The sequence below is a fragment of the Neovison vison genome, chromosome 11 (assembly GCF_020171115.1).
Source record: "Neovison vison isolate M4711 chromosome 11, ASM_NN_V1, whole genome shotgun sequence".
NCBI lineage: Eukaryota > Metazoa > Chordata > Mammalia > Carnivora > Mustelidae > Neogale > Neogale vison.
Window position 1 is genome coordinate 135,571,433 of NC_058101.1, and position 138,431 is coordinate 135,709,863.

Here is a 138,431-nt window from a genome sequence, read left to right on the forward strand (position 1 = left end):
ACATGAAGACCTTTTGTACTTGTTTGTAGCTAGATGTTAGCATTTCACAAGTCAAAGAACAAATCAGTTAAGCCTGATATTACTGCTTAGAATAGAATTCTCTTTGGAAACAGTTTCTTTCTGGTTATGTTAGTATTTGGTATTACACACACACAGACAAACCTCTGTTGCTTTAACTTTTTACTGAATTAGACATATGACTTGGGCTTCCAGAGGTAGTTGGCATGCAGGTCAACTGGTGCCAAATGCTAATCTTTGAATAGCTGTACATTTTAAAGAGAGAAAGCTAAAGCCTTAGGGACAACTTAATAAATGACTACAATTTGTTTTCATATGTATCCTTGCTGTTCTAATCTTATTAAGAAATAAAACATTCTGTTTAAAACTGCTGTTGGAAAATTCACAAATAATCAACAGAAGAGATTAAGTGAGCACCTTTATTGAGTTTGGAAATTGTTAACAGATCTTTATCATCTTTATCATACCATCTGTTTCTAAATGTTTTAATTGCACAAACACTCTGTCCTAACTTGCCTAAAAAAATTACATGTTGGAAAAGGAATTAGGGCAACATAGCCCACATTTTCTTGGTGAAGAGTACTGCACAGATGTTCAGGTAAAGGAAATTTGGCATGGCTATCAAATGGCCACAGGTAAAACAAACCAGAATTTCCACTCTGGCCTGGTATTTGCAACTGACAGTGTTGCTTTTCCACATGTGGATTCACAACATGCTCCTCTGCTTCATGCTGGAATTAGTGGATAAACCCAGACTATGAGGTGAGAACATACTTGTATAGTTTAATATTTTGGTAAAATGAAACTAGTGATAAAAATGTTATATTAATGATATATAACTAAATTGTGTAATAATTAAGCAAACTAGTAACCAGTTTTCATACATGATGTACTGTGTGTTAACTTACTAAAGACAAACTCCCTTTCTACTTCTTCTTCTCACTTTAAAAAACTTACTATATTAATACTTATTCTCATATTTCCTATTTGATCTAATATATGTAGTATTTTAGCCTCATTATCTTAGTCATGATGTTCATCATCAGCAGAACACTTAACCGACACACATGAAAAGAGAGATAGTCTGGACTTTCTATCTGGGAAGGCAGGGGAAATTGGCTGGGGTTATACAGAGGGGACAGGGAGGACACTCTCTGAAGCTCACAGGACTCTCTGGGGTGTCTCGTAGCATTTCCACATTCATTTATAAAAGTTAATAGAAAACTACAAAAACTAAAGCAGGATACCGAAGATTCAGACCCTTTGCACATGGAGGTTTAGTCACCTGGTTGAGGGCAAAAAAGGAAATCATGTAATTAGAAATAAAAGAAGGAAGTTGTAAACATCAACCATAGGGTCCCTCCCCTAAGTCTAATAATTTAATAATTTCAACCTTTTCCCTTCAGTCTCACAGAAGGTAATTGCTTCCTGCAGTTATTACCTTTATGATGTCTCTTATTTAGCCTTTTAGTTACCTAGTTAATAGCTTTTCATCCTAGTAAACTATTTTGTATACTAATTATTTCCATTCAGACATCTGGTATAGTTTGCCTTCTGGCTGGATCTTCTGGCTGCCTTCTGGCTGGACCATAACTGATAGATTCTCTTATTCACTGCTTTCCAAGTGCAGCTCCATGGGCTTCAATCTTATAATTCTTTCCTTTCCTTGAAATTTGAGGGGGCCTTGGGTGGTGAATTCCCATCTTCCTAGTTATCTCACCAGGTCCCATGGCACTGTTCATAGATCAGGCTGTCTTCATTTGTGCTTTAAATATCACAACGTAGAGCTTTGGGGACCCTCATGGAGGGTCCTCACGGTCCCCTACTAAGGGGCCTCATGGAGTGCGGGGTGAGAAATGTTGAGAAAATGGGTATAGGAATGGGCAGGGATCACATCAGGCAGACTTGTTAGGATTTGGTTGCAAGTTATGTACAGTGTGGTCACCATCTATCCGGGGATGGCCACCATGGAAATCAAAATGAAGATACTGAAGAGGGAGGGAAGTGAAGGAAGTATCTTCATGACAGAGAACTTTGGTTGGTTCCTACCTGCCAAGCAGCTGGAGCAGGTTAAAGAGAGTCAGTGGCCCATCTAGGCCCAAACAGAAGTCGACCTCTGTGTTTGCACATAGGTGTTTTCTGAACAGCTTGCAAAACATCATCAGTAAAGTCAGAACTCAAGAGTCAAATTTCTAGCCTGGCATCAGAAATTAATTTATGATATTTCATTATGTAGGTTGTAGCAGAGGCAACACACTTGAAGCATGATTAGAAATTCGGCAGAGCTAAGCTCGTTTGTAAGGCTAATGATAAGATCTGAGGAGGCAAGTGTGAGAAAAGTGTCTGAGAACAGGCTCAGAGATCATAACAAACAGGCTTGTAAAGGCATTTCATTCATATAGTGTCAGGTGTTGGGGAGCATTCATGAATACTTGATAGTATTTCCTTCCCTTTTGTACCAAGAAAGTCATAGGTCAAGAGAAACCCTACAGTGTATGTTTTATATGACAGTTTGCATCTCTCCTTCTAGAGTATGAGCTTATGGTAATAAATCCTCTCCAAAGATGTGTGCCAACTCTCACCCATTAGCTGCCTGTATATCTGTGCTCTATAAACTTCTTTATTATCTTATTGATAAATAGAGGAAAAGGGGAGGTAAAACTGACCTTTAATTGTATCCTTTGTGATAAACATTTGATGTAGAATCTTTAGTTACATAAATTCTGGTCATGAGGTGTGTTGGGGGTTGGAAATAGGAACTATGCAAAAGTAGCCAATGGGTCTGTAAAGTCTCCATCATTCATGACCTTAATAAGTCAAGCATTTGACTCACTGAAAGTGAAAAGATTGCTTAGCGTATTCCTCTTGCCACTACTTATATTTCAGCAGCAAAGCAATGGTTTAACTTATTTATTTAAATTTGTTTTAAAGAGTATTTATTTATTTATTTGTCAGAGAGAGAGAGAGAGAGAGAGAGCGAGCACAAGCAGGGGGAGAGTCAGGCAGAGGGGGAAGCAGGCTCCTTGCTGAACAGGGAGTCCGACGTGGCACTCCATCCCAGGACCCTGGAATCATGACCTGAGCCAAAGGCAGCTGCTTAACTAACTGAGCCACCTAGATGTTCCAATTTATTTAATTAAAAAATTATTTATTTTACAGAGAGGGGGGAAGGGCAGAGAGAGAAGGAAAGAGAGAGCCTCAAGCAGACTCCCCGCTGACCACGAAGCCTGACTCAGGGCTTGATCCCAGGACCCTGAGATCATGACTTGGGCCAAAATCAAGAGTCAGCTGCTTAACTGACTGAGACACCCAGGTGCCCCAAAGCAATGGTTTTAGACAATGGAGCAAAGAAGCCTGAGCTCTACAAATCAGCCATCCAGTTTAGGAGATCTCGAACACATAAGGACTGTGGACGTGTTCTGGAAAATATAAAGATCAACCAAAGCTGGGAACTGTCCCAGGAAGTAGAAAGAGGCTAGGGAGTCAAGAAGCTCGAACTTAAGTTCCCCTTCTACTCAATGCCTGTTTCATTCCACAGGGCACTGGTGACCCTCTGCAATTTTAGGCTTCATCTTTAGTCGTTCTTGCTCTGGCTTGCTGCATTGCCGCCACTCCATCCTATCCACTCCTAGAATACACCAGGCTGCTTCCCACCTGGCGACAACTGGGATTGCTGATTCCTCTGGCTAGAAGCAGGCTCCCCCTGTCCTCACTAGTCACTTTTGTCTTTGCACAGGGCTTTTCCTCATACTTTAGATTTCAGTTTTATGTTACTTTCTCAGAAGTTCCTGGTCTGGAGCAAAATGTAAGCATTTGATAAATATTTAGAGAATGAATGAATGATTTGTGGAGGCTGAAAGAATATATATGAAGAACTTTCTGAGGAATATAATGGAATGTTTGACAAACAGTAGGGGCTCCTGAGTTATTAGTTTCTTTGCTGTTCAGTGATTCTGAAACAGTCTTTAACCACACATGAAGAGTTAGCTTTTGTTGAAATCCTAACAATACCCATTAACCATTGAAATTTTTTGAGAGAGATATATATATATCTCAAAAAATTTCAATGTGACTTCTAGGTCACTAAATGTTTTAAAACAAAACCCATAAAAGAGAGAAAGAGAGCAGTGTTTACTATCTCTTTTATCCAAGGTTTTCTTTGTATTATCTTGCTTGGATTCCTCAAAACTTCCTCTGTGGTGTGTTTGTCTTTTATTAATTTTGAAAACTTGCTGGCCATTATGTTTTCAAACAGTTCTGCTTTGATTTCCTCTCTTTCTTTTCTGAGACTCCAATTATCTGTTTCTTTTAGACCTTTTAATGTTGTTTTATGTGGTTTCACAAACCTTACAAGCTCTTTTGTTTAGTCTTTTTTCTTTAGTCTGTTTCAATTTGGATCATTTTTACTGACCTATCTTCAGGTGCATTTTCTTTTCTTATGTTATGTCCAGCCTACTGAAGGAATTCTTCATCTTTGGAATGACATTTTTCACCCATTATGTTTCCATTGGACATTTATTTATTTATTTGTTTTGAGTTGTCACCTCTCTGATGAAATTTCTCATCTGTTTACATAAATTGTCCACCTTTTCCACTAGATCATTTAAAATTTTAATAGTTAAAATCAATCTGATAATGCCAACAACCTAGGCTATTTTTGGTTGGGTCGGATTCTGTTGGCTCTTTTATCTTTTGACAATGTCACTATTTTATATTTTGACAATGGGTCATTTTTTTTTCTCTTTTGAATATTGTACAATTTTGTTATTGAATACTGGGAATTATGTGTAAAAGAGCAATAGAGATGGAGATAAATAATTTGTATGCCCTGTAATGGCATGCCTTTTCTTCTATAAAGCTATTAGTGCTTATGTATGGGGTAGAAAGCAAGTCAGTATAGACTATAGTTGAGCTGGGTTTTATTGGTGCTTTAGTGCATCAAAGTCCTTTAATTCATTTCGTGGGGTACTGCTGCTGCCTTGTGCTTAGGATGAGACCTGGAGCACCAGAGTTTCTCTCAGTATCTTTGTTTCACCCTCAGATTTCGGCCACTTTGACATGACTGTGCCATGGAGAGGATTTCTAATAGTAGGTGATTATTCTTTGGTACTTGGTGTGAGACTTATAGTCATGAGAGGAAGATTTCTTGGTTTTCTTGCTCTGGTCTCAGTCTTAAGGAGGCCCTATGTGGCTCATCTTAGGGATAGGACTTTTTCAGAATTCCTGATCCTCCCCAGTAGCAAACATCCCCTGACTCCCTACTTGGTACAGGGTCTGCAGTACACTTGTCTCTTCTCATGGTCCTGGTATCAGGCAGGTTTTGCATAAGTGCTTTTTTCCCCCTGTATCTTTCCCACAACAGCAGCAGATGGCTTCTGTCTGCTGTCATTGAAGGATCTGGAACAGGTGGATTTCCTGCTCTTCCTTTCTGCTAGTGATAATAATCGTATTTCATAGTTTCAAATTGTTGCTTTTCCCAGAGATATGTGTGTTCCACCCCAAGAGTCCCAAAAGAGAACACTAAAATTTGGGTGCTGATTTTAAACTTATGGAAAACAGTTCATCTACAGCTTCCCCACAGTCCTTAACACCAAGATTCTTCTTGCTGATTAATTATAGTTTACTTTATCTTTAGTTCTCACAGATCTGGTTTATCTTCTTGCCCCATACTGCATTGTAGATGAATAAAGGAACATTAATCCACTTTTAAATTGATTAGATATAATGGCTTAGTAATTCTGAGAAAGTCGGGTGCATGAGGATAAAAAATTTTTGTGTGTGTGTTTCTTAGAAGAGCAATGGCAGTCCTTTTAGTCACTAGGGATGACATATGGAAACTGCTTTACCACATGCTCAGTTGCATCTGATGCAGACAAATTCCCACCTGCAGATTTCTGGTGCTTCCAAGGTAAGATTTTGAGATCACTTAAGATTCTAACTGATTTCTTAGAATATTGACTTCTGGTCTGTGCTTTATCTCCTGTAGGATGGAGATATATCTCATATGTTGATGATCTTCAGGTGTGTTCTATGTTTTTCCTTTGAGATATTTTCTTCTATTGCATGGATCACATTACTTCTAGGTCACAGACTTATGAAAGGCTGATGCACAATCTCAGACTTAAATAATGAAAACATTTTATATATCTTTTCAATTACTTTAAAAAAAGGAAATCTCAGTTATCTTTTTTTATTTTTAAAAATTTTTATTTAAATTCAATTTAATTAACATGTAGTGTATTATTAGTTTCAGGGGTAGAATTTAGTGATTAATCAATTGCATTTACATCCCAGTATGTTAAAGTTTTGTAATAAACACCATGTGTGAGAAGTAATAATATATCATTCTGAAGAAATAATATATACTGAGTTCTTTGTGCCTATTTGTAAAATAGAGATATCTTCATAACTCAACATCCTGGTTTCTCTCTGTCCCAAGCTCACTGTTTTTCAGGGAAATCCATTATCTTATACATAGTGTAAATTTACAAGCAAAAATTTCAAAGTAATATTCTTTGTATTTTAAGTCATATTCATTTACTTTTTTCTTACTTCACATAATAAGATCATAAATGATACATGATAAAAAGAGAAATAGCATACTTTTAAAATAATAAAAATAAAAAGTGGAGAGAGGAGTCAAGATGGTGGAGAAGTAGCAGGCTGAGACTACTTCAGCTAGCAGGAGATCAGCTAGATAGCTTATCTAAGGATTGCAAAGACCCACAAATCCATCGGCAGAGTGAAGAGAAGAAGAACAGCAATTCTAGAAACAGAAAAACAACCACTTTCTGAAAGGTAAGACTGGCGGAGAAGTGGATCCAAAGCGACGGGAAGATAGGCCCTGGGGGGAGGGGCTGGCACCCAGCAAGCGGCGGAGCAATGGAGCACAAAATCAGGACTTTTAAAAATCTGTTCCGCTGAGGGACATCGCTCCAGAGGCTAAACCGGGGCGAAGCCCACGTGGGGTCAGTGTGGCCTCAGATCCCGCAGGGTCACAGAAGGATTGGGGGTGTCTGAGTGTTGCAGAGCTTGCGGGTATTAGAACAGGGAAGCCAGCTACAGAGACAGAGCCGACAGTGAGCTCACAGCTCCGGGTTACCTTGAACCGGTCGCAGGCTTGGTGAGCTCGGAGTGTGACTGGAGGTCAGGCAGACGGGAGTTACTGGGCACTGTTCTCTGAGGGTGCACTGAGGAGTGGGGTCCCGGGCTGGAGACCAGGAGGCTGCCATTTGTATTCTGGTCCTCCAGAACTCTACAGAAAGCGCTCAGGGAACAAAAGCTCCTGAAAGCAAACCAGAGGGGATTACTCAGCCCGGCCTCTGGTAAGGGCGGTGCAATTCCTCCTGGGGCAAAGACACTTGAGAATCACTACAACAGGCCCCTTCCCCAGAAGATCAACAAGAAATCCAGCCAAGACCAAGTTCACCTACCAAGGAGTGCAGTTTCAATACCAAGGAGAGCAGCAGAATTCCAGAGGAGGAGAAAGCAAAGCACGGAACTCATGGCTTTCTCTCTATGATTCTTTAGTCTTGCAGTTAATTTAATTTTTTTTTCTTTTTCTCTTCTTCTGCTAAATTTTTTTTTAACTTTTACCCTTTTCTTTTTTAACTAGTTTATCTAATATATATATATTTTTTTCTTTTTTATACTTTTCCTTATTCATTTTCTTTTTTTAATTCTTTTCTTTTCTTTTTTCTTTCTTTCTGAACCTCTTTTTATCCCCTTTCTCCCCCCTCACAAATTGGGATCTCTTCTGATTTGGTTAAAGCATATTTTCCTGGGGTTGTTGCCACCCTTTTAGTATTTTACTTGCTCCTTCATATACTCTTATCTGGACAAAATGACAAGGTGGAAAAATTCACCACAAAAAAAAGAACAAGAGACAGTACCGAAGGCTAGGGACCTAATCAATACAGACATTGGTAATATGTCAGATCTAGAGTTCAGAATGACAATTCTCAAGGTTCTAGCTTGGCTCGAAAAAGGCATGGAAGATATTAGAGAAACCCTCTCCAGAGATATAAAAGCCCTTTCTGGAGAAATAAAAGAACTAAAATCTAACCAAGTTGAAATAAAAAAAGCTATTAATGAGGTGCAACCAAAAATGGAGGCTCTCACTGCTAGGATAAATGAGGCAGAAGAAAGAATTAGCGATATAGAAGACCAAATGACAGAGAATAAAGAAGCTGAGCAAAAGAGGGAAAAACAGCTACTGGACCATGAGGGGAGAATTCGAGAGACAAGTGACACCATAAGTGAAACAACATTAGAATAATTGGGATTCCAGAAGAAGAAGAAAGAGAGAGGGGAGCAGAAGGTATACTGGAGAGAATTATTGGGGAGAATTTCCCCAATATGGCAAAGGGAACAAGCATCAAAATTCAGGAGGTTCAGAGAACGCCCCTCAAAATCAATAAGAATAGGCCCATACCCCGTCACCTAATAGTAAAATTTACAACTCTTAGTGACAAAGAGCAAATCCTGAAAGCAGCCCGGGAAAAGAAGTCTGTAACATACAATGGTAAAAATATTAGATTGGCAGCAGACTTATCCACAGAGACCTGGCAGGCCAGAAAGAGCTGGCATGATATATTCAGAGCACTAAACAAAACAAAACGAAACAAAAAAACATGTAGCCAAGAATACTATATCCAGCTAGGCTATCATTGAAAATAGAAGGAAAGATAAAAAGCTTCCAGGACAAACAAAAACTGAAAGAATTTGCAAACACTAAACCAGCTCTACAGGAAATATTGAAAGGGGTCCTCTAAGCAAAGAGAGAGCCTACAAGTGGTAGATCAGAAAGGAACAGAGACAAAATACAGTAAGAGTCACCTTACAGGCAATACAATGGCACTAAATTCATATCTCTCAATAGTCACCCTGAATGTTAATGGGCTAAATGCCCCAATCAAAAGACACAGGGTATCAGAATGGATAAAAAAACAAAACTCATCTATATATTGCCTATAAGAAAATCATTTTAAATCTGAAGACACCTCCAGATTTAAAGTGAGGGTGTGGAAAAGAACTTATCATGCTAATGGACATCAGAAGAAAGCCAGGGTAGCAATCCTTATATCAGATCAATTAGATTTTAAGCCAAAGACTATATATAATAAGAGATGAGGAAGGACATTATATCATACTCAAAGGGTCTGTCCAACAAGAAGATCTAACAATTTTAAATGTCTATGCCCCGAATGTGGGAGCAGCCAACTATATAAACCAATTAATAGCAAAACCAAAGAAACACATCAACAATAATACAATAATAGTAGGGGACTTTAACACTCCCCTCACTGAAATGGACAGATCATCCAAGCAAAAGATCAACAAGGAAATAAAGGCCTTAAATGACACACTGGACCAGATGGACAACACAAATATATTCAGAACATTTCATGCCAAAGCAACAGAATATACATTCTTCTCTAGTGCACATGGAACATTCTCCAGAATAGATCACATCCTCGGTCCTAAATCAGGACTCAACTGGTATCAAAAGATTGGGATCGTTCCCTGCATATTTTCAGACCACAATGCTCTGAAGCTAAAACTCAACCACAAGAGGAAGTTTGGAAAGAACCCAAATAAATGGAGACTAAAGAGCATCCTTCTAAAGAATGAATGGGTCAACCAGGAAATTAAAGAAGAATTGAAAAAAATCATGGAAACAAATGATAATGAAAACACAACGGTTCAAAATCTGTGGGACACAACAAAGGCAGTCCTGAGAGGAAAATATATAGTGGTACAGGCCTTTCTCAAGAAACAAGAAAGGTCTCAGGTACACAACCTAAACCTTCACCTAAAGCAGCTGGAGAAAGAACAAGAAAGAAACCCTAAACCCAGCAGGAAAAGAGAAATCATAAAGATCAGAGCAGAAGTCAATGAAATAGAAACCAAGAAAACAATAGAACAAATCAATAAAACTAGGAGCTGGTTCTTTGAAAGAACTTATAAGATTGATAAACCCCTGGCCAGACTTATCAAAAAGAAAAGAGAAAGGACCCAAATAAATAAAATCATGAATGAAAGAGGAGAGATCACAACTAACACCAAAGAAACACAAATTATTATAAGAACATAGTATAAGCAACTCTACGCCAACAAATTTGACAATCTGGAAGAAATGGATGCATTCCTAGAAACATATAAACTACCACAACTGAACCAGGAAGAAATAGAAAGCCTGAACAGACCCATAACCAGTAAGGAGATTGAAACAGTCATCAAAAATCTCCAAACAAACAAAAGCCCAGGGCCAGACGGCTTCCCGGGGGAATTCTACCAAACATTTAAAGAAGAACTAATTCCTATTCTCCTGAAACTGTTCCAAAAAATAGAAATGGAAGGAAAACTTCCAAACTCATTTTATGAGGCCAGCATCACCTTGATCCCAAAACCAGACAAGGATCCCATCAAAAAAGAGAGCTATAGACCAATATCCTTGAGGAACACAGATGCGAAAATTCTCACCAAAATACTAGCCAATAGGATTCAACAGTACATTAAAAGGATTATTCACCACGACCTAGTGGGTTTTAGTCCAGGGCTGCAAGGTTGGTTCAACATCCACAAATCAATCAATGTGATATAACACATCAATAAAAGAAAGAACAAGAACCATATAATACTCTCAACAGATGCTGAAAAAGCATTTGACAAAGTACAGCATCCCTTCCTGATCAAAACTCTTCAAAGTATAGGGATACAGAGCACATACCTCAATATTATCAAAGCCATTTATGAAAAACTCACCACAAATATCATTCTCAATGGAGAAAAACTGAAGGCTTTTCCGCTAAGGTCAGGAACTCGGCAGGGATGTCCATTATCACCACTGCTATTCCACATAGTACTAGAAGTCCTAGCCTCAGCAATCAGACAACAAAAGGAAATTAAAGGCATCCAAATCGGCAAAGAAGAAGTCAAACTATCACTCTTCGCAGATGATATAATACTATATGTGGAAAACCCAAAAGACTCCACTCCAAAACTGCTAGAACTTGAACTTATACAGGAATTCAGTAAAGTGTCAGGATATAAAACCAATGCACAGAAATCAGTTGCCTTTCTCTACACCAACAACAAGACAGAAGAAAGAGAAATTAAGCAGTCAATCCCATTTACAATCTCACCCAAAACCATAAGATACCTAGGAATAAACCTAACCAAAGAGGCTAAGAATCTATACTCAGAAAACTATAAAGTACTCATGAAAGAAATTGAGGAAGACACAAAGAAATGGAAAAATGTTCCATGCTCCTGGATTGGAAGAATAAATATTGTGAAAATGTCTATGCTACCTAAAGGATCTACACATTTAATGCAATTCCTATCAAAGTACCATCCATCTTTTTCAAAGAAATGGAACAAATAATTCTAAAATTTATATGGAACCAGAAAAGACCTCGAATAGCCAAAGGAATATTGAAAAAGAAAGCCAAAGTTGGTGGCATCACAATTCCGGACTTCAAGCTCTATTACAAAGCTGTCATCATCAAGACAGCATGATATTGGCATAAAAACAGACACATAGATCAGTGGAACAGAATAGAGAGCCCAGAAATAGACCCTCAACTCTATGGTCAACTAATCTTTGACAAAGCAGGAAAGAATGTCCAATGGAAAAAAGACAGCCTCTTCAATAAATGGTATTGGGAAAATTGGACAGCCACATGCAGAAAAATGAAATTGGACCATTTCCTTACACCACACACGAAAATAGACTCAAAATGGATGAAGGACCTCAATGTGAGAAAGGAATCCATCAAAATCCTTGAGGAGAACACAGGCAGCAACCTCTTTGACCTCAGCCATAGCAACATCTTCCTAGGAACATCGCCAAAGGCAAGGGAAGCAAGGGCAAAAATGAACTATTGGGATTTCATCAAGATCAAAAGCTTTTGCACAGCAAAGGAAACAGTTAACAAAACCAAAAGACAATTGACAGAATGGGAGAAGATATTTGCAAATGACATATCAGATAAAGGACTAGTGTCCAAAATCTATAAAGAACTTATCAAACTCAACACCCAAAGAACAAATAATCCAATCAAGAAATGGGCAGAGGACATGAACAGATATTTCTGCAAAGAAGACATCCAGATGGCCAACAGACACATGAAAAAGTGCTCCATATCACTTGGCATCAGGGAAATACAAATCAACCACAATGAGATACCACCTCACATCAGTCAGAATGGCTAAAATCAACAAGTCAGGAAATGACAGATGCTGGCGAGGATGCGGAGAAAGGGGAACCCTCCTACACTGTTGGTGGGAATGCGAGCTGGTGCAGCCACTCTGGAAAACTACATGGAGTTTCCTTAAAATGTTGAAAATAGAACTGCCCTATGACCCAGCAATTGCACTACTGGGTATTTACCCTAAAGATATAAACGTAGTGATCCGAAGGGGCACGTGCACCCGAATGTTTATAGCAGCAATGTCCACAATAGCCAAACTATGGAAAGAACCTAGATGTCCATCAACAGATGAATGGATAAAGAAGATGTGGTATATATACACAATGGAATACTATGCAGCCATCAAAAGAAATGAAACCTTGCCATTTGTGACGATGTGGATGGAACTAGAGCGTATCATGCTTAGTGAAATAAGTCAAGCGGAGAAAGACAACTATCATATGATCTCCCTGATATGAGGAAGTGGTGATGCAACATGGGGGCTTAAGGGGGTAGGAGAAGAATAAATGAAACAAGATGGGATTGGGTGGGAGACAAACCATAAGTGACTCTTTTTTTTTTTTTTCCCAATTTATTTATTTTCAGAAAAACAGTATTCATTATTTTTTCACCACACCCAGTGCTTCATGCAAGCTGTGCCCTCTATAATACCCACCACCTGGTACCCCAACATCCCACCCCCCCGCCACTTCAAACCCCTCAGACTGTTTTTCAGAGTCCATAGTCTCTCATGGTTCACCTCCCCTTCCAATTTACCCAAATTCCCTACTACTCTCTAACGCCCCTTGTCCTCCATGCTATTGGTTATGCTCCACAAATGAGTGAAACCATATGATAATTGACTCTCTCTGCTTGACTGATTTCACTCAGCATAATCTCTTCCAGTCCCGTCCATGTTGCTACAAAAGTTGGATATTCGACCTTTCTGATGGAGGCATAATACTCCATAGTGTATATGGACCACATCTTCCTTATCCATTCATCCGTTGAAGGGCATCTTGGTTCTTTCCATAGTTTGGCGACTGTGGCCATTGCTGCTATAAACATTGGGGTACAGATGGCCCTTCTTTTCACGACATCTGTATCTTTGGGGTAAATACCCAGGAGTGCAATTGCAGGGTCGTAGGGAAGCTCTATTTTTAATTTCTTGAGGAATCTCCACACTGTTCTCCAAAGAGGCTGCACCAACTTGCATTCCCACCAACAGTGTAAGAGGGTTCCCCTTTCTCCACATCCTCTCCAACACATGTTGTTTCCTGTTTTGTTAATTTTGGCCATTCTAACTGGTGTAAGGTGATATCTCAATGTGGTTTTAATTTGAATCTCCCTGAGGGCTAATGATGATGAGCATTTTTTCATGTGTCTGATAGCCATTTGTATTTCTTGATTGGAGAAGTGTCTGTTCATATCTTCTGCCCATTTTTTGATGTGTTTGTCTGTTTCGTGTGGGTTGAGTTTGAGGAGTTCATTATAGATCCTGGATATCAACCTTTTGTCTGTACTGTCATTTGCAAATATCTTCTCCCATTCCGTGGGTTGCCTCTTTGTTTTTTTGACTGTTTCCTTTGCTGTGCAGAAGCTTTTGATTTTGATGAAGTCCCAGAAGTCTATTTTCGCTTTTGTTTCCTTTGCCTTTGGAGACGTATCTTGAAAGAAGTTGCTGTGGCTGATATCGAAGAGATTACTGCCTATGTTCTCCTCTAAGATTCTGATAGATTCCTGTCTCACGTTGAGGTCTTTTATCCATTTTGAGTCGATCTTTGTGTACGGTGTAAGAGAATGGTCGAGTTTCATTCTTCTACATATAGCTGTCCAGTTTTCCCAGCACCATTTATTGAAGAGACTGTCTTTTTTCCACTGTATATTTTTTCCTGTTTTGTCGAAGATTAATTGACCATAGAGTTGAGGGTCCATATCAGGGCTCTCTACTCTGTTCCACTGGTCTATGTGTCTGTTTTTATGCCAGTACCATGCTGTCTTGGTGATCACAGCTTTGTAATAAAGCTTGAAATCAGGTAAGGTGATGCCGCCAGCTTTATTTTTGTTTTTCAACGTTTCCTTAGCGATTCGGGGTCTCTTCTGATTCCATACAAATTTTTGGATTATCTGCTCCAGCTCTTTGAAGAATGCCGGTGGAATTTTGATCGGAATGGCATTAAAAGTATAGATTGCTCTAGGCAGTATAGACATTTTAACGATGTTTATTCTTCCGATCCAAGAGCATGGAATGGTCTTCCATCTTTTTGTGTCTTCTTCAATTTCTTTCATGAGTGTTCTATAGTTCCTCAAGTATAGATCCTTTACCTCTTTAGTTAGGTTTATTCCCAGGTATCTTATGGTTCTTGGTGCTATAGTAAATGGAATCGATTCTCTAATTTCCCTTTCTGTATTTTCCTTGTTAGTGTATAAGAAAGCCACTGATTTCTGCACATTGACTTTGTATCCTGCCACGCTGCTGAATTGCTGTATGAGTTCTAGTAGTTTGGGGGTGGAGTCTTTTGGGTTTTCCATATAAAGAATCATGTCATCTGCGAAGAGAGAGAGTTTGACTTCTTCATTACCAATTTGGATACCTTTTATTTCTCTCTGTTGTCTGATTGCTGTTGCTAGGACTTCTAATACTATGTTGAACAAGAGTGGTGAAAGTGGGCATCCTTGTCTTGTTCCTGATCTCAACGGGAAGGCTGCAAGCTTTTTCCCATTGAGGATGATATTTGCTGTGGGTCTTTCATAGATAGATTTGATGAGGTTCAGGAATGTTCCCTCTATCCCTATACTTTGAAGCGTTTTAATCAGGAACGGATGTTGGATTTTGTCAAATGCTTTTTCTGCATCAATTGAGAGGACCATGTGGTTCTTCTCTCTTCTCCTATTAATTTGTTGTATCACATTGATTGATTTACGAATGTTGAACCATCCTTGTAGCCCAGGGATGAATCCCACCTGATCATGGTGGATAATCTTTTTAATGTGTTGTTGGATCCTGTTGGCTAGGATCTTGTTGAGAATCTTAGCATCCATATTCATCAGTGATATTGGTCTGAAATTCTCCTTTTTGGTATGGTCCTTGCCTGGTTTGGGGATCAGGGTAATGCTGGCTTCATAGAAAGAGTCTGGAAGTTTTCCTTCTGCTTCAATTTTTTGAAACAGCTTCAGGAGAATAGGTGTTATTTCTTCTTGGAAGGTTTGGTAGAATTCCCCAGGGAATCCGTCAGGTCCTGGGCTCTTGTTTTTTGGGAGATTTTTGATCACTGCTTCAATCTCGTTATTAGATATCGGTCTATTCAGGTTGTCGATTTCTTCCTGGTTCAATTTTGGTAGTTTATATTTTTCCAGGAATGCATCCATTTCATCAAGGTTGCTAAGCTTATTGGCATATAACTGTTCGTAGTAACTTCTGATGATTGTTTCTACTTCCTTGGTGTTAGTTGTGATCTCTCCCCTTTCATTCATAATTTTATGAATTTGGGATTTCTCTCTTTTCTTTTGGATTAGTGTAGCCAGTGGCTTATCGATCTTATTGATTCTTTCAAAAAACCAGCTTCTAGTTTCATTGATACGTTCTACTGTATCTCTGGTTTCTCCCTCATTGATCTCAGCTCTAATCTTGATGATTTCCCTTCTTATGTGTGGAGTTGGTTTGATTTTTTGTTGATCCTCCAGTTCTTTAAGGTGTAGAGACAGCTGGTGTGTTCTGGATTTTTCAATTTTTTTGAGCAAGGCTTGGATGGCTATATATTTTCCCCTTAGGACCGCCTTTGCTGTATCCCATAGGTTTTGGACCGAAGTGTCTTCATTCTCATTGGTTTCCATGAATTGTTTCAGTTCTTCTTTGATCTCCTGGTTGATCCAAGCATTCTTAAGCAAGGTGGTCTTTAGCTTCCAGGTGTTTGAGTTCCTTCGGAACTTTTCCTTGTGATTGAGCTCCAGTTTCAAAGCATTGTGATCTGAGAATATGCAGGGAATAATCTCAGTCTTTTGGTATCGGCTGAGTCCTGATTTGTGACCCAGTATGTGGTCTATTCTGGAGAAGGTTCCGTGTGCACTTGAGAAGAATGAGTATTCTGCTGTTTTAGGGTGGAATGTTCTGTATATATCTATGAGGTCCATCTGGTCCAATGTGTCATTCAATGCTCTTGTTTCTTTATTGATTTTCTGCTTCGATGATCTGTCTAATTCTGAAAGAGGCGTGTTAAGATCACCTACGATTAGTGTATTCATATCAATATGACTCTTTATCTTGATTAACAGTTTTCTTAAGTAATTGGCTGCTCCCATATTGGGAGCATAGATATTTACAATTGTTAGATCATCTTGGTGGATAGTCCCTTTAAGGATTATGTAGTGTCCTTCTGTATCTCTGACTACAGTCTTTAGTTTGAAGTCTAATTTATCTGATATGAGAATCGCTACCCCAGCCTTCTTTTGAGTCCCATTGGCATGAAAGATGCTTCTCCACCCCTTCACTTTCAGTCTGCGTGTATCTTTAGGTTCAAAATGGGTCTCTTGTAGACAGCATATGGATGGGTCCTGTCGTTTTATCCAATCTGCAACCCTGTGCCGTTTTATGGGTGCATTGAGGCCATTCACATTGAGAGTGATTATTGATAGATACGTCCCTATTGACATCGAGTTACCTTTGAAGTCTTTCTTTCTGTAGACTGTCTCTATATTTCTGTTCAATGCTATTCTTGGGATTTTTCCTCTTTTATAGAACCCCCCTTAATATTTCCTGCAGTATCGGCTTGGTGGTTGCATAGTCTTTTAAGTCTTGCCGGTCTTGGAAACTCTTTATCTCTCCATCCATTTTGAATGTCAGTCTTGCTGGATAAAGTATTCTTGGCTGCATGTTCTTCTCATTTAGTGCCCTGAATATATCTTGCCAGCCTCTTCTGGCTTGCCAGGTCTCTGTGGACAGGTCTGACGTTATTCTGATGGGCTTCCCTCTGTAAGTAAGGAGCCTCTTTGCCCTGGCAGCTTTCAAGAGATTATACCTACAATTATAATTTCTCAATTTGACTATCAGGTGTCGTGATGTTTTTTTGGAGTGTATAATCTTGGGTGGAGACCGTTCAGCCTCTAGTACATGAACGCTGGTTTCATTCGCGAGATTCGGAAAGTTTTCATGAAGGACTTGTTCCACGACATCTTCTAGACTTCTTTCTTTCTCCTCCCCTTCAGGAATTCCAATAATTCTGACGTTGGAACGCTTCATGGCATCACTTATTTCCCTAATTCTGCTTTCGTGGGATCTAAGCTGTTTGTTCCAGGCTTCCTCCTGATCCTTTCTCTCTATCTGTTTGTCTTCCAGATCACTAATTCTATCTTCTGTCTCAGTTACCCTAGCTTTGAGAGAGTTTAGATTGGATTGGAACTCATTGAGAGCATTGTGGACCTCCTCCCTGGTAGCTTTAAGCTCCGCCCTAACATTGTGAACATCCTGTCTGGTCGCTTTCAGTTCGGCTCTAATCAATTCTGTTTGGTCATCCATGGCTTTCTCCAACCTAGCTATTGCCTGGATAATTGTTAGCCTGAATTCTCTTTCCGACATATTGTCTATGTTGATAGCCGTTAGCTCTGTTGCGGAAGGTCCATCCTCTGTATTTTTCTTCTGTTGGGCATTCCTCCTCCTAGTCATTTTGGTGGGAGAAGACTGAACAGATGTAGCTGGATGTATCAACTCTGGTGCAGTCAAGGTGCACCCTGGAACACTTCCTGATCTCCGTCTCAGAAGCCTCAGTCTGGGTGCAGAAGCTGAATAAATTCCCCCTTGGATGCTGGCAGTGCAGGTTCCAAGTTAAAGACCCTGGGGGCGCAGGATCTTTTGCTCGTCCCCAAAGCCAAGGCAGTGGCGGCTGTCTGGGAGCTCCTGACCGCCAGAGAGGTTCCAAGCAGCGATCGCACACTGAGATTTTGCCGCTGGCCGGGGCTGGGAGTGCCCGGCTTGCGCGCACCTCTTTTCAGAGGCGGCTGTGGGTCGGGCGCGCGTCTGGGGCACTGAGAACGGGGCGCTGGTCCGTAAGCCGCAGGCTGGGCTTTTGCGCGCCTCTGTCCGGGGAAGAGTTTCGCGGGTGCGAGGCTTAGACTTTGAAACAATGGCCCGGGTCAAGAAGCGCCCCAGGGCCTTAGAAACCCAGGAGAGCTGGAGCAACGTGCACGCGCATCTCAAGCTTTGTGGTAGGGCTAGCGCGCGTTCTGCAGACCGGCTCCCATCCCCTCACAGGAGCCGGAACCCCGCGCTCTGGGGCATGCTGGCGGCTTAGGGACCAGGAGCCGGTTTCTCTGCTGCACTCTCTCTGCCTCCGCGCCGGGGAGGCCGTCTGGGACCGGGGACTCAAGCCCCTGTCCCTAGCCGCCCCGATTCCCACAGTTTGCCCCCGCGATCCTTTGCTCTTTTGGAGTGCTTTCAACCAGTCTCCGAGTTAATGCTGGTCCCCAGACGCAGGGCACTCTCGCTCGTATCGGGGTATTACTTTTGCACCGGTCGCCTCTGGTGGCTCCCTCCCCCTTTTGTTTATCTTCCGATATCAGTCCGCTGTTCCCATTCCGCTTTACCTGCTCACTGGCGTCTTCTGCCCCTGTAGAGATCCAGACGTGTATAATTCTGATCTCAGGCTGATTTCATGGGTGATCAGAGTTCTTTGGTAGGTAATCAGCTCACTTTGGGGTACCAGCTGAAAAGACGCCTCTTCCTAGTACCCCGCCATCTTGTCCCCCCCCCCCATAAGTGACTCTTAATCTCACAAACTGAGGGTTGCTGGGGGAAGGGGGGTTGGAGAAGAGGGGTGGGGTTATGGACCTTGGGGAGGGTATGTGCTTTGGTGAGTGCTGTGAAGTGTGTAAACCTGGCGATTCACAGACCTGTACCCCTGGGGATAAAAATATATGTTTATAAAAAATAAAAAAAAAGTGTGTCTGGAAACTTTCAAGATTCATATAAATGCAGTTATGGTTACTTTATTTGCTCTGCTTTGGGCTTCACTCTGGGACCCCCTGGACTTCCAAAAGAACTATTGTCCGACTGGGCCCTTGAGGGGGTCATTAAGAGATCATGAGAGTTCTCTCTGAAAGGCAGAGACTTGCATTTTGTGGTTGTTTCTCTCTCAAGCATGTGGGTCTGTGAGAGTGTATATTGCCCATGTATGTGCACACACAGGTGCACTCCACACTCCATACTCCATTCTTTCATGACATGCTATGAAACCATTCCTCCTCCCCTCCTTTTTCTGAGTTACTCAACATGTATTCTCCCAGCTCTGCAGCTCTCTCATTGAATGTAACACAGTTCATTATATTTTCATTTATATTCTTATTTGGGATGTCTCAGAACACCTCCTGCTTTGCTTGTGTCCTTTGATTGCTTGTATCCTTGAAGTTACTAGTAAAGTTCACATTGTGTGAGTTCTCTGAGTCATATGAATCTGATTCAATAATGTCATCTTTTATGTTCGCTTACTTTCTCATGGAATTCTTGTGAGGCCTAAATGATTTAACACATGTCAAGTACTTAGTGTAATACTTAGTATATATGAAGTGCCCAAGAAGTTCACTATTGAGAAAAAGAGGTTTACTATTGTTATTATCACTAATCAGTAGTAGTAGTAGCAAGAGAGAGGTAGTAGGAGTTGAAGTGGTAGTAGCAGTGATAACAGGTGTGGGCTGAAATGACCAATGGTTCTTTATACTGTATGTACATGTTAAGTCTGTTTTATTATCTACAAAAATAGTTTCTGGATGTAACTTTGTTTCTAACTGCTCAAATCTATAGTAAAACATCATTTTATGATTCAACTATTATTTATTAAATGCTTATGATACATCAGACACTCTTCTAAACTCCAGAGACCACATATTATAGAGGGAAGAATGAAAATTACAAATCATTTCACGCAGTGATAGGTGATAAGAAGAAAATAAGACAAAGTATAAACATAGAAGGTAGCAAGGGGAGTCTTTGGAATGAGAGCGTGTGTGAGCTGAGGGTTATTGAAAAGATTACTCTGATTGTAGTTAACATTTTATTCTCTGTGATATATTTCAAAGTGACCTTCTGACTTTTTTGAATCCTTTCCACATCTTACCATCTAGCAGTCAGTAAAGGATCCTAGTCACCTACTCTTTTTTATTTTCAGCTTTATTAAAATATAATTGACAAAATTATAAGAAATTTAATGTGTATAGCATGATGGTTTGATATACATACGCATTGCGAAAGCATCCCCCATCTAGTTAAATAACACAGCTATTGCCTCACTGATTTTCTTTCTTTCTTTTTCTTTTTTTTTGAGAAAATTTAAATTCTACTCTCTTAGCAAATTTTAGTTATACAATACAGTATTATCAATCCTCATCATGCTATACATACGATCCTCAGTTTCTATCAATTTAACTTTTTTTTGGATTCCACATAAAAATGATACTGTGCAGTATTTGTCTTTCTTTGTCTGGCTTATTTCAGTCAGCACAATGTCCTCAAGATCCATCTGTATTGTTGCAAATGGAAGCAATTCCTTCTTTCTCACAGCTGAGGTATGCTCCAGTGTGTGTGTATGTGTGTGTGTACCTATCTCAAATTTTTACCTCCAGATATAGATCCAGAAGTGGGATTGCTAAATCATATGATAGTTCTTACTTTAATTTTTTGAGAAACATCCATACTCTTTCCCATAGTGGCTGCATCTATTCACATTGTCATCAGCGGTGTACAAGGCTTGGCTCCATTTTCTTGATATCCTTTGCAACACTTGTTATACTTGTCTTTTGCTGAGCGCCATCCTAATAAGTGTGAAGTGATCTCTCATTGTAGTTTTCATTTGCATTTCCCCATGATTAGTAATGTTGACTACCTTTTCATGTGCCTATCGGCCATCTGCATGTTTTCTTTGAAAAAGTGTCCATTCAAATCCTCTGCCCATTTTTAAATCATATTGTTTTGTTTTGAGGTGCATGAGTTCTTTGTATATTTTTTATATTAACCCTTTATCACATATATGATTTGCAAATATTTTCCCTCTAATTTTGTTGTTGATTTCTTTAGCTGTGCAGAAGCTTTTTTAGTTTATATAGTCCCACTTGCTTATTTTTGATTTTGTTGCTTTGAGTTTGGTGTCAAATGCAAAAGATCATGGCCAAGACTGATGTCAAGGAGATTACCCCTTATGTTTTATTCCAGGAGTTTTATGATTTTAGGTTTTCCTGGACTTTTGCTTGTTGGAGGGTTTTTGGTTATTGCTTCAATCTCCTCACTAGTCATTGCTCTGTTCTTATTTTCCATTTGTTCATGATTCAATCTTGGTAGGTTGAATATTTTTGGGAATTGATCCATTTCTTCTAGGTTGTCCAGTTTGTTGATGATTTAGTGTGTAACTGTCCTTAGACATCTCTTACGATCCTTTCTGTTAGTGTGGTAGCAGTTGCGATGTCTCCTCTTTCATTTCTAATTTTATTTATTGGAATCCTCTCTCTTTTTTCTTGGCAAGTCTAGCTAAAGTTTTGTTTATTTTGTTTATCTTTTCAAAAAAGGCGCAGCTCTTAGTTTATCAATCTTTTCTATCATCTTTTCACTCTATTTTCATTTTGTTTCTACTCAGATTTTTGTTACTTTTTTCCCTTCTATTAACTTTGGACTTAGTTTGTTCTTTTTCTAGTTCCTTAGGTATAAAGTTGGGTTTCTAGCTACCTATTTTTCACCCGTAAGTTAAATAATACTTCTGTAGACCTTATTTTCAAAGTAGCGTGGTGACAGCCTTTCAGGACTTTGGTTGTTATTTATTTATTTATTTCTGATATGCTCAGGGGAGAAACTGCTGATAAAATTAAACATTACCTGCACATTTTCTGGTATATTCTGTTTTGGTGGAAAAGGCTCATTCTATCCAGGCTTTCATCAGTCTCTTTTCTTGGTTTAAGAGTCAGTCTTCCTATTTCATGATTTCGCCATTCTACTGGACAGCATCTATTTCTGTTTTAACAGCCTTCTTTCTGGAGAGATCCCCTTGATGTGAAAACTAAGTTATCCCAGTTAATTTTAATCTCTCCTTTTTTCATCCTGGGAACACTTATTAGGTATGTCCCTGTGTAGACACTGTTGGTGACTTTTAGGAGCTGGTGGGATATACAGGCCTCAAGCCAGGACTGACACAGGCTGGCATTTTCTGTAGTTGACATTTGTGCAATGTGCTGTGGGAACACACCGGAGTGGTCATTCACTGGGAGGACAGCGATGGCTCTATTGAGAGTGGAAATAGAGTTAATATTTTCTCCACTATCTGAGGCAAAGTTGGATATTCCGAAAGGTTGTTACATTTATATGGTGGGGGAAGCTGGCCACTGTATGCTTCTCTTCCTATTTTATTTAACTGTTTTTTTAAAAAAAATATTTAGTTAATTTATTTGATAGACAAAGATCACAAGTAGGCAGAGAGACAGGCAGAGAGAGAGGGGGAAACAGGATCCCCATGGAGCAGAGAGCCCAATATGGGGCTCTCTCCCAGGACCCTGGGATCACGACCTGAGCTGAAGGCAGAGGCTTTAACACACTGAGCCGCCCAGGTATTAACTTTTAATACCTGTAGAGATTTTAACATTATTGCAAAATGTGGTTAAAAAAGAGTCATATATCATATACTGACTACAATATGGGATTAATCCTTGCATGTATTTGGACCTGAAGAGTAAAAATTAAATGCCTAAACTTTGACCATATCTTTAATTTTTACAACCCTCTGTTGTTCCTGTAGACATAGTTCCAGAGCAGTGTTCTGAAGATGCCTATTATATATAGCTATTTAACATTTTAATACTGTAATTTCCAAACATTTGATCTTTTACCTATTGTTCACATAATACCTATTAATATCCATAAAAATATTTGGGAAATGCTAGTCTGGAATAAGGAATTTACTTTTTCTTTTGGGGATAGGTGCTCTTCCTTCTATGTGTATTTGTCTGTATGTACTGGAGTGTGTATGCTGAGCATAGAATTGAGAAAAAGGCCTCTTATAGTGAATGCCATTTGGTTAGGATGGCCCGTTAGAAGCAATCCATGGTTAGAGGGCACACCATGGATGTAGAGAAGACACTCTGAAGTGAGGATATAGATTGCAGGAATGTAAGAGAGATCTCCCTATTGTTTTTGTCATAACAGGGAATAAAACATGGAGGAAACAAATTTTTAAAAATAAATAAATAAATAAAACACGGAGGAAACAAATTTAAAAAATACCTATGTTCAAGGTGCCTGGGTGGCTCAGTGGGTTAAAGCCTCTGCCTTCAGCTCAGGTCATGATTTCAGGGTCCTGGGATGAAGCCCAGCATCAGGCTCTCTACTCAGCGGGGAGCATGTTTCCCTTCCTCTCTCTCTGCCTGCCTCTCTGCCTACTTGTGATCTCTGTCTGCCAAATAAATAAATAAATAAAATCTTTAAAAAACAAAACAAAACAAAATAAAAACCTATGTTCTCCTCACACACTATGAAAAAGGGTACGGTTGTTAATCATATTATGATGATACCCTTAGTAAACACTTAAGATCAATTTTATTTTTAAATTTTGCTATCAAGACAAGACAAAATAAAATCAATTAGTTATTTCTTTTTTAAAATGAATTATTTCTTTAAGTTCAAAAGGTTTAATCTCTGCTTTCAGAATTTCTTTTAATATCTTGCTCACTGTGTCTTCTAATGAAAATATCTTGTACACATGTGCCAGAGATTGGGTGTTTGTCCCCAACATTTACATGTAAAATCCTAATGCCCAGTGTGATGCTATTAAGAGGTGGGGTCTCTGGGAGATGATTGGGGTCATGAGGGTGGAGCCTTCATGAAAAGGATTAGTGCCCTTATGAGAGATGCCCCAGAGAAGTCCCTTGTCCCTTCTGTCATGTGAGGACACAGTGAGAAAATGACCATCTCTGAACCGTAAAGCAGGCTCCCACCAGACTCTCAGCCTCCTGGATTCTTGATCTTGGACTTCAAGCCTCCAGAACTGTGAGAAATAAATGTCTGTTTATAAGTTACTTCATGTATGGTATTTTGTTATAGCAGCCTGAGTGGATGGAGACTGTAAACCATATCTGTAATTCTAATGACCACTTTCAGGAGAAACATGCATTCCATCCCCTTGAATAAGCATGAAAGCCCTTGCTTCTTTGATGGCAACGGGTTGCTAGGCTTTAAGGCCTTCACCACCATTCTTGGTTCCATCTGTAAACGTGCTTCCATTTTTCTGGAGAGATTTCCCTTGGAGGTTCAAAATTGGAGGCCTCCTTATTTTCTAGATAAAGTCTTGCTGGATGTTAGCCAGACAAGATGTTCTTACCAATGCTCACCAATTCCTTTTCGTTTATATAAAAAATGGAAAATGTAAGCGTATTCCAACTTCTGTGTCACATGTTTTTTTTCTAAGTTATCTTTAGAAATGGAAACAGTTGAGAAAAAGATAAAGCCAACCAAATGACAAGTCACCTTTATTATACAAAGTGAGTGTGGGGAGGAATGAATGGCAAATAAACCAGCAGCTTGGGCTGATTTGGCAGCCAGAGAGTAGTTCTCTAAAGATTTCATGGTCTTGGGAGTGTGCTACAGTATATTGTAATCCTGAAGACTGTTTTTGTTTGTTTGTTTTGGTTTTGTGTGTTATTTTTTAATCCACAAAAGTCAAATAGTCATTTCCAGAGACCGTACGTGTCAGTTGAGTGCAATAATATACATTTTTTAGAAGATAAATAATTTAAAAAATTGTTTTTATTAACATATAATGTATTATTTGCCCCGGGGTACAGGTCTGTGAATCATCAGGCTTACACACTTCACAGCACTTACCACAGCACATTCCCTCCCCAATGTCCATAACCCAACCACCCTCTCCCTACCCCCCTTCCCCCAGTAACCCTCAGTTTGTTTTGTGAGATTAAGAGCCTCTTACGTTTTGCCTCCCTCCCGATCCCATCTTGTTTCATTTTTTCTTCCCTATAGAAGATAAATAATTTCACAGAGCTCAGACATTTTCTCATTATAATTGCTGCCAGAAATATATGCAGAAATACTTGTGTTCACATACATCTAGCCAGAAAGAGGCTGCCTTATGCATGTCTTTTACCACAGTGGTCTCACAGCTTCTCCATTTACTGACGTGGTTAGGAACGTGTCTGAGGCTCACCTGATCTGAAACATCCCCTGATTGCTATGAAGGAACATTAATGGATTATATCCCCCAACAGGACATTTTCTTCGTGAGTCCAACTAAAGTGATTTATAAAGTATATAAATGTTGCCTATTTGGTATACAGAAGATGATAAACATAAATTATTTTCATGCTGGGACATGTCAGGAGCAAGCATTAGTTTAGAGGGGCTCTCTGATACAATGGACTGTCTGGGAAGGGATGGATGCCTAATGGAAAGGTACCTTGACCTTCTGAATCAGCTGCTTGGTGATTTGCCTTGGGCAAGCTGATAGAGGTGTTCAGCTGTGCGGGTGAGTCATACATTTTTATGGTCACTAGATGGCAGTATAACACCAATTAAAAATAGTAAAATCATTTTTCTAACTACAAAGCAAGTGTAATATATTTTTACGCTCTGTTTAAAGAAAACTCTCAAGAGAGAGGTAATTGTGCACAAAAAGTGGGAAAAAAAGCATATGGATTCTTTTTTTAAAAATAAAAGTGCAAAACCAGGTTACTCTTAAGACTGAAAAATTGTTTTATTTCTTTTCTTTTAGCCCTCAGACAATTCAGTTTTATAACTCAGTTTTTTCTGTTTGAAATAACCTGACATGATCTTGTAACACTTTTCTTTCTTATTCCCAGAAGTTTTATACCTCCAAGATACAAGCGTTTTGAAGAAAGATGATACTGTTCTAGTCATCAAAAGAAACAGACCCCCCCCCCAGCAGACACATATCTGTGAGTTCTAGGAAATGTACACCCTAACCCAAACAACCCCCTACACATAAACAATGTTGCTTGATGTACTTGGGCGCAACCATCTGCATACTTACCTTATGTATCTTGTCACCTACTGGGTTCTCATCTAGGTGTTCAGTCTCTTCCTAACATACATAAAAAGTGGGGCGCCTGGGTGGCTCAATCAGTTGAGCATCTGCCTTTGGCTCTGGTCATGATCTCAGAGTCCTGGCATCCTTGCTCAGCGGAGAACCTGCTTCTCCCTCTCCCTCTGCCTGTCACTCTTGCTGCTTGTCCTTGTTCTGTCTTTGTCAAATGAATAAGTAAAATCTTGAAAAAAACCCCCATAAATAGAAACCTCTATTGTCTCATTAGGGCACTTCTCAGAGCCAGTGGTCTGTTTGTAATAATGTCAGGAACATGTAGCCCACACAGAACCTAATGCTAACTGCTGCCTTGTCCAGTTCATTAATTCAACAAATATTAGTCAGCATCTACTAAATAATGGGCTGTCTGTTAATTGCTGGGCATGAAGTCAGAGTCTTAGACCTCCCGTTACTTATAATCTAGCAGAGTAGAGAGACATTAATAAGCAAGTTCACAAGTAGCAAAAGCAATTATAACTATAAGAAAGGTTACAAAAAGACGCAATACTAAGTGATCGTATTATGGGTGGTCTGATTTGATTCACTCCACTGCTTACTCAGTGCCTGGCACTGTTCTTCATGCTCGGGATTCATTAGTGAACTAAACAGAAAAAGATTCCTGTCTATGTGGCAGAATTTTTTGTTGTTGTTGAGGGACACAGATAACAAACAAAATAAGGTAACTTTATAGTACACTGGAAGGTAAGCGCTATGGAGAAATATACAGCAGAGAGGAGAAAGAAGCAGCACTGAGGAGGAATCTACAAATTTGAATAGCACAGTCATAGCCTTACTAAGGGGCCTACACATGCTGAAAGCTTAAAAGAAATGGTGGGTATTATAGAGGGCACAGCTTGCATGGAGCACTGGGTGTGGTGAAAAAATAATGAATACTGTTTTTCTGAAAATAAATAAATTGGGAGGAAAAAAAAAAAGAAATGAGGGAGGGAAAGAACTGTAGGCAGAGGGTAGCAAGTGCAAAGGCCCTGGAGCAGACACATATCTGTGAGTTCTAGGAAATGTACAGAAGTTAACATAGCTGGAAGGGAATGTACATGGTTTAGAGGACTTGGTCAGAGGTAATGAACAGAAGATCACTTTGGGTCTTGGAGGCTATTGTAATGTTGACCTGGACCAAGCCAGGGAGCAATGGAGGGTTTTCAAGAGAGATACAACATCGTCTTATTTATGAGAAGCTCATTCTGGCTGTTGTGTTAAAGAAACCTTTTAGTGGGGCAAACAGGGAAGACAGGAGACTACCAGTCCAGGAGAAGATAATAGTAGGTTAGACCTGGTTGCTAGTAGCAGGGGTATTAAGAAGTGGTAGCAGTCAGTCTGGCTGGATTTTGAAGGTTGAGCCAACAGGATTTCCTGATAGATTGGATGTGATTTAAAGAGATAAAGATGGGACTTGTGGATGACTGCCAGGCATTTGGCCTGACCAACTGAAGGATAGAGGAGCCACTGACTGATCTGGGGAAGGTTGAGAGTAGAGCAGCTTTGGGGGCAAAGTCCAAGAGTTCAGCTTAGGATGCATCAAGCTTGGAGTGTTAGACATCTGAAGATGAATATTCTGTTTCCTTTGGTCGAAGTTGGACATGTACATTTGAGAACTGACCTTTAGCTGGTACTGAAACCTACGAGGCTTATTCAATGAATGAGTGACTTAGGGGTGTGTGAGGTCTTCTCTGAAGAAGTGCCATTGCAGCAGAGATCTGAAGGATGAGTGAATTAGCTGTGGGGACAGTGGGAAGAACTCTCTCACCTCGATGTACTACTGATCCACTAATTCACAGATGCAGTGAAAAATGGAGATACAGGGGCGCCTGGGTGGCTCAGTGGGTTGAAGCCTCTGCCTTCAGCTCAGGTCATGATCCCAGGGTCCTGGGATCGAGCCCCGCATCGGGCTCTCTGCTCAGCAGGGAACCTGCTTCCTCCTCTCTCTCTGCCTGCTTCTCTGCCTACTTGTGATCTCTGTCTGTCAAATAAATAAAAAAATCTTAAAAAAAAAGAAAAATGGAGACACAGTCTAATTATGGAGACTATTAAATGGCAGACAAGATCCTTGGGCTAAGAAGGTAGCTTTCTTTTAATAGTTCTGTGAACTTTCAAACACAATATTAGAGTAGGTAGAAGCCTAGAATATTTCCTGATAGCTTCTAAAAAATGCCACATGAAAGTGAGGTGTGATCTTTATCACTGAACATGACTCTGTGATGCCCATGTTGAAGCCGTAGCGTTCATAGGGCCCCTGTCACTAAGTGGTGACAGCTTACACTGTCTTCCTCTTTCAGAACAAAGGCATTCTGGGAACTTAGTGTGTGGTTGTCATAGCGTGTAGGCAGGGAGGCAGTAGTCACGAAGAGCACGGGCCCTTGTGCCAGATTGCCTGGGGTTGAGATCTGGTGCTGCCACATTATGAGCTGTGAAACTTCAAGCAGGTGGTCTGAACTTTTTGTGCTTTAGTTTAGTACAACAAACACAAAGCTCGTTTTGCTGTGAGGATCCAATGAGAATCTGTAAGTTATTCAAAGTGCTTGGAACATAGTCAGGCTTCAATACTAGTAGGTAATTACACTTTTTATGGCTATGAATCACCACGGAATCAGTTTTCAAGATGGGGAATACAGAAGCAATCAGTTATATTTCTGGTTGGGAAAAATAGACCATGTTGGATAATAAAATACCTATTTGGTATTTATCACTTATCATTTAACCTAGACCTTCAAAGAGAAAGACTGAAAAATAGTGGCAGGCATTTACTGCATTTACTTAACAGCACAGTGCAGTCTGTGTATCATCTTACTTTATCTTTACCATCCTGGGTGGTCGGCAGAATTATTTTACAGATCAGGAAACTGAGGCCTGGAGTCTTACACAAAGCTAGTGAGTAACAGATCCAGGATGTGGGAGAAGTTGTCATCACCTTCATCACACCTGAAGTCTATTAATCAGAATTCAAGGCTTTAACACAGCAGTTTACTTCGAGGAGAAGGAAGACAAGAACCACACAAAGAACATCCCTGTTCATCTGTTCTTTCAAATGTTGGTCCCTATGGATACACTATTTTGTTTGTTTGTTTGTTTTCTCCTCTTCTTCTTCCCTTTCCGCTCCTTCTCCTTCTCTTTCTCCTCCTCCTTCTTCTCCTTCTTCTGCTTTCTTCTTCTTCGTCCCCTCCTCCCCCTCTTCCTCTCCCTCCTCCTCCTCCTTTTCCTTCTCCTTCTCCTCCTTCTTCTCCATCTCCTTCTTCCTCCTCTTCTTCCTTTTCTCCTTTTTCTCTTTTCTTCTTCTTCTCCTCCTCCCCTTCCTCCCTCCTCCTCCCCTTCCTCCTCCTCCTCCTCCTCCTTCTTCTTCTTCTTCTTCTTCTTCTTCTTCTTCTTCTTCTTCTTCTACTTCTTCTGCCCCTTCCCCCTTTTCTCCTTCCTCTTCCCCTTCTTCTCATTCCCCTTCTTTTCCTTCCTCTTCCCCTTCTTCTCTTTCTTCTTCTCCTTCCCCTTCTTCTTCTCCTTTTCCTCCTTCTCCTTCTTATTCTTCTTGCAGAAAACAAGGTAATTATGTTTTCATATTTGTTTCCATAAAGATTTTGAAACCTAGGCACTTCTGTCATATTCACCTGGATTTCTAAACACAGACAAACCTTTAAGATCGCTAAGATAGGAGAACTTGGCTGACAGCACACTGGTTGGAGCCATTGAGATGATGAGCTCAGTGATGGCAGGAGAAACTGAACACGATCCTTCCTTCTCTGTTTCACTCATAGAGCCAGTCCGGTTATTTGCATACCAGGGTGGTACTGAATAAAGACAAGAGGACCTCTTTTAATATTATGCTTCAGAAAGGTTGGCTGGGGATGCAATCTGTATAGCTCCATTGGATTTCTATATTATTATTTTCTAGAAATGCTATTAACTCCATTCTGAAACTAGCCAAAAGTCTTATCTTTGAGCCCTTCCAGGCGTTGCTGGAAATGGTTTAAAGTAGGCTCTGCTGATGTTACTACCATGTCGGAGTGAAATGCCGGTATACTACTTAGCTGCTTCTCTTTGTTTCAGCTGCACTTCCACTGCCTAAAGCTTACAGAACTAACTGAGACACTTTGTATTTGGTGGAACACCTTGGTTCTAATATAAAGACAACATGTCAAAGTGTTTATTAGAAGATTAGAAGATTAGAGATTAGAAATTCTGGGTAGACACTTATTGGTTAACTCTGTGTGTTCTCCAGACAGGTTTCTAAGCAACAGTTTTAGGGCAAAGGGGAACATTGTTCACATTTTTATTCTAGAAATACATGTTTTGGGGTCCAAAAAGTCACATTTTGGAGTATATCCAAATCACCATGCACATGTTCCTTTCTCGACCACAATTCCTCCAACACAAATCAAATTTAGAAGCTTCCTATAGTTCCAGATGGTCAGAATCTGAACATATCTAATTACCATTTCCCACTGGAATTCAGGCCAACCAGGGGCTGAGCTTCTGCCTGGATGACATCGACTTTCTTCCTAGCAAGTTCTCCTTCCTGCATCTTGCCCCTTGTCACTTACTAAAATGAAATAACAACATTCAATTTATTTAACGAATTCTTGCCTTCATTTAGTTTGCAGTATTCAAAGGAAGAAGCAGAGAAGGTTCTCCCAATTTACATTGTTCGGAATGAAGGAATCTTCCGATAGAGAGAACACAGTTAAGTCTTTCATGCTTCTATTATTTCTGAAGTTACCTCATCCTTCTCTCTTTTTTCCCTTATTCCAAATTAAATCAAATCAAATTCTGAATTTGTGTTGTGAGACTGATTCTCACACCGGGAATAGCTCCCCACACATTTATTTAACATGTACTATGTTTATTGAACTTTGTTAGCTATTGTGAGAGAGCTATAAATGGACAAGAGGTAATTCTACTCTCTAGGAATTTATGATTTGTACAAAAGCAGATACATTCAGAACAGAATATAACACTACCGGTCTGTGTTGCAAAGAATGAAACAATGCTTTCAGGGAAACATCACTTCTATAATTCAAATGTGCTTTTTTTCTTATGTAATTACAAATAATCCAAATAAGTTGTTTCCAAAAACAGACACATATACTCAAGACATAAGGCAGAATATCATGTATTTTCATAGACTTTTAAACAAAATACTCAGAGAGAACAGGAATAGAAAAATGAAGTCTGCCTGGGAGAGTCTGGGTGGTCTTTACAGAGGAAGCACCATCTGAACTGTCTTGACGGTTGGGGGTGGGGTAGAAATCCCTGCAGGCAGAAAAGTGCATGTGGAGAAACTGAGTGTGCGTGGGGAGGCAGCAGGGATTTAAGTTGGGCCAGGAGCAGAATGGGTGAAAGCAGGAGAATGCGATGTTGGCTGGTAGGCAGACCTTTGTTCTGGAAGCCTTATACAAGCAGAAGAGCTGAGATTTTATTCTCTGGAGTAGCAGTTCCCCCAGTCAGATCTGCAAAGTACTGGTCCTATGAGGTGGGCTGAGTGGGAAGATCCTTGATGGACATTCGAATATTTAATAATCTAATGGGGATTCCTGCTTTACTTCACTTACCCTGGCATTTTTTTTCTAAAGGCTTTTGACCTAGGGAATCCTTTAAAATAATAACATGGGAAGAAGTACCCTGGGTTTATAAGAGTTAACAGTGATACAGCCTAACATCTGCTAGGCACAGCTTTATGTGTTACATGCACTGGCTCATTTAATCTATAACACTCTGTGGGGTAGGTACAGTTATTGTCCTCATTCTCATATACGTGGAAATTGAGGCACAAGGAGATTAAGAAATACGTCGCAAGCTAATAAGTAGTAACTCTGGGACTTGAACCCAAGTGCTCTGACTGCAGGTATGTTTTTAATTACTGTAAGCACAGAACTGGCAATGCCTTGAGGTCAGCGGGAGCCCTTGCAAGTTTTGAGCAGGAGATTGACATGCTCGCTGTTGGGTTTGAAGAAGACAAGGAAAGGATGTAGCTACTGGTATTGTAATAGGGTTGTATGGCGATGGACGGTGGCCGCACTTGTGGGGACACAGCATGGAAAGAAGTTGCATCACTCTGTAGTACACCTGAAACCAATATCATGTTGTGTATCAACTATGCTCAAATAAAACAAAAATAGAGAAAACAATGCTGATTGCCTTGCAAAGACTTAGAGAATGAGTAGGTTAAATCCATTAGGGAGTTATTTTTCTTTGTTTTACTGGGATAGTTTTCAAACAGAGAAATGGAGAGACCAGTACAGTGAAAACCTGTATACCTAGACCCTAGATTCAATTGTTAACATTTTGCTGTATTTGTATTATGTATTTCCCCCGAAACCATTTGAAGGAGAGTTTCAGGCATCATGACTCTTCCATTCCAGATATTTTAACACACGAATCCCCAAAGAAGAACATTCCAGGAGGTTATGTTAAAGTCCAAGTGAGAGGCAGTGAGCTCCTAAATTAGGGTAGTAGCAACACAAGTAAGAGTAAAGCGAGATGGGGCGCTTGGGTGGCTCAGTGGGTTAAGCATCTGCCTTCGGCTCAGGTCATGATCCCAGGGTCCTGGGATTGAGCCCCACATCGGGCTCCTTGCTCAGAGGGGAGCCTCCTTCTCCCTCTACTGTGTTCTCTCTCTGTCAAATAAAGAAATAAAAATCTTAAAAAAAAAAGAGGGAAGTGAGAGAGGTCTGCTTGTTGGAAAATTATACTCAGAAGATATTCAACTTGAGGTGGTTGTGCTTATCTCTTGGTAATGTTCTGATACATTTTGCCTCATATTGGTCAGCGTGAACTCCAAGAAGGCGAGTTAATTTTATAATGGACTTAAGCAAAATATAACTTAGATGATAAAGTCAGTGTCAAAATATAATCCATGTAATCTTTATCAGTATCTGATAGAACTTCATGGATTCATATTATCGATAGTTCTTTTTATTTACAAGAGTAATTTTCAGTTACTGGGCACACACAGTCCTAAACATTGTTTGGGCATTTTATGCATGTTAGGAGTGAAAATAAAGGGAGGACAAGGGGTGTTAGAGAGGAGTAGGGAATTTGGGTAAATTGGAAGGGGAGGTGAACCATGAGAGACTATGGACTCTGAAAAACAATCTGAGGGGTTTGAAGTGGCGGGGGGGGTGGGAGGTTGGGGTACCAGGTGGTGGGTATTATAGAGGGCACAGCTTGCATGGAGCACTGGGTGTGGTGAAAAAATAATGAATACTGTTTTTCTGAAAATAAATAAGTTGAAAAAAAAATTTAATGTAAAAAAAAAAAAAGGGAATTCACTGTTAATTTTACTTCCTCAGAAATTTGGGCCAGAGTCATTACATTCTTTTAAAAGTTAAAATTGCTTGACATCCTAGTGGAATTCTATCCTTTGTGTTTTCAGTTCAGACTGGATGCCTCCTCAGTGTGAGCACCTTTAGTGCCCATTATTCAGCGAAATGTACTAGGGTTCCTGGTGAAATGGCTGATTCCAGGTCTGGGGTAGGAAAAGTCTGGGCTTAACCTGGAATATCTTACACGCCAGAAAACACGAATACGCTCACAACAGGATGGAGACATGTCAACAAATCCATGAGCTGACCGGAAAGGAATCTACTAACGAAATTTGGATCAATATGAGCTTCATAAACAATAAAATGACAACGAAGCGTAACAAATATCAATGTTTTTTGACTCCATAATATTAGAAAGAGAGGAAGAAGGAGAAATTGAGAAAATAAAATCTCTTTTTTAAAGCAAAATACCAGATAATACATACAGAAAATGACAAAAATTTTGTTTTATAAACTTCCAGGGTCACAACTGGTTTTAGAGAGGAACATCTCTGAATAACAAAACCACTGGGTGCCCGGTTATTGAGGGACATTATATTCTTGTGGTTATAAAGCATCACACCACATGTTGCTTCCTGATTGGAAAGATATACATCTTTATAATTGGAGTATATCTGGCAGTGACCCCTGTATCACGTGGTTGAGCTAGGATTTACAACTATGGGCAGCCTGACATTATTTGCCTCCCTATACGGTACAGTGAGAGATATCCAGCATCACTTAAGTGGGGTTCTCGCCAGGCATGTTTTGTCTAAATCGAATCACGAGGAAATTGTCAAACACATTCAGAAAGTGGGATGTTCTATAGAACAACTGGCCTGGCCTGGACTCATGTGAACATCAGAGGGGGCTAATGGGACACTAGCGAGATTTGTCAGCCAAGTGTAACTGGTGTTTGATTAGATTCTGAATTTAAACAAAACCTATAAAAGATATTTTTAGGGACAATTTGAGTATGGCTTAGTTGTTGGATGATCTTATTAAATTCAGTATTTTGAAGGCCTGGTGAGGGTGTCAGGTTGTATGGGAGAATGCTCTTGATTGTGGGTGATACGCACTAGAGTTCTGAGGGGTGAGGCATCTTGTTGTTCATCACCTTTCAGATGGTTCGGCAGGAGGCAGTGTCGGTACGAATCTCACGGAAAGACGAAGCAGGTGAAGCAAGATGACTAATGGTTGGTCTATACAGGTAAGGGGTAGAGCAAGGCTCATTGTGCTGTTCTTTAATTTTTGTGTGGACTTGGATTTTTTCCACAGTAAAAACAACATTATATATGGGAGTCATCAGGAGGAAATATTTCTTCCATCCACTTTTCATGCCTCTTGCCCTCCTACACTTAGTTATCACTCCAGGAAGTAAAAATTTCTGCTTTGATTTGTTAGTTTTGTCCCTAGTGTGGAATTTAGCTCTAAGGACTTAGACTCACCCTACTTCCCAGCAGTGATGAGGATGTCGCAGAGACCGTGAGTTTAGATTTCTAGGATACACTTTCTTCAGGGACACCTCTTTGATTAATATACAAAATGACAGCAAAGGACCTTGAGAAGGCCTTGCTTCTTGCTATTCCCGACAGCTGCAAGAGTGGGTTCCAAAAGGCCAGTGAAGAAACGCGATAAAATACATGGCACATTCCTTATGGTTCAGAGGAAGTCTTGAAAGATCTCTGGAACGGGTAGGAGAGAAATACCTTGAGAATTTTTACATGCATGTCTGGTAAAGCCATCATGTTAGTGCCTTTTACTGCATTTTGTCTGCCTTCTTTCATTGATGGATTTTGGCAGCCTTACAAAGATAGTCATGCATTTTGAACTTGCTTGGGATACTTGCAAGGGGTATTGTTGGGTGCCTTTTGTATAAAAAATAGATGGTAGACAGAAAGAAAGGGGGGGTTATTTTCCCATGGATTTTATTTCTCTGAGGCTAGGATGGAACTCAGGCTTTACAGTTGTCATAGATCTTGTGAAAAACTGACAAACTGGTAAGTTACAGAATTTCATTATCAATTGGTGGATGAAGGAAGAGATGTGGTGTGATTGGATTCTTTGCTAAATGGAATTTTTATATTAACATTTATTATTGACATTAATTGAATACCTGCTATTGTGCTTCCTTTTAATGCTAGAATTTGGCATTACTTTACTGCTTTTTCTTCACCACGAGTGTTTTCATGACTCTATCTTGACCTTTTAAGTGTTTTTTTAAAAGGGAGAATGTCTGACTTTTATTTTATTATTGAGTTTAAGAAGTATTTGGGGGATTGCAATTCTGATAAGGTCTGTGGCTTTCAGATTTTTTTTCTCCCTAAGAGCAATGACACAGCAAATTAAAGATTAATGATGGTTCAGAGGATGCTGGGATATACAGATTGCGTTTCAAGTCATTGAGCAAATATATTCATTTAGGTATCCACCTAGGTATCTGCTACCTACAGTAGCAGATACTGTGCCAGTGCAGGTAAAAACACAAGAGATGGCATTATATCAAGTCTATATATAACTGTCAGTCATATGAGAACATGTGTTGGGAGGAGCTTAGCTGTTTCCTGCTCTGATGGTCTTCATGGACTGACATTACTACCCTCTTTTTATAATATATTCATGGACAAAAGAACTCTAACCAATCTCTTCCTAGGCTATTCCACTTTTGTTTCACACTATTTATTGGGGGGAAATGAGTTCCATATGTTTAGTAAATTGTTCCAGAACTACCTCCTTTCTGGCTTATTTTTAGTATTTTGGGATTTGGTGGCTTGTGTTTATGGTCAACAAATGCATGCTCTTCATGACTTTAATGTCTTTTTTTTAACACACAGCACCTCTTCAACCATAGTGTCTTTCAGATGTGAAAAACTTTGCCTTCTTAGTCCATGATAATTTTCTCTTTACACATGCATGAGAGGGGTTGACAATCCTGAATACCATTAGCTTTCCATCCCAACCCTGTTTTCTATGGAAAAGAATGTGCAAACTTCCATTAGGAAGCAAATGAGAGAAACTTTTTCTTTCCTTTGAATAAAATGCGTAAATATTTAGAATTACCCTATGCAAAGTGCTAGATCAATCACTCACGGCTAATGCATCACTTATGGAGATTGGCTAGTGGCAGTTTCATGAATGATCATCCGTGATTACAGAGCTGGGGCCACCTGAGAATTTTTGCTCACTCTATGGGATTCAGCATTATTGATCATTTTAGTCTTTTACATTGGCTATTCTCAGAAGGTCTGGATGGGATAGCATGCAAAGTACATTCTCATTGAATTTCTCCTTCTGTTTTCAATGACCCAAGGTTATTTGAATATTTTTAATCATTTATTACTTAATTGTATGCACTTTATGGGAACATAATTCATCTTTCATTAAGAAATTGCTTTGGAAAAAGAAGTCAGACTTTGTCTTGAGCCATTCAACTAAGACTGGACTTACGCAATTGGTGAGGCTTTCTATTTTCTTTGTCAACCATATTTCAAGTCTTATTTCCTTCTTGCTTCAAACCTTTATTTTAAGCCAACTATCTGACAATTTGTATGCATGGATTTAAAAAAATATTTATTTTTCTACTTAGTGCATTTTAATTTTTGATGTTACTTTCTATTCTTTATTATTGTTTAAAAGAGTATCATTCCACCAATAAGTGTGCCACCACTTAATCCCATGTAGTTGGACATTCCTTTCCATTTTTCAGTATTAAGATAGTGATAATATAATTGTTCAAAAAATTAACTAATATTCCTTCCTTGTTTTTCTTCTGCTTTTCTTCTATCCCCATTTATGGACAAAGTAATTGTGACTCACTTCAGTTGGGAAGGGATGTGGTAAGAAAGGAGTCTCCTCCTGGCTTTGAGTTTCAGACAGGTGTTAAGGAGAAATCTTGTTTAGATCTGAGATAAAAGTAGATGAGTAGCAGGAAAGTAAAATCAGTCATCACATAGAGTGTGCATGTGCCTGCACAAACCCCCACACACAAATGTAGGGATTATAAGTGTAGATTAAATATAGAGGTATAGATGAAAGAATTATAATAAAATGAACAACAACATAGTCATCACTCAGCTTAAGAAATGAAAGAATTCTAGTAATTTTGAAACTATCAAAATATCCCCCTTCTACTTCACATAGAGAAAAAGATTATGTGAATCGTTCCCATATATTTATATATTTTAAGATTTACTTATTTATTTGAGAGAGGGAGGCAGAGAGAGAGAGAGAGAGAGAGAGAGAAAGAATGAGTAGGGGAAGGGGCAGAGGTAGAGGGAGAGAGAATCTCAAGCAGATTCTCTGCTGAACATGGAGCCCTATGTGGGGCTCATTCTAACAAACCCGAGATTATGACCTGAGCCTAAACCAAGAGTTGGATACCTAACCAACTGAGCCACCCAGAAGCACCTCCCTGTATATTTCTTCATATAATAAACATGTATATGTGTATCTCCAAATACAGTGCTTAGTAATGCCAATTTTTGAACATACCTAACTATACTTGGTGGGTGGTATTCATATTTGTTAAGCTTGAAATCCTGCTTCACCTCCTCACCGAGTAGTTGGGTCAACTTGAGAGAATTATTTTGTCCTTCTGATTGAAATTTCATCATCTGTAAAACAAGAACAATAATTGTACATAGCTCACAGCATTCTTGTGGGGTTAAATTATACAGGCATACCTCATTTTATTGTGCTCCACAGAAACTGAATTTTCTTTTAAACAAATTGAGGGTTTGTGACAACCTTACATTGAACAAATTTTTGTCCCCATTTTCCCAATAGCATTTGTTCACCTCATGTCTCTTGTATCACATTTTGGTAATTCTGGTAACATTTGAAACTTTGTCATTATTATTATATTTGTTATGGTGATCTGTAATCAATGATCTTTCACGTTACTATTGTAGTAGTTTTGGAGTGCCAAGAACCATGCCCACAGAAGATGCAAACTTAATTGAGAAATATATGTTTTCTGACTGCTCTACTGATTGGCTGTTTCCCAGTCTCTGTACCTTTCCTCAGGCCTTCCTATTCCCTGAGACACAATCTTGAAATTAGGCTAATTAGGAATGCTATAATGTTATCTACACATTCAGGTGGAAGGAAGAGTCACAAATCTCTAACTTTAAATCAAGAGCCAGAAATGGTTAGAGTTGGTGAAGAAGGTGTGCTGAAATCAAGATGGGCTGAAAGTTAGGCCTCTTGCACCAAAGAGCCAAGTTATGAATGCAAAGGAAAAGTTCTTGAAGGAAGCTAAAACTGCTATTCCAGGGAATGCACAAACAATAGAAAAGCAAAACAATCTTTCTGCTGATGTGGAGAAAGTTTAAGTGGTCTGGATAGAAGATCAAACCGGCCACAACATTCCCTTAAGCTAAAGCCTGATCCAGAGCAAGACCCTAACTCTCTTCAATTCTCTGAAGGTTGGGAGAGGTGAGGAAGCTGAAGAAGAAAAGCTGGGAGCTAGCAGAGGTTGGGTTATGAGGTGTAAAGATGGGAAGAAGCTGGCTGCATTTACAGGAGGGTGGAAGGTGGAGCTTGAGTGCTGATGTAGAAGTTGCAGCAAATTACTCAGAAGATCCAGCTCAGAGAATTAATGAAGGTTGCTACACTAAGCAACAGATTTTCAGTGTAGATGAAAAAGTCTTCTGTTGGAAGACTTTCATAGCTAGAGAGAAAGTCAATTCCTGGTTTCAAAGCTTTAAAAGACGAGTTGACTTTCTTGTTAGGGGCTAATGCAGCTGTTGACTTTAAGATAAAGCTAACACTCCTTTACCATTCCCCCAATCCTAGGGTCCTTAACAAGTATGCTATGTCTTCTGCCTATGCTCTATCAGTAGAATAGCAAAGACTGGATGAGAGCATATCTGTTTATAACATGTTTACTGAACATTGTTGGTCCACTGTTGAGTTCTACTGCTCAGAAAAAAAGATTCCTTTCACAATGTTACTGGTTGTTGACAATGCACCTGGTCACCCAAGATCTCTGATTGAGATGGGCAATGAGATTAATGTTTTCATGCCTGCTAAGACAGTGTCCATTCTGCAGCCCATGGGTTAAGGATTTGCTTTTTTTCTTATTTTATTTTATTTTATTTTTTTTCCAATTTATTTATTTTCAGAAAAACAGTATTCATTATTTTTTCACCACACCCAGTGCTCCATGCAAGCTGTGCCCTCTATAATACCCACCACCTGGTACCCCAACCTCCCACCCCCCCCGCCACTTCAAACCCCTCAGATTGTTTTTCAGAGTCCATAGTCTCTCATGGTTCATCTCCCCTTCCAATTTACCCAAAAGCACATACCCTCCCCAATGTCCATAAGGATTTGCTTTTATTTTCAAATCTTATTTAAGACATATATTTCATAAGGCTGTAGCTGCCATAGATGGCTGAATCCTCTGATGGACCTGGGCAAAGTAAATCGAAAACCTTCTGGAAGGATCACAACATTCTGATGCCATTAAGAACATTCATGACTCATGAGAAAAGGTCAAAATATCAACATGAGTAGAAGTTTAGGGGAAGTTGATTCTAATCATCACAGATACTTTAGGGGGGGTTCAAAACTTCAGTGGTGGAAGCAGCTGCAGATGTGGTGGGAATAGCGAGAGAACTAGAATTAGAAGTGGAGCCTGAAGTAGCTGAATTGCTGCAATCTCATGATCAGACTTGAACTGAAGAGAAGTCATTCATTATGGCTGAGCAAAGAAAGTGATTTCTCGAGATGGAATCTACTCCTGGTGAAGATGCTGTGAAGATTATTGGAATGACAACAAAGGATTTAGAATATGACATAACCTTAGTTGTTGAAACACAGCAGGGATTGAGAGGATTAATTCCAATTTGGAGAGAAGTTCTACTGTGTGTGAAGTGCTATCTCACAGTATTGCAGGCTATAGAGAAATCATTTGGGAAAGGAAAAGTCAATTAATGTGGCAAACTTCATTGTTGTCTTATTTGAAGAAGCGCCCCAGCCTTCTTAATCTTCAGCACTACTACCCTGAGGAGTCAGAAGCCATCGATAGGGAAACAAGACCCTCCATCAGCATACAGACTGTGACCCACAAAAACTTCAGAGGATTGTTAGCCTTTCTTAGCAGTAAAGTATTTTTTAATGAAGGTACATACATTGTTTTTCAGACATAAGGCCGTTGCACATTTGATAGACTACAGTAGAGTGTAAACATAACTTTTACATGCACTGAAACTAAAAAATTCATTTGACTCACTTTATTGCAATATTTATTTTATTTCAGTGGTCTGTAACCAAACCCATAACGTCTTTGAGGTATGCCTAGATAAATGGCTTCTAGAGAAAAACTTGGTAATAATAAGAAACTTATATACCAGCCACTATTGTTATTATTTCTACCGTTTTTATATTCTCCAGTAACTCAATGCCCCATGTCATGGTGGTGCATGTAGCTATAGTTTATTTATCATCACGGACATATAGTACTTCATTATATATATATACCATAATTGATGTGTTCATTTTAATGCTGATGGACATTTGGGCTGTTTCCAGATTTTAGCTGTTATGAATATTACTGGTAAGCATATTTCTGTTCAGGGCTTATTGCACAAGAGCAAGAGTTGCTCTAGGATTTTAGGATGTATTCCTAAAAGAATTGGTAGGTCATAGGATATGTGCATATTCAGCTTTACTAGATGATGTGAAGTCATTTTCAGAAGCAATCATAGCAATTTACTCTCCCACTAGAGTGTATAAGAATTGCTTCATATCTCTACCAATACTTGGAATTTTTTTTTTTTTTTTTTTACCAATCCCTGGTGTGAAATGCTGTCTCTTTTTGGTTTCCATTTCATTCCTTTGATTATAAGTGAGATTGATTCATAGGAGTTGTTTACACATTCTGGATAGTAATCCTTGTGTGTCACTTATGTTGCAATTGTCCTTTCCTAATTTAGGGCTTTTTCCTCAAATTGTTTATGGTATCTTTTGATGAACAGAAGTTCTTAATTTTAATATGGTTAAAAGCTTTTGAGCTGTGGTTATGTGACATATGTTATAGGTCAACTTGACTGGACCGTGGGATGTCCTGAGTAATAGAGATGTTGGTACCAAGAGTAATTCTAGAGGAATGTAATTTTAAGGATGAGTTTCCTGAATTGGTTCTGGTAAAAATTCAAGTTTTCTTGAACTGGTTTCTGAATTGGCTCTCTAATTTGACTAGATTTAAAGATTCTAATGGCTCTATTTCCAGCAGTAAAGAGAGTGCAGATAGATAGACATAATCAGGTAATAGAGATACTCAAAATATCGCCATTGGATGCCCCTAATCAGACACTTATAAAAGGCAAGGAGCTGAGTGACTGTGTATATAAAACTTCCAAACATTTTTGTCAAACTAAGGAATATAACAAGATTGGCTCATTGTTTCTAATGTCACTGGATACAGTAGTGGAAAAAAAAAAAAGATGAGCTCAGAGATTTGAAGTCTCAGCTCTTAGAATCACATAAATGACTTGAAGGCTTCTATGTGTGCCTTGAAAGAGATCCTTATTTTCTGTAGCCACAGAGCTGGGACTGCTGAAAATCAAACCTACAATCTCATCTTGCAGCTGGTTGAATTATGACACAAGATGAAATCCCAGCTTTAAAGAGGGTTTACTGCTAAGGTGGGGGCAAGTTTTCCACAGAAGGCTGTATATGTTCTCAATCAGCAACCAATGCATGACATTTTTCTCTTATAGCCAGGATTCATAGGTCCAGAGATGGTGAAACTCACTTATTATTACCCCTAGTGACCTTATGCTCTGTTGGCCTATAGGGAGACTATGTCTGGAATACAGAGATTCCCTCAAATATCTGTTTGTATTATCTTGCCCTGTGATTAAGGTCAATGGAAAAGTACAACAACCCAGTCCGGGTAGGACTGCTTGTGGCTCAGACCCTCAGGAATGAAGGTTTGGGTAAAGAATCCTACCAGGTAAAGAACCATAAACAGCTGAGATGCTTGCTCTGAGGTCAAAGGGAAAATGAGATGAGTAGTGGAAGAAAGTTGCTATTAATACCAGCTACAATCATGTGTCCATTTACAGAAACAAAGACTAAGAATATTTCCTCCTTATTTTCTTATGAATATGTTTATGTGTGTGTACTACATATGATACATTAATATATATATAATATGCATGTAATACTTGTTTTGTTTCTTGTCTTATTCCCTCATCATGTAACATAAGATGTATTGACTCCATATCATAGTATTTAAGCACTGTTAATTTAATTAATTTTTAAATAAGATTTTATTTATTTATTTATTTGACAGGCAGAGACAGTGAGAGAGGGAACACAAGCAGAGGAAGTGGGAGAGGGAGAAGCAGTCTTCCTGCCGAGCAGGGAGCCTGATGTGGGGCTTGATTCCCAGGATCCTGGGATCATGACTCGAGCTGAAGGCAGACACTTAATAACTGAGCCTTCCAGGCATCCCAGCACTCTTAATTTTATATTGTAGTATCTACGTCCTAGAATATCAAAAAGAGTCAACGTCATTCAAGGACTTTACGTCCTCTTTTGGGGAAGAGGTTCATGTATTTTTGGTGGAAGCCAGGACAGTCGTATTATGTTAAGTTGAATTAGAACCTTGTTATTGTCGGGACGCCTGAGTGGCTCAGTTGGCTGGACGACTGCCTTCGGCTCAGGTCATGATCCTGGAGTCTCGGGATCGAGTCCCACATTGGGCTCCCAGCTCCATGGGGAGTCTGCTTCTCTTTCTGACCTTCTCCTCGCTCATGCTCTCTCTCACTGTCTCTCTCTCAAATAAATAAATAAAATATTAAAAGAAAAAAAAGAATCTTGTTATTGTCTGTATTTGAAGTATGATTTAAGGAGATGTATATAGGTGCCAGTGTGACAAGGGGTGGACTTGTAATAGTTAAGTTTATGTATCAGTTTGACAGGCAAACGTGTGACCAAGGATTTTTCTGGATATGTCTATGGGAAGTTTTTGGATGGCCTGAACATTTGACTAAGTAGACTGAGTAAAGTAGATTGCCCTCTCTAATGTTAATGGGCTTTATCTAATTAGTTGAAGGTTTGAATAGAACAAAAGGTTGCCGCTCCTATAAGTAAGACGGATGGAATCCTGCCTGATTGCCTCGAGATGGCACATTGCTTCTTTCCTGCCTATCAACTTGAACTGAAACATTAGCTCTTTCTGGGTCTCATGCCTACTGACATTCTGATTGGAACTTACGTGATGAGTTCTCCTGGGGATCCAGTTTGCTGATTATAGGTCTTGGAACTTGCTGGCCTCCTTAATTGGGTGAGTCAATTCCTTATAATAAATTCTTCTCTTTCTCTTTGTAGACATACATCCTATTGGTTCTGTTTCTCTGGAGAACACTGACTAATGCAATTAACCTTTGTTTTGTTTTAAGAAATTACTTGTTCTCTCAGGGTCTTGGAGATAGTTTTCTATATTGCCTTCTAAAAGTTTTATAGTTTTTCCTTTTAAACAAGATTTAATCTGGCTCAAATAAATTTTTGTGAATGTTGGGAAGTATAGATCAAATTTCGTTCTTTTCCATGTAATAACCAATTAATCTAGAATCCTTATTGAAAAGTCAATCCTTTCTGCACTAATCTGCAAAGTATGCTCTTTCGTAAGTTAAATTTACTTCTACTTGTGGGACTGTTTCTGTGGGGGTTCTAAAGGGTTATAACCCTTTAATGTGGCCAGTTTGCCTATCCCAATTGCTATAGTTTTACAATAGAACTTGATAACTGCTTTGTCTTTCTTCATTTTATTTATTCCATTGAGTACATTACGTATTTTTTAATTACGTTTTTAAATTGTTTATCTCTTCTCATTAGAATTTGAGCTCAATGAGGGCAAATACTTCCTATGCTTTATTAAGTTTTATATCCCCATAGTCTAGTAGAGTATCTGAAGCATACTAGGGACTCAGTAAATGTTTGTTGACTGATGTTGGAATTGTGCTAAAGGTCTGACATACATTTCATCATTTACTTGTCTGAATAGTATTTTGTTTATTCAATTAATATTGATTAAGTATTTTTATATCTACCTCTTAGATGGGAAAATTGAGGATTAAACATGTTAAATGATTTATCTATAATCATGAAGCTAGTAAGCAACAAAACTCTATTTGATTATAAGTATATCTTGCATCAGAGTGTTATTACTAAATATTACTAAATATTTGACTTTTATTATCATCTAATGGAAGTAATTCAGTATTATAGGATTAATTTCTAAGACTATCTCTACATCCAAATTTATCAGAATGATCTGATCTCTAAAAATTATGTATAATATTTAGAATTTAGAAACTTCCAGTTGTTTGAAGAAAGCAGCTTACCAGAGCACAGCTTGAAGTATGACCAGACAAACATAAAATGTAAGTGCTGGAGGAAGTCTAAGGGATCTTCTAGTCTAACAACCATTGGTCAGCTTCTCAATTTGTCCTGACATAAGAAGGGGTTACTTGTATAGGATAAATTCTGCCATATAGATTTATATCTATAGAAAGTGTAGGAAAGAGTGAGGAGTATGAAGAGTAAGCCATTGGTGAAGAATAATAGACTGTTATAATGACCAAAAGAGAAGGAAATGTTCCCATAAACAATCATGGGCTAGTAGTTGACTTTGGTAATTGGGAAATGCAAAGACAGTATTTTCGAGGCTGAAAGGAGCATAATATGAATTCTGATTGAAGGGGTTAGAAAAGGCACAATGACTGTCAAGTCCAAACGTGCATATGGAAAAATTTTGATTATTGATGATGAGTTAAAATGAGATGTCATGAGGCGCCTGGGTGGCTCAGTGGGTTGAAACTTCTGCCTTCGGCTCAGGTCATGATCCCAGGGTCCTGGGATCAAGCCCCGCATCGGGCTCTCTGCTCAACAGGGAGCCTGCTTCCTCCTCTCTCTCTCTGCCTGCTTCTCTGCCTACTTGTGATCTCAGTCTGTCAAATAAATAAATAAAATCTTTAAAAAAATGAGATGCCATTGTCCATCTACGAAATATGTCAAATATTTTAACCAGATGAAGAAAGTAATGGATTGGTAAGAGCACAGAGGGATGGACATTCTCATTCATGACTGAAAGAGTTTAAGTAATTATAACCTTTCTGAAGGAAAATTTGGTATCAAAAACTCTAAAAATGCTTTTACCACTTTGTCTCATAGTTTCACTTCTCAGAATTCATCCTAAGAAGCTGATATGTGGGCAAATATTTGCATTTTTGGGTGTTTATGATGGGTTATAGGTAATAGCAAAATGTTTGAAATAATCTAACTAAGATAGGGAACTGGATGAATAAATTATTGTATATACACAGAAGAAACTTAGTCATTAAAAATGTTTAAAAATTTAATTAAAAAATGTAAGTTTTAAAACTTATATGTCATTAAAAATTACAAAGAATTTTGCTATTATTCAGTAGATACATTTCTGAATAACATATTTTACAGTATCTCTTACAAAATAAGAGGGTTTAGAAGGAGTAGCCGCAGGGCAGACTATTCAAAGCCTGTTATGTCAGCTGGGGTCAAATCAGGAATACAGAAACCAAACCAGCTATTATACAGGAAAAATTTATTATGAACAATTGTTTAAACAAGTTTTGGACAACTGAAAATGTAAAAAAGGGAAATTGAGGTGATACAAAAAAGAACAGAAAGACGCTGCTCTGACCCGAGGTTGGGGGTAAAAGAAAGGAAAATGGGTTCTTCAGAAACAAGACAGAACAAAGTGAGGCTGGTACTAAAACTTTGTGGAGTTTGGTTCTTAGCTCACTTGTGATGGGAGCTCAGGTACTCAGAGGAAGTGTCCCATGGAACAGGGTTTCAGATCTCTGGGTGGATATGGTGAGGTTGTTTTTGCTGAAAAAGTGAAGACTGAACCCAACTGCTGCCTCAGAGAAGAAGGCTGTTGCTGAGGCAATGCTGACAGGAACATGGAGCAAACAAAGAAGACCTTTCTCTTCCTCAGTCTTTCTAGTCCCCCTTCATGCCCATCACTGGCAGAAACTAACAGAGCCAGATGGCAAGGCAGAAATGTAGTCTGTAGAGTTTCAGCTCCAGTATCACAAAGCAGAATACGGAAGAACAGTGTGATCAGCAGATTTCTAAGACTGGATCCAAGATTCCCACTTCCTGGTGTACACAACCCATATACAACAAAACCTTAGAGTGTGGACAAAACCTGGGAATATGGCAAGAAGTGGCACCTTGATTAGGTTATGTTATATGGCAAATAATAATGGGATAGTCACTCCTCTGAGTGCAGTACAACTATATAGGACTCTGTCAGAGCCTACTGGAGAGGGACCAGAAGTCAGAGAGGTGCTCTCCTGTGGGCCTGGAAGAAAGCAAGCATCCATGTTGTGAGCTGCCTGAAGGGGCCACATAGTAAAGAACCAGGAGCTTAGAGTGTTCCCCGGCCAACAGCTAGAAAAAAACAGGGGCTTCAGTCCCTTGAAGGCAACCTGCCAACATCCTGAATGAGATTGGGAGAAGGCTCTGAGTTTCCAATGAGAACCCTAGCAGGGCTGACACCTTGGTAACAACCTTGCAAAATCCTGAGCAGAGGGTCTAGTTCTGCACAGACACCTGGTATGTGGAAAATGTGAAATAATAAATGAAGGATGTTTTAAGGCACTGAGCTTGTGGTTATTTGTTACACTGTTCTAGGAAACAAATGCAGATGGGTCTGGAGCTGAAAGAAATGACCCACACACCTCTTCAGCTTGTAACCAACAAACTGAGAACCACAAAAAATTGGTATTTCAGACATTAACCTGAACAGAGATAGCTGATTCAGTGTGATTAGAGGATGCTTTATGGGTACTCAGAAGGTAAAAACTGGCAAAATGTAAACACTTGCTTGTGGTGCCGAGATACTAGAGATGGAAGTGGAGTTCCACAGAGCAGAGCTGCTGGGAAGGTGCACCCAGGAGGAAGGGTAAATCTGGCCCACCTGTGGGGTGCAGAGATGGGGTGAGGCTCCGTAGCAAGGTAACTCTGAAGATACGTACTCCTTTTAAAGTTCCTTACGGTAGAGCTGGAGAGGAATTCAGACAGTAACAGAGTGGATGGCTCTTTCTTTTCCAGTTGAAGGTTATCCAGTCTCTCAGGAAAAATTGCATATAAATCACGATGATGTCCAAGTTACACTAACATCATTGCCCAATTTACCAAATGTTTCTGAGCTCATTGATGTTATAGGATAAAGGTAAGAGGAAGCCAAAGGAATAAGAGAGGAAGTCTGTGGACCACAATGCTAATGTGACACCAGTAACAAGAGGACGAAAGGAAGAAAATTTGGGTAGGTGGGGTTTCAGACTACAGTGTAGCTGTCAGAGTGTTAGCTGGGTTGATGGGCACCTCCGGAGCCAAGACCGTCTGTCAGGAGAGTCCTGAGTTGAAGAGTAAGGATCCAACTTTACTGGGCCAGCTGTGCTCAATCATTGGCAGATAGCAGCCTAAGGAGAAGGTGGCTTCCGGTGACAATTCCAGCTGGTTGGAGGATGGGACAGCTGGAGGTTGTCTGCCCAATTACCTCCATCCCAGCAGGTTCTCTTGAAGGAACATCAGAGCAGAAGACTTCCATGGCTAACACAAATATCATTTGTATCCTTGTGAAAATAACTTAACACCCAGTTTCCCATGGGAGGACCAAGATAGCTGGTGACAGAGTTCCTAAAGGAATCAATGCTCATGATTTGGGACAAAAGATCATGTAGAAAGAAACACACCTGACTTTGACTAGTGGAATTTTCTGGAAAGAAGGGCATATTAGGTTATGTCTTGATGATTCAAACCACACAGTGGGGGGGTGTGTGACAGAGCAAGAGTCTTAATCCATCTGGCAAAAACTGAATTAAAAATTACAGCCAAGAGCAAATGCCTATTTTTAGTTCAGTCAAATAAATAGAATTGCTCCTGATATTGCTTGGGTTTCTAACAAGCTGAAGCAGAAAAGCCTGCTGATGCAATAAATTTTCATCACCAAGCTAAAATGCAGCTGCCCTCAGACCAGAGTGATCACAGTCCTTTCTGACCTTAAGAAAAGAAGTAAGACATGGTCCTGTTCTCAGACTGGTGAACTAATCTAGAGGAAAACTAAATTAATAGCTGTGGCTTTAAGTGAGACATTGTAAATTTCTGAAAATTAAAAAAAAATACCATTTCTCCAGTTTTACCTTAAACAAAAAAGCATTTCCTATGGATTCTCTAGTTAGGCAGAGTGCTTAAAAATAACCTTTTCTTTCTGATTCTTTCAAATAGGTGTTTTTCCTTAATTGTTGTACTTTGCATTGTTTACTCCATAAGGTACTTTAGTTTGTGTGTGTGTGCATGTGTGTGTGTGTGTGTGTGGTCTTGTGTACTGGTGCATGTGTAGGTACAACTGATCCAATTAAATACGATGGTACTGAAATTTTCTTTAATATTTTTACCTCACACAAGATAGAGGTATGCAAACTAAGATTTTAAAGCCTTGTTCTTACTCCCAACATCAAGTACTTTTCAAGATAGGTGGAATTTAAAACTTAAATACAAGCTAAACTCTTAACAACAAAAATCTATGTATATTTTTACATCTTTAAATCTAGTTCTATGTTTAGTTTGTGAAACAAAGGTGAACATTTAAAAAAGTAATCATTTATATAATTTTTTTAAAATTTGATTTTATTTTTTCAGTGTTCTAAGATTCATTGTTTATGCACCACACCCAGTGCTCATGCAATACATGTCCTCCTTAATACCGACCACCAGTCATTTATATAATTTAAAAATAAAGCATTCAATTTTCATAAAATAATGGTTGGGGTGCCTGGCTGGCTGAGCCAGTGGAGCATGCAACTCTTGATCTTGGGATTGCGAGTTAGAGGGCTGCATTGGGCATGGAGTTTACTTAAAAAAATCAGGTAATGGTTATCGGTATATATACTTTATCTCATGCATTAATGTTATTCCCACGTGATTGTACACCAATCTGGAAATCAACCACAAATTGGGGTGCCATAACTTATATGGTAAAAAGCTATAGAATGAGCTTATATATTTAAGAAACGGTGAAGAGGCCAGTGTGGTTGGATGGAATGAACAAGGAGGAGAGTGGTTGGAGACAACATGAGAGAGTGATAAAGGTTTAAACTCTACAGGAATTTGTAGGTCCTGGTAAGACTTTGGCTTTTACTCTGAGTGGAAGGTCATGAAGGGTTTTGAGTGGAATAGTGGTATGGTTGGGTTCATTTTTACCAGGATCTTTATTGGTTTACTCTTAAGAATATTCTTTAGGGGGTCAAGGGCAGAAGCAAGGAGATGAGTTAGATACTGCAATATTCTAGATGAAAGCGACAGGGGCTTGGGTCATCATAGTAGCCGCGAAATGGTGACAAGTGGTTGGATCCCAGCTTCATCAACTTCTTTTCCTTCAGCTCTTCAGAAGTCACTAATTTTGTTTTTAATATTAGTTTGCCACTGGGTTGGCTGTTGTAAGCCACAAAATTCCCTCTCCTGCTTTCATTGTTTTCTCTGAACTGACCTGCAGTCTGAGTGAATGATCAATGAAATATATGATTCTAGCCTGAATCTAACCTGACAGTAGCTTTGCCATCAATATTTGCAATTTTGACAGTTCTACTACATTAAGATTTTTCTCCTGTCTTATTTTTTTCTTTTCATCCAATGCTCTAGGAGCTCATAGAAAAGAATGATTATTGCTTTACTTTCCCAAGAACATGTTTTAGTTAGTTTCCAATATTAGGTGCTTAATTTCTCAATGCTTTAAACTCTTTTTAAAAAATTTGGTAAGATACATATAACAAAATTTTCCAACTTAACCATTTTTATGTATACAGTTCTGTAGGGTTAAGTATATTCACACTGTTGTGTAATCAGTTTCTGGAAGTTATTTTGTCTTGCGAAATTGAAACTGCATCCATTAAACAACACTGCTTTCCCCCTCCCCCGGCAACCATAATTTTACTTCCTGTTTCTATGAGTTTGACCACTCTAGATACATCATTTAAGTGGAATCATGCAGTATTTGTCTTTTTGTGACTGGCTTATTGCACCTAGCACAATATCCTCAAGTTTCATCCATGTTGTAGCATATGACAGGATTTTCTTCCTTTTTAAGGTTGAATGATACATCATCTTTTTAAAAAACTCTTTTTGTACTCAACTCCTAGCTGGAAAGGAGAAATGACTTAAATAATCTAGAAAGACACTCAGAATAGAGGCAACTATTTAATAAAGACTTAACCACTGACCTACATCTTGGGAATTTGTGAAAGAAGTTGATGAGTGCTGTTTGGAAAGATGGGCAGGACAGATGGGAGAAGAATGTTATACATAAAGGAAAGTGTATTCTAATGTATCTTTTGCCTTTGAATTTAGAAAAATGTTACACTTAACAGTTACATTCTTATTTTTACATGAGATACAAAATGAAGGTGTGAATTTTACATGGTTCTGTAAAATTGGCCCCCTGATACTCAAAGAACAAGTAGCAAAATCACATTCTAAATTAGCTTTGTAAGCGCAGATTTCCCTTTACCCCTGCTTTTAAGGGTTCCATCGATATTCAGATTTATGGAGGGTAATATTAAAAACACACTCTGGGAAGGCCTATCATTTTGAAGTATCAAGTATCCAAGTGAAAAGCACACATTTAAACTCAGACTTCAGTAGACGTTTGTTGCTTTTTTTGCTGTTCAGTATTCCTCTTCCTAATAGTATTTTGAATTTCTTTTGGAAGAACCACTTTCCCCATTCTCAGCTGTGTGGTTTATGTGACACTAACCCACCATTTCAGCTCAGGTGGGTTCCTACCAGCTCATTAATCAGCATTTCCCATAGTCCTTGAACCCAGGATTTGATTGGGTCAGGAATGAACCTGTAACTCAATCAAAGGTAAAGAGATGCAAAGAGATATTTCCTGACAAGACCAATATTCTCGTGGATTGTCTGATTTCAGAATGTGAGCTCTGGGATGGGAAATCACTGTGCATTAAAGACCTTGTCCAGGTGTGGATGTAGAGAGAAGCCTTGCATAAGACCTAGGAGACTGCTAATATGGTAGAAAATGAATAGAGAGATCAAGAAAATTGTGTCCTCCCCAACTTGATTTGAACCATGGATCAGGATTCTCCTAAAGGTAAAACTACCTCTGGGGATTTATTTGAACATTGTGTCTCCAAAACTAACAATTATTCCTTTGTTTCATAGAAAAGACAACTATGGAGCAAAAAAGAGACATAGAAGTGAAAGAAAGATTGGTTAATTATAAAAAATATATAAAACAGTTATTAAAACATTTGGAAGGAATATACAAAATGCTGTGGTGACATTTCACTCTAAATTAAAGAACTCAATGCAGCACAAACCCGAGGAAAGCAAACTGTTATGTATTTATTCATTTAAAAAACAACAACAAACTTTTCACTTTCATATTTTGGGACAGCAGCAATTAAAAGTGGCTACTGATAAATCTTTGTCATTCCTATGTTCTTTGAGTTGCCAAACCTAACCATCACTCCTAACTGGGTTTGTTAAAAAACATTGGTCTGAATAGCTCACATGATGACTCAACATCATAAATAATCTTTGTGTAAGAAAAAGAGGATAAATAAAAAGCTTTTTCTTTTCCCTTTAAATTATCTTCTCTCCTGAAATAAAGAATTAAGTCTCACATGTGAATATTCCATTTAAACAGGGTGGGCTGTACATAGTTATTTGATGCCTTCCCTTCTTAGGCAAAGAATTAGAGAAAGAGTACAGAGACACCCGCCTTAACCACCCCCTCCCCACCTCAGGCTAGAGATTAGATAATTTCCTGGGAGAATTCAATTGGCCTAAGGGAAAAGACTTGGTAGTGCTGATATTCAGGAACCCCCACTAAGAGAGGGATTTTAGCCTGAAAACCCTTCAGTGACTTCTACCTGTTGACAAACCGAAGAGCTTCTATTGAGTTTTAGCATCTCATGTCAAACAGAAATTCTCACTAGACTGTCAGTGGTACCAGGGATCTAAGTAAAGGTTCTTACAGAAAGATAGGAACCAAAACAACAGAAAAAAATACCAGGCCTTACAGAAAAGGGAGATAATGCAAATAATAGAATGGAACTAAAACTGAGAAAAACAACACAAAACAAAGAAGCTATTCTCAGAGAGATAGAAGAGTATAGCATTCATGAATGAGAGCAGAGCAATAATTTAGCAAATTTAGAAGCAGAACTTGAGGAAATCTTCCACAATACAGGCAAAGAATTGGAAATCGAGGGAAGGGATAAGAATGTTCAAGAATCAGTCCATGAGGCTGAACATTTAAAATGGAGCCACAGTGAAAAGTAGAAAATGGAAAGGAGAAACTCTTCAAAGAAATAATAAAAGAAAATTTCCTAGGACGTAATAACATGTATGTTTGTTTGTTTTCCCATTTGAAAGAGTGTGTGGAGTGCCATTTCAAAGAAAGCCCACCTAAAGTGACATTATTATAAAATTTTTGAACCTGAGGAAAAAGAGAGTATTCTAAAAGCTTTCAGAGGAAAAGAAAAAGAGAGATACTCAGAGAGAAAGGTTAAATATGAAGGACCAGGAGTCAAAATGACTTTGGTTTTCTCAACAGCAATACTGGGTGATCATTCCACCATGAAGACAATATTATACAGTAGAAAGTCAGTTGATACAGTCAAGAATATAAAATAATAATAATATAGCATTAGAAACACAGAAGTAAGCAATGCGAGAGTAGATTTGCCCATGGTTGCCTGAGACAGTGGACTCAGAGGTAGGAAAAGAGAAGGCAGCTCTGAGAACTGCCTTGTTACTGGTCAAGCTATAGATATGTGTTACTGTGGTAAAGATTAAACTATAAAAAAGAACAATATGAGAGATTTCTTCCTAAATTGATTCCTTTTTTAATAAACATTTTGTTTCATTAAATTTAAACTTTTAGACCCATTTAAAATGTTTTCTTCACTAAACCCCTTCTTTTATCAAGATCACATCATCCATCCGGTCATCTCTTTGAATGCTGTGAGATAACCACAAGATAATTTGGACAAAGAGGTTAGTTCCCTTTCTCAAAAATTGTGTCCTTCTTTTTTAGAATATTTTCGTGTAGTGGTTAAGTGAAAGGTGGAGACTGGCTAGGTTAGATTCTCACCAGGCCATGTATTTGCTGTGTGACTTGGGAAAGAGAACTGATTTCTCCTGTGCTTCTGTTTCTTCATCTGTAAAGTGAAGATTTGAATGGCAACTATCTTATGGGGTTGCTGTATGTATATCAAGTTTTGGAATAGTACCTGGCATGTAGTACACTCTCTATAAATGCTAATTTTGATTGTTATTACAGGCTACTTTTTTTAAATAAAAATTTTTAAAGATTTTATTTATTTACTTGACAGAGATCACAAGTAAGCAGAGAGGCAGGCAGAGAGAGAGGAGGAAGCAGGCTTCCTGCTGAGCAGAGAGCTACAGGCTACTTTTTAATTTAAGCTTAGTAGTGATTCCTGTGTCTTCATGAGCCATATGTATACATTAAAGTAGGGACGCCTGGGTGGCTCAGTTGGTTAAGCAGCTGCCTTCGGCTCAGGTCATGATCCCAGCGTCCTGGGATCGAGTCCCACATCGGGCTCCTTGCTCGGCAGGGAGCCTGCTTCTCCCTCTGCCTCTGCCTGCCGCTCTGTCTGCCTGTGCTCGCTCTCTCTCCCTCTCTCTCTGACAAATAAATAAATAAAATCTTAAAAAAAAAAAAAAAGAATACTAATTGCGCACACACACACACACACCTGGGATGTATCTAATAGGAGTACAATGTAGTTTTCTTGGCATAACCAAGTGTTTGCTTAGGTAATATGGATGTCCAAACTTTTCATTTTTACAATCTGACTTTAGTAGTGTTTTTAACACAGGCAAGATTCTTTATACTTCATTATAAATCCTTAGTTTTGCTTTGAGATCTAGTGTTGAAATATTTGAAATAGTTTTGGTTATCATTTTGGTTTAAAAACTATTTTATTTTTTTGCTGAGATACAAAATGAAGGTGTGAGGTCATCTATTATTCTCAAAGCTTTCCTATCCTTTCTGGTTGGAAAGCTGATTTTCCAGCTTTAGGCTCTGAATAAAACCCATTACAGTTATATCGTATGTCTTTTCAATCCACAACATTCATTTGTTACTTGTTGTTTTTAAGAAATTTTATTATGCCCATGAGAAAGACAAAGAAGTTTAAGAGAAGTGTTTAAGTCTTACTGAGTTCATGGTCAAAGAGAAGAAAAGCAAATGTATCAAATTAAAAGCAATTATAGAAATGCCACTAGAAAGAATACACTTAATTTCCAGTTTAGAAGGTGGCCAGTAATGAGATAGTCATTTCATTTTGTAAAGTGGATTTACAATTATGTCAGAGGAAAAGACACTCAGTGTAGAAGGTCATACCTTAAGATGGAGGATTAAAAAAAAGTTTGAGGGGCACCTGGATGGCTCAGTGGGTTAAAGCCTCTGTCTTCAGCTCGGGTCATGATTCCAGGGTCCTGGGATCCAGCCCCACATTGGGCTCTCTGCTCAGCAGGGAGCCTGCTTCCCCCCCCCTCTCTCTACGTGCCTCTCTTCCTACTTGTGATCTCTCTCTCTCTCTCTCTGTCAAATAAACAAAATCTTTAAAAAAAAAAGTTTGGTATTTTGCTTAATATGTAAAATGGCTGGATTTTCGTTTTTCTAAAAATCTGGTGATACTGACCCCTGCTTCTAAGGCATTGCTTTAGAGATTGGTTAATCAGTTTAATGAAGGTCTCCTGTGTAGTCCAATGACTTAAAAAGACACGTTTGTCCAACAGAGCCCCAATATATTTAGTCAGTATAGTTAACAGACTTTTTTGGGACCCTGTTTGAGAAACCTGGAGATCCCTAGGCTCAAAACACCATCTTTCTGGCTTCTAGGAATTGCACAGCCTGTCTCTTTTCCCTGAAATTTTCACCTTCACAATCCTCTTGACCTTCTGGTTTTGAGATAGACATTACTTCCTTTTTTATTTGTTTCTGTATTTGAGAGAGAGAGACTGAGAGCATGCATGAGCTGGGGGCAGGGTAAGAGAGAAGTAAGGAAAGGAAGAAGCAGGCCGGAGAGAGGGAGAAGAGACTTGGGGCTGATCCCAGGACTCTGGGATCATGACCTGAGCTGAAGGCAGATGCTTAACTGAGTGAGCCACACAGGGGCCCCAACACCACTTCTTTTATTTATTTATTTATTTATTTATTTATTTCAATTTATTTATTTTCAGAAAAACATTATTCATTATTTTTTCACCACACCCAGTGCTCCATGCAAGCTGTGCCCTCTATAATACCCACCACCTGGTACCCCAACCTCCCACCCCCCCGCCACTTCAAACCCCTCAGATTGTTTTTCAGAGTCCATAGTCTCTCTTCCAATTTACCCAAATTCCCTACTCCTCTCTAACGCCCCTTGTCCTCCATGCTATTTGTTATGCTCCACAAATAAGTGAAACCATATGATAATTGACTCTCTCTGCTTGAGTTATTTCACTCAGAACACCACTTCTTTTAAAGAAACATACTAACCTTTTCCATTCCCCAGACATAATCCTTATAGCAAATATTACTTGGCACTATTAAGACATTTAATTGCTCTTTTTAAATTGCCTCTTGACTTAGCCTGTATGTTTCCTCCGGACACACCTAGTCAGGTAGCATGTCTTGTTGAGACATTTTGATACATTTAGAAAACCTTATCTGAGTAACAAAGGACTGGTCTTTCACACAGTGGTTTCCCAAATAGTCCCTATAACAATTTTTAAGCTTTATTTATGCATTTCAAATTTGCAGAGTGTGTTAGTCTGATAAATATTCAGAATCTTCCCATTTTCTTCTTTCTTTGCTGTCTCCTTACACATAGCACAGCGAAGACCTTGAAATTGTGGCGAGTTAGTCATGTCTGCCTAGAAGATACATTATTACCTTGATTCAAAGTTCTGAGAGGATAGAAAATCAATTGGCAACCCTCACAAGTTGGAGACATGCTTCGTAAGAAAATATAGTCAGCAACCTTGAGATGTTGTTTACACTTCTATTCTCTTGTTATGTTTGGTACTTGCAAAACCTAAACAGTTATGTCGGATATGCTGAGTTAACTTAATGGGTTGATTGTGAGTCCAGGCACAAACCTCTAGGGACCGCATGTCTGGTTGATCATGGCCACGCTCCTCTTTCCTGGCTCACGGTCAGCACAGTGCAATCATGCTGTCATCAGGTACAACGGCCTTGCAACTGGTTTCCTACAATCCTTACAGCTTGTTTAGAGATATAGGTTAAGAAAAAGTGGGGAGGGGGGAGAAAAAGGAGTCTCAGTGTCTCAGTGGTCCTTGGTAAGTTGTCTATGAATGTGCCTGCAGGACATTTGCAGCCTCTGAGTCATGTCTGTGGACCCAGAAACGTCTGACTGTATCATCCATGCAGCAAGAAGTAAACTCAGCAATTTACCAGTTGAACTTTATTAGCTGGCTGACTAACCTACTGTTTTTCCTAGAGCAGTCTGGCATGCATGTCGTAGCAGGGCCCTGATTAAAATGTGATTAATTAAGTTTTGATGGAAAATGCTCACGATGTTCTGTTCAAAAAGAGAAATGACTCAAAGATGACTTTTTAGTGTGGATAAAATCAGTGACATTGCCCTAGTAATGTATTAAACCAGTAATATACGAAACTCTGTACTAAGCCAGAGCCATAGCTTTATCAAGCTGTTAAGAGTTGAAGCCTGGAATCAGTGACAGCAGCATGATCTATGATTAGCTTCAAAATGATGTGTTGTGGAGTCCATGTTCCAAGCAAGACAGGGCAACATTATTTATAGGTATTTGCAACAGTGCAATTTTAAGAGCATGGGGAAAAAGATCAACAGCTATTGTCCAAGTTAATGAAATGTAAGCCCATTGCACATAAAATTAGCTTTGGCAGACATGTACAGCTCACATAAAATAAAGACAATGGTAGCTATGGCTGCTGAAGGGAATGGTCAGTTTTTCCCAATTAGGAGTCAGTAGAGGCAATAAACAATTTTTGAAACAAATGGTCAAAAACTCAGTGATTAACTTTCCTTTGAATTCCCTGTTATGAATAGATGTAACTCTTCAGGTTTTTTGTTTTGTTTTGTTTTGGTGTTGTTGCATCCAAATGCATTGAAGAAGTATTACTGATATTTATTTTTTGAAGAATAAAGAAAAAACCATTGAAAGAACTGGTCTATAACACTTAATTTTGTTCTCCAAAGTATATTGTAAGCTTCTTAAAGTCAGTATAGTATCTTTTGCTTTGTTTTGTGTCCCTCTACCTCATTCTTCTATCTCCTATATTTACCACAGTGTGTGGGATAATGTAATTACTTTATTCATTAATTTTAAAAATAAGCTGTTACTGAACACCTACTACATACAAGTGTAATGATAAGTGCTGGTGACTCACTGGTCAATGGGATACTGACTTGAATGACTTTGGAAGGGGAAGACAAGCAAAATAAAGAAGGCATTTCAAGAGCATGAATTTAGAGGCCAAATAGAGTCTATAATGGGTGCTGTGAGGATTATGGTTGAGGGATGGTAGAGATTAGGAAAGACTCCTTGAAGGGACTGATTTCTATAACTTGAGGTCAGAATGTTAGGAGGACAACAAAAGTGAATAGGATATCAGAGAAAGGGGGAAACCATGGAATGCCTAGAAGCCTGGGAGATTAAGTTTCGAGCCTGGTGAGCTCCATATTGAGGACAGTGTGACATGGGACCTCATAGTAATTTGTTAGATTTTTTTTTCACTTACAAAAGAGACGTTAAAATTGATGTGACATAAGGGAAAGTGATTTGATAAGATACCATGATTTTAAAGCATATTTGAGGTACTCAAAGATTTTTATTCATAATAAGTAGAATTAAATTTTTTATAATAATAAAATTTTATCTTGATCACATATATTATTTTTTTACTTAAACCTCCAAATAAGGTATGTGAATAAATATCAGTATTCTTGAAAAGGTAAGGTATGGCCAAGACATAGGGTATAAGATATATATAGGGTATACTCCTAGAGGAGATTAGTCATGAGGAGTTGGGCCAGAGAGCGAGACAGTGTTCAAATAATGGAAGCTGTTACCACAAGGAGCTCAGATTTAACTTAGGAAAGATGTTACATTGGTGGTTTTTATTTGTGCTGTTGTTTGAGGAAGCTCATTTTCATAGGAGTTGATAAATGGAGAGGAAGGAGAGAGATTGGTGGTAGTGCCAAACAGACGGTTATCATGTATGTGAAATGAGGAGAGTCCACATTAAGGACATGGGAGAGTAAATGAAGAGGAGAGGAAGAATATGGGTTACATAATGGGGGTGTAATTGCACATGAGGTGAGCAAAAGAGAGTGAAAACACCAGGAATTTTGGCTTGAGAGACAAGGTGAATGCCAGAGACATTAAGGTTGGGAATAGGGGATCATAGCCAGGACAAAGATGTGAATTAGGTTCTGGACAATGTTTGAAGTGCTGGGAAGATCTGTCCCAGAAGTACCTGTGTAGTTGTGTCCTTAGAAGAGACATGGAATTTGATGTAGTGGATTGAGCATGCGGGAGAAAGGACAGAACTTGGGTCCATGCTAGTGCTGAAGCTATAGCTGATCAGGGTAGATCGTTGCAGAGTGATCTTCCCCTGCAGAGTCTGAAACTAACATGGAGCGGGACACAGGGGTCAGATGCTTAGAGATGGAAATATTACATTGACTGCTGATAAAGTTGATTAGAGAGCATGGCTCTACTTCCAAGGCCAAAAGCCTTTGTGGGAATTTCACCCAGTAGTTAGACATACTTACTTTCCTCTGGCTTTGGAAAGGAGAGCAAATCCGAACATAGGCTATCTGCATGCAGGTGGATTAGATTAAAGGAGGGTCCCTATCTCCAAAGCTCACTGTCAAATAAGCCTCTCTCTCTCTTTCGTTCTCTCTTTTTATGGGGAAGGGTGAAGAAGGGCTGGAAAGAACTGGAGGTGTTGCTGGGAAGAACTGGAAGTGTTGCTCTAGGTGATGTTCCTTCACATGAAAACTTGAGGTCAGGATAAATGCCTACTTTTGAAAGGAGAGCCTGGCATAATGATGATGATGATGATGATGATGGTGATGATGATGATGATTATGAAGATGATGACTATATGAAAACTGCTGATATACACTGAGTAGTTACCATGTGACAGGCATGGTTCCAAGTCTTTATAAGCTTTGACTTAAATCCTGACTACACGTGTGAGACATAGGTCAGGAAATGGAAACACAAGTAAGTGATCCAATATTTAAATCCAGGCAGCATGGTTCAGAAATTGGTCTCTTGATAAGTAATGTTCAGAGAAGGCGGCGGAGGAGAATAATGAATAGAAGAGTGGGGTGGCATCAGCCAAGACAGGAGGAGGTCATGAGGTCAGCATCAAGTGTCCTCGGGGGTATAACTGCAAAGCTTCAGCTCCATGTTGCGACTTACATACTGTTAACAGGATGAGCTTCAAAATGTAAGGAAACAAAGCAAAACAAAACAAAACAGTGGTTTATCCTGAGATGTCACCATGGAGAGCAAATTAATGGGAGCATTAAGGTAAACAGCTTAAGATATTGAATCAATCAATTTCTTATATTTTAGGTTATTACTATTATTATTATCATTTAAGTCTAAGTGCAGTGGTTTCTTCCGTGTAGACATAGCCTTTAACACTCAGTTTGACCTGGATGGTATTAAATGGACATTCAAGTAAAAAAGAAAAAAAAATCTAATTTGGTTGCATACAAAGATCAAATGAACTGTATAGCCCCGTTTTCCACTGTGCTTTGTGCAACCAGTGTGAGAACGTGAGTTGATACTTAGATATCAAGAGGTTGGGATTTGGCTCCTGCCTTTGCTATAAAGAATTAAATAGCATTTGTAACCCTAGTTCTTCTGTCATGGGGCGAATGATGTATACATCCCCCATGGTACCCTGCAGTGCTATTAGAAGAATGCAATAGATCATGAACCTTTGAACTAGGTTTGGAGGCTCCCTGAGTTTCATCTTTGCTGTCGTTGTCAGCTGGGGATGCCAGTAAAAACACCATCCCGTGAATGAGAATTCTTGGATCTTTCTGCTGTGAGAAATTGGGAAATCAGTCAGATGCCCCTATTACTTTTGTGAAATACGTGTTCTGAAGAACCCTGCTGCTTAAATTATAGGGCTTCAATGTGAGATCTAGACATCTTCACAGTGAACTATGGGCTAAGGCACACATGTTGAAATCTCTTGACTTATTGAAAACACAGTTCTAAATTATACTCAGTGAGGTAATAGTTTCCTTCATTGTGATGCAGCATGTGCTGCTCTTAGGATGCTGCACCTGGGCCATCTGTCTGCAGTTTCTTCTGCTAGTCTCATTTGGAGATTTCAAGATGGTGTATATCTCCTTAATTGTTTCTTGACAGACAAGTTAAGAATACCACACCAGGATCTGGTCTCCCAGAACAGGCAAAAATGGTCCTGTAGGCATTCGTAATTTATAGCATCCTGCACCTCTGAAGATCTTCAATACCAACTTCTGTAAATTTTGAAATTTCTGTCATTTCTCTTACCTGCCAGATTTTAATTCACAGGCAGGAGATGATTGTGACTATGAATATTAGCAACAGTGTGCCATCTAGGTTTTGAAGAATATGGCTGAAAAAGTGTCGATGGCTCTGGTAATGAAATAAGGGGAAAAACTGCTTACTTATCCATTTTATGAGCTCTCTACCACTCTGTGCTACCAGGTGAACACAACAGAGCACTTGGATTTTATTGGATGGCATTCTATTTGTCATTAAATACATAATACCATTAAGTGTTTGTTCACTAGTCAACACAATCTAAATGCAACAGGCCTCCTGCATAGCAGTAGTGCTCAACCACATGCATGTTTACAAAAAAAGGGGTTGTTTCTGAATACAAAAACCCCTTAAGAAAGAACACTATCCAGTTTTAAATGACTGAATGTCAGAAAAATGCTAACTGTCATCATGATCATGATCAGCCTACTTTTGGCTCCCAAGTTCTGGAGAATACTTATATGTACATATATCCCCCCCCCACTTCACATTCCCATGAAGTCCACCACCATGGTCATTGTGATCCAGAGGCAGACTTTCTGGCCAGAGGTCAGTGTGCCTGGGTGCCTCACTTGCTTAAGCGTCTACCTTCAGCTCAGGTCATGATCCCAGGGTCCTGGAATGGAGCCCTGCCTTGGGCTCCCTGCTCAGTGGGGAGTCTGCCTCTCCCTCTCGCCTTCCTGCCCACCCTCACCCCTGCCCCACTTGTCTTCTTATTTTCTCTCTCTCAAATAAATGAAATCTTAAAAAAAAATTCCAGAGTTCACAGAGCTTTGTCCCTCTCCCAAGCTCAGCAATAAAATAGTCCATGCTTCTCCTGGGGAATAGGGAGGAGGTAAGGAGAGACTGAAGAGAAACTGAGAGTGTGGCTCTAGGTGGAGTTCCTTCACTTAGAATCTTGAAGACAGGGAAAGTGGGCCCTCCAATGACCAATGTTTAAAAGGAAGGCAGAAAAAGAAAAAGAACATTAATATGATGATGACGTGCTTGGTAGGTAGCTTGTCCAAAGCAAGAATAATCAAGATTTTTCCCCAGTTCCTTTATCCTCTCCTTTCTGAGGTCTGCTTTGGTGCAGATGGAGGGAGAGCAGTCTCCTCTCATATTTTCTGGCATGAGAATCATAAACCTATCTTGGTGCTTCTAATATCTTCTGGAAACTTTGAACCCAATCTGGAGTAAGGGAACAGGCCCTGTACTAATGTCTCAATTCTCTTGAGCTCCTCTGTAGCATCTTTCCCTAATCCAAGAAGGGCGTTTTCCCCTCCCAGCGGTGTAGTAAAATGCTATTTTGTATTATCCAGCATTTTTCCGTGTGCTCTGGTTAACTTTTTTTTTTTTTTTAAGATTTTATTTATTTGACAGAGATCACAAGTAGGCAGAGAGGCAGGCAGAGAGAGAGGGGAAGCAGGCTCCCCGCTGAGCAGAGAGCCTGATGCAGGGCTCAATCCCAGAACCCTGGGGTCATGGCCTGAGCCAAAGGCAGAGGATTTAACCCCCTGAGCCACCCAGGTGCCCCTCTGATTAACTTTTTAAATCTCCATGTTCTAGTCTTTCATCTTGGTTCCTTGGGTTATACAAATTCTTTTTGGAGCAAAGCTTAGCTTTCCCAAGTGAAAGACTTGTTTCTAAATTAGGCTTTTTTTTTTTTTTTTTAAATTTATTTATTTGACAGATAGAGATCACAAGTAGGCAGAGAGGCAGGCAGAGAGAGAGAGAGAGAGGAGGAGGAAGCTGGGCAGAGAGCCCAATGTGGGGTTCGATCCCAGGACCCTGGGATCATGACCCGAGCCGAAGGCAGAGGCTTGAACCCACTGAGCCACCCAGGCGCCCCTAAACTGGGCTTTTAGAGCTTGCTTTGTGAATCCAAAAGAAGAACATTTCTATTTTAGGTTCTGGGTTCTGCCTTTTCCTATTGAGTGTAGAACTATAAGTAAGAGTAACCAGAGATGAAATCCTCAGAAGCTATTTCACAGTGTATGTCTGATAGGACAATGTAAACAACACCCCCACCTCCCAACTCCTTATACAGAAGGTTTTAACTCTATTACTTTCTATATCACATCACTGCATCATTACTTCCTTCCTGATCTAGCTCCCACTCTAGCCCCTATCAAGTAGCCTTGATGATGTGCTATATATTTGTCTCAGAACTAAGCAGCCCCAGGGAGAAAAGACTTCCTTGTCCTAGATATTAAACTAAAGGAAGTTCAGGACCTCCAAGCCTAGTGGCAATTTCTGTTCTGGTTCTTCTAGCTCAACCATATCATGTATCCAATACTTTTGACATACCTTCAGAAGAATAAAGGAACATACCTTCTCTTTTTAGGCCTATCTCCAGTGCCCACTGAGACTAAACAGAGTAGGCCCAAGACCAGGTCCCTTAGCAAGACCCAAAAGCTCAGTAATAAAATTACTGAAAATGAAGCTCTCTAATTCAAAGAGGGCTTTAGAGAATGTCTTTGATTTTCAGAAGCTTCTGAGATCACATCCTGCTGTGTGACCAGCACTTACCAGCATAATTAATTCTCCTGGCAAGGAGTTAGTGGAAGTGATGATTTTACATCTGAAATTTGCATTAAGGAAAAAGATTTAGGAGTGAAGCGTGTAAAATATCACACAAAACAGGCTTTCCTTTCGCCCTTCTGGACACACACCTGTCAGCTGTAAGCCTGGGCTCTGTTCCAGTTTTAAACACTGGATCACAAATCCACTGGGTCCAGACAGGGACATTCTAAACCCAAAGGCCATACCTTTTTCTTCTGTTCAACCTCTCTGAGGAGCTGAAGAGGAAAACACTATTTCTGTTTGGTTGTAGGCTAGGATTTAATCTTTATAGATGGCATTTCTATTCCTAACATATCTATTTGCTTTTGAGGCACTCGGTTCTTTATCATCACCCTATAGTACCCTTGGAATAGATGACCCAGCTGGGTGCTATTGTATCATCATGTATCTGTCTTCAGAGCTTGTGGTTATTTGTGCTTGTCTCATGCTTGTCTTCTCCTTTGGGTCATGAACTTCATGCGGAGTCACCTTAATGTCCCTAATCCTTAGCCCAGAGTCTGGCACCATGTGCAGATGGGACTGAGAAGATAGTGGGACTTTTTTTTTTTTTTTTTTCATTTACTCTCCATAACACTCTTGGAAATAGCCCCTACCACCACTCACAAAAATTGGGTATTAAAATTTCATTTGTCTACCTGACGAGGTATAACCTTAGGTTGGCATTTAGTCTTTGTTTCATAACCTATCAGATTCAAGATACTTGTTGGCTTTAAAAGGCTAATCATCTATATATCTAACATGTCCTTCCATATATTCCAATATTGGCCAACTGGGACTTGTTCTCCAGTGAGTTTAATAGGACAAAAACACATTTCTCTTCATATTCCTTGAGAAGGAAATAAATGAACATCCCCTATAGTACTTATGCCCTTAGGAAACAAAAGAAGCAATGATTTTACTCCATGGGCTCAGCAGTTTGTAATTATCAATAATGTTAATGACTAAAGGACACTCTCCAAAGTCTTTTGGTAAAGGATTTTCTTTTAGAAATCTTTTAAAAGGCATCTCTGAAAATTATCCTTTCAACCAGAGAGTGTGGATCTTATTTTGCTGAATTTCTCCCTTGATAGTTGTTATCTTTTCTTGCCTTCATCTCCTTCTTTCCCTTCCCCTTGTCTTGTCCCTTTTTCTTCTCTTCTCTTATTATTAAGTCTGAGGGCCCTTATTCCCTTTAGTCATTGCAAAGTCACACTGTAGTTACTTTTTGGCACACCTGTGCACCACACTCTTAGGCTGCTTGCAGTCTTGCTAATGTTTCCATTTTTTCCTTTGTAAGCATAAATATCCTTTGTCCTTTACAGAGGGCTTCACTGCCTGCAGAAACCTCATCTCCGTAATTCTAGGAGCCTTTTACTTCCCTGGGTATTTCTGACCTGAATTTTGGCCAACTGTGTCTTACAAAGTCAGCAGGTTTTCCCCAAATATTATCATTCATGTTTCCTATGTGAAATCCTGTCCTTTCCAATGTACTTGCAAGAAGGAAATAGAAAAAACAACGTGTGTATTTATATAGGATCTTTTCTCTTTACAGCCAACTGCTTGTGAATCCTTAGACAATTTCAGTGAGAGCAAAGTAAACTGCAGATAAGGGTTGGATGAATAGAGGTTAAGATGGTTGAAGTCTTTTCTAATGTTCCATAGGGAGGGATTGGGCTTGTGTAACCTCCAGACAGCTGCTTGAGGTAATTCCCTTGATGTCAGGGAATCTGAATAAATTTCTAGAATTCAAGGCATTGCTATGCCCTTTGCACATAGGAGAAGTACAAAGCATGCAGATTAACCCCCAGGTCTTTCTTTAGGCAAAGATCCAGAAAGTTCTGTGGAGTAGCTTAGTCCTGGTAAGGGTTTAGGTGGGAATGGAAACTGACAACTGACACCTTGAAATTGGGATATAAATGTAATTTTAAGTTTTGCTGAAACTTAACCCTTAGAAGACTCAAGAAAAACATCTTTGGGTTCATTGCATTTCCATGAAAATATTAGATAATTTTCTTATGTTTCTCAAAACTTTAACTTAGTCAACAGAATATATTTATTAAGGTGTATTTAATTAGGTAATATTTTTGCCTTCTCTGAAATTCTGTTTGCATTTGAAATAACTTTGAAAATCATTAACTTGATTGACTTTTTCTATTCTGAATATTGATTTTTGCCCTAATTGTCTTCAGTATCTATTCACCTAAGGGGATTTATGATGGGAAAAATGTAAATAGCATTGATGTGAAACCATTAAGATTTTGACCTGCAAAATAACATTATGTTGTGAGATAATATCCTTTCCAATCAGGTCATTTTCTTGAATTTTTTTTTAACTTCTTTATTTTTCCCTTTAGAATATCAACATCTAATCCTTAAAGAGTAATCTCATTGAGTTCTCCAACTATGTAGAGAAAACACTCCTATAGGTCAAGAGGTTGGATTCAGTAAGAGGAGAATATAATTCAGGGCAAGGTCTATCTCTCGTAGGCCTGGGCATGCTGAAAATGGGGGAGGAAAAGAGAGAGGAATGTATGGTTTTTAGATCTGTGTGTCCTGATTTTTCTCCCCATGTGTAGTGTGTTATGAGGTATTCCAAGGGGATGGGGCTGCTTTGGTCATCTTACCTAAGGACTCTGGCAAAGAGGCTGCCTTTTTTTTTTTTTTTTTTTTTTTTTAAGATTTTATTTATTTGTCAGAGAGAGAGAGGGAGCGAGAGCAAGCACAGGCAGACAGAATGGCAGGCAGAGACAGAGGGAGAAGCAGGCTCCCTGCCGAGCAAGGAGCCCGATGTGGGACTCGATCACAGGACGCTGGGATCATGACCTGAGCCGAAGGCAGCTGCTTAACCAACTGAGCCACACAGGCGTCCCAAAGAGGCTGCTTTTTGTGGGATAGCCAACTATGATTGGTTTTTGGGTGACATAGTGGATCTTAGAAATAGCTGAGGGTGTGGATGGGGATATTTCTGGGCCATTACTCTTTCTAGGAGAAGTAGCTGTTAAGTGAAGGCTGCAGAGCAGACTGTCTTGGCCTGGTCTGAATGCAAGGCTTAGCCTTTAGAGATGCCTAATGAATCAGTGGGAGCCAGGATGGGTCTTAATGCAGGAGCTCTTCAGAAGCATTTCATGGACAAAAAGTGGATCATGTGATCTCCATGACTGGAAGCCAGCATGGTATTTGAGAGCCTTGCTGTAGAGGACACAGAAGCAAGAGGATACTAATGCTCAGTCTTCTCCATGCCACCAGGAGGTTACATGAGCTACACCCTTCCTGTTGACACACTTAGATGCTAGCTACTTGGGAGCCTGTGTATGTGTGTGTGTATGTACATGTGTGCCCGTGTGTTTTCCTAAAAGATAATAAGCACTAGCGAGGAGTCTACTAAAACTAATAGGTTGGGTTAAGTTTAAATTGTATTGAATCTTTCTCTTCCTTCCTTCCTTCTTCTCCCTTCCTTCCCCTTCCTTCCTCCCTACTTTCCTTCCTTCCTATCTTCCTTCCTTCCTCCAATTAACAGTGGTAGAAGCTTTGAAGGAAGATTAAATTTATTTTTTGCCTTCCTGATTTCCCTTTTCTGGGTTAGCACTTCCACTCTTTTTTAGGTATAAACCTCTCTCTCTTAAGCTGTCCTCATGCCATCGTTATGCCTTCTGTCATATGAAAACATCTGATAAACTATTCAGTAGTGGATACTAACAGAATTGTATTTCTTTCAGAAATATTTACATTTAAAATAATCCTGGAAAATTTTAACACTAAAATTAAAGAAAGGGAGGCAATAGCAAACTTTCAGTCTTCTTGGGTCAATTGAACAAAGCTCAACATTTATATACATGCTGAGATGGGGAATGAAGTACCTACAAAATGACTGTTATCTATTCCAGACCACAGGAATCCCTACTATTGCAAAAGTTTTCTTTTTCCATGAAATGGAAGGTGTTTGTTTAGGCAGTTGTGCTCAGGAGCGGCTTGGTGTTAACCAGCTGTCCGGGAATAGGTGCCAAGTGCGAAGAAGGGAAGGAAAGGACCTGATCAGAAGAGACAGAACTGGCCCTGGCCTTCCCCATGGGGATTCGCAGCGCATCTCATATGAGGTGTCAGCAACATTGTGTATTGTTGCCTTCCTGCTGAGAAGCAAAACCCAATGTCATCAATCTGGGGGTGGGTGAAGGGAGGTGAGGGGGTTGGAATATTTTTGGGACACATCTTTAGATATCTTTAGCTATTTCTCAAATAAAGTCTGGAGAAATTTATGATGGTATGAATCACAGTTCCCTGTCACAAAGTGCAAGGCTGTGTCCGCTGTTCAACCTTGGCTGGTTGTGAAAGATGAACCTCAGCCTCAATTAATTATGAGTATCATCAGTACAGTAGAAAGCAGGTTGTTAAGGTAAATAAAAATTCGTTGTGTTGAAGGTGTAAACAACTGTTCTATCTAGAATGGTTGGAATTTTCAGATTATAATGACAAAGGATTGCATATTATGGGAAAAGGACAAAGAGGTTGCATGACAGACCGTGTATGAAAGCAGGTATAGGCAAAATAACTCTTAGTTATATTGCCTTTCCATGGATGTTATATGTTACATAATTAACACAGTTTTAGGACACTATGGTCTTAGAAAAGTGATTTTGTCTGTGAGCATTGGGGTCACAAAGTCCTGGGTTGAAATTGTGGCCCAGCCTTCTTTACTGTCCGAATGACCTTAGGCAAGTCACTTAAAGTTTCCGTGAGACAGTCTCATCTGCAAAAACAGTGGTAACAATTATTGTTACAGATTATATCTTAGACTTCTGGATTTTAATTTATGTCATTGATTAGGGAATCATGAGAGACCTAGAAGTAAATCTCTTACTCTATTCTGCTTGTGTTCAGATTAGAGAACTGTATCCAGTGTGGTCTATTCCCTTCTCACACACGTGCACGATCACATACATCCTTGCACTCACATACACATACATGACAGATATAAAGGAGTTGAATAAATTCCTGAGAAGTGAATTCAGAAATGATTGAAGTTTGTAAGTGCAATGGAGAAAAATAGTGCAGGAAAGAGTAGGGAGTAGTGTCAGGGAAAAGAGATTATAATTTTAAATAGCATTTGAAAAAAATCCTAAAGAAGATAATGGATTGAGCCATGTGCATATGTTGGAAAAGAGAGAAGTAGGAGAAGGAATTGCATGTACAAAGGTCCTTTGGTCCTTGGCTTGATTCAGAAACAACAAGGGACCCATACGTTGGAATGGAGTGAACAAGGCAAGACTTTGGACATAGAAGTTATGAGATCAGAGCACTAAAAGGGCCACAAAGCCTAAGACCTTGCAGGCCATTCTATGGATTTTGGTTTTCCCTATTATTATTATTATTATTATTTTAAGATTTTATTTGCTTATTTGACAGACAGAGATTATAAGTAGGCAGAGAAGCAGGCAGAGAGGAGGAAGCAGGCTCCCTGCAGAGCGGAGAGCCCAATGTGGGGCCGGATCCCAGGACCCCTGAGATCATGACCTGAGCCGAAGGCAGAGGCTTTAACTCACTGAGCCACCCAGGTGCCCCAGTTTTACCTAGTATTGAAATGGATGCTATTAGAGAGTTTAATGGGACCACTTAAGTTTTGTTTTAACAGGGTCATTTTGGCCACTACATTAAGAAAAAAACCATGAAGCTGTAGATAAGGACAAAAAGACCCAAAGAATGCTATTACAATAATCTGTACTGGGGATGATAGTAGGTTGTAAAGAGGAAGCCTAGAAGTTTATACTCAGTTGGTAGCAGCATGACATGCTAAGGCCAAATGTGTGGTATGAGAGAAAGAAAGATTTCAGCCTAGGCTCCTGAAAAGATGAAGTTGATATGTACTGAATTGTAGAAGTCTTTAGGAGGAGAAGGTTTGAGAGGGAAGATCAAGAGTGTGGGTTTGGACATGTTAAGTTTTAAATGCCTGTCAGATATCTAAGTGAAGCTATTGACTAGGTGTGTTTGAGTGTATGATACTGGAGATCAGAGATGTCCTGCCTAAGGTTATAAATCTGAGAATTACCAGTAGAAGATATGTAAAACCATGAAGCCAGATGAGATCATTGCAGAGAGGGTCAGAGAAGAGAAATGGTCTCAGGACTCAACCCTAGAGTATGTCAATATTAATAGATTGGAGAGAAGAGGAAGAACAGGTAAGGGAGACTGAGACTGAGGGCCAGAGAGGTAAGAAGAGAAGTCAGTGAGTCAGGTTTGCCAGATATTAAGTAAATCAAATGTTAATGTGGGGATGGAGTAAAAAACTGTCACAAATGCTGCTGAAGTCAGGTGAAAGACAGCTGAGAACTGAGCAGTTGGTTTTTACAACTTGGAGGTAACTTGTGAATGAGGTAAGAGTAGTTTTGTGGGGACTGTACTTGTGGAATAATTGAAAAAATATACATGGGTTCCTGGTGCAGAGCTCCTAAACACTTTGTAATTTCCTAAATTCTAAGAGCACGAGGATCATCCTTTGTTTTAATATTTGGTCTTCAACCTTGGTTCCTGACACAGAGCCCCTAAATACCATTGGATTTTTCTGGATGATAGGAGTGTCTCTTGTTCTAATGAGGTAATTCTGGGTGGCCCCTTGAATAGCTCCTAGATGGGGCCTCATCACTAGAAAGACTAGGTCATGATTAAAGCTTGGAACTTTCACCCATCCCTACCTCTGCCCCATTTCCTTCAAGAAGGAGAAAGGGGATAGAAGTAGAGTCAGTGATAAATGATGCCTTTGTGAGGAAGCCTCCGTTAAAATTCCCAAATCATGGGGTTCAGAGAGTTTCTGGGTTGGTGCAACATTTAAATGCTGAGCATATGGCACACCATATGTACTTGGGACAAAAGCTCATGTACTTGGGACCTTTCCAGACCGTGCCCTATGTATCTCTTCATTTAGCTTTTCATCTGCATTCTTTATCATACCCTTAATTAAGTGGTAAATGTAAGGAAGTGTTTTCTTGAGTTCTGTGAGCTGTTCTAGCAAGTAATGGAGCCCAAGGAGAGGGGTTATGGGAAAGCTGATTGTAATTGTCAGAAACACAGGTGAACATCTGGAGACTTGTGATTGGTATCTGAAGAAGGGGAAGGCACTCTTGTGGGACTGAGTCCTTAACCTGTGGCATTTAATGATATCTCTAGGTAGATAGTGTCAGAATTGATTTAGATTATAGGACACTCAGCCAGTGTTGAGGTATTGCTTGGGAATAAAACACCTCACATCTGGTGTTGTGTTGTATTGTGTTGTGAAGTGTTGTGAATGTGAGGGTCATGTGAGAGTGAGAGAAGCAGGAGTGTGTTTTCCTTACTCTGTAGTTACAAAGGCTTATCAGAGTGGGCTGAAAGCTTGGAAGAAGAATATTGAAGACTGAACTCTTTTATTTCGTTGTAAAAGGAAGAGAAGAAAAAGAGCAGTAACTAACTAGAGGAGCATGTGAGATGAAGCAAAATTTTTTGTTTAAGATGGGGGAAATAATTACATGTTTATGTGCTATTGGAAAAGATCCAGTACAGAAGGAAAATGTGATGGTACTGGAAAGAAGTGGGAAAGTCATGAAGCAATGTTTTCAAGTAGATCAGAGGAAATGGGATCTAATGCATAAATGGAGTTTGCTTTGCTGAAATCATGGACAGTTTATCCAAAGTTATTAGAAAAGGCAGAACATAAGGGCATAGATACAGGTCACTTGGTGGATATAATGATGGAAAGTTATGAAGATTTTCTGATTGCTTCTCTTTTCTCAGAGAAATAGGATGCCGGGGTCTTATTTGAAGACTGGAGGAGTGAGAATGGGAATGGGCCAAAGAAATACAGCAGGGTTGCCAGGCAGAGCTAACAGTCTTCTCGATGCTTGAGGAATCATCAGTTTGAGCATTGTACTTTTCTCTGGTCACATTTGTTTGTATAGATGCAGATATGGTATGAGAGTTGAGTCAGACTTAATCAAGAGTAGATGTTTGCCAAGTAAATATGAAGTAATAAGAGAAGAAAAAGGGATATGGAAGTAATCCCAAAAAGATTGATTGATCATAGGTTTCAAACTGGCCAAAGAAGTGGATGAGGAGATGATGAAGGGAAAGGTCAGCGAAAGATGCCAAGATCTTTGGGTTGTAGAACTTTAACAAAGAAATCAATTAGCAGAGCTGAGAACCAGAGGGACTTAGCTAGAAATAGTGGTAGTTGGTGGTGATTTAAATGTTTATGATGGGAGGAGAGATAAGATGGTGGAGAAGTAGGAGACCCTGTTTCAACTGGTCCCCTAAAGTGAGCTAATTATCTAGCAGGACATTCTGAACACCCATGAAATCAGCCTGAGATCTAGGATTATACACTTCTGGATCTCTATGGGGGCAGAAGACACCAGTGAAGAGTAAAATGGAGTGGGAACAATCGGACTGACATCAGAGGGTAAACGGAAGGGGGAGGGAGCCACCAGAAGTGACCCATTGGAAAGTAATACCCCAATACGAAAGTGCCCTGGGATTGGGGACCAGCATTAACTTGGAGTCTGGTTAAAAGCACTCAAAAAGAGCATGGGCCTAAACCCACGGCCCCAGGACAGTCATCTCCAGCAATCACCCATGCCAGACAGAGGGCACACCAGGGTTGTGTGACTTGCATCACCGCTGGACTGGGCACACTCCCTCCCCGACATAAGAGAGTCTGGTGAGGGCTCCAGCCTGCACTCCTTAGAACTTTTACGCACTGCATGACTGGGGTCTGACCCATTCCCTGCCGGAGCCTGAGAAAGCCCCATCGTAGAGCTAGCCGGAATCTAAGACTGGTGGAGGGCCTGGACTGTCCCAGTCAGGGCCTAAAGGAACTCAGTGTGATCTCCAGTCTCCTGTGTTGGTAACAACCAGAAGTCTGGAACCCAGTCAGCAGTCCCAGCACACGCAGCCACTAGAAGCAGGCTCCCTACACCAATATCACTTGCGGGTTTAGTAACACAAGGGGGCAGAGACAAGTGGGCACTTTGCGCAAACCCTGAGACAGGGGCTGGGGACTTGCTCTGCCTGCGGGAGGTTGCACAGCTCAGTGGAGTTTGCAGAGGGGGAGTCTGTGTGTTCTGGACCACCCAGAGGGGTGCAGACTGAGGCTTCTCTCTGAGACAGATGTCTGGGTGCAGTTTGCTTTCCACTAAACCTCCAAAAAGCCGCAAAAAGCCACCAAAGGAAAAAAACCTCCAGAGAACAAAAGCCTAAAAAACCGGTTTCCACAGAGCCCAACCTCTTGATAGGGGGCAGGAGGACTCAACCCAAGCAAGACTGCTTGAAAACAACACAGCAGGCCCCTCCCCCAGAAAGCCAGCCAAAAGAATGAGAGGGCAACCACCACAGGGTCCCCATAAAACTGTAAAACCCCAATATCAGGGATAAACAATATATTAAGCTCCTGGTATTGCCCTAAAACTTGTATATTTCATAGATACAACTTTTATTTTTAATTTGTTCTCACTATTCTTGTTCTGTTTAATTTTTTAACCTACCTACCATTACAATTAGAGGTTTAATACAACTTATTTCATAATAACTTTTTAACTTGAACTTCATACATTTACCTGTGTTTTCCTTTTTCTTTTCTATTTTATTAATATACATATAGATATAGGCTTCAAGGTAATCCTCTTTCCCTAATCAATACTATCCCTATGTATACCAGTTTTAATCTCCCTTTATCTCTGGAAAGTTGAATCCTTTAACAAAGAAATCAAGATACACCCAGGAAGAATCAAAATAAACTTCCTTGCCCACATTGAGGATTTATAACCACCCTCCCATCTTTTTCTTCTGTTAGTGTTTCTGTGTATTTGTTTGTGTTCCGGTATTATATAAATCTTATCCTTGGGATTCATTTTGGCTGGGTTCCTTTTTTTTTTCCTTGTCATTTACTTTTGTCTGTCTTTTTGTTTGCTGTTTTTGTTTGTATACCTTGTAATCTTACCTTTGGGGCTCATTCTGGCTGAGTCTTCTCTTTTTTTCCTGTCTCTTTCTCTCTCTCTCTTTTTTTCTTTTTTCTTTCCTTTTGGTGGTGACTTGCAATTGCTCATAAGCCATTCCATGGTGCACCTTGCCTGGATCATGGTTGATCTATTCAGCTACACATTCCCTCAACCACCTCTCGCCAAAATGACTAGGAGGAGGAACACCCAACTGAAGAAAAATTCAGAGACTGTGCTCTCTCCATCAGAACTATTGGATATGGACATAAAGGGTATGTTGGAAAGGGAATTCAGGGTAACAATTATCCAGGCAATGGCTAGGTTGGAGAAAACTTCTAGTGACAACATGGAATAGCTAAGGGCAGCAGTGAAAGCCACCCAGGAAGAAGTTAAAAATTCTATCAATGAGATCCATTCTAATCTAAATTCTCTAACAGCTAGGGTAACCAAGGGTAACCGATGGAAAAGATGGAATTAGTGATCTAGAGGACAAACTGATAGAGAAAAAGGATCAGGAGGAGGCCTGGAACAAATAGCTTAGAAGCCATGAAAACAGAATTAGGGAAATAAATGATGCCATGAAACATTCCAATGTCAGAATTATTGGGATCCCTGAGGGAGAGGAGAAAGAAAGAAGACTAGAAGATATAATTGAACAAATTCTCCATGAAAATTTTCCCAATCTGGGGTAATGGAACCAGCAGTCACGTCCTAGAGGAAGAAAGGATACCCCCAAGATCAGTCAAACTAGACAGACATTGAGGCACTTGATTGTGAGACTGATGAAACATAATTTTAGACAAGAGCTTTTGAAAGCAGCTAGTGGGAAGAGATTCCTTATGTACAGAGGAAGGCCCATCAGAATAACATCACACCTGTCCACAGAAACCTGGCAAGCCAGAAAGGGCTGGAAAGACATATTCAGGGCATTAAATGAGAAGAACATGCAGCCAAGAATACTTATCCAGCAAAGCTGACATTCAGAATGGTTGGAGAGATAAAGGGCTTCCAAGACTGGCAGGGTTTAAAAGAGTAAGTGACTACCAAGCTGGGACTATAAGAAATATTAAGGGGGGGTTCTATAAAGAAAGAAAGAGCCCAAGAGTGTCATAGAACAGAAAATTATAGAATCTATAGAAACAAGGACTTCACAGACAACATGATGTCAAAAATGTATCTTTCAATAATCACACTCAACGTGAATGGCCTAAATGCTTCCATAAAATGGCACAGGGTTGCAGATTGGATAAAACAACTGGACCCGTCCATATGTTGTCTACAAGAGACCCATTTGGAACCTAAAGATACATTCAGACTGAAAGTGAAGGGATGGTGAAGAATATTTCATGCTAATGGGCCTCAAAGAAAGCTGCGGTAGTGATTCTCATATCAGATAAATTAGATTTTAAACTAAAGACTTTAGTCAGAGATAAAGAAGGACACTACATCATTTTTAAAGGGTCTATCCTCCAAGATCTAACAATTGTAAATAACTATGTCCCCAATACGGGAGCAGCCAACTACATAAGACAACTTATGATAAAAAAAACTTATGAGAAAGATAAAGAGTCATATTGATATGAATACATTAATAGTAGGGGATCTTAACATGCCACTCTCAGTAATAGACAGATCATCCAGACAGAAAAATCAATAAAGAAACAAGAGCATTGAATGACACATTGGACCAGATGGACCTCATAGATATAAACAGAACATTCCACCCTAAATCAACAGAATACATTCTTCTCGAGTGCACATGGAACTTTCTCCAGAATAGACCACTTACTGGGTCACAAATCAGAGCTCAACCGATACCAAAAGATTGAGATTATTCCATGCATATTCTCAGACTGCAATACGTTGAAACTGGAACTCAACCACAAGAAAAAGTTTGGAAGGAATTCAAATACTTGGAAGCTAAAGAATATCCAGCTTAAGAATGTTTGGATCATGGGATGCCTGGGTGGCTCAGTGGGTTAAGCCTCTGCCTTCAGCTCAGGTCATGATCCCAGGGTCCTGGGATTGAGCCCCGCATTGGGCTCTCTACTCAGTGGGGCTTCTGCTTCCCTCCTCTCTCTGCCTGCCTCTCTGCCTACTTGTGATCTCTGTCAAATAAATAAATAAAATCTTAAAAAAATATATGTTTGGATCAACCAGGAAATCAAAGAAGAACTTAAACAATTCATGGAAACCAATGAGAATGAAGACACTTAGGTCCAAACTTATAGGACACGGCAAAGACAGCCCTAAGGAGGAAATATACATAACCATCCGAGCTTCCCTCAAAAAAACTGAAAAATCCAGAATACACCAGCTCTCTTTACACCTTAAAGAACTGGAGAATCAACAACAAATTAAGCGAACCCCACACACAAGAAAGAAAATAATTAATATTAGAGCAGAGATCAATGAGAGAGAAACTAGAGATACAGTAGAACACATCAATGAAGTAGAAGCTGGTTTTTGAAAGAACCAATAAGATCGATAAACCATTGGCCAAACTAATCCAAAAGAAAAGAGAGAGGACCCAAATTAATAAAATTATGAATGAAGAGGGAGAGATCATGACTAACACTGAGGAAATAGAAAAAATAATCAGAAATTATTGTCAACAGTTATATGCCAATAAGTTAAGCAAACTGGATGAAATGGATGCATTCCTGGAAATCTATAAACTTCCAAAACTGAATCAGGAAGAAATTGACAACCTGAATAGACCGATAAATAGTAACAAGATTGAAGCAGTGATCAAAAACCTCCCACAAAAAACAAGAGACCAGGACCTGACAGATTCCCTGGAGAATTCTACAAAACATTCAAAGAAGAAACAATACTTATTCCCATGAAGCTATTTCAAAAAATAGAAACAGAAGGAAAACTTCAAGACTCTTTTTATGAAGCCAGCATTACCCTGTCCCCAAACCAGGCAAAGACCCCACCAAAAAAGAGAATTTCAGATCAATATCCCTGAGGAACATGGATGCCAAGATTCTCAACAAGATCCAGCTAATAGGATCCAACAGTACATTAAAAAGATTATCCACCATGACCAGGTGGGATTTATCCCTGAGATGCAAGGGAGGTTCAACAATTGCAAATCAATCAATGTGATAAAACAAAACAGTAAGAGAAGGGATAAGAACCACATGGTCCTCTCAATTGATGAAGAAAAAGCATTTGATAAGATACAGCATCCCTTCCTGATTAAAACCATTCAATGTATAGGGCTAGAGGGAACATTCCTCAACTTCATAAAATCTATCTATGAAAAACCCACACCAAATATCATCCTCTATGGGGAAAAGCTGACAGCCTTCCCATTGAAATCAAGAACACAACAAGGATGCCCACTCTCACCACTCTTGTTCAATATAGTACTAGAAGTCCTAGAAACAGCAATCAGACAACAAAAAGAAATAAAAGGTATTTGAATTGGCAAAGATGAAGTCAAACTCTCTTTTTTCACAGATGACACGATACTTTATATGGAAAACCCAGAGTCCAGAGTGCTAACCATTACACCATGGAACTGATATGATACTTTATATGGAAAACCCAAAAGACTCCACCCCCAAACTACTAGAACTCATACAATTCAGTAATGTGACAAGATACAAAATAAGTGTACAGAAATCAGTTGCTTTCTTATACACCAACAATGAAAATATAGAAAGGGAAATTAGAGAATCAATTCCAGTTACTATAGCACCAAGAACCATAAGATACCTGGGAATAAGCCTAACCAAAGAGGTAAAGGATCTGTACTTGAGGGACTACAGAACACTCATGAAAGAAATTGAAGAAGACACAAAAAGATGGAAGACCATTCCATGCTCATGAATTGGAAAAATAAACATTATTAAAATGTCTATACTGTGCAGAAGCTTTTGATTTTGATGAAGTCCCAAAAGCTTCTGCACAGCAAAGGAAACAGTCAAAAAAACAAAGAGGCAACCCATGGAATGGGAGAAGTTATTTGCAAATGACAGTACAGACAAAAGGTTGATATCCAGGATCTATAATGAACTCCTCAAACTCAACACACACGAAACAGACAAACACATCAAAAAATGGGCAGAAGATATGAACAGATACTTCTCCAATCAATACATACAAATGGCTATCAGACACATGAAAAAATGTTCATCACCACTAGCCCTCAGGGAGATTCAAATTAAAATCACATTGAGGTATCACCTTACACCAATTAGAATGGCCAAAATTAACAAGACAGGAAACAACATGTGTTGGAGAGGATGTGGAGAAAGGAAAACCCTCTTACACTGTTGGTGGGAATGCAAGTTGGTGCAGCCTCTTTGGAGAACAGTGTGGAGATTCCTCAAGAAACTAAAAATAAAACTTCCCTATGACCCTGCCATTGCACTCCTGGGTATTTACCCCAAAGATACAGATGTAGTGAAAAGAAGGGCCATCTGTACCCCAATGTTTATAGCAGCAATGGCCACGGTTGCCAAACTGTGGAAAGAACCAAGATGCCCTTCAACGGACGAATGGATATGGAAGATGTGGTCCATATACACTATGGAGTATTATGCCTCCATCAGAAAGGATGAATACCCAACTTTTGTAGCAACATGGATGGGACTGGAAGAGATTATGCTGAGTGAAATAAGTCAAGCAGAGAGAGTCAATTATCATATGTTTTCATTTATTTGTAGAGCATAACAAATATCATGGAGGACAAGGGGTGTTAGAGAGGAGAAGAGAGTGGGGGTAAATTGGAAGGGGAGGTGAATCATGAGAGACTATGGACTCTGTAAAACAATCTGAGAGGTTTGAAGTGGCGGGGGGGTGGGAGGTTGGGGTACCAGGTGGTGGGTATTATAGAGGGTACGGATTGCATGGAGCACTGAGTGTGGTGAAAAAATAATGAATACTGTTTTTCTGAAAATAAATAAATTAATTAAAAAAAAAGGTTTTCCTTCCCTGTTTAAAAAAAAAAGTCTATACTGAGCAATCTATACTTTCAATGACATCCCAATCAAAATTCCACCAGCATTTTTCAGAGTTGGAACAAACAATCCTAAAATTGGTATGGAACCAGAAGAGACTCTGAATTGCTAAGGAAATATTGAAAAAGAAAAACAAAACTGATGCCTAAAATTAGGCATCACGTTGCCTCATTTTAAGCTTTACTACAAAGCTGTGATCACCAAGACAGCATGGTACTGGCACAAAACAGACACATAGACCAGTGGAACAGAGTAAAGTGCCCAGATAATGGATCTTCAACTCTATAGTCAACTAATCTTTGATAAACCAGGGAAAAATATACACTGGAAAAAAGACAGTCTCTTCCATAAATGGTGCTGGGAAAATTGGACAGCTGCGTGTAGAAGAATGAAACTTGACCATTCTCTTACACCATATACAAAGATAAACTCGAAGTGGATAAAAGGCTTCAGTGTGAGGCAGGAATCTATCAAAATCCTAGAGGAGAACATAGGCAGTAACCTCTTTGACAATGGCCACAGCAACTTCTTTCAAGATATGTCTCTAAAGGCAAAGGAAACAAAAGCAAAAGTGAACTTTTGGGACTTATCAAGATCAAAAACTTCTGCACAGCAAAGGAAACAGTCATCAAAGCAAAGAGGCAACCCACGGAATGGGAGAAGATATTCACAAATGACACAACAGACAAAGGGCTGATATCCAAGATCTATAAAGAAGTCCTCAAACTCAACACACACAAAACAGATAATCACATCAAAAAATGGGCAGAAGAAGGGGGGGACAAGATGGCGGGGTACTAGGAAGAGGCGTCTTTTCAGCTGGTACCCCAAAGTGAGCTGATTACCTACCAAAGAACTCTGATCACCCATGAAATCAGCCTGAGATCAGAATTATACACGTCTGGATCTCTACAGGGGCAGAAGATGCCAGTGAGCAGGTAAAGCGGAATGGGAACAGCGGACTGATATCGGAAGATAAACAAAAGGGGGAGGGAGCCACCAGAGGCGACCGGTGCAAAAGTAATACCCCGATACGAGCGAGAGTGCCCTGCGTCTGGGGACCAGCATTAACTCGGAGACTGGTTGAAAGCACTCCAAAAGAGCAAAGGATCGCGGGGGCAAACTGTGGGAATCGGGGCGGCTAGGGACAGGGGCTTGAGTCCCCGGTCCCAGACGGCCTCCCCGGCGCGGAGGCAGAGAGAGTGCGGCGGAGAAACCGGCTCCTGGTCCCTAAGCCGCCAGCGTGCCCCAGAGCGCGGGGTTCCGGCTCCTGTGAGGGGATGGGAGCCGGTCTGCAGAACGCGCGCTAGCCCTACCACAAAGCTTGAGATGCGCGTGCACGTTGCTCCAGCTCTCCTGGGTTTCTAAGGCCCTGGGGCGCTTCTTGACCCGGGCCATTGTTTCAAAGTCTAAGCCTCGCACCCGCGAAACTCTTCCCCGGACAGAGGCGCGCAAAAGCCCAGCCTGCGGCTTACGGACCAGCGCCCCGTTCTCAGTGCCCCAGACGCGCGCCCGACCCACAGCCGCCTCTGAAAAGAGGTGCGCGCAAGCCGGGCACTCCCAGCCCCGGCCAGCGGCAAAATCTCAGTGTGCGATCGCTGCTTGGAACCTCTCTGGCGGTCAGGAGCTCCCAGACAGCCGCCACTGCCTTGGCTTTGGGGACGAGCAAAAGATCCTGCGCCCCCAGGGTCTTTAACTTGGAACCTGCACTGCCAGCATCCAAGGGGGAATTTATTCAGCTTCTGCACCCAGACTGAGGCTTCTGAGACGGAGATCAGGAAGTGTTCCAGGGTGCACCTTGACTGCACCAGAGTTGATACATCCAGCTACATCTGTTCAGTCTTCTCCCACCAAAATGACTAGGAGGAGGAATGCCCAACAGAAGAAAAATACAGAGGATGGACCTTCCGCAACAGAGCTAACGGCTATCAACATAGACAATATGTCGGAAAGAGAATTCAGGCTAACAATTATCCAGGCAATAGCTAGGTTGGAGAAAGCCATGGATGACCAAACAGAATTGATTAGAGCCGAACTGAAAGCGACCAGACAGGATGTTCACAATGTTAGGGCGGAGCTTAAAGCTACCAGGGAGGAGGTCCACAATGCTCTCAATGAGTTCCAATCCAATCTAAACTCTCTCAAAGCTAGGGTAACTGAGACAGAAGATAGAATTAGTGATCTGGAAGACAAACAGATAGAGAGAAAGGATCAGGAGGAAGCCTGGAACAAACAGCTTAGATCCCACGAAAGCAGAATTAGGGAAATAAGTGATGCCATGAAGCGTTCCAACGTCAGAATTATTGGAATTCCTGAAGGGGAGGAGAAAGAAAGAAGTCTAGAAGATGTCGTGGAACAAGTCCTTCATGAAAACTTTCCGAATCTCGCGAATGAAACCAGCGTTCATGTACTAGAGGCTGAACGGTCTCCACCCAAGATTATACACTCCAAAAAAACATCACGACACCTGATAGTCAAATTGAGAAATTATAATTGTAGGTATAATCTCTTGAAAGCTGCCAGGGCAAAGAGGCTCCTTACTTACAGAGGGAAGCCCATCAGAATAACGTCAGACCTGTCCACAGAGACCTGGCAAGCCAGAAGAGGCTGGCAAGATATATTCAGGGCACTAAATGAGAAGAACATGCAGCCAAGAATACTTTATCCAGCAAGACTGACATTCAAAATGGATGGAGAGATAAAGAGTTTCCAAGACCGGCAAGACTTAAAAGACTATGCAACCACCAAGCCGATACTGCAGGAAATATTAAGGGGGGTTCTATAAAAGAGGAAAAATCCCAAGAATAGCATTGAACAGAAATATAGAGACAGTCTACAGAAAGAAAGACTTCAAAGGTAACTCGATGTCAATAAAAACGTATCTATCAATAATCACTCTCAATGTGAATGGCCTCAATGCACCCATAAAACGGCACAGGGTTGCAGATTGGATAAAACGACAGGACCCATCCATATGCTGTCTACAAGAGACCCATTTTGAACCTAAAGATACACGCAGACTGAAAGTGAAGGGGTGGAGAAGCATCTTTCATGCCAATGGGACTCAAAAGAAGGCTGGGGTAGCGATTCTCATATCAGATAAATTAGACTTCAAACTAAAGACTGTAGTCAGAGATACAGAAGGACACTACATAATCCTTAAAGGGACTATCCACCAAGATGATCTAACAATTGTAAATATCTATGCTCCCAATATGGGAGCAGCCAATTACTTAAGAAAACTGTTAATCAAGATAAAGAGTCATATTGATATGAATACACTAATCGTAGGTGATCTTAACACGCCTCTTTCAGAATTAGACAGATCATCGAAGCAGAAAATCAATAAAGAAACAAGAGCATTGAACGACACATTGGACCAGATGGACCTCATAGATATATACAGAACATTCCACCCTAAAACAGCAGAATACTCATTCTTCTCAAGTGCACACGGAACCTTCTCCAGAATAGACCACATACTGGGTCACAAATCAGGACTCAGCCGATACCAAAAGACTGAGATTATTCCCTGCATATTATCAGATCACAATGCTTTGAAACTGGAGCTCAATCACAAGGAAAAGTTCCGAAGGAACTCAAACACCTGGAAGCTAAAGACCACCTTGCTTAAGAATGCTTGGATCAACCAGGAGATCAAAGAAGAACTGAAACAATTCATGGAAACCAATGAGAATGAAGACACTTCGGTCCAAAACCTATGGGATACAGCAAAGGCGGTCCTAAGGGGAAAATATATAGCCATCCAAGCCTTGCTCAAAAAAATTGAAAAATCCAGAACACACCAGCTGTCTCTACACCTTAAAGAACTGGAGGATCAACAACAAATCAAACCAACTCCACACATAAGAAGGGAAATCATCAAGATTAGAGCTGAGATCAATGAGGGAGAAACCAGAGATACAGTAGAACGTATCAATGAAACTAGAAGCTGGTTTTTTGAAAGAATCAATAAGATCAATAAGCCACTGGCTACACTAATCCAAAAGAAAAGAGAGAAATCCCAAATTCATAAAATTATGAATGAAAGGGGAGAGATCACAACTAACACCAAGGAAGTAGAAACAATCATCAGAAGTTACTACGAACAGTTATATGCCAATAAGCTTAGCAACCTTGATGAAATGGATGCATTCCTGGAAAAATATAAACTACCAAAATTGAACCAGGAAGAAATCGACAACCTGAATAGACCGATATCTAATAACGAGATTGAAGCAGTGATCAAAAATCTCCCAAAAAACGAGAGCCCAGGACCTGACGGATTCCCTGGGGAATTCTACCAAACCTTCCAAGAAGAAATAACACCTATTCTCCTGAAGCTGTTTCAAAAAATTGAAGCAGAAGGAAAACTTCCAGACTCTTTCTATGAAGCCAGCATTACCCTGATCAAGGACCATACCAAAAAGGAGAATTTCAGACCAATATCACTGATGAATATGGATGCTAAGATTCTCAACAAGATCCTAGCCAACAGGATCCAACAACACATTAAAAAGATTATCCACCATGATCAGGTGGGATTCATCCCTGGGCTACAAGGATGGTTCAACATTCGTAAATCAATCAATGTGATACAACAAATTAATAGGAGAAGAGAGAAGAACCACATGGTCCTCTCAATTGATGCAGAAAAAGCATTTGACAAAATCCAACATCCGTTCCTGATTAAAACGCTTCAAAGTATAGGGATAGAGGGAACATTCCTGAACCTCATCAAATCTATCTATGAAAGACCCACAGCAAATATCATCCTCAATGGGAAAAAGCTTGCAGCCTTCCCGTTGAGATCAGGAACAAGACAAGGATGCCCACTTTCACCACTCTTGTTCAACATAGTATTAGAAGTCCTAGCAACAGCAATCAGACAACAGAGAGAAATAAAAGGTATCCAAATTGGTAATGAAGAAGTCAAACTCTCTCTCTTCGCAGATGACATGATTCTTTATATGGAAAACCCAAAAGACTCCACCCCCAAACTACTAGAACTCATACAGCAATTCAGCAGCGTGGCAGGATACAAAGTCAATGTGCAGAAATCAGTGGCTTTCTTATACACTAACAAGGAAAATACAAAAAGGGAAATTAGAGAATCGATTCCATTTACTATAGCACCAAGAACCATAAGATACCTGGGAATAAACCTAACTAAAGAGGTAAAGGATCTATACTTGAGGAACTATAGAACACTCATGAAAGAAATTGAAGAAGACACAAAAAGATGGAAGACCATTCCATGCTCTTGGATCGGAAGAATAAACATCGTTAAAATGTCTATACTGCCTAGAGCAATCTATACTTTTAATGCCATTCCGATCAAAATTCCACCGGCATTCTTCAAAGAGCTGGAGCAAATAATCCAAAAATTTGTATGGAATCAGAAGAGACCCCGAATCGCTAAGGAAACGTTGAAAAACAAAAATAAAGCTGGCGGCATCACCTTACCTGATTTCAAGCTTTATTACAAAGCTGTGATCACCAAGACAGCATGGTACTGGCATAAAAACAGACACATAGACCAGTGGAACAGAGTAGAGAGCCCTGATATGGACCCTCAACTCTATGGTCAATTAATCTTCGACAAAACAGGAAAAAATATACAGTGGAAAAAAGACAGTCTCTTCAATAAATGGTGCTGGGAAAACTGGACAGCTATATGTAGAAGAATGAAACTCGACCATTCTCTTACACCGTACACAAAGATCAACTCAAAATGGATAAAAGACCTCAACGTGAGACAGGAATCTATCAGAATCTTAGAGGAGAACATAGGCAGTAATCTCTTCGATATCAGCCACAGCAACTTCTTTCAAGATACGTCTCCAAAGGCAAAGGAAACAAAAGCGAAAATAGACTTCTGGGACTTCATCAAAATCAAAAGCTTCTGCACAGCAAAGGAAACAGTCAAAAAAACAAAGAGGCAACCCACGGAATGGGAGAAGATATTTGCAAATGACAGTACAGACAAAAGGTTGATATCCAGGATCTATAATGAACTCCTCAAACTCAACCCACACGAAACAGACAAACACATCAAAAAATGGGCAGAAGATATGAACAGACACTTCTCCAATCAAGAAATACAAATGGCTATCAGACACATGAAAAAATGCTCATCATCATTAGCCCTCAGGGAGATTCAAATTAAAACCACATTGAGATATCACCTTACACCAGTTAGAATGGCCAAAATTAACAAAACAGGAAACAACATGTGTTGGAGAGGATGTGGAGAAAGGGGAACCCTCTTACACTGTTGGTGGGAATGCAAGTTGGTGCAGCCTCTTTGGAGAACAGTGTGGAGATTCCTCAAGAAATTAAAAATAGAGCTTCCCTACGACCCTGCAATTGCACTCCTGGGTATTTACCCCAAAGATACAGATGTCGTGAAAAGAAGGGCCATCTGTACCCCAATGTTTATAGCAGCAATGGCCACAGTCGCCAAACTATGGAAAGAACCAAGATGCCCTTCAACGGATGAATGGATAAGGAAGATGTGGTCCATATACACTATGGAGTATTATGCCTCCATCAGAAAGGACGAATATCCAACTTTTGTAGCAACATGGACGGGACTGGAAGAGATTATGCTGAGTGAAATCAGTCAAGCAGAGAGAGTCAATTATCATATGGTTTCACTCATTTGTGGAGCATAACCAATAGCATGGAGGACAAGGGGCGTTAGAGAGTAGTAGGGAATTTGGGTAAATTGGAAGGGGAGGTGAACCATGAGAGACTATGGACTCTGAAAAACAGTCTGAGGGGTTTGAAGTGGCGGGGGGGTGGGAGGTTGGGGTACCAGGTGGTGGGTATTATAGAGGGCACAGCTTGCATGGAGCACTGGGTGTGGTGAAAAAATAATGAATACTGTTTTTCTGAAAATAAATAAATTGGGGGAAAAAAAAAAGAAAAAAAAATGGGCAGAAGACACAGGGGGGTTAAGGGGGTGGGAGAAGAATAAATGAAACAAGATGGGATTGGGAGGGAGACAAACCATAAGTGACTCTTAATCTCACAAAACAAACTGAGGGTTGCTGGGGGGAGGGGGGTTGGGGGAAGGGGATTGGGGTTATGGACATTGGGGAGGGTATGTGCTATGGTGAGTGCTGTGAAGTGTGTAAACCTGGTGATTCACATACCTGTACCCTGGGGGATAAAAATATATCATATGTTGGGACGCCTGGGTGGCTCAGTTGGTTGGACGACTGCCTTCGGCTCAGGGCGTGATCCTGGAGTCCCGGGATCGAGTCCCACATCAGGCTCCCAGCTCCATGGGGAGTCTGCTTCGCTCTCTGACCTTCTCTTCGCTCATGCTCTCTCTCACTGTCTCTCTCTCTCAAATAAATAAATAAAATCTTTAAAAAAAAATATATCATATGTTTATAAAAAATAAAAAATTAAAAAGAAAAAAAAATGGGCAGAAGACATGAACAGACACTTCTCCAAAGTAGACATACAAACGGCTAACAGACAGATGAAGAAACATTCATCATCATTAGCCATCACAGTATCAATTCAAAACCACATTGAGGTACCACAGTACACCAGTTAGAGTGGCCAAAATTAACAAGACAGTAAACAAATGTTGGAGAGGATGCAGAGGAAGGGGAACCTTCTTACACAGTTGGTGGGAACGCAAGTTGGTGCAGCCATTTTGGAAAACAGTGTGGAGATTCCTTAAGAAATTAAACATAGAGCTACCCTATGACCCTGCAATTGCACTACTGGATATTTATCCCAAAGATACAGATGTAGTGAAAAGAAGGGCCACCTGTACCCCAATGTTCATAGTAGCAATGGCCACAGTGGCCATTGTGGCCAAACTGTGGAAAGAACCAAGATGCCTTTCAATGGATAAATGGTTAAAGAAAATACGGTCTGTATATAAAATGGACTATTATGCCTCTATTAGAAAGAATGAATACCCAACTTTTGTACCAACATGGACAGGATCAGAAGAGATTATGGTGAGTGAAATTAAGTCAAGCAGACAGAGTCAATTATCATACGGTTTCACTTACTCGTGGAGCATAAGGAATAACACCTAGGACATTGGGAGATGGACAGAAGGGAAATCGGAGCGGGAGAAAAACCATGAGACACTGTGGACTCTGAGAAACAAACTGAGGGGTGAGGGGTTGGGTGACCCTGGTGGTGGCTATTAAGGAGGGCATGTTTGCATGGAGCACTGGTTGTGGTGCATAAACAGTGAATTTTGGAACACTGAAAAGAAAATAAAATGGAAAAAAATGTTTATGATGAATATCAGAGTAAGGATTTTAAATTTCATTATTAAATGGGAAGAAGAGGAATGCCAGGGTCTTATTTATTCTCTTTGCTTTCCTTTTCATTTTTCTTTTCTTTTTAACTCACTCTAACTGATTTATAGAGAATGGGTTTTAGTTGCACCTAGAGAACATGAGCAACAATAGAAGGTGATGAGAACCAGAGAGATCTGGCATGTATGATAGAATGAAGTTAATAGAAATTTCTAATAAATTGGGTTTAGAGGTGGGCAAAAAGAAAGGATCAGGTATTATTCCTAAACTTTTTGGTCAAGCCCCTGGGTGACAGTTGGTACTGTAATACGGGGGCTGATATGAAGCATTTCCTTCAACAAGAGCTCTTTCTCTTGAGGATATTCAGTTTGAGATACTTATTAGATATCCAAGAACTATCAATTAGTGTGTATAGAATTTGAAAACTCAAGAGAGGGTCAGGGCTACAGTCTGAGGGTAAATAAGAGGATGGTGCTTACATTAGTGGGTGTGCATGCGCTTACTCAGGGGGTGAGACTAGGAAGAGGAAAAGAGTACTATGTATTTATGAGTGAGCACACGGATGAATGAATAAATATATTTAAACAAATAAAAAGCAAAGTTAATAAGCAATGAATTTGACTTGTATAAAAGATATCTCTTCTTTAATTCCCTCAGGAAAAGAAAACAAAACCACCTTCTGGGATGTTGGGCTGCTGAGAAGTTGAGCAATTGGGAAAAATGACCTTTCTGCCTCCATAAGTTCCTCCAGTCCTCTATGAAACACCTGCTTTACCCAGGACAGACCATTATCAGAATCTCTAAGAAAGCTGTTCCCCCCGACCAATAGTTTGGTAATAAAACAGTTACCAAATGCTCCCAATGTATTCTGGTATTTAATGTATTAATTGACTTTTTTTTTCATATTGATGAGTTTGATACTTCGACCAACCATATAGAACTATGAAGATAAAGGTCAAAGTTGTATGTCAATTAAAAAAAAAAAGTGAGTCACTAAATGCAGCCCACACTTAAGCAGAGGGAAGTCTACAAGGGTATGAATATCAGGAGGTGAAGTTTGTTGGGGCCATCTCAGAGGCTGCCTACCACAATGACTTATGACTTACGTTTATACCATGAAGCTATCACCACAATAAAATAATTTCCATTTCCATCATCCTCCCAAATTTTTATGTCCCTTTATAATTCATTCCTCCTTCCACCTCCAGTCTCTGAAAAGCACTGTTCAACTTTTATAGCTCGAATTTTCTTGAAATGGAACTATACAGTGTGTATTCTTTTTTCTTTTGGCTTTTTTTTTTTTAAGATTTTTTAATTTATTTGTTTGACAGAGATCACAAGTAGGCAGAGAGGCAGGCAGAGAGAGAGAGAGGAAAGCAGGCTCTCCACTCAGCAGAGAGCCCGATGCGGGACTCGATCCCAGGACCCTGGGATCATGACCTGAGCTGAAGGCAGCAGCTTAACCCACTGAGCCACCCAGGCGCCCGTTCTTTTGGCTTTTCATTCAGGATGATGATTTTGAGATTCATCCATATTGCTTATATCAATGGCTTGTCCTTGTTATTACTGAGCAGCATTTCATTGTGTGAATATACCACAGCTATTCATTTATCTGCTGATGGATATTTTCAGTCATTTCCAGTTTGGAATTATTATGAATAAAGCTTATGTGAACATTTGTGGACACATTTTTATGCGCAGGTGATGGTTAATTTTCTGTGTCAGTTTGGCTAGGATGTGGTTCCCCGAGGTTTGGTCAAATAGCAGTTCTAGATATCACTTTGAAGGTACTTTTTAGATGAGATTAACATTTAAGTCAGGAGACTTTAAGCAAAGCAGATTACATTCTGTAATGTGGGTGGGTCTCATGCAATCAGGTTGAAGGCTTTAAGAGCAAAGACAAGTGCCTGAAGAAGGAATTTGTATCAAAACTGCAACTAGAGGGTGCCTGGGTGGCTCAGTGGGTTAGGCCGCTGCCTTCGGCTCGGGTCATGATCTCAGGGTCCTGGGATCGAGTCCCGCATCGGGCTCTCTGCTCGGCGGGGAGCCTGCTTCCTCCTCTCTCTCTCTGCCTGCCTCTCTGCCTACTTGTGATTTCTCTCTGTCAAATAAATAAATAAAATCTTTAAAAAAAAAAAATAAAAAAATAAAAATCTTTAAAAAAAAAAAAAACTGCAACATAGAAACTTTGCCCATGTTTCCAGTGCTTTTCCTATGGAATCAGACTCAAGACTGCAACTTCAACTCTTGCCTGAATTTCCAGCCTTCCAGCTTGCCATACAGGTTTCTCACTTGCTACTTCTGATAGTGGTACAAGAAAATTTCTGAAAATAAATCTCTCTTTCTCTCTATTTTAGTACTGAGAGTGGTTCTAGAGAAGCAGAATCTTATGGATGTATTTTTCTGAATTGGTTCTTAGGTTTCTTGAATTGATTCTCTACTTTTGTTAGATTTAAAGGGACTAATGATCCTATTTCCAGCAGTAAAGAGAGCACTGATAGTCAATGGCATGATCTGGCAATAGAGATGTATAAAAATCACCACTGATATTGTTCATCAAATACTTACAATAGGTAAGGTTCTGGGTCACTTTGTACTGGAAATTTATCTTATTTAGGTAGAGCGACCATAGCAAAAACCATAGACTGGTGGCTTAGGCAACAGAAATTTATTTCTCACAGCTCTGGAGACTGGAAGTCCAAAATCACACTACCAGCAGGTTTGGTGTCCAGTGAGAGCTCTTTTCTCAGGTTGCAGATGACTGCCTTCTTGCTGGGTTCTCACATGGCCTTTCCTTTGCACAGCTAAAGAGAGAGAGAGAGAGAGAGAGAACACAACTCACTGATGTTCCTTCTTAAAAGAGCACTAATCCCATCAGACCAGAGTCCTTCCCTCATGACCTCAACTAACTCTAATTATTTCCCACAGACCCCATCTCCAAATACCATTACATTAAGGGTTAGGGCTTCAATATATGAATTTGAGGGGGCAGCAAAGGCAGGACACAAATGTTCAGTCCATAAGAACTTTAAAACACATTTGTCAAACTAATTAGTACAATAAGATTGTATGGTTGTTCTTAATTATGCCATCTGCACAAAGTCTTAAGGGTCTTAAAATGTTATTATAAATCTTTCCTTTTTGACTTATTTCACTCAGCATAATCTCCTCCAGTCCTGTCCATGTTGATACAAAAGTTGGGTATTCATCCTTTCTAATGGAGGCATAGTATTCAATTGTATATATGGACCATATCTTCTTTATCCATTCATCTGTTGAAGAGCACAAGTCAAGCAGAGAGAGTCAATTATCATATGGTTTCACTTAATTGTGAAGCCTAGGGAATAATACGGAGGACATTAGGAGAAGGAAAGGAAAAGTGAATTGGGGGAAATCAGAGATGGAGAGGAACCATGAAAGACTATGGACTCTGAGAAACAAATTGAGGGTTTTGGAGGGGACGGGGTGAGCGGTTAGGTGAATCTGGTGGTGGGTATTAAGGAGGGCACGTATTGCATGGAGCACTGGGTGTGGTGCATAAACAATGAATCTTGGAACACTGCAAAAAATTAAAAAAAAAGAAGGAAATCTTTCTTTTTTATTATCTTTTTTTTTCTTTTTCTGTTGGCTCTGTAATGAATGAATAAATTTATTTTTTGGTTGTCTTCATTATCAGGCTATCTCTTCTCTTATGCTGGCAAAGAGAACCCCTGCAGCCAAGGCTTGCTTGGTGCTGCCACATGTCATTTATAAAAGAGAAAGTAGCTCTTCTTGATACTCATAAACAATATTCTGGGGAGGATTTTGATTGGCCTGGACTGGGAAACATGCCTATCCCCAGATTAATCACTGGATGATGTATTATTCTGATTGTCTGGCCCTGAGTCCTACACCTGTCTTGGAGCTGGAGATCTTGGCCAATCTGATCAAACCACATGGACTTGATGGAGTGGGGTGATTTTGCAAAAGCATTATAAGAGTTCAGTTAACACAAGAAAGAGACAGTGGCTCCATGACGCCTTCTATAACTCCCTCAACCACTCTTTGTTTCCTTCTCCTCTCTTACTTATAATTGGTACATGCCTTAATTAAAGTCATTATTGCATTGTAATTGTGTGTTAGTCCTATCTGATCCTCCCTGTGATTATAAATTCTGCGGTGGCAGAAACCATTTATTTTCTTCTTCATATCTCCATTGCTTAGCATAGATTTTAATTCATAATAGTGTTTAACAAATATTCACTACTGGGTTATACCTATTTAATTTTATCTAGTTAATTGCTCTCTTGCCGGAGGCTTCATTGTCCCTGAACACTAGTTTTTCTCTCATTAAGTAAATCCTTCTCAGGTGTCCTTTTTGAGAAAAAAGGCTTTTAAGAAAAAAAAATGCATTATTTACCTTGTACCAAAGAGTCTTTCTTTTCCCTTTTTCTTTCAGATTTCTTAAAATAGGAATAACGACTTTCTGCTTCCCCTCTTCCTGCCAGCCAGTGATTCAACACTTATTTTTCTATATATTGTTACCAGTTACCTTCTTGCTATAAAATGCATTGGGCAATTTCTAGCCTTGGTTCTTCTTTACCATGCCACGGCACCTGGCCTTGATTGCCCTTTGGCTTTCATTGTTATATGGGTGTTCCTGATTGATTTCCTAAATCTTTTCTTACTAGAAAAACATTTTGTATAATGTGCTAGGTGCCATGGTAGCAAGAGTACTTATCTTGGCATCAACAGCTTTTAACCTAGTTGTTCACTTCTCATTTCCAATAAAATTTATACCTGGGTAGCTAGAATATTCTGCTGGCTGAATTTTGTACCTGTGTATATGTGCCAGTCCATTCAGAACACTGTTAAAACTTTATTGCACTGAGGGACAGCTGGGTGGCTCAGTCCTCAAGTTGCTGCCTTCGGCTCAGGCTCAGGTCGTGATCCCAGTGTCTTTAGGATCCAGCCCTGCATCAGGCTCCTTGTTTAGCAGGAAGCCTGCTTCTCTCTCTCCCACTCCCCCTGCTTGTGTTCTCTGTCTGGCTATGAGTCTCTGTCACATACCTAAGTACAATCTTAAAAAAAAAAACCAAAACAAAAAACAAAACAAAGAAAAACACAACTTTATCGTACTGAAGTCACTCTTCTGTGCTCAAGAGTCTTCGGGGGCTCTTTCTTTCCCCATAACTATTAGCGCTCCAGTGGGAAGGACGTGGTCTCCTTTGTGGGGCCCCATCCACTTGGACAGTGTAATCTCTTCTGCTTTTTTCCCTAAGTCCAGCCTTCTAGGCAACCTTAAATGTCTCCTACCTAAATAGTCGCTTTCCAAACATGGCACTTCTGATAATTACGGCCATTCTTCATGTAATATGCAGGCTTCAGTTTCTTTCACATCTCTACCTGTTGAGGTACCTTCAACAGTTCCGACTCTAGTTCTTCCATGATGTCTGCCCCAACTTCCCATTTTGGAGGTGGTTACTCCACCCCCTAATTGTCAGTAGGAGTTAGATTATGGTAATCTTTAGTTTCAGGAACTCAGAGGAGCTGCACTTAGAATTCACCCCAGAGCCCAGGTGGGCAGGGTAAACTGCTCAGTATCTGCCAGGTCATAGGTTTTAACTCAATAAATATGAGATGAGTGAATGAATAAATTACTGCTGTAAAACCAGCCCTACAGGGTTATAAAATATTTGCCCAAGAATGCTTCTATTGGCTGTGCAGAACCCAGTATGGAACTTTTCCATGTTGTTCTCAGTGTCAGGCCAGAAATAATACACAGCCTGTCAGCTACCAGTGAGCAATGCTTGACTGACTCTAACAGACAAGATAAGGGAAATCTGGAACAGAGTGAAGCAGGAACAAGCAAACCAGTTCCACCTCTGAATGCTTGTGAATTCATTACCTTCCACAGAAGGGAGGTTATCAAGTGAAACAAAAAAATACTGCTGCATAACCATCCATTTTGGGGTACTGGTTATTTAGCCACCTGTCCCTTTCTCTCTAATCATTAGGTAGGAGCATAAACAGAATGAATCAGTGAAGGTTGGTTATGTACTGACATCACCTCCACGGACAGGTCCAGCCCAAGACTTCTGCTTGAGATGGTAAACTGAATAGAGATTTTGAACAATACTTTAATTAAAGGGGATGATTAGACAATTATCAGGTTGGCTAAGAGTTCCACTTAAATATAAGAATAAATGGGAAGCACACTAGGGGTGCCGGTGTAGTTTTAAATCATCGATCCCATCTCATCAGGGAATTTATAGCAGTTCTTCAGCTCCCATTATTTATTAATGGACTAAACCCCATGAGCTATGCCAATATTTCAAAGTTGCTTTTGTGACTTGTGTATCTTTATCTATTGTTGCTGCCTGCTCTGTGTTAGAGGGTGCTTTCAGGCGCCTTTTGAGGTTCCTTCAATCTCTATTCAACCTCAGTTCTTTAACTCAGCTTTGCTGTCTTTGCTGTGACTCCTCATACATTCATGATCCCTTTGTCCTATACTTTTTATTTCTGGTTGATGTTTTCTCTTTGGAGCGCTCCCTTTCTTACAGTCCCTTCATGCTTGGTGTCCCGCACCACAATAAAATCCCCTCGCGTTTCTTTTCCCCACGGGCTGCCCTCTCCAAGCTTTGCACTGCACACTGTTTTGTCTTTTTATTTTCTCGTCCGCTTTTCAGTTCTAAGCCTGCAAATAACTCTGTCTTTCTGCTGCTACCGCTGTTTGTCTACTAGGAGCCACACTTAATTTATGCTGACAGCATTCATTTCGAAGCTGCGCACTCCACACATCTCTGCCATCCTTCGGTTTGCTCACAGCTTTGCTGGTGAGAAGATTTACTTCTTTTCTGTGCAGCCCCCCGCCCCACCCCTGAGGAAACCTTTTTTGGGGGGGAAAGCAAGACTGGTATTTGACAGAAGACCTCATGGAGCTCAGGCTCCCAGGAGACATGCAACCAAGCAAACAAGGAAACAAACAGACACATGCAAACTTTTTTCTAGGTGGAGTTTTAAGTTTCATCTTTTTCTTTATTTACAGCATTCCAAGGTTGCAACAAAACCATTATCAACATGTAAAACAAAGAAGATGTGGCCTTCCTTCTGGGGCTTGCAAAGCTTCCTGGAGGCTCTTCGTGTGGCTTATAAAAGAATTCTTCCAATGGTATAAGATTCAAGCAAAAATGTTGAAAAATTTCATGAGGTTGTAATATCTTACGTTTATATGCAGCTATGTTGTGCATAATGTAGGCAATGTTTGTTCTTCATTTATGTTTTTAAATGTACACAACTTCTTTTGTCTTTGACAAACCATTTACCTGTGAAGTTTTGTAGTTAAACCTATCCATTTAGAGTTACTTCGAATCAGGTCAATGGCTTTCAAACATTTATGTGGAAAAAATAGTTGCCTTTCATTAACAGCATGAACTGTTCAGACAGATTCCTCCTAGTCAAAAACCACAGGAAACTGTTCTAAGGTATAGTGAATAAATGAATAAATGAGTAAATGCTAATATGCATGGAGTAAAGCTGCCTGTGCATTTCATTCTGATCTTTGGGGTAATTTAGAACCTGCTCTTTTTTTTTCTTTTTGAGAAAAACTGTCCATCAAGTTCAAATATACAATGGTTAGTGTGGATAAAAGGCCATCAGGCATTTATAGGAAACTACAAGACATCTTTTCACTAGCCATCTCAATTTGGGATTTAAATCCAAACTCATCAAAGGAAATAAAAAAAAACCCTATTAACACATTACACATTCTTTAAAGAAGAAAATCAGTATTTTACTTTTTTGACAGTTGAATGAAAGGGTTTAGACATATTTCAAATGGGGGAAAAAAGCCTTTAGTCCTTTTTGGAATAGGAAGACAAATGTACTATACTGGGAAGACTGCACAGAAAACTGGGAGAGAAACCACGGAGTATGTGGCCTCAGTCCCATCACATCAGAACATAACAGCAGCTCGTCTGTTAATTTCTTTTCTCTCAGCCTGAGTCACCTCTCACAAGCTTTACAAAAGCAGGGAATCTAAAACCACCTTCAGATCAATTGGTTTTTTGAGACATGTGCTAATTTATTAGAGATGATTTTGAAGTTATAACATGGAGGGGATGATATATTACTTTAACCAGACTGCAAAACTGAAACACAGCAATGAGCCTCACATTAGTTAAATAAATAAGGGGGCAATAAGCAGACAGGGGCAAGGGACTTGAACAAGAGTCACTTTTTGTCGTGTACTATGTGCCACGTTATACTTGCTGTTCACGATACTGAATGAATATATATTAATAAATGTCCTTTAAGTGCACATGGAAGTAGTAGGCATTCAACTATTTGTTGAACGAAAATGCAATATATTATGTGTATAGTATATAATACTGTACAGTGTGTTACATAGAAAAAAAACTTGTTTAATGTCATCAGAAGTAGTTTATCAACCAGTGTTTTTGACATTTTTGGACAGATGAATCTTTGTTGTTGGGGGTTCTGCTGTGTCTCATAGGGTGTTTGGTAGTATCCTTGGCCCCTAGACCTACCGGATGCCAGCAACAATCCCCCCGTTGTGACAACCCCACGTCTCCAGGTGTTGGCAAATGTCCCCTGGATGGCACGTCTGCTCTGCTTGAGAACGGCTAATGAGAACGGAAGCTACAATGAACACCACTGACATTTATCTACGTAGTTTTCTATTCTTTCTCTTTTCAAGGCTAATTTGTGGTTGCGTAGGAAGGATGGGTTCATTTTAATGATTCGTGATTTAATGTGTATATACAAGCTTCGTAGGGCCGTAACAAGATTTGACAACTTGGGTGGTTTCCACAGCAGAAATGTGCTGTCTCACTGCTCTGGAAGCTGGAAGACTGAGATCAAGGTGTTGGCAGGGCTGGTTTCTTTTGAGTGTTGTGAGGGAGGGTCTGGAGTAGGCTTCTCTCCCAGCTTTTGGCAGCCTCAGGCACCCCTTACTCAGAGATGGTGTTCTCCCAGGGTCTTCCCATTTTCTTCCTTTTATATGTGCTGGTCCTCTGTGTACAAATTTCCCCTTTTTATAAGGATGTTGGTATGATGTTAGCATGTTGGACACTACACTAATGACCTCATTTTAACTTAAACACTCTGTGAAGACCCTATCTCCAAGTAAGGTCACATTCTGAGGCACTAGGGGTTAGGAAGCCAACTTATTTTTTTGGGGGGGGGGATACAATTGAACCCATAACAGTATGATTTCAGCTATCATGCATTTCATGCCAAAAATGATTCTGGCATTTAACCATTAGCTGCTTTAACTTCTACTCTTTGGTTGACATGTCTGTCATATCTCTGCTTCCTGTGTGACAAAAATGGTATGACGTCTTTTGTGTGAATTTTTACGGCACACAGAAAAGTGCTTGGCAAGGTTTTGTTTGAAAGAAGAAAAAATGCTCCTTTTTGCAAAAGGGGAGGTGGTTTGTCACTTTAGCTCTAATTGAGGTCAATTCTCATTGATGAGCTTGTCTTTTCTCTTCTTTTTTTTTTTTTTTTAAAGATTTTATTTATTTATTTGACGGAGAGAGATCACGAGTAGGCAGAGAGGCAGGCAGAGAGAGAGAGGAGGAAGCAGACTCCCCGCTGAGCAGAGAGCCCGATGTGGGCCTCAATCCCAGGACCCTGAGATCCTGACGAGCCGAAGGCAGCGGCTTAACCCACTGAGCCACCCAGGTGCCCCGTCTTTTCTCTTCTTAAATCAAACTGACACAGTATTCACTGGAATATTCATTATTTTTTACTTCCATTTTCATTTTTTAAAGAAAGATTTTATTCATTTATTTGAGAGAGAGAGAGAGCACACAAACAGGGGGAGGAGCAGAGGGAGAGGGAGAAGCAGAGTCTTCACTGAGCAGGGAGCCTGAACTTGCGTTCAATCCCAGAACAGTGGGTTCATGACCTGAGCTGAAGGCAGGTACTTAACTGACTGAGCCACCCAGATGCCCCTCATTTTCATTTTTAATTGAAATAATTAAAGGCACATTTATAAAGTGAATGAGTAGAACACATTCAAATAGAATACAGTCAATAATTGATGGTGTATAATCAATAATCTTTTCAATTCTCTGGTCTTGTCCAAAGGTGATGATTGTTGACAGTTTCTTATATATTTTTCCAGAATATTCTGATATTTATAAAATATGCTTATATTATTTTCTTTTTTTAAAAAAGATTTTATTTATTTATTTGACAGAGAGAGATCACAAGTAGACAGAGAGACAGGCAGAGAGAGAGAGAGAGAGAGGGAAGCAGACTCCCCGCTGAGCAGAGAGCCCGATGTGGGACTCGATCCCAGGACCCCGAGATCATGACCTGAGCCGAAGGCAGCAGCTTAACCCATTGAGCCACCCAGACACCCCTGCTTATATTATTTTCTATGTCCTCTGATCTCTCCCTCTTTAATTCTCAACATGAACTGCCAACTGCCCTCTCTTAGTCCCCCACCTCCCACAGGCACACTAGAAAAATAGCAAAAAACTAGATACAGATAGCACATTTTTAAAGATAAAGATCCAGGCTTGTGATTTGTATAGGTATGAAATGAAGATCATATGCTGAGGATTTGCATAGTACCAAACAATTGTTAAGAGCAATCTAAAGGCATGTTTTGGATCTGCCATGATCCAGAGCCACAGACATTAGAGAATGCTGGGAATACAGTGAAAGCAGTGAGACAGGCTGCATAGATCCTTAGGAGGCCTGGGTATAATTGGATGCTGCTTGAGAATGGTGGAAACTGCTGAGAAGTTCCTAAAGAGCCAAGAGCAATGCCAGCAAGTCAGGCTCTTGTTAGAGCCAGCATCATCTCTGGCTCATGTGTTCCCAATTGAACTTGCTGGAATGAAATGTTTTACAGTGAAAGACCCCACAGTGCAGAAAGGGCCTCCAAAACCCAAGCAGAGGAAGAGAAAAACTGTCAGAATTCTTAGTTCTAACTGAATTGGCACAAGTTGTGCAAAGTAGAAAACACTAACGAAAAGAAACCTGTAACATCTGATTTAAGGTTCAAATATGAATGTGGTGCCTTCATTTTCAAAGATGAAGAAACTGCTCTGGGATCTATTGAATAGATGCCTTGAGTTATTTCTTGGTAGTACATAGTGATTTGTGCTGAATCAGCCTCTTCTTACCATGCTCCTGTGCATGTTTTGGTAGGTGTAGACTGGCAGTTGGCAGAAAGAAAATTCCATGGGTCTATACCCTGGGGAAGCCTCATTACAATTGATGGTAAACAACTTCACAATTTAGGGAGACAATATTAGCTCCCTGTTTTAAAGGACGTAGCTGGCACTATCAAAACCATACATGTTTAACGCTCAGAATAGAAGTACTGTGGGGAAAAAAAAGTTTTTTTAATCTAGTAAGGTTTGTGGAAAGTTTTATCTAATAACTAAAAAAAAAAAATTAAACACAGCAATGCTACAGTTTACTTAATGTGAAGTTAAGCATTGCAAATAGGATATGTTGTCCTGGCACGTTTTTATTAATTTTTGTTCATGCATGCTATCATAGACTGGATAATTGTAAGCTTTGCTAACCTGCAGTTTTAAGAATACTAACGAGGAGGACTATTATTATTTTGCTTCCTTTCAAACTTCTTAATTTCTCAGGCTAAGCTTAAAATTTTTATGGGAAAGTGTTTATGGCAGACTATTGATAATTCATGCCCGAAACAACCTTAAAAGCACTAGAGTATTTGAAAGTTGATCTTCACAATTTTCTCCCTGATGCTCATCTAGAATTATCAGCAGAAAGAATCCCCCATGGTCAAAAGCTTTAAAATGAAAGTACTTAGTATCCATTCATAAGTTATTGAATTTTCTTTATCTTGTAGGCCTCCAGAGTCGTGGTAGATTTGTGAACAGCAGTCCCTTAGATTCTCAGAGCCAGCTGAACATAGCAATTTTTATGTTAAATTTGCTATGTTATGAACATAGCAAATTTTATGTTCTTGGTGGTCATTTTCCCATTGGGAAAATGGGAAAGAACAGTAATTGCTATGTCTGTGACTTGTCTGACTCAATTAATCATCTTCTGTGATAATCTCAGAAAAAAATGGATGACTCATGTCTCTTCAGGAAGCAACTCCTGTCTGAACCTCTTTGGTGGGCAGAATTCTAAAGTGGGCTTTGAGACACCTCCTCCATGCTCTGCCCCAACAGGTGAACATATCCTATACAATCTCCTCTGCTTGATTGTGGGCAGGACCTGGGAATATGATGGGCTAGTCACGTCCATGATTATATTATATTATATGAGACTTTGTTTTTGAAGTCTGGAGGGAGAGATTCAAAGTAAGAATGGCTATGTCCTACTGTCCTTGAAGATTTAATCTGCTACAATGTAGGGAAGGCAAAATGGCAGTACACCACATGTAGTCTCTGGGAGCTGAAATTGGGCCTCAGACTGAAATCACAAATAAGAGTGTATCTCAGTTCTATAACCACAGGGAGCTAAATTCTGCCAACAACCAAGAAGCTTGGAAGACTCTAGGTCTCAGATAAAGTCCCACTTGCTGACAGTTCATAGCTTTGTGAGACCATAAACAGAGGATCCAACAGAAATGTACTGGACTCCTAGCCCTAGGAAACTCTGAGTTAATAAAGTCATCTTTTAAGTGGCTAAGTTTGTGATCACTTGTTACATAGCAATGGAAAACCAATACAAAATGTTCTTATCTAGAAATTCAGATTCTTTCGAATATTCTGAAAGTTTCCACATTATGCATGCACATATGAAATTTTGCTTGAATGAAATATTATTGGATACTAATTATCATTTTATCTAAGGAAATATGAAATTGAATACCTGAAGCAGAACAATGGAAGCACAGCTCAGCATTTTGTAAGGCAGGACCCTGATAGTCTCCATCTACTTGAGAGATCCTCAAGTGAAATACTTTATTTCTGACTTTGTTACAAGTTATTTTTAATGAAAAAGAGAGAAGTGGAGATTAAGAAGAGGAAGACCACCTCATGTTGTAGATGAAATAATAGTAAAGATGTGCCTTTCAAGCACCTCTAGACAAGATGATATTTTCATTCACAAGGACCTGGGGACAGGTTGGATGTTTGAGTTCTGGAGAGGGAGGCTTGGTGAATGTGCCCTTGGGTTTTTTTTATCATTCTCTGGCCTGGGCTTTTCGGGATGGAGTTAAACTTATATAAACATCTGTGTTCAGATGGGGAAGAGACCAGTGGAAAATCGGGCATGTGTGCACCTAAATTCTTAGTAAAACATATTCACAAGATATTATCCAGCAGTTTCTGTTTTGAACACATCAATGATACTTTCATGAGTGCAGTGAGTCACCACCATCCTTGTCTAGTCTACCATCCTAGGTAATTAATTATCTTGAGAAGGCTGCCATTTTCCTACCTGTGAAGTGTGGGACGATCATGCTTCCTTGTGTTACTCTCAAAGCTCCTAGAGCAAATAGCAAAAGAATGGGTGGGAAAAGAGTTGATCTGATTGATGGACAGTGAGAAGTTGAAGGAAGCATCCATGATGCAGAAGTTGAGCTTTAGATTTTGGCTGAGAAAACTACAAAGAGTTTATGAGAAGACAAACTTTTTGTAGGATATGGTGCGAATAGAAAACATGTTGGGTGATTAGAGCAGAGTAATGGCAAGATGTGACTCAGCAAATTACAGACAGGAAACCAGTTTCCTTCAGGTAACAAAGTCTTTATCTGGTGGTAGATAGTGTTGGCAGAGGGGAAGAAGGCTCACTGGGGACATGAGGAAGGAATTGCTGCAATCAGTAAATATTTTGGTGACAGGGTCCTTCTGTGGATATTTGTAAGGAAGGAAAAGTGAAGAAGCCTGGGCCATAGCCTAGTCATTAGAGATGTACTAATTGTTTTGGAAAGAGGAAAGTGGTAATGATAAATGGAGATCTGCAAAGAGGACTAGAATCATGGAAAAAACATGCTGTGATAATACAAGTTTGAGGCCCTAAGGCTGGGACTCTTTTCCAAAGAGAAAATGGAGGTAATCTAAGAAGAAAATTAGCAAGGTAAATAAAAAGAATTTGGTCAGTATGAAAGGTTGCTTAAATAATATTCACTAGCTGACTTTCTGAAGGGCAAAGAACGTGGGTGCAGCTTTTATAGGAGGTAAGAAGGCAGGGCACACTTGTGTGGAAGACTGGCTTTGGGGCCAACTCTGCACATTTGGCCTTCCTCTACTCCTGGCTCCTTGCCTTTTCAGTGAGCAGATAAGACTGAAAGCCAAATGATTTTGTTAGTCATAGAAATTCATGTAAAAGACTTGTGGAAGAGGAGATTAAAATGATTGTTGAAAATGAGGTTTGTGGATAGAATTTATCCATGTTAGTATCATCCTCCACCACCATCATAATCATTGGAAATTAGCTGCCTTCCTTTAGAAAGAAAGATACATAGGAAAACTCAAACCAGACTGGGGTGTACATATCAGATATAAAGGATAATACACAGTACCCAGTTTTAGTCATTCTGATGACATTTTCTTGACTTGGATAGGAGATAAAGAGAATTTTCCAAATATAAAATCATCAAAAAGTATAATAAGAAGTTACGACATTCCAAAGAAGAGTGGGATTTAGAAACAATATTAGTCTACTGCAAGAATTTAAGGTACTTTGAAAGCCAGGGCCAATTAAAAAAAAGAGGTGAGGAAAGGAATGATGACTATATGTTCCATATACCCATGAATGTAAAGAGTTACAGGGCATATTTCAACTTCCCATAATGTATTGTGTTGTTGAATAAACTTATTCAGTTACTTTGTCTCATTTCTTCATTTCTCTCTGTTTGATTGACTCATTAGTCCTTGCCTGGCTGTACTTACTTCTCTCCCACAAGATATTTCCATGACCAGAGTGCTACCTTCGTGATTATCTTAAAATTTCATGGTTTCCACTTTGACCAGCCTCAGACTGGGTCACTCCCACAATGTGCTTTCCCTTCTTTTCCTCCTACTTCATAAACCTTACTAGAGAAAGACCCCAATCTGCGAGATGCTGGCTGACTCTAATGCCTTATCTCTAAATAGGTTCTTCATGGATACACAATGTTGTCTTTTTTTTTTTTTTTTAAATCTTTAACGTTCCCTAGCTCAGTTCTGAGAAAGGCTGTTCCCAAACTCTCAGTGTTGCTCAGGTTCTCAGCCCCACCTCCACATCTCCAATCTTAGTAGAAGACTTGCAGGTATCATTTATTAACTAGATGGAAGTTGGTTATAAGGATAATTTCAAAGCTATCAGAAAGGTTGAAGACAATCTTGTCAACCCCCTCAATTTACAGATAAAGGAACTATGAGTTAATTCCCTAGGTAACATAGAAAACTTTTGTTGAGAAATAATTAATGTTGTGGCCATTCCTACAGCTTATTGGAATTTATGGCCCTCCATCTAAATGCTGTTGTATTGACCTGGTAATTCATTTTCTGTATTAACCATTAAATAGAGAAAATAGCAATAGTCCAGATTTCTTCCCTGTTTCCCAATTCCACCTCATAATAAAAAATCACAATATTACCTCTAAAATCTTGAATCCCAAGTCCTGCTCCCCAAATTTACTTTGCTGGTTGTTTGCTTTGGGATGATAAAATTGCATTCTAAAACCATGCTCTTGAAAATGCTTTCTACTGTCATGTACTATAGTTCTGAAAGGAAAGAGTTTGAAAAATGGTTTTGGGGCACCTGGATGGTTCAGTTGGTTAAGCATTAGACTCTTGGTTTTGCTCAGGTCATGATCTCAGGGTTGTAAAATTAAATTGGCACATGGTACCTTGCTCTGTGCTCAGCAGGGAGTCTTCTTGAGCTTCTCTCTCTCTCCCTCTCCCTCTGCTGATCTCTCACTCTCTCTCTAAAATAAATAAATAAATCTTTTTAAAAAAGTACTTTTAAATATCTGAATATTGGCCATTAGAAAAATGTTTGCTCTCATTTGATTCCAAAAAGCAGAGCTTGGATCAGTGGGTGAAAGATACAAGGATGCCCAGTTAAGCTCAATATTCAATCAGTCGGCAACTATTTCTGGCACCTACTATATACCAAGCATTATTCTAGCAGATGAGGATACAGTGGTAATAAAATACAGTCCCTGCTTTCTTGGGGCTTATTTTCTGTGCTGTGTCAGATAATCAATGAAGATCCAAGTAGACTTATAGTTTAATGTGAGGTGGCAGTAAGTATTATGAAGAAATGTCAAGCCTCTCTGGAGAAGGTGACATTCAAGCAGACACTTGAATGTCGGTAGGGAGCAAGTCATGTAAAGGCCTGCAGGATGTTGTTCTCACCAGACATTGGGAAGGGCAAGTAGTCTTAATCTGGGAATATAAGAAATTGGTTTCTTTGTGATTTTATGGATTTGCCATTCTAGAAGTTTAGTGTCTGAATTACCTCTGAGAGAATTTCAGAAGATATCTCTGCATTATTAGGTGGTTGAAACTAGTCAATCTTGAGATTTTTTTTCCAGCTTTAAGATTTTATATATTTACCTGACAAAACCATATGGCTTAAAACTTAAAATAAGAAAAACTTAGGAGAACAGAAGATGCAAAAATGTCTTTGGGGGAAGTGAACAATAAAACTATAGGTTGAGACTATTTTTGTATGACCTTGCTCCTTGTTGACATTCCCATTTGGAGATCAAATACAGCTAAATATAAAATAGAATGGGGGCGTGATGAATCAGAAGTTAAAGTAATTTAGGTCATTCAGTTATGCACAGATGCATAACTACTTGCCAAATGATTCAGAAATCATAGGAAATGACTTATAAGAGCTGATACCAAGCTTTGTATGGGAAGTAATTTTATAAGAAACAATTGTTTATAACTCTTGCATGATGCATCATTTTAAATTAGAAAACCAGAAATGGTTGAAGAAGTATTTATATATTTCTTTGAGCTCTTCTGAAGACAAGCATTTCCACAGATTTTCATTTTTATTTCTATTAAAATTTTTACTTTAATTTTTAAAGAGTCAGGTAGTACATAAAGATAATTAGAATTACAATTTATTTACTATTGGAGTTTAAAAAAATGGACTGGTCTATGTTTTTGTGCCTGAGCCTCAGAAAAGGAAATGTATTTTGAAATTAAACTGAAGGATGTTGATATTACCTAGAAAACTCCTAGAATTATAGCATTTTATCTTTTGGAGTAAAAGTACGTGCCATAAGTGATAGGTAAAAAAGTGAGCCTATTTTAACATCAGAACTTGGCATTAAAAATAGACTCACATGGACAATTTTGTATGTCATATCTTAACTTTAATCAAGTAGTTTTGTAAACCAGAAAGAGCTCTATTTTTTTCATGGATATGTACCTCCCTTCTCCTTCTAAATTGAACACCTATCAAAATCAGTGAAAACTATACACAGAAATTGAGAAGTACACATGGTGGGAAGGAGAATAGAGACCAGTAGGCATTACAGGAAGGGAAAACTGAGTGTCAAAGAGTAAAATATTTGTGAAGCATCACATTGTCAGTCAAAAGCAAGTGCCAGGAATTGAACACACAAGAAAGTTTCTAGTTTCTGGGCCGACTCCAAGCTAATTCTTGCCCTTAACTGGCATTCATGGAGAACAGACGTGGAGCCACTGTAGTGCATGTGAAATTAGTTTTGCCTACTTCTTTTCTGAGCACATATGTGTATTACACATGTATATTTAACTAAAGAAGGACCATATTTTGCCAAATTCTCATCCAACATATTTTTCTAGTAGCTTAGGGGATGACTGGAAGAACTTGGGAAGGAGGCCAAGGGATGATAAATGAGAGGGGTCAGGGCAAAATGGAGGTGGGAAGATGTCATGCTTTTAGCACGCATGGTTGATAGCATTGTTCCTGCTTCGCTTTTGTGTTTTCAAATGAGGATATCATCAGGGAGACCAATGAGCCTGAATTGTATAAAATATAAGAGATTACAGAAGAGAAACAGCTACTCAAAGCCAAGTTTGCTTTCAGGACGTCTTTCATGAAGACCACAGGCCTTCAGTCTAATGAAGAGTGAGAACTATTTGAACAGTGAGTGAAATAAAACAATTGACAGAGCCACATGGGGACCAGGCACTATAGTTTAGTGAAGAATACTGTACTTAGGAATAGCATTATCATTCACAAAATGATATGTATATCATCCCACTCTTAATTTGTGTAGGCTTGTTTCTTGTTTCCCATAATTGGCTTGAGCACAGGAAACTTGTGAAATTTAGGAGAACCTGGGGGGAAAACTCATGTTGAGAACTCATCTCAAATTCACCCACAATAACTGGCACTTAGAGACCATTGGCAAATTGAAGCTGAGGATAAGCGAAAGAATGTTTGTCATGTTTGCAAGGAGTTTCTGACTTCTTAGCATTCACACAGGCTGTTCCTTCTGTAAAGAAAACTTGTGCATACAACCTAAGTTGCCTAACACTTAGTTACCTTTCAGATGTTGCTCCAGACATTTTTCCTAGAAAGCCTTCTGTGCCCCCCAAACTGGGTCAAGTGTCCTGTGCTTGTATCTATGTAGCTCTTCTTCTACTTACTGCAGACCTTGTTGATCTCATTGAAGACAGGAATGACTGTAACCTAACACCCAGCATAGTGCCTCCCAATCTGGAAATCTTCTGATTTGCTAGAGCTCAGGGTCAAGGGGAGAAGTAGGGGAAACATGAAAGCTCTTCGAAGGGGTCCAATTATGAAACCTCTTAAAAACTCACTTAAAGGGGCGCCTGGGTGGCTCAGTGGGTTAAAGCCTCTGCCTTCAACTCAGGTCATGATCCCAGAGTCCTGGGATCGAGCCCCGCATCGGGCTCTCTGCTCTACAGGGAGCCTGCTTCCCCCTCTCTCTCTGCCTGCCTCTCTGCCTACTTGTGATCTCTGCCTGTCAAATAAATAAGTAAAATCTTAAAAAACAAAAACAAAAACACAACAACTCACTTAAAGAATTTGATTCTAATCCAAACATCTACTCAGTGTAAAGCAGAGCTCATCAACATCCTAAAGCGTGTTGTAATTTAGCCAAAGCAGAAATAAAAAATCAATTGATTAAAAATATATTTTATAGCAGATACTAGAAACCCATGGGGCCCCAATTTAGTTCTACTGGCAGTTTATCTTTCCAGGCATATACTTAGTCGTTTTATGGGACAAGGACCAGCTGTTATTCCTTCTCATAAAATGGGCCTTTAGGTGCTGGAGAGATTGTGGTGCTGAGGTGAGTACTTGCTCTGCAGAGCATCCTGTCCTGTCATTTTGTTCTTCACGGCATGTTCCTGGAGCGGGGGACTCCAAGGCAAGGGGCACTATTTACCTTAAGGGTTGCCTTGGTCTTGCCCCTGTCAGCACATTTGTACGGACACAAGCATCTGCACTCAGAGGCTCTTTGCTAAAACACCCACTTCACTGAATGATGACAACGCTCCCTGGTCTCATACAAAATAAAATACTGCAACTGAGAAGTTGTCCTTCTCTGCTTTAGGTTCCCCTATGAGAGTAACCATAGGATTATCTTTGGAAACTTTGTCACGTTTCTGTTTTATTTATTTTTTTAAGATTGTATTTATTTATTTGACAAACAGAAATCCCAAGTAGGCAGAAAGAGAGGAGAAAGAAGGCTCCCTGCGGAGCAGAGAGCCCAACTCGGGGCTCCATCCCAGGACCCTGGGATCATGACCTAGCTGTTTTAAAGAACAAAGACATTTCTCTGACTTCTGGATGCTAAATCATGCATATGCCTTTTTATCTCAATCTCAAAATGCTAAGCAGTGTCACTTTGGTTTTAACTTTTAATTTTCATAAAACTTGTAATCTGGTCCAGTAGGTTTTGGAGGCAGCAAATTACGGCCAGCTTTATAATTTCCTTAAAAGGATATGATTGCCTCTTAAAAGGTTTTTGTTACTGTGGCTCAGGACCATTGAATTAGCCATAAATCTTGCATGCCCTTTAGATGACAATGTAAAACAACAATACAGTTGGTGGGAACAATAGCTCATAAAGGGTAAGTAATACTGGAACCCTACTGGCCTTGACATTCTGACAGAGCAGGATACCCTGAGGAAGCCCGGATGGAGCCAACCTTTATTGGCCCATGGGGAGGAAAAGAATGCAGGAATGGCAAAGTCTGAAGGAGCCATTTCATACACGACAAGAAAAATTAGAGAAGAATAAATAAAGTCACTCTTGAGTCCAGCTTGTAAAGTGATAGTTGAGATCACCTCATTTATGGCAAGTGTGAGTTGAATTTGCACTTCATTTTTTGATGATTTTTAAGAGAAGATAAAATACTGTATATATAAATTTTTAAAAAAGTAATTCAATTATCACATCTTGTAAAACGTGAAGGCTAAATTAAGACTAACACACAAAGTGTTCTGAAAAGTATTTTACAGTCTATTTAACTTGGAACTTTAAGATAACTTTTATATTCATTTTAACTTCAAAAATAGTTAAATGGGAGAACATATGATAAAATAGAGATGGATAAAGATATCTTCTATGCATCTTATTATTGAACTAACTTTTTCCCCAAATTAAGACTCTTAGGAGAATAATTAATTTTTTAGCACCATTGTTACACAATATTTACAATCGATTTAGCACTGTGTTAATTTGAGATCCAGTAGTAAAGGGAATATGTTTGTCTGCCTATAGATGAACTTCCATCAGTGGACTTAGGCACTGGAGTAGTTCGTGTCCCTTGTATTAGTTTCTTGTGATCACTCTTGTAAATTGTCACAAACATAACAGCAGTTTCTTCCTTCACAGTTCTGGAGGCCAGAAGTCTGAAATCAAGGTATTGGCAGAACCACACTTCCTCTAAAGGCTATAGGGAGGAATCCTTCCTTGCCTCTCCAGCTGTTGGTGGCTCCTGACCTTCCTTGGCTGTGGCAGCATAACTAATCTCTGTCTTTGCATGACCTTTTACTTCTGTCTGTGTCCTTTTCTGACTCTTGCAAGGACATTTTCATCGGGATTAGGGTTAACCCTAATCCAGTATGATTTCATCTTGAGCCTTAACTATTACAGCTGCAGAGACCACATTTCCAAATAAGGTCACAGTGTGATGTTCTGTGTGGACAAGAATTTTGGGGATGATATTATTCAACCCCATCATAATGATTATAAATTAAATCTTCCAAAAGGTAAATTAGAATCTTTTGGAGTGCTCTAGATTTTCAGGACTCCAGGTCAATGTGTACGCCATCATACTTGACGGGGTTCTTGGGATCCGGAGGAAAATCAATTTTGAATTGCAAATAATAAAAACATTAGAAGCAAACATTCCTTAAGTAATGTTTACCTTAAGAAATAGAAATAGAAATAGAAATTTGGGGCCAGAACTTACTCATAGAGGGATCACATATGCATATTTTCTTTTCTATTGACTTTTTCCTGGATCTTCATGTGAATTTTTAATTTTGATTTTAGGAAGAGTTTGGAGCAGATGTTTGAGCCTTTTTTTGTACTTAAGTAGATAGAGTAGAAAAATGACCCAATGAAAATTTTAGCTTATATGATGTCTGACTACCTGAATGGTTTTCAAAACAATCATCAAAGTAGACTATTAATACGGTTCTTAAATACTATATTTTATTTCTTAATACAGTTTGAATAGCACACTAGTAATTTCTAATGTTGATATTTAAAAAACATTTTATAGTTCTTTATTATATGTGTATACACAGTGTAAAGAGCCATGAGTATATTTTCCAAAGAAACATGTTGGTAACCAGTCCTGTAGTTAGTGCAGACTGTGTACGTCATTGAGACCTTTATGAGGTCAAGAATATCTGATCTGAGAGTTCACTTTCTTACATATTTTTATTTCTTCACTTACCTGCTGTCTCACTTGGTTCCATTGAATTAGTACTGACCTACATTGGATGGTCATTATGTAATTGGTAATTGTTCAGTTAACAAAACATAAAATTGTTTTACAAGTTCTATTCTGGTGAATTCTAATATGCTGTTTGTGTGAGAATGTGTATAAGAATGGATCATATCCATACTGTGTTTCTCAGATTGTCAGAATATTTCTCAGACATCAGAATTGAACACATTAGGGATGCCTGGGTGGCTCAGTCGGTTAAGCTGCTGTTTTTAGCTCAGGTCATGATCCCAGGGTCCTGGGATCGAGTCCCACATCAAGCTCCTTGCTCAGCAGGGAGCCTGCTTCTCCCTTTGCCTCTGCCTGTTGCTCTGCCTACTTGTGCGCTTGCTAGTGCGCACGCTCTCTCTGACAAATAAATAAATAAAATCTTAAAAAAAATTTAAATACATGAATCATTCCTAGATAATGAATTTAGGTACAGGTGTGAACTAAAATCTTTATATTTCTATAGAACTGTCAAACTGCTTTGCTACCTATCTATGAATAGAAGGAAATGGTGCTCTCTGTGTGTTTTGTATATGTTTTATATATTCTGGTATCCTACACAGTGCTCAGCGTAAGAACTCTATGACAAATGTACATTCTTTCAATACTTGATGAATGAAAATCAGAAATGTCATTTTAGACATCAATGGCTAGTGATGACTTTGAAGTCTCTGAGAAAGAAAACCAAACATTCAGTCTCCTAAAATGGAAGCAGCGGGGAAAAAGCCAGTGGTTGGCTCAGAGCTCTGTTTCAGGAATAAGATCGCCAGGACCTACACCAATTAGAGGACAACATTTTGAACTCCCAGAAAAAGCACTGGTATTTGGCAGGGGGTGATTTCTAGTCATGGATGAAATTTCCTCTTGATGTTTTCCTTGGGGAGAAAGCCCACGTCAGAGACTGGAAGCCCACTCCTGCCCCTGGGGCTTGGAGGGGAGCCCTCCTGTGCTAACCTGTGCGTGATGCACACACTCCCTTGGTATTCCTGCAGCGGGGCAGCCGGTGTCCTTCCCGGGGCAGCCAAAACTTTGCACTCCGTGCAGCGAGCTCTGATGAGTCCAGATGCTGGCTGTGCTCCTTACGCATGGCATGATCTTTGCATTTTAACTGTTGGGGCCTTTGTTGTCAGGGCATGTCCGGGGTTCCGGAGAGTCTGTGTGGGTATGTGATGGAGAGGCCCAGAATCCAGGCAACTGTCCCACTGCCAGGACCAGACAGGCTGAAGGAAGACACTGTATTTATGTGTGTGTTATTAGAAGCCCTGGGCAGGACGTCAGAACACCTATAGCACCGACTGCCCCGATCCTTCCATTCAGTAGCTGTGATTTTTAGCCAATCACATGTGAATGTTCTGAGCTTCGGTTTCGCTTCTGAAAGTCAAATCTTGGGGCATGAAACAAGATAGATTCTGCATTTCTGAGACGCTGCATTCGCTGTATGAAAGGCCCTCTGTTCCCTCGCAAGAGGTGGATGGACCACCTGGCAAGGAACAGCGAACAATTTCTTCATGATAGACTTTCTTGTGTAACAGACATAGGAACAAACCCCATTCATATTGCATTCTCTATGCAACAGATTTGCTTGCCTAACCTGACCCTGGAATGTAGACCCTACATCACTGGTGACAGTTCAGCGCTGGAAGGAGATCTGTATCAGCCCCATGTTTTGCACTACTTGGCATCCTTTGACCTCCTGTTTCCAGATCCTTCGGCTGCCGAAGGTTTCCGGTTCCAGCCGCCACTGTGCAACCAGCTTTGCACAGGCTTGTCGGACTCTGGGGAACTCAGTGACTTTGGTCAACAAGCAACTTGTTCTTGTTCCTGTTGAGGTCCAGCGGTTTCCTTAGCATGGATATATGGGACTGGTTTGTGTCCCTTCAAGCACACTATTCTTTCCTGTTCTATTATCACTGTATCACGGGATCATAAATAGGAATGACTGCTTACCAAAGCTAAATTCTCTAGACATGATGTTACGCCATGACAAGACAAACAGGTTCTAACCTCACCATTTCTTTTTTTTTTTTAAGATTTTATTTATTTATTTGACAGAGAGAGATCACAAGTAGGCAGAGAGAGAGAAGGAAGCAGGCTCCCTACCAAGCAGAGAGCCCGATGCGGGACTCGATCCGAGGACCCTGAGATCATGACCTGAGCTGAAGGCAGAGGCTTAACCCACTGAGCCACTCAGGTGCCCTAACCTCACCATTTCTAATACTACAGTAGCTTGGCTTTATTTAGGAATATGTTTCCTTTATTTTAACATTTATTCTTACACCTGGTATCCCTCACATTTCCAAAGCTGGCATAGGCCTTTTGCTTTTGTGAAAGACCTATGTTGGTACCTGTTTTCACTAACTGAAAGAAATCTGAGGAGGATTTTTGCTTTTATGAAAAAGGCGGAGAGTGAAAATAGTGTTCGGTGTCTGTTTCCCAGTGAGTCATTAGGGAGGCAGCGCGCACCCCGAGAGTGTCCACAGTGTCGCCATCAAACTGCTTCCCTGGGAATTACACTTGGGTGCCAAGCCTCCAGAACCTCGAATTGTGTCTGTGAGCATCTGTGCTTTATCTCAATTTAGTTTGTGCATCTGTTAGCGACATGTCTCTTAAGGTATCAGGATAGCATAAGAGAGGTTACCTTCTGAATCTGGCAACGCTCAAAACATTTTCCATATAAATGAATGATCGTTGCTTCTTTGCTTTAGGTCGTTTTGGCTTATGAAAGCTTTCACAGAATGCTCTCCTTTCGGAGACTGGGGGAAGCTGCAGTTAGAATAATGCCAGGGTAAGCAACTTGATTTCATCTTGGGTATTGGATGTTAATATTATTATGTCATTAAAAATAATATAACATTTGTATTTTAACATAGTCGTGTTTCTCAGTGGCTCCTTGGGGCTTTGTACAAATTCGGGGAAAGGTGGGATTGCTGAAGACAAGGGCTACCTAGTAATGACTCTGGGACCGGGTCGTTGAATACTGTAGTCACTGCCAAGATAGATAACATCGGTTCGAGGACAAAGAGCAAATGCAAATTGAGAGAGAGAGCCAATCATAGAAAGGAAGAAATATTTGTGCAAAAATAATTAGAGATCAGAGAACTCTATTATATTGAAATAAACTTGTGTATGATATCAAGAAAATTAAAAATAATGTGACTGTTTTCCCTGTGTCTGTACACAGTCACAGGACACAAATCATCAGTAAACTCATGTTAAGGATAAAGCAAAAATACCTAAAGACTTGGAAAGATAATCTAAGGTTATCTGAGATCAAGTCCCTGTCCACTCATGATTCAGCCTAATTCAAGAAAGGTTTATTGAACCCCTACCACATACAACACATTAAGCGACACAGGAAGGGTGATGCAGATTAAATAAGTAATTGCAGACTTCAAAAGATTTACACTTTGAAGATAAGCCAAGCAAAAAATATTTGAAATACTAGGTGGAACATGATAAGCATACAAGAAACACAGACACAATTTTATTTAACTTCCAAGTAAGACTAAATCAATTTTGTTGGGGATCAAAAATGACTTTGTGATAGACAAAGCCCCCCTTCCCCGCCCCTCCAGATTCACACACATATAAATAATTATTGCCAAGAAACATATGGAAAATATTTAGCCTCACTTATAATTGAAGGGATATGAATTAAAACAAATGGAGTGGGAAGAATTTATTTTAAATGCTTAAATTTATCTCTCCCTATGTCAGGTTTATGTCTCAGTAAGATCTACCTTGACCACCCATATAAGATAGGAGCCCACATCACTCTCTTTTCCCTTACTCTGAATTACTTCCTTCATAATTCTAACACTGTAAGGAATTACATATACATATATACTGTATACATAGTATACTACTTGTATACCATATATAATATATAGTATTTTACAGAATTTATATTAAGTACAAAATACATAAAATACAGTTTTGTTTATTCCATAGATAAAATAAACTATAAATAAGGAAATAATAATACTATTTATCTCATCTGTGAAATGTGAGCTCAATAAGGGGAAGGACTTCAATGTATTCCATTCATTGCTGTATCCTTAGCTCCTGGAGCAAACCTGGCAGAAGGTAGATGCTTAATAAATTTCTGGAATAAAGGAAAAAATGACTGAAGGTAAGTCTTCAATTTTTTTCCTCCGCATGGAGAGCCAAAAAATCACAAGATCTCAAGATCAGACATCCAATTAGTGGGGAAAGGACTCTTGCTTAGATCTCTGGCATTTTCTAAGCCCTAATTATCAGAACAAGAGCACAGAGGGTTCTTGGGCAGTGGCCTGAGAAATAATAAAATGATCTTTTGCTTCTTACTCAGTATTTCATGAAGCACATTCTCCTCAGAAACCTTACAGCAAGGAAGTTACTGCCAGAGAAGAGGATGTGGGCATTTCTCGGTGCTGCCTGAGATACCATCTTGGTCGTGAAAGCCTCCAACCTGCAACCCCCACAACAGCAGGTATGATTTTCAGGATCAAACTGACTACGGTTGTTTTAACAATGCCCAAATGTGAGCAAATAGACAGCATCACACTTGCCTAGTGGTAGTGTAACTTGGCCTAGAGTTTCAGAAGTATCATTTTATAACATTTATCAAATGCCATTTCATTTTAGAAATTCCTTTTTCAGGAATGTCTGTCAGGAATCTGAGAAGGCAGTGGGGTGAAATGGTTATAAGCAGAGACTTTGTAGGTCAGAGGAACTGAGTCGGAGCCCTGCCTTCTGCACTTACTGGTTGGCAGGAGGCAAGTGACTTACCTTCTCAACGCTGTTCTCTCCTCACGTATGGAATGAGACTCATGACAATGAGGGTTAAATGAGGTAACTCAGGTACTTAGCCCAGTGATAGGCACAAAGTAAACAGTAAATAAATGATGGCAATTATGACTATGTTAGACATGCACAGAGATATTAATTTCAGTATTACTTATAGTTGCAGAAAATTAGAATCCAGCTAAATATCAAGTAGTAGGACACAGGGTAAATACATTTTGTCATTCATGCTGTGGAAAACTATGGAGCCGTTAATGATAATATTTTGAAGAATATTTAATGACATAAAAATGTCCAATAGGGGGAAAAAAGATAATGTGTTCCAGTGATTACTATATGATACCCTGTGCTGGTTTTAATATTTTTTAAAAATCTACATAATAAACCTAAAATATAGGTACAGTTTTCTCTATTTATAATTAAAGAAATTAAGTCCTTTGAGATTACATATTTGGTAATTGGCAGAATTTATTGTTGAACTGTACTCCCAGAGAAAACAGATTGGACTTTTATATCTGTATTTATCTATAAATGAATGATATGTATATATATATATATCTTTGTGTGTATAGATATGTATGTATCCATGTACCTGCATATGTGTGTGTGTGTGTGTGTGTGTGTGTGTAGGAACAAAGTTCTGGATGCTAAGATTTCAGGCAAGTGTTTTTTGTTTTTTGTTTTTTCCTTGAGGAGGGAGAGAGGGAACTGGGGAGGAGCAGAGGGAGAGAAAGAATCCTAAGCAGACTCCATGCTCAGTGTGGAGCCTGATGTGGTGCTCGCTTTCACAATCCTGAGATCACGAGCTGAGCTGAAATCAAGAGTCAGACACTTAACTTACTGAGCCACCGAGGCACCCCAAGTTTACTTATGTTTAAAATGCTTTTGTATTTTCCAAATTTTCTTTTTAATTTTTATTTATTTATTTGACAGACAGATCACAAGTAGGCAGAGAGGGAGGAGGAAGCAGGCTTCCCACTGAGCAGAGAGCCCGATGTAAAGCTCGATCCCAGGACCCTGGGATCATGACCTGAGCTGAAGGCAGAGGCTTTAACCCATACAGGTGCCCCTGTATTTTCCAAATTTTATACAATAGATATATATTAGTTTGATAAAAGAAAAATTATGAATAGGTCAAAATAATAGAAAAGTCTTTTTAAAGGAGGTAGTATGGAGAGACAGGAGAGAACATGGAAAACACAGAAAAGCTGGGCATCCCTGGTGTATCTGGCTAATCAGAGGAGTCTCGTGTTAGTCAATCAACACATAAGTAGAGGCAAAGTGGCTTTGAGTTTCTTGATCAGGTTTATGCACAAACAGTTCAGTTAGCAAATATTTTCAAAGACAAGAGTAATTTTCTCTGAGGTTAATCAGGTTAAAGAGAAATGACTTTCATTTCGTTTATATTGGGTTTGAGGTTTCAGGATGACATATATAACATTTTTAAGGAAAGTGGAAATAGAGTGGCAGTAGCTTTTGATAAAGAGGCACAACCGAAGTCGTTGGTGAAATGTAGTGAGGGTAATCTCTCTGAATGAAAAAGAAATGTCATCTTGATGAAAACATCAGCGTTTAGGGGAAATGAAAAGGAAAATGAGCCAGAGAAGGAAACCCAAAAGTAACTTTCATGGGAGCAAGGAAGATACTGAAGTCAAGAAAATAAGGAAAACATGGTATGCTATTGAGAGGTCAAGGAGGGCGAAGAGTGAGAAAAGGGAATTGGATTTGGTGCTTAGGATTTACCTACAATTTCAAAATATTGGTGGCAGCAGAAGCTGGGTTGTAAACTGTTAGACTGTGTGGATGTGAATCAAGTTTAAGAGGCAACTACTATTCAAGAGGTTTGATGACTGGGAAGGGTTATTTCTATGGTGAAAGGATAAGGGTGTGAGGTACAGGGAAATAAATCAGCAGTAAAGAAGTTGTATGAGGGAGAAAGGCAAAATCCGCTGGAAAAATTCCCAAGGGATGTTATACAGAAAGAGATCAAAAGTGAGTAGAGTGAGTTACTTTGGCAAAAAGAAGAGGTATCTTTTCCCCCACAGAGAGCAAAGAGAACAAGAACAGAATTGCAAATACCCAGTGAGGTTTTATAGATACTGTGAGAGATTAAGAAAATTGAGGAACCTTGTTTCATAAGGTCTCAATTTTCTTGGTCAAATGGGAAATGTGGTCATCTGTCTAAAATAAAAGATAATGGGTGGGATTGGCTACTTAAGGATAGCAAAAAAGATGTGTGAAAATCATTGAGGGAAGACGATGCAGATCATTACACTGAGATAGATGGAACAATTTCCAGTTAACAATGTGCCCATGTGATCTTGGAGAGCACGATTTTCCCTTTCAGATTACTCAGTGTCTTTGGCAGTACTCAGGTGCCTGGGATCACGCTCAAGAAATGGTATTCTTGAGCATTTATGGAGTGATCTTCAGTTTATAGAATTCACTTACACGTCCTTTCATACAGAGTAAACTGGTAGTTGGACTTGATCAAGACAGGCAGTGGACAGGGTGGAATTTTCCTGTAATGTTGGGGTGGGCTGCCTTAAAAATGTTGCCCCCAAATGCACAGAGGAGCAATGAAACCATGCCAGTATGTGGGATGAGGAGACTAGAGATCATATGAGGTTAAAGGGCATATTCTGTAGCATCAGCAGGAAGTGTGGGAAATTAGGATTTTGTGGTCAGAGAGAATTCTGTTTTGCTTTATGACATATATTATAAAAAAAAAATCTCCCTTGTTAACTCAATTAATGAAAAAAAAGGACTTCTTTTATTGATTTCTGGAGATATTTTATCATATAAATAAATTATTAAATTTAATCGATTTATTCTTAGGCTCTGAAATATTATTAAAATATCTTCTAATTTTTCTTTTATATAATAATCTGATATTTCTGGCTTCTCTCTGATCAAATAAATTACACCTATAGCTATATCTTTATTTGACTACATCCATGTCTATAGTTATGTGTATGTCTGTATCCCTATCTACATATCTATTTTTGATTGATTGGTCTTGCTTTAAACTTATACATTAACTTAGCTGATATTTCATTCATTCATATCCACATTCATTGCATTCATATCCAGAAATAAAGTATGAATTCTTTACCTCTCCAAATAAGAAAGAAAAATCCCCTAATATTTCCCATCATATGACTCATGTTTGATGTGTGTATGTTTTTTTAAAAATCTGGACACTTTATTAAGTTTTTAATATAATTCTAATAATTTGTTTTATTTTATTTAAAAATATTTTTATTTATTTATTTGAGAGAGAGAGAGAGCATGAGAGAGAGAGAACATGAAAGAACCACAAGGGACAGAGGGAGAGGGAGAAGTAGACTCCCCACTGAGCAGAAAGCCCAAAGAGGGACTCATTCCCAGGGCTCTGGGATCATGACTTGAGCTGAAGGCAGACACTTAACCAGCTGAGCCAACCAGGCGCCCCTCTAATAATTTGTTTTATTTGATTTTGGGGGTTTTATAGATAAAATAATAATAAAAATGATTGCTTTTCTCCCCGTATTTACAGGATTTTTTTTCATTTTCTTTATTTTATAACCAGAACTTTCATTTCTTCATTTATTGCAAAACTAGAATTTTAATTACAGTATTAATAAACTTAAGCTTATATTTTTATTTAAAAGAAATGCTTTCAAAACGCCATTTCAGTATTTAACATAGGTATTCTTTATTATGTTACCGAACATTGGAATGATGTATTGGAACTTATTTGAAAACTTCTCTGGCGTAGTTCTGTAATTTTAGGAAGCCTCTTCCAGCCAAGTAAAGCCTGCAAGACCGTGTGAGAGGAAAAACCTGGGTGATTTAGACCTGTGCTTGTAGATCTGGCTCCTGACTCTCAGTCTGCTCACCCTTACTTTATTTCTACCACCCATCTCATAAATAGTAATTCTCATGTTCTGGTTCCTCTTGGTACAACTTTCTTTAGCACAATCTGCTATTGGCCGTTATCCCAGCTCTAATCAGCCGCCTTTATTCACAGACTCTGCAATTGTTTCTTCTTGGTTCCCTGTGCTCAGAAACAAACACATGTCCGCAACCTCTTCTGCAGGGCTCTTGGAACGCACCTGTCAGTCTTCTCCTCTCTGGGGCTTCTTGATGGGGCTCGGGCGAGTCTCAGTCTGTCCCTAAATCTTTTCATCATTGATGAAATTTATTATAATTTTTTCTTGTTGAACTAAAATGCTACTTAAAATGACTTCTTCATATTGGGAAATTCTTGAATTTTTGAGATAACCACACTTAGTTATAGTGGGTTATTTTATATGGTATAACTAAATTCTATATGGTAGTCCATCATTATAAAAACAGATTTTTCACACCTATGTTCATAAGTGAGATAGAGCGTTTTGACATTAGACAGATTTGGGTGGGAAAGACCACATTCATTTTCTGAAATAAATTAAATAATTTCAGGATTTTTCCTGGGCTTTTAAGTGTGAATTATAGGGAAATCATCAACTTGAAATCTTGAAAGCTTTCTCCAAAGGGCTTATCAGGTTTAACTGACCTCCTTCCACAAGTGTGGTTGAGAGTAGTTCTTGGATGACTTTTTCACTTTGTTACTGAAATAATTCTTTGTAAGGTTTCTAACTTAATTCTGGAGATTTCAGATTAAAATTTACCAGAAGCTTATCATTCTCATTTTGATTTTCAAATTTATTACATTTTTCTTCATATTTAAAAATTCTAAACCACAAGTTTTCTATAAATTTGGTTGAATGGTCTATTAAATAATAAGAGAATGTAAATTTAAAAATTATTTTTAGTAAAAATGTTTTAACTGCATTTATTTATTTATTTATTCTGTATTTATATACTGTATTTGTTCAGTATTTTCATTTTTACCTAAATACTCTGATTTTTTTCTTCAATTCAATTACTTCATCGGGAAATATTTCTAAACATTTATAAATATTTTACCTTTAATTTATAAATTGATATATTGTAATCAATGCATTAAAAGTAAGAATTAATATACCCATAAATTATATTTAGACTTTTTTGGTGGCTTAGCAAATGGTTATATCATGAATATTGATGTACCCTTGAAAATAAGATGTATATTATATATATGTGTGTGTGTATGTGTGTGTGTGTATGTTGTGTGTGTGTGTAAAGATATTTTTTCATTTTAAAACCATATATATATATATAAAATTGTTGGGGTTATGTAGAGTATGAAATCAGCCACAATATCTGGCTTACTTAAAGGTAACACAGAGGTTGTTGGGGGTGAAGGAATGTTTCTGAGAAGGGTGTAGGCCTTTGGAAGGCCAAGGCATGCAGGTGACCACTCTTCTGTTGGAATGCCTGGAGGAGTTGCCTTCCTGAAGCTGAGAATCAACTCATTTAATGAGCTTAGCATTGCCCTGATTCTAAAGCCAAAGATATTTCAAGAAAAAATAAAAAGCTAAAGACCACTACCTGTTATGATCACAGGTACAAACAGCTTTTAGCTGTTTTAGCATATCAAATAGTATAAAATATGATAGCATAGCATGACCGAGGTTTATCTTGAGAATGCAGGACTAATTAAGAACTAAAGAAATCAATCATACAATTTATGTTAACAAACTAAAGAAGAGAAATCATACAATCTTTTCAGAAGCATGCAGAAGAGCATTTGACACAGTTTGAATCCTTTCAATGAAAAAACTCTCTGCAAACTGGGAATAATGAGGAAATTCCTCAGTCTGATGAAGGACCTTGTTAGAAGAGGAAGTTTGGACACAGAGAAAAAGCCACAAGAGGACACAGTGACAAAGCAGCCACCAACAAGCCAAGGAAGGAGGCCTCAGAAGAAATCAAACCTTCTGACATCCTGATCATGGACTTCTACCCTTCGGAACTGTGAGACATACATTCCACTGGCTTACATCATCTAGACTGTGGTACTTTGTTATGGCAGCCTGAGCAAATTAATACAGGTATTCACGAAACAAACGAAACAAAACTAGACAAAACAAGACAAAACAAACAACAGCTAATTTCAAATTTAATGGGGAAGGATTGACTTACTAAGATTGGAAACAAAGCAAGGGTGTCCCCTTTTACCACTACTGTTCAAAATCATAGTGAAAGTCCTAGGCAAGGCAATAAAAAAAGAAAAATAAATAAGTAGTATACAGTTTAGAAAGGGAGAAATGATACTATTCCTATTTATACACCCCAGAATTAAGTATATATCCCTAGAAATCCATAAAAAAAAAAAGCTCTTTAAACTAACAAATGAGCTTAGGAAGGTCACAGGATACATGGCGAATATACAAAAATAAATTATATTTCTATATATTAGCAATAACAATAGAAAACTGGGTTAAAATGATACTAAAAATCTTTAAAAATACAATGCCAAAAAATAAAACACTTAGGTATAAATCTATCAAAATATACACAGAATCTGTATGCTGAAAAGCACACAAGACTGATGGGGAAATATCAAAAAAGATGAAAATAAATAGAAAGAAATCTATGTCCATGGATTGAAGATTCAATATTATTAACATGTCAATTTCTTTAAGTGATCTATAGATCTAATGCACTCCCAATCAAAATCGGAAACAATTTTTTTTTTTTGCACATAGTAATGAAGTGATTCCAAAATTTATACGGAAAGAATTAGAATAGCCCAAACAGCTTTGAATGTGAAGAAAAATGCTAGGAAAACTCACCCAATTTTAAGACTTAAGAAAAAGTTATAGAAATCAAGAGTGTGTGGTATTAGAGTAGACAGACCAGAAGAGAGAATCCAGAAATAGACTCACACTGATATTGTCAAATGGCTTTTAACAAAGGTACAAAAGCAATTCAATGGAGAAAAGAGTCTTTTCAACAAATAGTGTTAAAATAAATAAACATCCACAGGTAGAAAAACAAAAAAGGAAAACACAACACACACAAAAACAAACCCCCAACAGATCCATGCCTTGCACTCGATACAAAAATTAACCCAAAACAGATCATAGACTTAAATGTGAATCCTAGAATTGTTAAATTTCTAGGAGAAAATATCAGAGAAAGTCTCTGTGATCTTGGATTATTTTTAAAGAGTTCTTAGAATTATTTATTTGGTGTCTTTGTGATGACAAAAGCACAATTAAAAAGTGAATGAGATAAACTTCATCAAAATTAAACATTTCTTTGCAAAAGTCACTTTCAAGAAAATGAAAAGACAAACTGAAGACAGGGTGAAAATATTTTAAATCACACATTTCATAAAGATGTATTAAGTATATATGAAAACTCTTAAAAGTAATATTAAGAAAGCAAACACTCAATTAAAAATGGGTAAAAGATCAGATTAGACACCTCACCAAAGAACACACACAGCTGACAAATAAATGCATAAAAAGATTAGCAAGTAGAAAAATGCAGATTAAAATGGTAAGATACCATTACATACAGATTAGGATGAGAAAAACAAACAGATGGACAGAAAACTCTTACAAGTTCTGGTGAGAATATACAAGGGGAGCTCCTATATATTGCTAGTAAAAATGCAAAATGAGAGACAGACATTTCAGAAAATAGTTTAGAAGTTCCACGTAAAAGTCAGTATATAAACACTTACTACACGACCTAGAAACTATTCCACAGTGTTACACTCAAAAGAAATAACTTGTGTTCCCATGAAAAACTTTACAGGTATTTCATTCATAAATTTCCCAATTGGAAATAACCCAAATATTCTTCAAAGGGGGAATTCATAAGCATTTATGGAACTTCCATACATTGGAATGCAATTGACCAATAAGAAAGAAAAAAAAATTACTGCTAAATTTAACAACATGGTTGAACTTCAAGTGCATTATGCTGAATGAAAGTAGCAAGACTACGAAGGCAACATACTCTGTGATTCCAGTTTCTGGAAAAGGTAAAATTATGGGAAGAAAAAAAATGGGTCAGTGGTTATGAGGAGCTGGTCACAGAAGGGATTACTTGGGGGCAATGGACCTATTCTGTACCTTGGTTGTGGTAGTGTCAAACTCATAGAACTATACATTTAATTTACATACACCGTATGGTGTATAAGTTAAAAATGAATAAAGCAAAACAAAAAATCATCCCTAAATAGATGATCAAGAAGATCAGATATTAAAAAAAGGAATATCAGATATAAAATAAGAGAAAGTGTTCTGGAGGTCTGTTAAGTAATTAATAGAATTTTATGGGGTTTCTTTTGTATTTTTTAAAATGTTTTTGGCATTAGTTTTTAAAATTCGCTGTAATGATTTCCTTTTTCTCCCCAAAAGAAAACTTGGATCAGCCTCTTGGTATTCAAAGTATTTTTATTTAAAAAAATAAAGACGATGATCTGCAATGTAACACTTAATATTAACGTGATACTTTATAAAAAAATTGTCAAACATGTTGAATTCTATGAATATCCCAATTTAATTTTAATTTTTAATTTTTTTCACATTAAAACACTCATAATTGAAATATTTTTATTTTATGTACAGTGAGTTAGCACTAGGGTAGTTATGCTGGTTATCTACAGTTAAGGTAGGTCTCTTGGGTGACCCATTCAGGGAAGTTCCCTTAAGGCAACTTAATCCTTTGTGCACTGATGGAAACATGGCAGCACGAATGGAGGGCATATTTCTGGATCAGACCGCGCCAGTTTGAACAGACGTGTCAAGAATGAGAACCCTGGCCAGATTTCCTCAGATGGCTTCCCAGAGTGCTGCTTGTGGACCCATCTTGCTCTTGCATGCAACAAGGCAAAAAGCCCAATTTAATCTTTAAATTGAGGATAATTTTGCCAGTAACGGGGCTCTGTAAATGGAAATAAGTAAAGTAAGAAATCATGTACTTAGATTTGCCTTTCTTTTCTTATTTGTCTCTGATGTTTCTCATATATACGACTCTAACATCCTGCAGCTATGTTCTTTTATGATTTCATTTTAACCCCAAAAGTTTAATAATTATATTTATTAACAACATTTCTTCTCATATCAGTCTTCTTACCCTGTGGAGTTTCAGTTCAATAATCATTATATATCTGTAATATAGAAGTGTCTTCACATGTGTGTTATTTCTTACATTTAATCATTAGTTCTCTGGAATACACATTCATGATTTTTATAGAAAAGTTAGTAAACTTTCCAAGGCTTTGTTAAAACTGAAATGTCTTTCTGTTGTGGAAACAGATGAACGATAATTTGCTATATTCAGTCAATATGGGTGATATGTTATACCTTCTGAGGAATGTGATATGATTTTTAATAAATAAATGTGATAAGACTTTTGTGCCTGAAACTTATACAACTAAGTTTTTTATTGAAATCCATATTTCTTTTTTTAAAAAAGACTTTATTATTTACTTATCAGAGAGCACAAACAGGGGAGCAGCAGAGGCAGAGGGGGAAGTGGGGTTCAACCCAGGACCCTGGCATCATGACCTGAGCTGAAAGCAGACGCTTAACCAACTGAACCACCCAGGCATCCCTAAATCCATATTTCTTATATATGCTTTATTTCTGTGCTCTTATTACTCAATACTCTCATTATTCCTCCAGGTGTTGGTTTTAGCTCTTTCATTCTGATTTATTTGGGAATGTCTGTTACTTATTGGCAATGTGAATATGATATAGTTGGGTCTACGGGCTGCTGGGGTCCTCTGCAGTGCCTTAAGGTCCAGTGGACTGGACAAGACCAGACCCATTGACATGGATACACTCGGCTGTGGGGGCCAGCTGCAGGTACCTGTGTGGTCGGGGGCTGGTTGCAGACACACATGTAACGGTGGGGCCCAGGGCAGGAAGCATGGGCTGGGGCCAACTGTGGGTATTCTGGTAGCCGCTGGAGCCCTGGTGGTCAGTGTGCATTACTGTTCTCTGGGTTTTGCCACAGGGCATGGCAGCAGAGGCCAGAGACAGAAGACAGGGCTTGGCCGGGGCCCATGGGCATCTGTGAGGGCCCTGGGTGTTGTCACTGGGCTTTCCTGTGGTTGCGCAGTCTCCTTGCAGGTGTGCACTGCAGTGGAGGGTGGTGACAGGTGTCAGGTCAGTGGCATGAAGTGCACAGCTGGAGGGGCTCGTCCTGAGTACATGCATGGTAGTGGGGGGTCAGCTGCAGTAATCCAGTGAGATATCCTGCACTCATGAATCTGGGGAGGCCGGGCTGGCTGCCAGGGCAGTTCCTGTGTTCTAACAGGGCTGGGGAGTGGGGAAGGGTGGGTCGGAAGTGGGAGGGACTGAGATGGCTAACGTCAGCAATTGCTAATACCTGTGGGGCAGAGGCTGGGGAAATCTTCAGGGTGTCTGCCTTGATTGCACTGCCCTTTGGTTTTTTCATTGGCAAAGTCTGCAGGGTTTGTCTGCAGAGCAGGTCACTGTGAACCGTGATCACTCCGGCTGCGTGGATGCTTCTGGAAACCCCTCGTCATTTCTACTTGCCTCTATAGGGCTCAGCTTTGCCCGTCTGAAGCTGATTGAAGCTTAAGTGGGACCTTAAACTGGTTGCACACCCAACTCTTCTCTTCCAAGTGAGGGCAGCTCTTCCTAGCTGGGAAGCTCCCCTTTGGTTTTGAGCCACGTTGGCTTGGGGCCTGGGATGAGGCAGGCAAAATGAAGCTGTTTTCCTTCTTCTTTTCTTCGGTTATTCTTAGACTTTTGGTATTAATGTGTTGCTGAAGTTTCCTAAGTGGACTCCAGAGTCCCCTCAGGACTGTTTTTGTTCATGGAAGGCTCTGATTTTTATGGGGGGAGGCAGACTGTCTGCTAGGGATCCTAAAAGTTGTCCTTTTGCAGAGGTTCAGCTATCGCTCCTTGCTCCATCGCCTATTTTATAAATCAGGTCTTTTTTCACCCAGATAGTCTTACAATTTTTGTTGCTTTTATCCTTGGGTTTTTTACTGCAGAAGAATATTTATAAAGATCCATAGCTAGTTTTGTTCAATAATACTTACTTGAATGTAATTTGTTAATCTTTTTGAATAATGAATATTTTCTTATTTAAATTATTTATATGGTTTTAGAGGAAGAAAACTTGGTCACTGCTACTCATTCAATCATCATGGCTAAAGCTTAAAAATCAAGTGTATCAAATATTATTAATTTTTCTTGTTAGTGTGAAGTCATAAACATGAATTTTAATTATGATTCTGAGCCATAAAACAGTGAAAATTTCAAAGCTTGTTGACTTGTTGGCACTTAATAAATAGCCATAGGCTAGTATGCTTTTGTGAAGTGGTTCTTCTGTCTGTCATTTGTCCATTTTCTCCCCCTTGCTTTCAACATGCATGTTATTAAAACCATCCTCTTCCCCAAAACAATGCATTCCTTCTGATGTTGTGAGTGTCATTTGTTAGGAACCAAGAATGAGTTAACCCAATTTATTATAATGATGCCTAAAATAGGAGTAATGGCTTCTGAGTAAGAACTTGAAGGCCTATTCTAAAAGTGATATATGTAGCTTAACAGCAAATGAACACTGTGAGATTTAGTGCTGTTCATCAGGGACCTTATTTTCTTATTTACCTATTATTTGCAGCTCCTTAGATGTTTGGGATTTCCACTATAAATATTATGTCATATAATATTTTTCAAATGTGTCCTCTCAAGCCTATCTGTAACTCCTTGGCTGATCTCACTACACAAAAAGACAAATCTCCTTTGACAGAGAAGCTGCATCTTCCTTCTCACCTCTTGAAAGTTGAAGGGATAATGAATGTCGCATTTCATCCTAATTCATCCTGACAGTCTTACTCAAACCTTGGAGATGAAAATTTCCCAGGCAGCAGGGCTCTGGGCCCCATGAAATATGCTGGGACTTCTGCAAGTTCACATGATGTATCAAAGTGACTCAGCTAAGTGGTTTCCAGGATCATTTGCCATCTTCTGGATGAAAATCACAAATCCCACATTTAAAGTTGGAGACATTTTGTGTAAGGCCCATAAGCAACTCATAGTGAATCACCAACTGATTTTACATGGAAAAAAGAAAAAAAAAGAGTGAAGAAACTCAAGGTCACTTAGAAAATATTCCTGTGCCAACACAGAGAGTATCACAGAAGGTTTCTCCTAAGGGAGTGCCTTCCTCCGGAGGTATTTTTTCCCCTGGGCTATGTTTCTCATATGAAAAAAGTTCCAGCTGAATAAGAAGATGCCAGTTTTAGTAATTAATAGTGAGGTCATTAAAGATCAATGATGTGGTTTGTCTAAGACAAAATGAAAAAATATTAATGAACATATTAATAAAGGAAAACTGACAACTGGTTATGCATATACTCTACTCAACCCTATAAAAATAAAAAATATGAAGGAATGGAAGGTAGGTAAGGGAAAAGAATAGTGACAAGATCTACTTATAGGAACTAAGGAAGATGAAAACATTTGAACTGTTTGTATTAAATGTATTATTAGCAAATCGATTTGACATGGCATTTAAGAATATGAGTTTTGGAATCAGATAGAGTTGTATTTTAATCACAAATCTGCAACTTACAACTTTTGTGATGTTAGGATGTTAGGGGTTTTGGGAGAATTAAATGGAGTCCTGTTTTTTGTATCAGTCAGGATTAAAAAAATATGTACACAGAAAATTCCACCATAAGTACCTTAAACATTGAGGAAAATTTTATATAACAAGAATATTGGAGATTGGGTCATTCCAGGGTTGATGAATTCAGTAGCTTAACAGAATTATCAAGTTTTCTGGTTCTCTCCATCTTTCTGCTCTGCCATTCTCATCCTTTTGGCTTATTTTCATAAACTGTCACCACAATCCTAAGAGGCTACTGTAGATATAAGAGTTGAGAAAGGGTAAAATAATGTCCAGATAAGGGTATTGTTTTCACTAAGCTCTTATTATCAGTGAGGAATATCTTTCCCAGAATCCCCACAGCAGATCCAATTTAATCTTATTGGCCAGGACTGTGTCAAATGCCATTTCCTGGCTGCGTGGATGAGATTGTTTCAATGAGCTTTGACCAGTCATGATATTGTCCCTGTGCTTGGAGCAGAACCAAGAACCATATGCACATGGTGATGGTGGGCTGATATTCAAATGGGTCCTTTCTCTGTGGAAGAAAGTGACTGTTAGGTAACAAAGAGTGTCTGTCAGAGTATATGACCTTTATTATATGATATTCTACTATGTGATACTCAACTAAAGTGTCTGGCATAATCAATGCGAAATAATTACTAGGTATCACTAGAACTTTGAAAAACATTTTTAATGAATGTTTGTTGTATTACAAATATTCAAATCTGCTCTAGAAAATAAGAGAAACAAATACTTCCAGAAGATAAATGAAACTCAGTATTGTTAATAAGTAAGGAAGTCATTTCTGTGGCAGGCTAAACATAGAATAAACCAAAGGAGTTAGTAAAGAGAGCATACATGTATGGGACATGGATACAAAAAAAGGTGGGGGGAGAATCCAATAAAGTTACTGAATATTTATGACTTGCAGGTTATATCACCTTGGGCATCCATTGGTAGCACCCATTCTGATCCTATGTGTCATTTCCTGAAACAAATCCAAGCTATGGCCGCTCAGCTAGTCTGGTGAGTTAGAATTGTGCTGAGTACTTATTTCTGAGAGAAAGAGTGTGTTTATTCCAGACGTCTTTAATCTGCCAAGCTCTGCTATTCAACCTCAATTCTGGAATTTATAACCCTGCTGGCTGCTGAGGTGGGAATGGATAAGGGGGAGTAGAAGGAGAGGGAGAGAGAAGTGTACATATACATTGTCTAATAAAGACCTCAGATGGTGTGGTCCTTCTACTCCTCTTGTACCCCGTCTTGTGTGTGTGTATGTGTGCATGTGTTTTATTTAAGTATAATTGGCATATTAATATTAGATTAGTCTCAGGTGTACAACATAAAAATTCAATATTTGTGTATATTATAAAAAATGATCACTACAGTAAGTCTAGCTAAGATCTGGTCCTAAGTGTTTCAACCTACCCCATCACTTTCTCCTTGGTTCTCATTTTTTTAAATGGAATCAGTAAGTTGTGATTTGAGCATTTTAATTCGGGCAGTGACTGTTTCTGAACAGTTCACCTAGTAGTAGTAATACACTCAAAGGCTACCATAGACATCATGGTAATTTCCTGTTGGAACAATAAGTTTATATGGAGATCAGGAGAGGTGGAAGAGAAAGTAGAGATTACTTATTTCAGCTCCAAAATTTTATATCTGAAGAATATATAGCAGGGGACAGATTATAAAATTTATGCCTACCCATGTCAAAACATAAATCATATGATAGTAATTCTAACTAATACTTCATTTTTTCACCAGTGTTAGTTTATTGTGAGTATAGAAAGGGAGGAGATAACTTTTGAAAAAACAAAAATGGTAGTGTTCTGGGGTTTAAAACTTTAGTTACAGTTCATGTAATGATTCTATTGCTTTTATATAGAGGGTGTTATTTTCTGATGAAGACATGTTCTCTGATGATTTATTATTTTTTCTGATTCTTTTATATAAGGCTTTGACTATATAAAATCAGAACTGCTTACTGTGCCTCATGTTTGAATTACAGGAACTTCAGAGAAAGAAGACTACTTGGTAATTAAGAGATAATACTCTGATCAATATGGCTCAGGGATTTCATGTTTTTCTCCAAGTACATAACAATAATAGAAAAATTATAAAAGAGTTAATCAAAAGCTAGGTAAATCTTACTATTGACCAATGATGGAAGGGTCTGACCTTTGGGGCTTTATATCCACAATTATATAATAGTAGCTTTGAATTCTGTTCTTGTGTGGCAAAGGCTACTAAAGAATTCATGGGGGCAGTGATGAAGACTTTATACAGTGTTGCGATTTGGCAAATAGGAGAATGCTAAGGTACCCACAAAGATCACTTTGGGTACATCACGTATGAATGTACCCAAATGCTGTGTGTCTGGATTTATATATCACTATAGAACATGTGACCCAAAATACTTTTATAAGATCTGGTACTGAAAAGACAGCTCTAGGGCTAGATAGGAGAAGCACAGAGGAACAAAAGTAAGATCAAAGTAATAAAATTATCTGATTCACAATAAACTCATTAATGTAATTTTTTTTTTAAGATTTTATTTTATTTATTTGAGAGAGAGAGACAGTGAGAGAGAGAATGAGCGAGGAGAAGGTCAGAGAGCGAAGCAGACTCCCCATGGAGCTGGGAGCCTGATGTGGGACTCGATCCCGGGACTCCAGGATCACGCCCTGAGCCGGAGGCAGTCGTTTAACCAACTGCGCCACCAAGGCGTCCCTCATTAATGTAATTTTTAAAATGTCTGAAGAAACCTAATATTAAACAAGTTAACAAAAATACAGTAATGTTCTCATTTATGCAAGTAAGCAAAAATAGAGTCAATACATAGATTCATTCTAGATAAAATTAATTTTAAGGAACATTTTTGCAATAAGTCTATTTAAATGCTCTCCATAATAGGCAGTTGGCCCCAGACTAGGCACTCACCATGAATGACTATAAAACAAGACAAATTATATGAAATTATTCTTTTCAGACTCTGGATAAAAGGAGCAAGAGTGCTATTACTCAGCTGTGGGTAACGTACAATGTGAGATGTATTATGATCCCTTTTGGAGGTACTTTCTGTTGATGTACTTTCTTTTTTTCTTTTAAAGATTTATTTATTTATTTATTTGACAGACAGAGATCACAAGTAGGCAGAGAGGCAGGCAGAGAGAGAGGAAGGGAAGCAGGCTCCCCGCTGAGCAGAGATCCTGATTCAGAACTCGATGCAGGACTCGATGCGGGGCATCCCAGGACCCTGGGATCATGGCCTGAGCCGAAGGCAGAGGCTTTAACCCACTGAGCCACCCAGGTACCCCTGTTGAGATACTTTCTAATCTACTGTGCAAGTACAGGGAACACAAATAAAGCCCAGTGGTCTTGCTAAGCTGGTGTAGCAGAGATTAGAGTTCAGGACAGTGAAGGAGCTGGTTTGTCTAAGGAAAGTTACTAGAATGGAGGGCATTACAAAGAAAAGGAGTTCATAAAACTTAACTTGCACATACATGCTCAGGACAAAACCCCACAATAATAGGCAAACAAACAAACAATTATTGATAATGAAAACTGCTGGAGAGTTGGGAAGGCAACAGTTTCTGGAGCTTATAAAGAGCTGGGAGATTTCTGATTTCTGACTAATCAGAAAGAGTGATGAGATCTTAGTGAGCACTCAGGATTTCAGTAGAGTTCTTAGTCAGGCTACCCTTTTGGAATAGAGCCAACCTATCTCTAGTGTAAAGACAACTGTAGTCCACCTTAACAAAATTTACAAACAGGTCTTTTAAAGGATTCAGCAGAGTTACAAATAACTAGTTCCCTGGCAGAACAAACCATAAAACTCAGGGAAGACAACAAATTTCAGATATGCAACAATGTATACCCGTAATGTCCAGGAAACAATAAAAAATTACTATATATGTAAGGAAGAAAAAAATGTGAGTGACCCACAGCTAGATGAAAATTAGCAAAAGAAACAAAACAGATGCAGCATTACAAAAACAATGTACTTAGCAGACAAGGACTTTAAAATAGTTCTTATAGGGATGTCTGGGTGGCTCAGTCAGTTAAGCATCTACCTTCAGCTCAGGTCATGATTCAGGGTTCTGGGATCAAGTTGCACATTGGGCTTCTTGCTCAGTGGGGAGCCTGCTTCTCCCTCTGCCTGCCACTCCTCCTCCTTGTGCTCTCTCTCTGACAAACAAATAAATAAAATTTTAAAAAATAAAGTAAAAGAGGATATCTCTTATAAACATATTCAAGGAATTGAAGACAAGGATGGATGTAATCAGGTAACAAAAAAGAAATCTCAACAGAAAAATGGAACTCATAGAAAAGAAGAAAATGAGATTTTTGAACTGAAAAATATGATGTATAAAATGAAAAATACCATAATCTCTATAGCTATAAACTTCAGTGTCCTTTCAGTTCTAAAGAAAAATAATACAATCTCTTTTATGTGAGTTTAAAAATAAAAAGGAAATATAAATATCCAGGAGTTAATCATACCATGAAGGCTTTGGAATCAAGAATTAGAAAACCACCAAACACTAAGGCAACTATCCTCTCAGCCTCTCTAACGATGATCTAATGGCCTTGTGTCTCTTTTTCCTTCTGTGTATGTCTTCAAAACTCACTCTCTGTGTAGCATGGTTTTCTCTACAAATATGGCTGTCCCATACCACCCAAGTATAAATATTCAGTTCCATCTACAAACTGAGGAAACTATTTTCTCTTGGTCTCAATTCCAAATTCCTATGAAAGAGAATCTAAGTCAGATGTCTATCCCTGGCATAATCTCCTAGGGCTGCAGGAGCCAATTAGTGTTGCCTGAACAAACATGATCACCAAGGCCACCCCCAAAGGATTTTTCTAAGAGGAAGAACACTCAGTAAATGAGCCTACCCGCAAAGCCAGTATTTTGTGCATATCAAATAGATTTTGGTAATTTAGCTTTGGGAAGTTAAATATGCATTTCACACCTTTTAAAAATGACATTCAGTAAATGCCATAGTATTGGCAAATTTTGAAGTAAACATTTTATAATGTATAAAAAGTCCTTTTAAAAGTTTAAAAATAATTTATGCAATTGATAAATTCAATAACCAGTCTTAGGGTTCATTAAGAAATTAGAGTGCCACCTTCTCTTGGGGTTAATGGCTATGCACATCACTTAATATACTTCCATGTCAAATAATCCTGCTTTTTAGATTAACTCGAAAACTAAGGATCATGAAAATAAATCACACTGGTCAGAGGATAGACAATTTTCTTGAGCAGACATATTTGTCTACATTTTGTCTATGAGGCAGGGAGCTGAACTTCAATCCTCTGCTGTATGAGTACTAAACTAATAGTAAGAGCCATTAAGCCACCTATGTTTCAAGTAAAGAGTTATTCTGACACATGGAGAAATAAAGGAGATAAATGGCTGACTTCATGATTTTTCTCTTCTTATTTCATTGATCTGGGAAAAGAAACTAGAAAAGTGTTCATGACTGTGAAGCTAGGTAAGAGCAACCTGTAAGGAGAAATCGAAAGGGGGCATGTGTGCTCAGTGGATTAAGCCCTCTGCCTTCAACTCAGGTCCTGATCTCAGGGTCCTGGGATTGAGCCCCACATCAGACTCTCTGCTCAGCAGGGAGCCTGCTTTACACTCCCCCCCACCCCGGGGCCACCCCCTCCACCCCGCGCCTGCCTCTCTCCCTACTTGTGATCTCTGTCAAATAAATTTTAAAAAATCTTAAAAAAACAAAGGAGAAATCTTAAGAATTAGGGTTTAGAGATAATACGTAGATATTGAAGAGACTAATACCAGTACGTAATGATAGTAAGTAACTAATAACGGTAAGGTGGGCATAACGAACAAAGGCTGCCAACTGGATTAATTAGAACGAAACCCAAGTCCTTTAGGTAAGAAAGGATCACATTCTTCACATCTTTACTGGTTGAAGAGATGTGCTGTGGCAGAATTAGAGGAGAATTAACAGGATTCAGTTGTTTTTGTGGGATCAGAGGCTCAGAGGAGTGAAGACTCAGGGCTACGATTTTAAAGGAGAGGTGCGATCCAGTCATTTGGGCCTTGCTGTTTGGTCACGCTTACCGTGTGAGATCACTTCCCCATTTTGAATTTTGTTTTGCTGTGTTTGCGTGTTCAGCAGTTCTGTGCATTAGTGCTTCGTTTGGCACTATGACCATCAGCCGTAAACTGAATATGACACTGCCCTTTTGTGAGTCGGTTTGAGCGGCCCTTATTTTGCAAATGGAGAAAGAGTATTGACTTCTAATAAAACTTAGGAAATCCTTAGTAAGGGCTTTATCGTCTCATTAAAACTCCAGTAATTAGGGAAATCGGTCAGCCATCATCTCACTTTTGTGTATGTGCTCTCCCACTATGCCAATTTGTCCATTCACTCATGCATTTGACATGTTCACAGGAATTTCTGCCTAAAGCAGTGAGAAAGTTGAAGCATGGATTCTTATTAGACTGATAAAATTAGACAGGACAATTCACTTAGAAAAATTCATTAGGAAACAACCCTGACGAAGGAAAAAATGGGCAGTTATTCTATGGTCATTCTGTTAGTCTATAGAAAACTTCGCTGACTTATTTAGGTGTCAAAGCATTTATTTTCAAATAAATTATTTTCTCTAGTAGTAAGTTAATTTATTCATATATTAATGTATAACATGGCCATCTTTTCAGAGCAAAGGATAATACTCAGGTTATACTATAGTCTTCATGGGGCTATTACAATGGCAATCATGTTAATTTTTATGTATATACTTGTAATTGATCTGTAGTTTCAAAGCATTCTCAGATAACCCAAATGGTTAATAATAAAGGACAAATATTAAAATTATGATTATTCAGTTAAAATTATTTCTAAAGATACTTATTGATAGAAACAATGCTTCTTATGGAATTTTAATTAAAAATCAACAGCTAGGGACGCCTGGGTGGCTCAGTTGGTTAAGCAGCTGCCTTCGGCTCAGGTCATGATCCCAGCGTCCTGCGATCGAGTCCCACATCGGGCTCCTTGCTCGGCAGGGAGCCTGCTTCTTTCTCTGCCTCTGCCTGCCATTCTGTCTGCCTGTGCTCACTCTCTCTCCCTCTGTCTCTGATAAATCAATAAAATCTTTTTAAAAAAATCAACAGCTAATATGTAATTGGCATTATGCTAGCATAATGTTATTCACATCAAGCTAATCATATATATGAATATATCTATTACGATTTTACCCTAGTTTCTATGTGTATATTAATTTCTTTCTATAAATATACTTGTATGGTCTAGAAGGATATATATCAAAATGTTAAAGAGTATCTCTTAGGGGTGCCTGGGTGGCTGAGTGGGTTAAAGCCTCTGTTTTCGGCTCAGGTCATGGTCTCAGTGTCCTGGGATCGAGTCCCACATAGGGCTCTCTGCTCAGCAGGGAGCCTGCTTCCTCCTCTCTCTCTCTGCCTACTTGTGATCTGTCTCTGTCAAATAAATAAATAAAATATTAAAAAAAAGAGTATCTCTTAGTACAATTTTTATTATAGTTTTATACTTTTCTAAACTCCACGTTTCTTATAATCAATAAATATTTCTTTTATACAGTGATATTTATCTAATTGTTGTACTTGTCTAATTTAATGGTTGAAAAGAGTAAGGGAGTCTTGAGACATCTTCCAACAAGTCAGGAAAGTGGGACCTGAGTAGGATGCATTTAAGCTAGGCAATAAGATTTGTGATGTTATTCATATCCCTCATGTGTGGAGCACCAGAAGAGTGGAAAGTATAAAGGCTTACTGTGGAAATAATTTAAAAACTAGGAGATATTATTAAGAAGGTGATATAGGTCATTTCTAATTTTAGTCCCCTGCACCGGAAGACCAACTAGCAACTATTCATAAACAAGACACCATTGTAAAAATTCCGGAACATAAGGGTAAGGCTGAAGTATCCTCTTGGAGCACAGAGATGAACACGGACCTCATTAGAAGGGTGAGAGTAACTATTTCACTTTGACCATATTTTCCCCCACCCCCACCCCAGGCTGGCATAGTATTGCACTGAGAGGGCTACCCTGGGTCTATAGTTTCTCCAATGGGAAAAGAGAGCCCACAGTGGACATCTACCTTCCTCAACACTGGCACATGCTTCCTGGGATGCCTGCTTGAGTCTCATCTCACAGGGATCATACAGCACATCTGCAGGGCTTGACCACTGGGGATCAGATAAAGATAGAGAAGGAGAGCAGGGCTTTCAGCAACCAGCACTAAGATTTTGGCAGACTCAGTTCCTACCTACGATGGTGTCTGGGCAGAGATCCCAGACAGTGTCCCAGGCCATCTGCAGAGCTGAGCTTACGACCACATCTAGCCAGAGAGCTCAGCCAGCAGTACTGCCTGAATTGGTATCCACCAAATGGCCTGCACAGGCCATGGAGTCCATTTTATGGCCATAAATAGCCATACACAGAGAAGCAAGTTCAAAGCCACACTCAACTTCCCTGCATAATGTCTGGTTTTGCCCTCTGGGAAGTGGGGCCGCAGATGCCCCACTTCATCATAGAGGACATATTATAGCCTACCTGATGGCAAAGCCCAGACTGCAGCCCTACCCAGATTTGCGGTATAGCGTGTGACCTGCCTAATCTCAGAGCACAATCTGAGCCCCCATTTGACCACAAAGCCCTGCCTGTACCCTGTCTAAACATGGAGTGCAACCACAAATGCTATCTGGCTGTGGAACACAGTCTGAAGTCCCACCCAACCTAGAGTGAACTGCAGAGTCCAGCTGCAGTCCTGCTGAGTAGTGAAGGTCAGTCAGTGGCACCGGCCTGCCAGGGAGGCACTCCCTCAGTCACTCCCTCAGCCAGAGGTGACTTCAGAAGGAGATCAAAGAAGACACAAATATATGGAAAGGTATCCTGTGTTTACGAATCAGAAGCATTAATATTGTTAAAATGTTCATACTACCCAAGGCCATCTATAGATTGAATACAATCCTTATCAAAATTCCAATGGCATTTTTTACAGAAATTGAAAAAAAACCCCATAAAATTCATAGGGAACCACAAAAGATTTAAAGTAGTTGAAACAATTTTCAGAAATAAGAAAAAGTCCAGAGGCATCAAACTTTCTGATTCCAAACTATATTCCAAAGCGATAGTTATCAAAGCAGTATGGTACTAACAAAAACAGACACATAGACCAATGGAACAGAATGGAGAGTTCAGGAATAACCCCATACCTATATGGTCAACTAATACTTATCAAGTATTCTCAGTACTCAATGGGGATAGGATAGTTTCTTTAGGAAATGGTGCTGGGGACACTGAATATGCACAAGCAAATGAATGAAAGTCTACCTCTATCTTATGGCACTCACAAAATTTACCTCAAAGTGGATTAAAGACTTGAAAATAAAGCTGAAACCATAAAACTTCTAGAAGAAACCACCTTGATATTGGTTTTGACAATGATTTTTGGGCTATGACACCTGAAGTATAGGTAACAAAAACAAAAACAAAAAAAAAGTGGGACTATATCAAACTCAAAAGTTTCTACATAGCAAAAGAAAAATGATAATGTAATCCATGGGAATCCAACAAAATGATAAAGTAATCCATGGAATGGGACAAATTATTTGCAAACTATGCATCCCTTAAAAGGTGTTCAGGGCGCCTGGGTGGCTCAATGGGTTAAGCCTCTGCCTTCGGCTCAGGTCTTGATCTCAGGGTCCTGGGATCGAGCCCGCATTGGGCTCTCTGCTCAGCAGGGAGCCTGCTTCCCCCTCTCTCTGCCTGCCTCTCTGCCTACTTGTGATCTCCTTCTCTCTGTCAAATAAATAAATAAAATTTTAAAAAAAAAGGTTACTATCCAAAATATGAAAAGAACTCTTATAATTCAATAATACAAAAATAATCTGGTTAAAAATAAGTAGAGGACCTGAACGGACAATTTTCCAAAGAAGACATACAAATGGCCAATAGTTACACGAAAAGGTGTACATCATAATTATCAGGGACCTACAAATCAAAAAGCACAATGATCTATCACCTGACTGATCCCTGTTAGAATGGCTATCATTAAAAAAATAAGAAATGAACAAATGCTGGCGAGGATGTGGAGAAAGGGAACACTTGGGCACCATTGGTGGGAATACGAATTGGTGCAGCCATTAAAACATTAAAAAATAGAAATATTGTATGGTATTTCAACAATTCTACTCCTAGGTATATATCCAAAGGAAAAAAATGAAAATAGGATCTTGAAGAAACATCTGCACTCCATGTTCATTGCAGCATTATTTACAATAGCTAAGATACGAAAACAACTTACATGACAGTTGATGGATGAATGAACAAAATGTGTGATATATGCACAATGGAATATTATTTAGTCACAAAAAGAAGGAAATCTTGCTATTTGCAACAAAATAGACAGACCTTGAGGACATTATGCTAATTGAAATAAGTTAGACAGAGAAAGACACAAACTAAATGAAATAATTTATATGTGAAATCTAAAAAAACAAACTCATAGAAACAGAAAATAAATGGGAGGGGTGGTTACCAGGAGTGGAGATTAATGGTTGAAGGTGGTCAAAGTTATAAGATGAATAGTTTCTTGGGATATACTGTAGAGAAAGATGATCACAGTTAACATGCATCTTAAAATTCTCAACACATGCTCTTTTATAACAGGTCACTATAATGGTAATCATTTTGCAATATATATGTGTAGCAAACCATTATGTTGTAAACCTAAAACTTATGCAAGGTTATTTGTCAATTATATTTAAATAAAGCTGGAAAAAGCTGAAGACTTTTAAGAAAGATACTCTGGATCCCAGTGCTGATCTGTTGCTATGTGAAAGTTGTTCAGAACTCTGCCTCTGGTGCTTGGAACAAATGGTTTCCCTTTTACTTTTAACCAATGGTTTGTTCTTAAATTTAAACCAAGGTTATTTAATTTGGATATATCAAATGTAGAGCTCGTTCTCCTAGTGCCAGGTACTATCAGGACTGCTGGTTGAGAAAGCCATAGCTAATTGAAATTTGGAAGATGCTACTCAGAATTCAAATTCAATCTTACTATAAAGTTCTCAATACCTTGGAAAAACCAGATATAATAAATTTGAGTAGGAAGATCAGATCTGAACTAAACATTAAAACTGATCATGTGGAGGCTCTGTAGCATGAATTTGGAGTGTGAAATCAAGGGAACCCAGATCCCAGTAGGGATATGCGAGCATTTTACTGCCTAGATGTGAAATTCCTTGCTGCCTTTCCCCTCTCCCCCCTGAATCCCAAAAATAGTCCTTTATCTGGCTAGGATGATTAAAAAACAAGCTAAAGTGTTGTTTGACGATATTCTGAATCTGAACTGTTAAGCTTATATTGTAAAGACACAATATCTTTTCTGAATAAGCAAGACATACCTTCAGCTCTACCTCTACTCCAGTCTATAGAATTAAGAGGTTTCCTTCAGTTTACGGTATCATTGTTATCACTGTATACTCAAGAGTGGCTCAAAGACAATTTAGTATTTGTCAAAAAAAAAAAAAAAAAAAAGTTCAACTATTCCAAAATCAAAGTTAGGATTTTCAAAAGATGTCTTCCAACATTTACTTGGCATATATTGAATAGTTCTGTCAAGCTCATTAATTCAACCATATGGGGTTACATTAAGCAATTTGGGTATCTAAGACTTACCAGGGAGATGCATTGCTTACAGTTAAATATTCTCGGAGTGCTCTAGTTAAATATGTTGTTTCTGGCTACGTTGAGAAACTGGAAATAACTACTAAAGTTGTATGTATATGGTTTTGTCCTTTGGAGAACATTTGGCCATAATATCCCAACTAAATTTTGTGAGAAATTGTCTTGATCTGTCTTCAAATGGAGGTATTTTGGTTCAGTTTCTTAATTTTAGCAAAAAAAATGCTCCTCAGTTGATCATGTAAGTAAATGGAATTTTTCACAACCAGAAACTTTATAAAATGCCTGCCATCTAAGTTTTTTTCCAGAGGTATAATCTCAAATTTTCTGCTGCCTAGTTCTAAGGTTTGATTTCAAGAAATAATATTCATGAAGCCTTGCTCAAAGGATGCAAAAATCTTCAGTTTCTCTAGATTAGCTGCTTTCTGTGTATGATGTGAAACTCTTAGAGTTCCCCAAGACACTTTCTGGAGGCCTGCAATGTCAGACTGTTTCTCTAACGTTACG

The 138,431-nt window shown here is 39.1% G+C and overlaps 1 long non-coding RNA gene across 2 annotated transcripts; it reads left to right on the forward strand.

Annotated features, from left to right (window-relative positions):
* Positions 1–702: 702 nt before the first annotated feature.
* On the forward strand, positions 703–53,677 carry LOC122919082. Of its 2 annotated transcripts, XR_006386740.1 has the most exons (3): positions 703–780; positions 34,719–34,804; positions 53,609–53,677. It is a non-coding gene; the product is annotated as an uncharacterized LOC122919082 (long non-coding RNA). The 2 variants fall into 2 exon arrangements; XR_006386741.1 differs by lacking the exon at positions 53,609–53,677 and having other exon boundaries at positions 34,719–34,808.
* The last annotated feature ends 84,754 nt before the right edge of the window (positions 53,678–138,431 follow it).